The 144,179-nt window shown below is 34.0% G+C and overlaps 5 protein-coding genes across 5 annotated transcripts in view; all 5 read right to left on the bottom strand.

Annotated features, from left to right (window-relative positions):
- The window catches only part of LOC134684374 (uncharacterized), a 1,368-nt gene extending 4 nt beyond the window's left edge, over nucleotides 1–1,364 (bottom strand). Inside the window, exon 1 of the mRNA XM_063543660.1 lies at nucleotides 1–1,364. This exon is cut by the window's left edge and continues 4 nt beyond it. Coding sequence (XP_063399730.1) covers nucleotides 1–1,364 — 1,364 coding nt within the window.
- A 42,839-nt stretch (nucleotides 1,365–44,203) lies between these two features.
- LOC134684373 (probable RING finger protein 207 homolog) lies at nucleotides 44,204–45,484 on the bottom strand. The gene has a single exon (XM_063543659.1). It carries the CDS (start codon nucleotides 45,482–45,484, stop codon nucleotides 44,204–44,206), a length of 1,281 nt encoding a protein of 426 aa, XP_063399729.1.
- A 13,308-nt stretch (nucleotides 45,485–58,792) lies between these two features.
- LOC134684372 (uncharacterized) lies at nucleotides 58,793–60,196 on the bottom strand. Its single transcript, XM_063543658.1, has one exon. It carries the CDS (start codon nucleotides 60,194–60,196, stop codon nucleotides 58,793–58,795), a length of 1,404 nt encoding a protein of 467 aa, XP_063399728.1.
- Nucleotides 60,197–65,327: 5,131 nt separating this feature from the next.
- Nucleotides 65,328–67,063, bottom strand: LOC134685284 (cholecystokinin receptor type A-like). The gene has a single exon (XM_063544892.1). It carries the CDS (start codon nucleotides 66,847–66,849, stop codon nucleotides 65,653–65,655), a length of 1,197 nt encoding a protein of 398 aa, XP_063400962.1. The 5' UTR covers nucleotides 66,850–67,063; the 3' UTR covers nucleotides 65,328–65,652.
- A 3,968-nt stretch (nucleotides 67,064–71,031) lies between these two features.
- Nucleotides 71,032–124,502, bottom strand: LOC134685283 (ligand of Numb protein X 2-like). Its single transcript, XM_063544891.1, has 15 exons — nucleotides 124,126–124,502; nucleotides 120,279–120,650; nucleotides 97,966–98,058; nucleotides 85,540–85,655; nucleotides 83,424–83,524; nucleotides 82,308–82,391; nucleotides 79,859–79,988; nucleotides 78,642–78,708; nucleotides 78,233–78,263; nucleotides 77,616–77,732; nucleotides 76,899–77,072; nucleotides 76,419–76,541; nucleotides 75,521–75,708; nucleotides 74,804–74,971; nucleotides 71,032–74,262 (listed from the first exon to the last, which is right to left on the bottom strand). The coding sequence occupies exons 2-15, from the start codon at nucleotides 120,608–120,610 to the stop codon at nucleotides 74,127–74,129; spliced, it is 1,860 nt and encodes a 619-aa protein (XP_063400961.1). The 5' UTR covers nucleotides 120,611–120,650; nucleotides 124,126–124,502; the 3' UTR covers nucleotides 71,032–74,126.
- Between the last annotated feature and the right edge of the window lie 19,677 nt (nucleotides 124,503–144,179).

Raw genomic sequence — 144,179 nt, 5'->3', positions numbered from 1 at the left:
TTTATAACTTCAAAAACACAAATATGTGTTCTGCTTTGATTTCCAATTAATACACGATTGTTTCTTCTGTCGAAATGCATTCCATAAGGGTAATACAATCCATCTGCATTAGAAAGAAGTTGTCTGTTCTGTTGTCCATCATGGGATATTACCACTATACTGTGTAAAGTAAAACAAGCTACATACACGTTTCCGTAGTTATCTACCGCTATTCCACGTGGTAGTTTCAATATGTTCTCATCTTTAAATTTCCAGATTACCCTGCCGTTCATGTCACAACACATAACACTTTTAGTTTCATCGTAAGTACAGTAAATTTTGTTATCAAAAATTTCAATGTATGACCAAGAGGGTAGATCACACTCCAATATAGCTATACTACTACTGTCATCCGGGCTGAGTTTAAAAATACCCTTTTTGCCAGCACAAACAAATAATGACTCATTGTAATATTTTATTCCATAGCACGGATACGTTGTTGGAATATACTGTGTAATTTTTTCTGTATGAATGTCTATCAAATTGACTCCGTTACGAATTCCCATGTTTGACGTTGTCGCTACAGTTTTATTATCTATATACGTTACATCAAATGCACTGGCTGGTTTAACTGAGATTGTACTCAGTATTTTCCCATCGGTACTAAATACAAGTACATTGTAGTCACTATATTCAGTTAAGGCAATGTTTCCATTTGGAAGAACGACAATTCCTCCAATGTCTTTAAACTCTGGTTTTAAAGTTTTCATTAGACATGATTTAATATCAGCAATTGATTTAATCTTTGTCTCTACTAATTGTGCCTGTTTTGTTTTGTGTGTTACGAGAGACAGTTTACAATGAGTCTTATGTACCTCAAGTGAACCGAATGATTGAATACTTGAGGAAAGGTTGTCGATTGTGTCACCAATATTGAACAGCAAAGTAGGTTCATTAAATGCGTGGTCTCCAATGATCGACTTCAGGTACGAATCAGTAGTAGCTGCTTCTAATGAAATTTTCCGTAATCCAAAGTACGTTTGGAGTTCGGTCGCGTACCTGTCCATATCTTGTAACTGTTGGTCAGCTTTGTTTGTGATGTTAGTCTTCTTTTCTAGGATCTGTAGTTTATTGTTAATACTATCTTTCGATTCACTTGTTATCTCAACAATTTCTTGTTTTATCTTCTTTTCCAATTTATCAAAGTGGTCATCGATCTTCTTCCTTGTGTCAGTAACCTGAGACAATACTTTCTCTTCTCCCTGCTTTATTCTTCCCTGTTGTTCATGTAGTTCATTCTGTAGAGTTTTTATGTTCTGATTAATATCTTTCAAACTGAGTCGTGTTTCCTGGAAAAATGATGACTTTTTAACGTTTTCTATCATTTTACGGAGGGATACTACACCTTTGCATCCTTCGTGATTCTCAATACATGAAGGGCAAATAAGTTTATCGTGAGTTTGGCAAATCATTTGATATTGTTCAGTATGTTCTATGCATATGTTACTGGTTTGTGAAATAGATGAAGACATCGACAAGTAGTCATCAATCGATAGAGTCACGTGATTTTGGGACGACTTTGAAAAGCCATGGTAATCATTGCAATCTTCACAAAATGCTTGTTCGCATTCAGGACACCAAACAGTGGATGGTTTTGTAATATGTCGATGGTCACATATATCGCAATGTTGCTGAATTGACGCCATTTAATCTTTCCTGCAAAGAAAAGTATCCTCATATTGGTTTTGCACCAAGTAAAAGAACTGTAAGGATATAATCCAATAACTTGGTTTTGTGTAACACAAAATGTAAACAATTACTTATGTTGTCTGCATTCTATTGACCGAAACCTCACTGACTCATTTATTTACCCTATGTAACAAAAAGGTTAATATATAGATCGTTTTAACACAAGAATGGTGACTTAAATAAACGAAACATCTCTAATCTATGAGCGCAAGAACATTTTTATTTTAAATAATATGAAATAATAATTAATGAAACAGTAAAACGGATTAAGAAAGATTAACAACATTTACAAAAACAAAAATGTACCTGGAGTTCAAACAACATCAATCAGTACCATGTACTCCACCAGGAAGTTGAACAGGTAAACAGTTACGTGAATTTGATTAACTTGTTCAAGTTATAAACGCGCCAAATTTTTAAATGTCCTTAATTTGATAAAAAAAAAGTGTTGTTCTAGAAAACAAAGACACAAAGTATATATCTCATTGTTCATAACAGTCGTATTATCAATGATTCCTAAATAGTCTATGCCACAAATAGATATCACACGTATACATGGTATATAAGTATCAAAATATACCGAACGTAAAATTCAATTCACAAAGGTAAATAAATCAAAACTGACAAAACAATGGTCGTCAACCAAAGGACCAAGCGAAAAACTGTCACCTGAATAGCTTTGTTACAGAAAATTTCAAAATGAAATGGCTGGTAGTACCTTACTTAATATAATCCCCTTAAACATTTTTAAAACTAAGTTCATGACGTTAAATTAAAGTTTTGTCTGTATATAACGTTTTTCATTGTATTTAGAACAATATGTATAATTCTGCACCTTAAAATATAGTCAACTTCCTGGTCTATATATATTTCGTAGGTATGCTATTTTGTGCTTCTGTGTTACCTATTTGTTTGTTTTTTATGACGATTAAGATTATATAACAAAATGTTGACTGTTGTACTTCTACTTGTGACATTTTTACCTATTTTGTCTTGGTTTTTTTTTCTGGTTCACACATCGTTGTAAATTTAATGAAATTTTATGCGACTGTCATACAAGTGAGAGGTTAAGTTAGCTTTAAAAGCAGGTTTTATCCACCATTTTCAACATGAGAAAATATCTGTACCAAGTCAGAAATGTGACAGTTGTTATCGATTCGTTTGATGTGTTTGAGCTTAACATTTTGTCATTTTGTTAGGAACTTTTATTAATTTTTTTTCGAAGTTCAGTATTTTAGTGATTTTACTTTTAATGCGATATAATTTTGATATTTAAAAAGCATCCATCCAGTTTTCATAGAACTGTTATCATACTAGGTATACCAGATCACGATGTAGTATATCTGGAATCAATATAACACCAGCTAGACATCAGCTCACCAGACACCATTATATTGCAGAGCAAAATGGGATAGGTAAAAAATGACATCATAACCGTCAGTAAACCACTGCCAGTTATGCTAAGGCAGGGAAGTCAAGGAGAGAATATGTGGAATATATTTCAGAATAAAATAAAGGAAATTATCAAAAATAACATACCTCACAAAGCAGCAAGGAATAAAGATGAATGTCCATAGCTTCGCGTAAAACAGAAGGAAAACAATTCACAGAAAAACGATTGATGGTATAAACGATTTAAGAAATTGAAAACCATGTTGAATTGGAAAAATACAAAAAAACTAGAACAAGATGCACAACATGAAGTTTGATGCGCGCTTATTATAAAAAAAACATAGAGAGCATTGTTACACCATAAATATGATGACCACAGTGTCACTAGGAACTACATGAACTTAAGATAAACACAAAAAGGATGATGATAACAATATTTTTGCACTTTTAATTGGAATCAGTCATAAAAAAACATTGATAATAAGACAAACATTTTAACATTTTTCTAAGAGAAGATATATCAGAAAAGGCAAGGGTTCCAGCTGAATCCAAAATTTTTTCGCTATGTTAAAGACTCATTAGTGGCCATCGGCTGTTTTTCTGTCCTTTGCTCGCCCATGGCGATTGCTAAAAAAACGGATAGCCAGATGTACTTGAATATATAGATGGAGTTAAGATTAGCTAATCTTGAAATGAACGTTGAATATTAAACCACTGGGTCGATGCCATTGCTGGTTGATGTTTCGTAGGCGAGGGTATCAACAGTCCAGCAGTTAGCACATCGGTATTGACATAAATATCCATTATATGGTCATTTCATTTCGAAATACTATGAGGTTTCTTATCCAAAGCATAGATCACCCTCGCCTTGTTTGGCATAACTTTTTGGAATGTTGGGTCCTCAATGCTCTTCAACTTTAAAGATGAAGTTACACAAGAACTATTTACTTTTCTTCTGCCTGCTGTCGTTTTTTTGTTAAATTTACATGTTTTGAATAGGAATTTCGAATTTATAATTCGTATGTAAATACAATTTGGCCTCCATTTGCAATCATAATCAGATTACTTTGTATGTCAATGTGAATTGCACATGGACTTTGCAGTCCATCAGCCTGTGACATCAGTTGTCTGTTTTGTTGACCATCGTGAGATAACACCACAACTCGGTGTAACATTGAACAAGCTACATACACGTTTCCCCTCTTATCTACAGCGACGCCACGTGGAGTGTGTAAGATATTAATATCTTTAAATATCCATTTAGTGTCATCGTTAGTATAATAGAGTTTGTTATCCAAAATGTCAATATATGATCATGAATGTAAATTAGACTTGACAATAGCTGTACTTCTTCCCGTAATGGGGTCTATTTTAAAAATGCCTTCTCCAAACACACAACATAGAACCATCCATCGTAATGCTTAATCCGTAGCATTGATAGTTTGTTGGAATAAACTTTGCTGCTTTTTCATCTTTATCTATTACAAGGATGCCTTTATTTTCAATTAAAGGTGACGTTGTTGCTAAAAATCTATAGTCAATGGGACTTTCATGAGCTCCCCTCCCTTAATACTAAAGATAACTAATTTCCCAGAATCAGATCTTACATAGTTACTCATCGCAATGTTTCTGCTTGGAAGAGACACAATTCCTCTAATATTTGAAATACCTGTTTTAGTGGTTTCCACATGCCGTAATTTTATAGCAGTTAGAGATTGACAATTCGTTCCTACTAGCTGAGCTTGTTTATTTTTGTGCGTGATAAGGGAAATGTGAAAAGTATGTTTTTGTATCTTTATTGAACCAAACGTTCTAATATTCCTGTAAATGCTGTGTATTTTGTCATCAATGTTGAAGAGCAATGTGATTTTATCTACACTGTGATCTCCAATGATCGATTGTAGATACGAATAACTTCTAGCTGCTTCTGACGAGATCCTCCGCATTCCAAGGTACGTTTGAATGTCGGTACCGTACCTATCCATATTTTGTAAATATTGTTCAGCATTCTGTATATCGGTATTTCTGCTTTCTAGCATCTGTAGTTTTTGGTTCATATCATTGTTTATTTTTTCTGTAATCTCAGAGACTTTATTTCTGATTCTCTTTTCTAATTTATCTAAGTGGGCATTAACTTTGTTCCTTGTATCTATGATCTTGGCAAAAACTGTCTCTTCTTGCTGCTTTATATTCCCTTGCTGTTTTTTCAATTCACTAAGCATAGTTTTTATGTTTTGGTCAATATCTTTCAAGCTTTGTCTTGTTTCTTGGAAAAGTGACGACTTTTTAACGTGTTCTATAAACTTTTTAAGTGGAACTATCCCTTTGCAATCATCATGATTCACAATGAATGAAGGACATACAAGTTCATCATGAGCTTGGTTAATCATTTGGTATTTTTCATTATGTTCCATGCACATAGTACTGGTTTGTGAAATAGGTAAAGACATTGACAAATAGTAATGAATAGATACAGTAATGTGATATTGGGATAACCTTGACAATCCGTAATAATCATTGCAATCGTTACAAAATGCTTGTTCGCATTCGGGATTGCTGAGATGTCACCATTAAATGTATTCTGAAATATGTATATTCATAAATCAGAATGCTAGTAACAACATGGTTAGAAAAATTGTGGTTTTAAAAAAAGAACACCCCACTGTCGGTGTCAATTGCTTTCATTATAAGTATTCAGCTGTGAAGATTACTGTTACACAAGAAATATACACACGTAATTTGGTAAAGGGTATAAGTGAAAGATCGCTATAACAGCAGAAAATACAGATTTGTGTTATACTAGCCTTTTATACACTTAATTATATATCTTAATGCAGGTAAATAGTGATATAATCCCTTGTTAAAATCATCTCGTATAATCGCTGTTTTACTAAATTGTTCGTTGATTGATCTTACTGACTGATAATTTTAAAGCATCGCTAAAAACTAAGGGCACACGTGCCGTTGTCAGTGAAATTAGCAACATCAAGGTAAATAGCGATAAACAGATTTTTTTCTGTGATTTTTCTGGCTTGGTCCAATGACCAACGATTATCTATCAATATATGTGGTCATATATATTAACAATACGTTTAGTATTATATTCCTGGTACACATAACAAAGAAATAAATCAGAAAAATCAAACGATCGATTTTTGTTTTGGAATCATTCAGTAAAATATGTGTATTAAAACAATGACATGTACATGGCTTTCAATCACTTTTTTATAGGTGTCAAAATCCTTAATGATTTAAAAACAAACTTTATTTATTGAGGAATGACTAAATTAGTTATAGCATATCTGTGTAAATGATCGATGTCCATACTTAATTGTATTTTGACGGTTGAAAATGGTATAAGAACTTAAATACGCCTTCTTATGAATTGTAAAGTAAATAAACAGTTGCAAATTAGTCTGAAAATCGCTGCTATCATATAATAGTATTAACATTTTAAAGCTAATGTATGACCATCCTAATATATTGAACAGTCAATGTCGGGTACAAGTTTTAATTTGAAGTGTTTGAGTCTGCAACGACTACTAGTATTTAGTAAATAGAATAAGATAAATAAGTAAAAGGAAGACATTATCTTCTTCCAGAATATATTATCTTTCATATTCTAGACTAATTTAAACTATAGATGATTTCAAAAACCAAACTTTACGACAAAAGAGATAATTTCAGCTTTCCAATTATGAACTTTCCATTTCTAAGTAGCAACATTCCAGCAGCACGGGCATACGGTGTATATATCTCCAAATTGATACGATATTCCCGTGCTTGCATTTCATTTCATGATTTTCTTGATAGAGGGCTGCTGTTCAGAAGAAAGCTATTAAACCACTGAGATTTCCAAATGGTTAAGTTGAAACCATCACTTCGTAAATTTTACGAACGTCATCACGAGTTGGTTGACCGTTATGGAATAACCGTTTCACATATGATATCGGATATGTTCCTTACGTCGTAACTACAACCCCCTTCCCTTTCACGAATGTGACCTTCCAAATTGTACTATTCACCGGATTTGTAATCACATAAGCAACACGACGGGTGCCACATGTGGAGCAGGATCTGCTTACCCTTCCGAAGCACCTGAGATCACCCTAGTTTTTGGTGGGATACGTGTTGTTAATTGTTTATTTTTTCTATGTTGTGTCATGTGTACTATTGTTTGTCTGTTTGTCTTTTTCATTTTTAGCCATGGTGTTGTCAGTTTATTTTCGATTTATGAGTTTGATTGTCCCTCTGGTATCTTTCGTCCCTTTTCCATTTGATACCAACGTCTTTTATGATATGTTCATTCGGGAGTTTATTATAAGGGTTCCCGTGTTATAAAATGAAAAAAGAAAAAATCCGAGAATCTCACTTAAACGCAATTTTACAAAAATTGCACCGTGGGAAAACTCTACAACAGGGCTAAAATGAAAGGATACTGTTTACTCTATCTTTATGTGAATTTTCAGCCTTGAGGTATTTCGGTCCATTAAACTCTTTAAATAAGCGACTTTTCCCGATTTGTCACTCCACTAATATACAATATATACTAAACAAAGGCACAATCAATATCATAAAAGCATGCTACACTGTCATATTATATGTTAACTTTTGTAGATCAGATTTTTAAATGTCAGTTATTAATTTGGTATTCCAAAAGTATGTTTTTATCAATAAAACATGTATATAATGTCATAGAGCCTATATTCAATGAACATATGACAACTTCGTAGATAAGTCATAGAACGATCAGGACGTTCGTGCTCTCCTTTTATGCTGTTTCCTGATTAGTCATCGTGAAATTTTATTACTTGCAATATGGTATCGGGTTGGGTTCTGGTCATTCGGTCATTTGGATGTTTAATTTGCAATAGTACCACATATCTTTGTCTTCTTTCATTTGAAAATCTGCAAACGATGTAATATTACCAGTTGTATTACATGAACAGACCATTCTTGGCTCATATCAGTAAGCATGCAATGATTAAAGTAACTCTGCAGTTAATGGTACAAGCTAAGTCGACCTCCTTCTATAGAAAAACAACCACTAAATAAAGTGTATCTTCTAGTATATATAAATCTATAAATCCACATAAAATTGCAAGAAAAGATAAAGCATACGAGTAGATAGAGCAGGAAAATGAAATTGTGATCTAAATGTTATCGTTCTTAGATTAATATTCACATTTGATAAATGATATTCGGTATCAAAAATACAGCTTACATTTTAAAATACATGTCTAACATTATGAAGTTATGTTGTATTCACTTTACTGTGTAATCCTGTGTCTCTCATTAGAAGGACCCTAAAGAACCTCATATATTTTGGGTATAAAACATCTATTGCATTTTTTATATATGAAACTCTCCAATTACATTTCTCAGTGTATTCCAATAACCACATTTTTCATTGTGTTTTTATACAAATTTGGAAGCGGAGGAGACATACGCGTATTTTGTATTACTGGCTGCTTTTTTTTATACTACTCCATAATATAGAATTGAAAATAGCGATTGGCAATGTGTCATTGAGACAACAACCCGACCAAAGAACAGATAATAGCCACCAAGTTTTTTTCAAAACAGCGAGAATAACCGGTTACTGGAGGTGGACTTCAGCTGGCCGATCAAGGAAAATGTGTACTAGTTTAGTAAATATGATCGTCACACTAAACTCCAAATCTATGAAATAAACTGAAATTAAAGAAAAAACTAACAAAGACCAGAGGCTCGTAACTTGGGAGTCGCAAAAATGCGTCGGGGTTAAACATGGTTTTGGAGATCTCAACCCTCCATTATATCTCTTGCCAATATAGAATAAACAAACTTGCGATGATACGTAGATTACAAAAGCAATACTAGCATTAACTGAAATGCCAACTCCAGACCTCAATTAAATAAATTATGGTTTTATCATATGAAAATCATGATTTTCAGTGGTCGTTGTTTGTTGATATGGTTCGAAGGTATTTTCTCGTCTCTCGTTTTTTTATATAGATTAGATCGTTTGTTTTCCTGTTTGAATTGTTTTACACTAGTTATTTAGGGGCCCTTTATAGCTTGCTGATCGGTGTGAGCAAACGCTTCGTGTTGAAAACAGTACTTTTACCATATAATAGTTATTTTTATAAGTTGTTTCAACATTGCAACTGAATTGGGAGATAACTCTAATAATAATAAAATGTCAATGGAATTTTACTTGTAGCAAGTACACAAGTTCGATAACTACATTTTTATTTATTTTTTATTTTCTTAAAGCATACTATTAAATTCATCATATTTGATTTCAAATTTCTATGTCCTTATGTTTTGATGCTTTGATGCAGCAAAAAGTAGGTTATTTATCATTAATAATCTATGCAAAAAATGTGTAAAGAATAAGATAATTTCCTATCTGCGGAAATATGTACTAATGATACATTCTAATTATCAATATGTTATTTTTTTTATAATAGTCATTGTAATTATCATTTACAAATATCGTGCGTCTTAAAATTCATTCTGAATTATTCTTGTAAGGAACGATTATACATAAACGTGCGAATGTAAATGATAAATGAAATTTAGAATGTAATAAAAGGAGCTACACGACTAAAAGGGACAAACAAGTAACAACTTAATTCATTTTATTTGAGGGACTTGGAACATTAATTTTCTAATACATCAACAGGGAATACAAAATTCACAATTACGATATAGAAACATAATTGTAGGTATTTGTCCAGATTGTTCTAACGTATTCATCTCTATATAGATTTAACAAATTTGTTCTGTTTGTTCCGTCCTATACATTTTTACCTGTATTACTTCGTCTGTATCTCATGTGAACGGTTTTGTCCTGTTGTTCCGAAGTATTCATCTCTGTCTCATTTGAACAGTTTTGTACTTGATGTTCCGACGTATTCATGGTTATCTCACATGAACATTTTTTTCCTTGAGGTTCTAATCTATTCATCTCGATCTCATGTAAACGGGTTTCACCTTGATGTTCCAACGTATCGATCTCTTTCTCATGTGCATGGTTTTTTGTTGTTGTTCCGAATTATATATCACTATATCATGTCGACGGGTTTTATCTTCGTGTTCCGACATATTTATCTCTATGTCATGTGAACAGCTTTGACCTCGATGTTCCGACGTACCGATCTCTTTCTAATGCGCATGGTTTTGTTCCGAATTATTCATCACCATCTCATGTGTACGGATTTGATGTTGGTATTCCGACGTATGCATCTCTAGGTTATGTGAACGGCTTTGTCCTTGTTGTTCCGTCTTATTCATCTCTGTCTGGTATGTTGGCTGTGTTCTACCATGTGCAGTTTCCCTCATCTGGTGCATTTGATTCTGGTTTCTACAGCAATTAATCATTTTCTTGAGGAGCAAAACGATTTCATTCCTCATTTTTGTTGACATCAAAAGATAGATGATAAAATTGACATACACCCTATAATTGTGAAAAGTCGTATACCTTCCATTAGCCAAAAAGTGATAAAATATGTGTACTTTCCATAATCTGTAAAATAAGCAAAATACCAGGACATCGCATATTCATACCTTTGTATCAGATATAATGAATGTACAGTTGTGGTATCGTATGCTTCTTCAAACACAAAGTCACCGTTCATATAATTAAAACACCACCACAAGTACACACTTACTTTTGGAACTTCTGTAATAAATAACACAATAAGAACTACAATGACCAATGCAACTGATCTTCTTTGTTGTCTCCTTTGTTCTGTCATCCGACCCCTGAACTTGTTATTGATTAACTTGTAGACAATGAATATTGTAGATATCAGCACAACTAGACATCAGGTTGTCAAAAGAACTGTTTGCATCAGGACATATGTTACAGATGAGTATTCTAATATATTATCATCTTTGGAATGAACAAGACAAATATCTGTGAAATCACTAACATTGAATTTCTCGGACCAAATGCTTAGATGTCGTGGAATACCTAAAGCTACGGACAATAAGAAGCACATAACACAACAAATAACAGATTTTTGTTTGGTAAGCTCATTTTTAGTCCAAACTGGAAAAAGAATGGCTATGACTTTCTGTATCCGAGACATGTTGTGATCATTGTTGATACATTGTGGAATGTGAAGGATAAAATTGAGAGGTGAGGAGAAATAGAACAATACGGATATGGTAAATAACTCATGTAAAATTCAATGTCTTCTATTGAATATAAATAGCAAATGTATCGTGACTGAAATATTGGTTCAAGCCCATAGCCTGAAATTGCCGTTAATAAATCAGCTGTTGCTAAACCCTGCATAAGTGTTGTAGCAGGTGAACGCAAAGGTTTACAGAGAATAGCAAATATGACGATATTCATTAGCATTGATATATACGATATAACACAGCCGGCACGGTACATATCTAGTAAATACTTATTCGCGTCAACAATATCGTTTATATATGTATATTTTTTTTCATATTAAGTTCATATATTATTTCTCAATGATTTACATTTGTACAGAATTTTAACGCGAAACAAAACTGTTTCATTTGTACAGAATTAACGCAAAGCAAAACTGTCTCATTTGTACTGCTAACAATGAGGTTATCTACCTAAAACGTATGTGCTCTTAAAAGGAAAACTAGAAAGCAATTATACTAGTAATTGTATAATATAGATCTTATCAGCAAAATAAGAAGTTTACCAGTTGCACTTTTGTCCCGTTTTGATCACGAGAACAACCTTTAGTATTGTAAGCCAGATTTGTATGCAGGAACATGTATTAATGCCGTCAAATCATTTTACTTACTAATACGAACTTCCTTAGTTAAAAAATAACTCCTTGACAATATTAATCCCCTTTTATCATGATAAATTTGAATTTTTCTGTCTTCTCTCTTATCAAATTGTCACAGTACTTGCCATGACGTTGTGTTTTTTTCGACTTATGAATATTACTTTGATATCTCTCGCCTCTCTCTTTGACATATAAAAGAATGCAGATTATTTTGTAAGACTGCTATAGAAACACTATGTCCAACATATATATGAAAAAAATGTGCAAAGTTTATCTTCATTTTTAAAGAAAAAAATGCTTGCATTTCTTGAATAAACTTTATTTTGTACAGTTCCAAATTAAAAGTGGCACTTTAGTAACGATGTCACCTCAAGTTTAAAAAGCTCAAAGATATTGATCCTTTTCCTATTTATATATGAAAATTTACGGTCTTACATTCTGTAGATATTAATACTTTGGCAGTGACAAAGATCATGTTTTTCTCGAGTGCTTTTTTCCTCTTTAAATTTACAGTTACAGGAAATCCAAATTCCAATGAAATAAAGGACAATAAAATATCTAATATTCATCGGTATTCATTCCAGTAACTGTTAGTTGGAACTAGTTAAATCATCTGAAATATTTCCAAAGATCTGTGATCTGCAATATAGCTCATTTAAAAAGACATATGATATATATAAAAAAAGAAAAAGAATATAGGTATATGATTGCCAATGAAGAGACAATGAAACCTTACTGCTCCACTAGACAGGAATGACATGAAGAGGACAGGATGCAACGCTAATCAATTTGAATAAAAAAAATAGCCTAATTTATGAATTACGAAAAACAAGTATGTAAGACAACAACAAAAGACAACAACTGAACTACTCTCCTCTTTTTTGGAGCCGGTACATACAGAATATGTCGGAGTTTAACATTTTTGGATGCTCTAAAACTACTATAGCCTCGGTCGGTGGTGTACATCAGCACAACATTAGAACATAGCATATAAATATTTGATAAAATTAAACAAAAAGATGATACAAAGATCTGACGTGACAGATCTTGTAGATCTGACGTGACATATCTTGCAGTTATTGAAAGCTAGTTAAACACCAATTCAAACTACCAAATAAATCGAGTTTCTTATAATGAATAATACAGATTCGTTCGTATCAAATGAATTACCGCAGTAAATGTAAAGAGGAAAAAAGCACTATAGAAAAACATGAGCTTTGGCAATGCCAAAGTATTAATATCTACAGAATGTAGGACCGTAAATTGTCATATATAAATAGGAAAAGGAATATTTTTGTTTTTATTTATTGATAACAAACCTAATGTTAGTAGAGATATGGATAACAAAACATCCATAGACCGTGTTCCTGACTTACATTCAGCAGGGCTAAACATATTTATCAATAGTCTGTAGTCCCCATTCTGATAGATAAAATCCAGTGCAATAATATAGGCACAAAGAAAAACGAGCAAAAAAAATTAAGTAAATGCACTGAACACAATACACCATCGGCTTTACAATAGCACAGGAGTATGTAAATCATAAACACGACGGGTGCCACACGTGGACCAGGATTTGTTAACCCTTCGAAGCACATGAGATCACCCCAAGTTTTTGTCGGGGTTCGTGTTGATCAGTCTTTAGTTTTCTATGTTATGTGTTGTGTACTATTATTTGTCTGCTTGTCTTTTTATTTTTTAGCCATGGCGTTGGCATTTTTTTTTCTATCTATGAGTTGACTGTCCATCTGGTATATTATGCTTTTATATATGTACGCAGTTATAGTCTAAGTCATTCTGCTTTATAAAAATCATTTGCTTCCATTTTTTATCATTAAGAAATTATTCAACTTCACAGACAGAAAGAAAGGCTGACTTGATTTTATCAATTATGTGGTCATTTTTATAAACTTCCTGTTAACAAAACTTTAAATTTTTCGAAAAACTAAGGATTTTTTTTATCCAAGGCATTGATTACCTTAGCCGTATTTGGCACAACTTTTTGGAAATTTTATCCTCAATGCTCTTCAACTTTGTATTTGTTTGGTTTATAACTATTTTGATATGAGCGCCACTGATGAGTCTTATGTAGACGAAACGCGCATCTGGCGTACTAAATTATAATCCTGGTACCTTTGATAACAATTTACACCACTGGGTCGATGCCTCTGTCTGTGGACGTTTCGTCCACGAGGGTATCACCAGCCCAGTAGTCAGAACTTGGTGTTGACATGAATATCAATTATGTGTTCATTTTTATAAATTTCCTGTTAACAAAACTTTGAATTTTATGAAAAACTAAGGATTGTTTTTTTATCCAAGGCATAGATTACCTAAGCCGTATTTGGCACAACTTTTTGGAATTTTGGATCCTCAATGCTCTTCAACTTTGTATTTGTTTGGTTTATAACTTTTTTGATATGAGCGGACTATTATGCATAAATACCAACACTACCCTTTACTGCCTTTTCTAGTGTCATTGTGAGCAAATTACACCACTGATTTATACAGTAGGAAATCTTTTATAGGTATCATAAACCTTTAAAAACTATAGCTTGAAAAATATTTACCCAAGATTGTAACGTTCTCAATTGATTGAAATATCAAAATTATAGCTGAAGTAATATGTTTTCAGCCATTGGATTTAATATTCTATATCGGTTGAAAGTTATGTCAAGGTTCCCCATTGTAACATTATTAATCATATAATAATTAATACGAAAATGGACCGATATTTATCAATTGAGCATAAAGGATGGTCTATGCTAAAAAGCTCATTATGAATAATTTCTTCCCGAGTTTACAAAGGCACGTAATGATCAATATCCGACATTTGATCCACTCCCCTTTCATGAATATGACCTACCGAATTAGACTATTTACCGGATTTTTTATCACATAAACAACACGACGGGTGCCACATGTGGAGCAGGATCTACTGGCCATTCCGGAGCACCTGAGATCACCCCTAGTTTTTGTGTGGTTCGTGTTGTTTATTCCTTGGTTTTCTATGTTGTGTCATGTGTAATATTGTTTGTCTTTTTGTCTTTTTCATTTTAAGCCATGGCGTTGTCAGTTTGTTTTAGATTTATGAGTTTGACTGTCCCTTTAATATCTTTTGTTCAACTTTGTTGACGTTCAGTACACAAAGAAAAAATACCTTGTTTTCAATTAAAAACATGGAGCAAGGTGTTTCATTTTTTTATCTTTACTTCACATTAAATTACAATATATAAAACACACATTATTCTAATTATTTTAAATCTTCTTTTTATCGTGAAACGAATTACAACGATTTGCAAAGACAGTTCGAATGTATGATTTCATATGTAAAAACAGTTTGATGTTTGTTTGTAATCAACAGACAATTGCTTTTCCGATCGAAATGAATTGCATAAGGGTTTACCAATCCATCCTTCAGCGACAACAACTCTCTGCATTGTTGTCCGCCGGGAGATATAACCACAACGCGATGTGATGTTCCACAAGCAACATACACGTTTCCACTATTATCAACTGCTCTGCCACGTGGGGATGCTAATATGCTCTCATCTTTAAATATCCAGATATTCTTGCCCTGCATGCCATAACATGTAACAGAATTAGATTCATCACAGGTATAATAGATTTTTTTCTCAAATATTTCAATGTATGACTGTGAAGGTAACCCAGACTTGACGATATTGGTATTACTTCCTTCCTGAGGGTTTAGTTTGATAATACCAATGGTGGATGAACAAACATACAACGAACAATTGTGATGGAAGATTCCAAAGCAGCCAGAGTTTGTTGGTATATGCTTTGTTATCTTCTCTGTACTTATATCTATAATATTGATGCCCTCTTGTTTCAACCAGTTTGACGTTGTAGCTATTGTTTGATCATTTGTATACGTAACATCAAATGCATAAGCCGATTTTAATGAGATTTTTACTTAGTCTGTACCAGTCAGTACTGAAGACAACAATATAGTCATCGCTATAGTCACTCAATACAATGTTTCCGTTTGGTAAAACAACAATTCCTCTTATGTCTAAAATTCCTGTTTTTGTTGTTTTCGTAAGTTTTAATTTGATATCGGCAATTGGTCTTTTTATCTTTATCTCCACTAACTGTGCTTGTTTATTTTTATCTGTGACAAGAAAATTTGACAGGGAGTTCTTTGAACCATAACTGATCCAAATGTTTTGATGTCATTTGTAATGTTGCTTATATTCTCATCAACTTTGAGGAGCAAAGTAATTTTATCCAAGCTAAGGTCACCAACGATCGACTGTAGGTACGACTCAGTAGTTGCTGATTCCGACCAGAGTTTCCGTAATCCAAGATACGTTTGAATGTCAGTCGCGTATCTGTCCATGTTTTGTAACTGTTGAATTGAATTATTAGAATTAGTATTTCTGCTTTCTAGCAATTGGAGTGTGTGTTCAACACTATCATTTAATTTACTTGTTACCTCAAAGATTTCATTTCTGATCTTCTTTTCCAATTGATCGAGGTGGTCATTAATCTTGTTCCTTATATCGGTAATTTGTGACAATAAAGTCTCTTCTTGTTGTTTTATACTTCCTTGGTGTTTATCTAGTTCACTCTGTACAGTTTTAATGTTATAATTTATATTTTTCAAATTTTGTAATGTTTCTTGAAATACTGACGACTTTTTCACGTTTTCTATAACCTTATTTAGGGGTATTATGCCTTTACATCCATCGTGTGTTTCAATGCATTTAAGACAGACAAGTTCATCGTGAGTTTAGCAAAGCATTTGGTATTGTTCATTATGTTCCATGCACATATTACTGATTTGCGAAATAGATAAAGACATTGACAAGTGATCCAGCATCGATACAGTCACGTGATGTTTGGACAACTTTGAAAATTCGTTGTAAGCGTTACAATCGTCACAAAATGCTTGCTCACATTCGGGACACCAGAGAGTGGACGGTTTGGTAACATGTCGTTGGTCACAGATGTCACAGAGGTGATGGGTAGCTGCCATCTCATATATTCTACAAAAAATGAAGCAACTTATGTTTTGCAATATTTTAGAAATCTTCATGTCATTACAATAAGTACACTAAATGTTGGATGTGTACTGATCGATATTTAAGACTGCGACACCAAGTAAACATTCTGGGGACGCTCGACTTTCGTGACTCAGCCCGAGGTGTTTAGATATTTAAAGGTTGTTTTAGACTTTTTGTAAACAATAAACGCTAGCACATCATAGAAAAATAAGTGAGTAATATACGTTTTGAACTAAATAACAAATTTCTCTGTATTAAAGTCTGTGAAATTTTCTACAAATATTGCCACAAAGTCCCCTTTTTCTATTAAATTCAATGCAACTACGAATAATAATGCTTTTCACTAAGTTTCCTTTTAGTATATGTACAAATTGGTCCATCTCTATTATTTATTATTTTGACTGTTATGATACTATTTCAGTTTGAAAAACTCGTAATTCTCATGCCAAAGAAGGGGAAATCAACCTTAACCTTAACCTGATAAGTATGGTAGACTGTTAAATAAGTCTCAAATCTCATCGATATATAGCGAAGGTATACAGACAGGGGACACCATAGTCTAATAAGTATGCTATTGCCAAAAGTAGACTTTTCCGTTATCTATACAAAGATTTGTCGAAATACATCATTCATTTAGAAGGTAAAAACATTGGGCATGTAAAAAAAATCCGAGCAAAGCTAGTAAAGTCTTGCACGTTTATAATTAATCGAATAGAACAGATAAATTACCGAAGACATAACAAAATTCTTACCTCTAGTCTATAACAACGCCCAGGTATTTGACCAGGAAGTTAAAGACAGGTAAAAAATACAGAACGTTGAGTATTGTCAAGTATTTAAACGCGGAAGATTTTAAATTTCATTTCACTGAGTATAAATTGATGCTGCAATATAACAGAAAAAGGGACATACTTTGCAAACAAATTCCGTTTCCAATGTGCATTGTATTATGTCCTGCTATATCAGCAATGACTATTTTAAATGTCTTTAACACTAATCATAGCTATATCATTTAAATCACTTACTATGTACTAATATAAAACTTTATCTGTATTAAATTTGTTCCTACCAAATAATCATCGTTTTCTCTTTATTACATTGTAAATAAAATGTATATCTATATAGTTAACAAATAACTTGGTACAGGCCTTTTCGAAAGAAAATGGTGGTTCAAATCTGGTTTTCTGGCTAGCGTAAACTCCCACTTAAACGTCAGTTCTTTATAGTTCAGTTATATTAACAACATTGGGTGAGCTACCCAAACACAACTTATAGGCCATATATAATTTTACATTAATCGCAACCAAGCAGCCATCAACATTCTAACATAGTGCACAGACATACAACACAAATGACTAAAATATATTAACAAATATAAAAATAAATCTAACAAATGTGCCAACGAAAAAAGGTGAATACAGTAAATTTGACAATGACGTAAAAAACAACTTTATGTCGTTGATAGAACATACGGCCGTATATACTTTATTCTTTTTCGACAAGCTTAAGATTGAATAAATAAAACTACAATGGTAAACAGAATAGAAATAAAACGATAAAAAAAACTATTGTCTCCGAATCACACATCAACCTGTCCCACCTGCAGTAGGAACGCCCAAACTCAAAACTCCCGACGGCAGAATGCATAAATACCGAGTCACGTAACTTTAAGTCATACACAAATGAAACATTAAAGAACGAAGATAATTCACGAGAAAACTAAAAGTAATATAACAAAAATATACACACCTCCAACATATATAATCTATAACTCTTGAATCATGTGTTAAAAAAACAGTGTCCATGTATCTATAAGGTCTGTGTACTTTCCAAAAAGTAAAGAGTGAGTCGTTCTTTGACCAAACTTTGACTCCTTGAACTTTTGTACAGACTCATTTACAAAGCCTGAATAGCAGCTGAAAACTCTTAAATACCGTATGAGCTATAAGACATGTATGCTCAATATATGCATGAAGTTGGTATGTTGCTGCTATTGTAATGATAATACAAATTTTTAGAATAATGAAATGTCTCGTTTGTCAACTATCTGTTAGACAATTTTGTCGTTTGTAAAAAAAAAAAGGATTTGTAGAAGAATAGTATGCTTAAATTTTTTGATATGTATGTTTCTAAAGATGTTTAAATATGATTTTATAGAATAAACTATTTCATTTTTATGCATTGACCATTGTCTCTCCATTGTATTATTATGAATAATTCATTTTTTGTAGTGATGATAAAATAATCATTTCTGAAAGTATAATGTTACCAGTGATTTTACATAATCCCTAAAAATATCATGGATAATGCAGAATTCCTTATTAAACACATTTATTGTACCATATCTATCAAAGATGCAACACTCCATGATTCATCATAAGACAACAAGCTGTCAGCATAACACTATTGAAATATGATATACAACAATTGACAATGTGGTTTACTTGGAAAAAAATATAATTAGGTCATGGAAAGAAAGATATCAACTTTTTGTATCAGGCTTAGAAGCTTTGATAAGGCGAGGTTTGACACATTCTTCAACTGTTTCATGTCGAATATAAAAAAAATGATATTGGCCATTGATCTTATATTTTGTTTTAATATATTGCAGCTAAAATTGATACAATTATATATGTTATAGTTGTGAATATTTTGCTCAGTTTGTGCTATGACTGAAAGACATAAAATACAAAATTTTATTATAGCTGACTTTGCGATATGGGTTTTGTTAATTGTCGATGGCAATACTATGATCTGTTTATTTTCATGTCATTTGGTCTCCTGTAAAGTTTTGTCTTATTGGCAAGAATACCACTTCTTTTTGTTTTTATATCAATTTTTTTTGGAAATACTAAGGCTTTTCTACCTCAGGCATAGAGTTCCTTAGCTGTATATGGCAACACTTTTAGAAATTTTTGATCTCAATGCTCTTTAACTTTGTACTTTATTTGGCTGTTTACAACTTTTTTGGATTCGAGCGTCACTGATGAGTCTTGTGTAGAAGAAACGCGAGTCTGGCGTATATATAAAATTAGGTCCTGGTATCTATGATGAGTTTATTTATAACCTCTGGGTCGATGCCACTGCTGGTGGAGATTTATTTCCCCGAGGGTATCACAAGCCCAGTAGTCAGTACTTTTTGTGCTGACAGGAATAATCATTGATATTGTAATATTTATAAATCAGCTGTTTACCAAATTTGGAATGTTTTGAAATACTAAGGCTTTTCTACCTCAGGCATAGATTACCTTATCTGTATTTGACAACACTTTTAGAAATTTTGGATCTCAATGCTCTTCAACTTTGTACTTATTTGGCTTTTTTCAACTTTTTTGGATTCGAGCGTCACTAATGAATCTTTTGTAGACGAAACGCGTGTCTGGCGTATATATAAAATTTAGTCCTGGTATCTATGATCAGTTTAAAGGCACAAATAAAATGCATTTACCAGAGAGTATGCGTGTGATTAAGTAATGTGTATGATGTATACGAAAGATATATTAAACCCGATGTCATTCTGGCCAACAAAACACCTTATTTAAATATTAAACTGATAATTTCAAACGTATATAATGACATAAATCATATCATATCATGTGATGGTCAATGTATCACGTTGTAGATGTTCAAAACCGGTAAAAAATAGGGTGTTAATGCATTTTCAAAGAAGGAAGTAGGTGGGTTTGTGGCTCTGTTAAGAAAGAGTAAATTTATCTCTGCATAAGGGGTTATCCTGGATTTATAAAGATTCTAGCACTGCATCGAGTGTAATACGATATATATCCACTCGAGACAGTTAAATTTTCAAAACGCAAGGCTTGCTCGAGCGTTTTAAATATTTAAAATTTAACGTTCATATATGGATTTAACCAATGAAATACTGAGATCAAACGAACCACACGTTGATTAAATTGTTTTTATACAATAGGTGCAGAAAGGGATAAATTTACAAAGAATTAGATAAATGTATTCTATATAGTTCATTGATAAATTAGAAGCCGGAAAAGATAAGGATTTAAACAAAGGAGAAGGGACAATAAGGCCCTTTTTTAACCAATATATTACTGCAATTTTTTAAGTTATCATACGTATTCAAAAATTAGTTCAACTAAACTTAAGTAGAGGGTATTCAGGAAATAACATCAAGTGTCACATTGAACGAGTTACTATGGCAACAAACCATGACAAAATTTATATATTTTGTAAAATGTCTAGAAAACCTTGTTTTTATTAGATTTTAAGTAAATTTAAGATTGGAAAAGTATGTACGCACATAACAAAGCTTTTATTAAAATACTTTATTGTTTCGTGGCTGTGCACAATGTTTCCACAACGGAAATAACGACAGAAAACTGCATAAATCTGTATTTTTCATCGTTTTTTTGTGAAAGCGATACATATTATGACATAATTTGGGATCTTCAAATTAAATTCTTTATGGTTTTCATTTATATTTCTTGACCGTATGCATTTCGAAATGTGATAGTTTAAAAAAGTTATTAAACATTTTATTTTCTTGGGCCCAAACCTGGCCTAAATGCCCCATCTTCCTTAAAAAACATAACAACGATATGAAAGATTGTAAAATCTTCTACTTAGCAAAACCAACCTCGATATAAAAAGATCAATTGCAAACCAGCGATTTCCGATAAATTAAGAACTTACGAAAGCAAATGGCTTTGCAATTGAGGTAAACCTTATTCATTCTATTCTTCTTTTTTTTTAATGTTACAATTATATAATTTATTTTGGCAATTTCCTATAAAATATATATTTATACTTTGATACATATTGGAATGAATTTGTAGGACTCGGAACCGCGATGGTACTCTGAACCGCGATGGTTACGCTGAAGTGTGATGGTTTACGCTGAAGTCCGATGGTTAACACGCTGAAGTGCGGTGGTTAATTTACACGTTCAAGTGTGACGGTGGCATTGTGACGTTAACTTTGTTGATAGATACGCTAAAGTTCGATGGTGGTTACGCTGAATTCCGATGGCCTGCCTCCGACAATGAGTATAACAGCAAAACAGACATTAGCTGCTTAGGTAGCACTCCACAGTTAGGTGTGTAGTTTCGCATTTTGGCCCCTGTGGATTTTTCAAATATGAGAGCTACAAATGTAGTGTGCAATAAAATTAATTTTTGGATAGCTGAGTATTGAAATAGCCTTTGTATTGGGTTTATATAAATATCAAGGTTATGTTATGTATGTAATATAGGCTGTTTTCTGTATGATCGTCCGTATTTGCATGTCCCTAACATACATTGGTCCGGCAATTATTGTAATGTTTTTTACGGTAAGCGGAAGAAGGGATCCCGTAGACCGCCCTACGTCACGATTCATGAATTATGCATATTCTATTTATGGGCTATTTATAAACGATTCTGAAAATACTTATTCTAAAAATAGAATATTCTCAACATGTACAACTATTAAAAAAAACGACTCAAAATCATTAACTTTCATGTAACACGGTGAATTAGCTTTATTTATTTTTTATCACATGAAAAAAAGGAAAATGTACCGCATTACAGTAGCATATATCATTGTGAAAAAATATATATACAGATTCCTTTTTAAAATACATATGATACATTTGATATAGATATGATAAACAGTAGTACTTTAAAAGTGCCTTAATTATGTTGTAAAGGCCTGCAAATGTCACATGCACGTGGTCCCATAGCTTTGGATGTACTATGGAATTAATAATATTTGTATTATCCGTTTAAAAGAGTATTTTTATGTAGGCAAATTGAAAAAAAGATATAGCCTACACATGTTAAACATGTTAAACATGTTACACGTACTAAATTAAGGCTTTACAGGAGTGTGAGAGAGTGTTTAAACTGGTCTGCGTTTAAAGAAACGAATCTGTAATCTGACCCCCTGTTGTCTGACCATTCTACTATAGCGGGACGTTCTATAGGAACCATTGTTACTTGTATACAATAAAGCTATGTGAGGGCGTTCTACATGATCCCCTGTTGTATGAACCCTGTATATTTACTACAGAACGTTCTATAGGATTCCTTATATTGTTTGTTTATCATGTATACACTAAAGGACGTTCTACAGGATCCCCTGGACAGTCTACAGGATCCATTGTTGTCTGAATATTATATATATATATATCTAGTATAGTATAGAACGTTCTATAGGAACAAGTTTCTGGTCAGGATTCTTCTGAAAAAGCTCATACCAAATTTATGAAATACATTCTTGGTGTAAACAGAAAGTCAAGTAATATAACTGTAATGTCAGAGATTGGTAGATTTCCTTTGTATTTTACTATAATTTTATCAATGTAAAAATATTGTCATATATAAAATAAAAAAAAGAAGATGTGGTATAATTGCCAATGAGACAACTATCCACAGAGACCAAAATGAAACAAATATTAACAACTATAGGTCACCATACGGCCTTCAACAACGAGCAAAGCCCATACCGCATAGTCAGCTATAAAAGGGCCCGATAAGACAATGTAAAACAATTCAAACGAGAAAACTAACGGCCTTATTTATATAAAAAAAAATGAACGAAAAACAAATTTGTAGACTGGAACGTTGGAAAGAAAGATTATTATTTGATGCATTTATATGTTTTAAACATACAGTTACATAGTTCTAATGGTATTCTAGTATAGATTATATTCAGAGAGAGATTGAATTACCTTTTGACCAATCAATTGGTTCTTTATGTCAGTATGTTAAAAAAAAACTATGTAAAAGTTATTTCACATTTTGGAATAAACTGAAGTATCAAACAATTAACTCCGAAAAAGGGAAAAATTGTTTTAAAAAAGAAAAATATTTAGAATTACAGGACCTTAAAAAAAGACAGTCAATTTGTAAATTAAGAACAAGCGCTCACTCTTTAAAAATTTAGACAAACAGATATTAAAAAAAAAACATATAGAAAGATCTGAGCGTCTTTGTTCTAATTGCTCAATCAGTAAAGGTGAAGATGAGCTTCATTTTTTATTAGAATGCCCTCTTTATGATATTCAAAGGGACGATTTTTCCAAGACATTTCTAACAATTGTTATAATTTTATAAATTTAAAATCTTCTAAATTTTTATGGCTCTTGACCCAAAAAAATGTTACTCTTATGGAAAAACTGGGCTGTTCTATTGGTGACTGTTTTGAATTAAGGAGATCAAGTATGAACTCTGACACTAAGTCAAGTAAACAATTTGAGAATAAATACATATATAATGTAATTTTTTAGTTTTTGGCTTGATTCTGACCAATGCTCATTTTCCAAATATATATGTGTACGCCTCTATCATTGTTGTTGTTACCAATTATGTAAATCAATTGTATCTGATTTTATGCCCTTTATGGGCACTGTAATTTTGGAGAAAAATATATATATAGGATCTCATATTGTTTGTTTATCATGTATTATACTAAAGGGCGTGTTCTCCAGATCCCCTGTTGTCTGAATATTATTATATATTAACTATATAACGTTCTATAGGATACCCTATTGTTTGTTTTTGATGTATCTACGAGGCTAAGAGAACGTTCTAAAGAATCCCCTGTTGTTTATTTATTATGTTTATACTAGAGGACTCTCTACAGGATCCCTTGGTCGGTCTTTGGGATCCCCTGTTTTCTCAACATTATATATAAACTATAGAACGTTCTATAGGATACCCTATTGTTTGTTTCTAGTGTATCTACTAGGCTAAGAGAACGTTTTACAGGATCCCCTGTTGTGTGTTTTTCAAGTGTATACTATAGGGCGTTCTACAGGATCCCATAGGCGGTCTACAGGATCCCTTGTTCTCTCAACATTATATATATACTATAAGACGTATATGATCCCCTGTTGATTGTTTTTCAAGTATATACTATAGGGCGTTCTACAGAATACCTGAGCGATCTGCAGGATCCCCTGTTTTCTCAAAATTATTTATTTACTATAAGACGTCTACAGGTTCCCCTGTTGTTTGTTGTTCATCTTTATACAGTATCCCCTGGGCGGTCTGCAGGATCCCCTGTTTTCCTAACATTATTTATTTACTGTAAAACGATCTACAGGATTCCCTGTTGTTTTGTTTTTCAAGCGTATACTATAGGGCGTTCTACATCCCCTAGGCGGTCTGCAGGATCCCCTGTTTTCTCAACATTATATATCTACTATAGACGTTCTATGGGGTCCTCTGTTGTTTGTTGTTCATCTTTATACTACAGGGCGTTCTACAGTATCCCCCGGGCGGTCTACAGGATCCCCTGTTTTCTCAACATTAATTATCTACTATAAAACGTTCTATAGGATCCCCTTTTTTGTTAATCAAGTATATACTAAAGGGCGTTCTACAGGATCCCTTGGGCGGTCTGCAGGATCCCCTATTGCCTTAACATTATATATCTACTAAAGGACGTTCTATAAGACCCCCTGTTGTTTATTTTTGTTGTTCATGTTTATACTATAGGGCGTTCTACAGGATCCCCTAGGCGGTCTGCAGGATCCCTTGTTTTCTCAACATTAATTATCAACTATAAGACGTTCAATAGGATCCCCTTTTTTTGTTAATCAAGTATATACTAAAGGGCGTTCTACAGGATCCCTTGGGCGATCTGCAGGATCCCCTGTTGTTTATTGTTCGTGTTTATACTATAGGGCGTTCTACAGAATCCCCTGGGCGGTCTGCAGGATCCCCTGTTTTCTCAACATTATTTATTTACTGTAAGACGATCTACAGGATTCCCTGTTGTTTGTTTTTCAAACGTTTACTCTATGGCGTTCTACAGGATCCCCTAGGCGGTCTGCAGGATCCCCTGTTTTCTCAACATTATATATCTACTTTAGGACGTTCTATGGGTCCTCTGTTGTTTGTTGTTCATCTTTATACTACAGGGCGTTCTACAGTATCCCCCGGGCGGTCTGCAGGATCCCCTGTTTTCTCAACATTAATTATCAACTATAAGACGTTCTATAGGATCCCCTTTTTTTGTTAATCAAGTATATACTAAAGGGCGTTCTACAGGATCCTTTAGGCGGTCTGCAGGATCCCCTGTTGTTTATTGTTCGTGTTAAAACTATAGGGCGTTCTACAGTATCCCCTGGGTGTTCTGCAGGATCCCCTGTCTTCTTTACATTATTTATTTAATGTAAGACGATCTACAGGATTCTCTGTTGTTTGTTTTTCAATTGTATACTATGTATAGGGCGTTCTACAGGATCCCATAGGCGGTCTGCAGGATCCCCTGTTTTCTCAACATTATATATATATATCTACTATAGGACGTTCTATAGGGTCCTCTGTTGTTTGTTGTTCATCTTTATACTATATGGCGTTCTACAGTATCCCCCGGGCGGTCTGCAGGATCCCCTGTTTTCTCAACATTAATTATCTACTATAAGACGTTCTATAGAATCCCCTTTTTTATAATCAAGTATATACTAAAGGGCGTTCTACAGGATCCCTTGGGCGGTCTGCAGGATCCCTTGGGCGGTCTGCAGGATCCCTTGGGCGGTCTGCAGGATCCCCTGTTGTCTTAACATTATATATCTACTAAAGGACGTTCTATAAGACCCCCTGTTGTTTATTTTTGTTGTTCATGTTTATACTATAGGGCGTTCTACAGTTTCCCCTGGGCGGTCTACAGGATCCCCTGTTTTTTCAACATTAATTATCAACAATAAGACGTTCAATAGGATCCCCTTTTTTTGTTAATCAAATATATACTAAAGGGCGTTCTACAGGATCCCTTGGGCGATCTGCAGGATCCCCTGTTGTTTATTGTTCGTGTTTATACTATAGGGCGTTCTACAGTATCCCCTGGGCGGTCTGCAGGATCCCCTGTTTTCTCAACATTATTTATTTACTGTAAGACGATCTACAGGATTCCCTGTTGTTTGTTTTTCAAGCGTATACTATATGGCGTTCTACAGGATCCCCTAGGCGGTCTGCAGGATCCCCTGTTTTCTCAACATTATATATCTACTTTAGGACGTTCTATGGGGTCCTCTGTTGTTTGTTGTTCATCTTTATACTACAGGGCGTTCTACAGTATCCCCCGGGCGGTCTGCAGGATCCCCTGTTTTCTCAACATTAATTATCAACTATAAGACGTTCTATAGGATCCCCTTTTTTTGTTAATCAAGTATATACTAAAGGGCGTTCTACAGGATCCTTTGGACGGTCTGCAGGATCCCCTGTTGTTTATTGTTCGTGTTTATACTATATGGCGTTCTACAGTATCCCCTGGGTGTTCTGCAGGATCCCCTGTCTTCTTTACATTATTTATTTACTGTAAGACGATCTACAGGATTCCCTGTTGTTTGTTTTTCAAGTGTATACTATGTATAGGGCGTTCTACAGGATCCCATAGGCGGTCTGCAGGATCTCCTGTTTTCTCAACATTATATATATATATATATATATATCTACTATAGGACGTACTATAGGGTCCTCTGTTGTTTGTTGTTCATCTTTATACTATATGGCTTTCTACAGTATCCCCCGGGCGGTCTGCAGGATCCCCTGTTTTCTCAACATTAATTATCTACTATAAGACGTTCTATAGGATCCCCTTTTTTTTATAATCAAGTATATACTAAAGGGCGTTCTACAGGATCACTTGGGCGGTCTGCAGGAACCCCTGTTGTCTTAACATTATATATCTACTATAGGACCTTCTATAAGACCCCCTGTTGTTTATTTTTGTTGTTCATGTTTATACTATAGGGCGTTCTACAGTTTCCCCTGGGCGGTCTACAGGATCCCCTGTTTTCTCAACATTAGTTATGTACTATAAGACGTTCTTTAGAATCCCCTGTTGTTTATTTTCAAGTATATACTATAGGGCGTTCTACAGGATCCCCTGTTTTCTTAACATCATATATCTACTAAAGGACGTTCAGAAGACTGTTTTTCAAGGCTATACTATAGGGCGTTATACATGATTCCATTGCACGGTCTACAGGGTCCCCTGTTGTTTATGAAAATTATGCATTTAAGATAGGACATTCTAGAGGTTCCTCTGTTGTTTATTTATCATGTATATACTATAAGGCTTTCTACAGGACCACTTGGTTGTTCTGCAGGATCCCCTGTTTTCTCAACATTATATATGTACTATATGACGTTCTATGATCTCCCTGTTGTTTGTTGTTCGTGTTTATACTATAGGGCGTTCTACAGTATCCTCTGGGCGGTGTGCGGGATACCCTCTTTTCTCAGCATTATTTATCTACTATACGACGGTCTATAGGATCCCCTGTTGTTTGTTGTTCATTCACTTGGCGGTCTACACAATCCCCTGTTGTTTGAACATTATACATTTACTAAAGGACGTCATATAAGAGCCCCTATCGATTGTTTTTCGTGTTTATACTACAGGTCGTTCTACAGGATCCTCTTTTGTTTAAAATTATCCATCTGAGATAGGAAATTCTGTAGGTCCCTCTGTAGTTTGATTTTCATGTATATACTATAAGGCTTTTATGATCCCTTGAGCGGTCTGCAGGATCTCCTTTTTTCTCAACGTTAAATATCTAAAATAGGATCCCCTGCTGGTGTTGTTCGTGTTTATTTTATAGGGAGTTCTACAGTATCCTCTTTTGTCTGAACATTATATATCTACTATAAAACGTTTTATAGAATCCCATATATTATTTGTTTATTATGTATACATGTATATTAAAGGGCGTTCTACAGGATCCCCTGTTGTCTGAACATTATATATCTACTATAGAACGTTCTATATGATCCCCTATTGTTTATTTATCGTGTATATACTAAGGGGCGTTCTACAGGATCCCCTGGGCGGTCTACAGAATCCCCTGTTGTCTGAACATATATTTACTAAAGGACGCTATACAGGGTCCCCTCTTGTTTGAATATTATACATCTACTATGGGACGTTCTATATAGGTTAGACTGTTGTTTGTTTTTCATGTATATATTACGGGGAGTTCTACATGATCCCCTGAACATCCAAGGGTCGGTCTTCGGGATAGGTTAATAGTTGTGTATCTGCTATAGGGCGTTCCATGTAGAATCCCCGAAGGACATTCTTTGGGATAACCGGGTCGGTCTATAGGAGCCTTGTTGTTTGTGCACCATGTATCTATTAGAGGGCGTTCTATAAGATCCCTTGTGGGTTAATAATTATGTATCTGCTATAGGGCGTTCTATTGGATCCTTGGGGCGGTCTATAGGATCCCCTGTTGGTTGTTCATCATGTATCTATAACAGGTTATTCTATAGGATCTCCAGGTCGGTGAATATGATTCCTGTTGTTTGTTAAACATGTTTCTTCCAGAGGTTGTTTTAAAATGCTAGGGTCGGTCTATATAGGAGCCCTGTGGTTTATCTGTATATTGCGTTCTATAGGATCCCCGGGGCGGTCTATAGGATCCCATTGTTTGGTTATCATGTATTCACTAGATTTATCTACTGGAGAGCGTTTTAATTGATCCCCTGTTGTGTCTATAGGATAACCTGTTATGTTATAATCGTGTATCGGCTATATGATCCCCTGTTGTTTGTTCAACATGTTTCTTCTAGAGGGTGTTCCATAAACCTCAGGGTCGGTCTATAGGAGCCCTGTAGTTTTTTCATCATGTATCTATTAGAGGGCGTTATATATATGCTCCCATGGGCGGTCGATATGACCCCCTGTGGTTAAATAGTTGTATATATGTATTGGGCGTTCTATAGGATGCCCTGTTGGTTGTTAATCATGAATATATAACAGGTTGTTTTATAGGATCCCCTGGGCGGTCTATAGGACCCCGTATTGTTTAATAATCGCGCATCTGCTATAGGGAATTCTTTGGGATCCCCGGGTCGGTCCATAGGATCCTCTGTTGTTTGTTCAACATGTTTCTTCTAGAGGGTGTTCCATAAAATCCCAGGGTCTGTCTATAGGAGCCCTGTAGTTTTTTCATCATGGATCTATTAGAGGGCGTTATATATATGATCCCATAGGCGTTCCATAGGATCCATTTGTGGTTTAATAATTATGTATCTGCTATAGGGCGTTCTATTGGATCCCCGGGGCGGTCTATAGGATCCCCTGTTGGTTGTGCATCATGTATCTATAATAGGTTGTTGTATACGATCCCCTGGGCGGTCTATAGGATCCTGTTTTGTTTAATAATCGCGCATATTCTATAGTGCGTTCTATATGATCCCCGGGTCTGTCTATAGAATCCCCTATTGCATTGTTTAATTACCTTGCATCTGCTATAGAGCGTTCTATGGTATCCCTTTCAAAGGGCGAGGGTGCATATTGTTATTGGTTGTTTTTTTTCTGTTTTTTTTTCTTTTTCACCATAATTTTATTGTCCCGACAAGTTCTCGGAAAAGGATAGACACATTCATATTTATGGAATTATGGCATAATGTAAACCATTATATAAAGTTGTGCTTTTTAATAAGGGGATGGTCCAAGATGGTCTCGCTTACTATAAACACTGGTCAACAGGTTTTTTTTAATGTTTTTTGTATATAATTATAGTATTCCTGAGCATAGAACCATGATATTCAATATACAATAAAATCAACGGTACCAATTTTGTTGCACCAGATGCGCATTTCGACAATACATGTCTCTTCAGTGATGCTCGTGGCCAAAATATTTGAAATCCAAAGATTATATAAAAGATACAAAGTAGGTGTCAACAATTTGTATGATCCTCAGAACTACATGTACCTAGCAGTAGGTAGTTGTGTTTTTTTAGTATACATTTTATTTCAAAATTGCTGACGGTAACCTAGCAATGACAAGGTCACAGTGTGGGAACGGAACTGTACGGTTTTCTAATAAATTGGTCATTTGGGAAACTGTCAAGCGGGGCTCCGACATTTGCAAAATAACAAGTTTCTTGATGAAAACTTTGATGAACTCTTATGCAACTATAAAACGTTTCTGTTTCAAGTTTTGATATCTAAAACATTCTTTATGTAAATATGAACCAATAAAATGATAAGAAACATATATGCACCCAAACGTGTTCCTTAGAATGGTGGAGCTCCGTGTAAAACGATAAAAATTGTCACACAACAGCGATCAAAACTGTCAAATATACATAGACAAATCAATGTTTGCTACCTGCATTTTCACATGTACCTTTTCTGATTTATAGTCTTACCTGTCTGAAAGTTTCAAAGCCATTGTCCCAGTAGAAATCCAAATATATGCATTTTCTCAATGTCGGATATTTTTATTGACTGTACAATCGCTTGCACGTTTACTGTAATATCACTCGGAGCCTTCCTGTACAATCACTTTGAGCTTTCTTGTAGAATTGCTTGGCCAAATATATTATTGCATTGGTTGTTTCTTGCTGTCCTATTATAGTTATGCGTTTGCTTTTCTACATTGGCTGGAGGTATAGGGGAGGGTTGAGATATCATAAACATGTTTAACCCCGCCGCATTTTTGCGCATGTCTCAAGTTAGGAGCCTCTGGTCTTTGTTAGTCTTGTATTATTTTAATTTTAGTTTCTTGTGTACAATTTGGAAATTAGTATGGCGTTCATTATCACTGAACTAGTATATAATGTGTAGGGGCCAGCTGAAGGACGCCTCCGAGTTCGGGTATTTCTCGTTACATTGAAGACTTGTTGGTGACCTTCTGCTGTTGTTTTTTCTATAGTCGGGTTGTTGTCTTTTTGATACATTCCCCATTTCCATTCTCAATTTTATCTATGGTATTTGAAGTGAAAATAAGCACAAAACCAGTCATTTTGACAATTAAGATTCTATCAAGGAACCCTTTTAAGGTGACTATATCAGAGGCAAAAACAAAATGTGTACAATAGATATAAAAAAGGTGTTGTATGATTGCAGAGAGACAACTTTCCAAAAAAGTCCAAAAAGACACAGAAACTACCAACTATATGTCACCGTGCGGTCGTCAACAATGAACAAAGCCCATACCGCATAGTCAGCTATAAAATGCCCCGAAATAACAATGCAAATCGAGAAAACAAACGCCTTATTTATGTACAAAAAATGAACGAAAAACAAATACGTAACACCTAAGCAAACAACCACTGAATACGTATACAAGACAAAAGAAAAGGACAGTACAAAATATGTTAAGATTCTAATCTTAAATAAAAATGAAAATAATCCTCGTACAAAAATAAATATTTATATATACCGACAGGTGACTAGATTCTAAAAGAGTAATTAGCATATTTTGAATTTTAGTTAATATATTATTTACCAGCAATTTAAAAAAAGATAATAAATACATATTTGAACAATAAAACAAAGAATTTTTTATTAAAGGATCGGGATATTGTAACTTGATAAAGGAATTCGAATGTGAAATGGTGGTAGCTAACCACTGATCCAAGAAAAGACACGTATATGTAAATAAACATGATATTAAAATGAAAAGATGTGGTATAATTTCAAATGAGATGTCTGTTTATTACAAGCTATAGCTACTGGTAGAAAAAGCTCCACTAAATCAAATTTTATCTAGGATGGGAGAGGACTTGATATCTGAAAGACAGAGAAAACACAAAATCCTTCAACATGATTTTTTTTTATATCAATGTCATGATTCGGAAACCTTTCAATATTCTGCAACTATATATCATCCGACAAAGGAACGAAACAGTTTTTGTTTTTTAGTGAGAATAACATTTTATCAAACCTCATTTATATTTTCAATATAAAAATAAGGAGATGTGATATAATTGTCAAATTTCAAAAAAAATAATTAGATTTAAGCAGTTATAGTCGGCTATAAAAGGTCCCAACATGAAAAATAACAATCAATACCTTTCGAATTTAACTGACGGTCTAATTCATAATAAAACAATTTACGAGAAACATATATGACAGACATGAACCATGTAACGACAACCACTGAACTACGGGCTCTTGACTTGGAACAGGTACATAAAGAAATTGGCAGGACGTCCACAAAATAAAAAAAAAATCGAAAAAAATGGGGTTTCAACCACCGAAATTCCCTCTCCCCGCATACCGGATACCGTCTAATGCAGGCTGCATCCATTCAAATAAAAGCTTCAAACATCAGTAACACTTTTGAGTGTGTAATTTAGTTTTAACAAAAATGATTACAATTCCAAATAATTAACTGTAGTGTAAGTTATTAAATCGTATCAGAAAAAGGAGAGAAAAATCTTGTCCGACATAATAAAAATAACCAGGGATCCTATAGACCGCCCCGGGATCCTATATAACACCGTATAGCAGCTACACGATTATTAAACAAGAAGTGATCCTATAGACCCAACAGGGGATCATATAGAACGTTATCTAGTAGATACATGATTAACAAACAACGGGATCCTATAGACAGTCCCGGGGATTCTATAGAATGCCCTCTAATAGATACATGAAAAACAAAGAACAGGGGAACCTATATAATTTCATATCTTAGATGCATATTTTTTTTAACAAAAGGGGATTCTGCAGACCGCCCAGGGGATCCTGTAGAACGCCCGATAGTATAAACATAAAAACAATCAACAGGGCATCCTGTAGACTGCCCAGGGGATCCAATAGAACGCCTTTTAATATATAAATAATAAACAAACAATATAGGGGATCCTATAGAACGTCATATAGTAGATTTATAATGTAAAGACAACAGGGAATCCTGTAGATCGCCCAGGGGATCCTGAAGAACGCCCTATAGTATGAAAAACAATCAACAAGGAGTCTTATAGAACGTCCTTTAGTAGATATATAATGTTCAGACAACAAGGGATCCTGAAGACCACCTAGGGGATCCTGTATAACGCCCTTTAGTATATACTTGATTAACAAACAAAAGGGGATCCTATAGAACGTCTTATAGTAGATATATTATTTTGAGAAAACAAGGGATCATGTAGACCGCCCAGGGGATCCTGTAGATCGCCCTATAGTATATACTTGAAAAACAAACAACAGGGTGTCCTATAGAACGTCTTATAGTAGATATATTATGTTGAGCAAACAGGGGATCCTATAGACCGTCCAGGGGATCCTGTAGAACGCCCTTTAGTATATAAATGAAAAACAAACAACAGGGGATACTTTGGAACGTCTTATAGTAGATATATATATTTTTAAACAAACGGGAATCCTATAGACCGCCCACTGGATCCTGTAGAACGCCATTTAATATATACTTGATTAACAAAAAAATAGGGGATCCTTTAGAACATCTCATAGTAGATATATTATGTTCAGACAACAGGGGAATCTGTAGAATGCCCTATAGAATATACTTGAAAAACAAACAACAGGGGGCCTATAGAACGTCTTATAGTAGATCTATTATGATGAGAAAAGAGGGGATCCTGTAGACCGCCCAGGGGATCTTGTAGAACGCCCTATAGTATATACTTGAAAAACAAACATCAGGGGATCCTGTAGAATGTCTTGTAGTAGATACATAATGTTGAGAAAGCAAAGGATCATACAGACCGACCAAGGGATCCCGTAGAAAGTCCTCTAGTAGATACATCAAAAATAAACAATAGGGTATCCTATAGAACGTTCTATAGTTTATATATAATGTTCAAACAAAAGGGAATCATGTCGACTACCTAGGGGATCCTATTGAACGCCCTATAGAATATACATGATAAACAAACTACATGGGATCCTATAGAACGTCTTATAGTAGATAAATAATGATGAGAAAACAGGTGATTTTTAAGAACGCCCTATTGTATAAACATGAAAAACAATCAACAGGGGGTCTTATGAACGTCCTATAGTAGATATATAATGTAAAGATAACAGGGTGTCCTGTAGACCGCCCAAGGGATCCTGTTGATCGCCCTTTAGTATATACATGATTAACAAACAATAGGGGATTCTATAGAACGTCTTATAGTAGATATACCATGTTGAGCAAACAGGGGATCCTGTAGATAGTCCAGGGGATCATTTAGAACGCCCTTTAGTAGATATATATTTTTAAATAAACGGGGATCCTATAGACCGCCCAGGGGATCCTGTAGAACGCCCTATAGTATAAACATAAAAAACAATAAACAGGGCATCCTGTAGACCGCCCAGGGGATCCGATGGAACGCCCTTTAGTATATAAATAATAAACAAACAATATAGGGGATCCTATAGAACGTCCTACAGTAGATACATGTATATAATGTAAAGACAATAGGGGATCCTGTAGACTGCCCAGGGGATCATGTAGAACGCCTTATAGTATAAACATGAAAAACAATCAACAGGGGTCTTATAGAACGTCCTTCAGTAGATATATAATGTTCAGACAACAAGGGACCCTGAAGACCGCCCAGGGGATCCTGTAGAACGCCCTTTAGTATATACTTGATTAACAAAAAATAGGGGATTTTTTAGAACGTCTTATAGTAGATATATTATGTTGAACAAACAGGGGATCCTGTAGAACGTTCTATAGTTTTTATATAATGTTCAGACAAAAGGGGATCCTGTAGACTACCTAGGGGATCCCATCGAACACCCTCTAGAATATACATGATAAACGACAACAAGGGATCCTATAGAACGTCTTATAGTAGATAAATAATGATGAGAAAACAGGTGATCCTTTAGAACGCCCTATTGTATAAACATGAAAAACAAACAAAAGGGGATCCTATAGAACGTCTTATAGTAGATATATTATGTTGAGCAAACAGGGGATCCTATAGACCGTCCAGGGGATCCTGTAGAACGCCCTATAGTATATACCTGAAAAACAAACATCAGGGGATCCTGTAGAATGTCTTGTAGTAGATACATAATGTTGAGAAAGCAGAGGATCACACAGACCGACGATAAACGACAACAAGGGATCCTATAGAACGTCTTATAGTAAATAAATAATGATGAGAAAACAGGTGATCCTTTAGAACGCCCTATTGTATAACATGAAAAACAAACAACAAGAGGTCTTATGAACGTTCTATAGTAGATATATAATGTAAAGACAGCAGGGTATCCTGTAGACCGCCCAAGGGATCCTGTAGATCGCCCTTTAGTATTTACATGATTAACAAACAATAGGGGATTCTATAGAACGTCTTATAGTAGATATATCATGTTGATCAAACAGGGGATCCTGTAAACCGCCTAGGGGATCCTGTAGAACGCCCTATAGTATATACTTGAAAAACAAACATCAGGGGATCCTGTAGAATGTCTAGTAGTAGATACATAATGTTGAGAAAGCAGAGGATCACACAGACCGACCAAGAGATCCCGTAGAAAGTCGTCTAGTAGATACAACAAAATCAAACAATAGGGTATCCTATAGAACGTTCTATAGTTTATATATAATGTTCAAACAAAAGGGAATCCTGTCGACTACCTAGGGGATCCTATTGAACGCACTTTAGAATATACATGATAAACAAACTACATGTGATCCTATAGAACGTCTTATAGTAGATAAATAATGATGAGAAAACAGGTGATTCTTTAGAACGCCCTATTGTATAAACATGAAAAACAATCAACAGGGGGTCTTATGAACGTCCTATAGTAGATATATAATGTAAAGATAACAGGGTATCCTGTAGACCGCCCAAGGGATCCTGCAGATCGCCCTATAATATACGTGATTAACAAACAATAGGGGATTCTATAGAACATCTTATAGTAGATATATCATGTTGAGCAAACAGGGGATCCTGTAGACCGCCCAGGGGATACGATAGAACGCCCTTTAGTATATAAATAATAAACAAACAATATATGGGATCCTATAGAACGTCCTATAGTAGATATATAAAGTAAAGACAACAGGGGATCCTGTAGACCGCCCAGGGGATCCTGTAGAACGACCTATAGTATAAACATGAAAAACGGTCAATAGGGGGTCTCATAGAAAGTCCTTTAGTTGATATATAATGTTCAGACAACAAGGGATCACAAAGACCGCCCAGGGGATCCTGTAGAACGTCCTTTAGTATATACTTGATTAACAAAAAATAGGGTACCCTATAGAACGTCTTATAGTAGATATATTATGTTCGGACAACAGGGGAATCTGTAGACCGCCCAGGGAATCCTGTAAAACGCCCTATAGTATATACTTGAAAAACAAACAACAGGGGCCCTATAGAACGTCTCATAGTAAATATATTATGTTGAGAAAACAGGAGATCATGTAGACCGCCCAGGGGGTCCTGTAGAACGCCTTCCAGTACATACTTGAAAAACAAACAACAACGGGTCCTATAGAATGTCTTGTAGTAGATACATAATGTTGAGAAAGCAGAGGATCACACAGACCGACGATAAACGACAACAAGGGATCCTATAGAACGTCTTATAGTAGATAAATAATGATGAGAAAACAGGTGATCCTTTAGAACGCCCTATTGTATAACATGAAAAACAAACAACAAGGGGTCTTATGAACGTTCTATAGTAGATATATAATGAAAAGACAGCAGGGTATCCTGTAGACCGCCCAAGGGATCCTGTAGATCGCCCTTTAGTATTTACATGATTAACAAACAATAGGGGATTCTATAGAACGTCTTATAGTAGATAAATTATGATGAGAAAACAGGTGATTTTTAAGAACGCCCTATTGTATAAACATGAAAAACAATCAACAGGGGGTCTTATGAACGTCCTATAGTAGATATATAATGTAAAGATAACAGGGTATCCTGTAGACCGCCCAAGGGATCCTGCAGATCGCCCTTTAATATACGTGATTAACAAACAATAGGGGATTCTATAGAACGTCTTATAGTAGATATATCATGTTGAGCAAACAGGGGATCCTGTAGACCGCCCAGGGGATCCGATAGAACGCCCTTTAGTATATAAATAATAAACAAACAATATATGGGATCCTATAGAACGTCCTATAGTAGATATATAAAGTAAAGACAACAGGGGATCCTGTAGACCGCCCAGGGGATCCTGTAGAACGACCTATAGTATAAACATGAAAAACGGTCAATAGGGGGTCTCATAGAAAGTCCTTTAGTAGATATATAATGTTCAGACAACAAGGGATCACAAAGACCGCCCAGGGGATCCTGTAGAACGTCCTTTAGTATATACTTGATTAACAAAAAATAGGGTACCCTATAGAACGTCTTATAGTATATATATTATGTTCGGACAACAGGGGAATTTGTAGACCGCCCAGGGGAACCTGTAAAACGCCCTATAGTATATACTTGAAAAACAAACAACAGGGGCCCTATAGAACGTCTCATAGTAAATATATTATGTTGAGAAAACAGGGGATCATGTAGACCGCCCAGGGGGTCCTGTAGAACGCCTTCCAGTACATACTTGAAAAACAAACAACAAGGGGTCCTATAGAACGTCTTATAGTAGATATATTATGTTGAGAAAACAGTGGATCCCGTAGACCGACCAGGGGATCCTGTAGAACGCCCTATAGTATATACTTGAAAAACAAACAACAGGGGGCCCTTTGAACGTCTGATAGTAGATATATTATGTTTAGAAAACAGGGGATCCCGTAGACCGACCAGGGGATCCTGTAGAACGCCCTGTAGTATATACTTGAAAAACATACAAAAGGGGATCCTGTAGAACGTCTTGTAGTAGATACATAATGTTGGGAAAGCAGAGGATCACACAGACCGACCAAAGTATCCCGTAGAAAGTCATCAGTAGATACATCAAAAACAAACAAAAGGGTATCCTAAAGAACGTTCTATAGTTTTTATATAATGTTCAGACAACAGGGGATCCTGTAGAACGTCCTTAAGTATATACATGATAAACAAACAATATAGAAGATCCTATAGAACTTTCTATAGTAGAAATATAAGGTTCAGACAACAGGGGATCATGTAGAACGCCCAGAAGAGCATGTAGAAAGCCCTAATAGAACATGTAGCTTCATTATAAACAATTAACAGGGGAAACAAAGACCAGCACCCCAACCCCACCACTACCACCACCCCCTCACACCTCGTAAAAGAAATGTCTAAGAACGTGTAAGCTACATGGGTTTTTTTTTCAATTTGCCTACATCAAAGTTCTCTGTTAAGCGGATAATAACAATATTATTAACTCCCATTATATTCAAAGCCATGGGATCACGTGCATGGGACATTTGCAAGTCTTTACAACATAATTAAGGCACCACTACTGTGTGTCATATATATGTGAAATATCATATATATCTTAAAAAGGAATATGTATTTGCTTAATGAGGGCACAATGATATATGCTACTGTAATGCGGAACATTTTCCTATTTAAGACACCATTTCACGTTGAACGTAAAATAGTTTCTGACATGAACGTTGCACGAAAAATAAAGACTTTTTGCATGGTGAACCTTTTGTGATTGAGTCACTGTCCTCGTGTATATATGAACTTTTTATTTTACTTAATATTCCCTATTTAGTGTGTACACATTTATGATACAAATAATTTACAGCTTTTAAAAAAGTATATAAAGATATTCTGAATTTTTAAAATGCAAATAAAGGAACAACATCATTGGCCTTACCGCCTTATCATTTCTTATCACGGAAACAAAATTAAATCAATTTCGTTCTTGACCATGTTGACGATCCCTGTCTAGTGTTTGATTATTTTTTTTTTAAATACTGAGCACGCAAAATAAGCATTTGAATCACGAAGCACGTATACAAATTACATAAGCAGAACATGTTGAACACCTATAGCTGTTTTGCACGACTGAACGTGAAATAAAAAGGTAAAAACACGTTGAACGTGAAATAAAAAAAACGCGATCACGTTCCACGAAAATAACCCTCTACCACTCTCCATGAGAGTTAATGATTTTGCATTGTCTTTTTTAAGATAGTTTTATATATTAAGAAAATTCTATTTTTAGCATTAGTATTTTCCGAATCATTTAAAAATAGCCTATAAATAGAATATGCATAATTCAGGAATCGTGACGTAGGGCGGTCTACGGGATCCCTTCTTCCGCTTACCGTTTTTTACAACTTTTATCGCACGAACTTTGTGATTGGATTTGACGGGAAAATGAGGCGAAAGACACCCATTTTTTATTTGATCATTAGGAAGATTTATGACAAAAGTTTCTAAAAAGGTATCACTCAAAGACCTTGAAATTCTAGTATGATCCTAATTTGTGGGGGACATGTGACATGTTCACCCCCCCCCCCCCCACCCATTATTGCAATATTTTATGGTTATTAAATGCGGAATGTTGCCATGGATACACATTAAAGGAATTAATTTTCACCCTTTTAACTTTTGAAAATCAAATCTATGGAAGATACTAATTACATACATATGCACATGTACAACACAAACAGTTAGGGTAATCAAGGATTTGTATAGTTACAACTATACAAATCCTTGGGTTAATGTATTAGAAATCCTGGAAGAGGAGATGATAAAACATTCTGTGGCTCATTTTTAATTATATTTTCTAACTGTGGAGTGCTACCTTAAATAAAAAAAAATTGTATATGCATCATCATTCAGTATGCAACCAATTAATTTTAAAAAGGGTTGGTTGAGGTTTTTGTCTGAGTCAGAATATTCTTTTCACGCAAAGCGCTAACATTTGTTTTAATTTTCGAGACTTTCAATCAAAATAATTATATTAAAATTCAACACTATAAGGTATTTGGAAAAACTGGATTCAGAATATTTTCCATATTGTCAGTCGTTCCCTAAGATTTGACAACCATAATCTGTTTGTTTACATTTTTTATCATATTCACTCGAAAACAAATATCTTCTTGTCTCTAATTAGTGAGACCATTCATTACTTCGTTGTTGCCGTAACAAAAACAGTTGGATTTTCATTGTACATAATTGTACATAATGTACTAGTATTTCTAGTTCTCTCTTAATCTGTTTAAAACTAGTTTTTATATAGGACAACAATGAATGCATATTTGTGATGTATATGTTTTTTTTTATTCGGAAACATTATAGTTGTTGCATCCAGAAGTACAAACATGTACTTAAACATGTGCGCCAAAAGAAGGCTAATCGATTGAAGGGTTGAATTTTTAATCCATTTCATGGAGAAAATAGGCATAGATTGTCTATTATTCTTACCAGCACACTTGGTACAACCTTCGAAAATAGTTGAATTAATTACTTTTGGAGTGTCAAGAACTCGTTGGAAGTACTTGATAAATTGCATGCTAATATTAGTGATTTTGAATCTGTTTAATGTTTTGATTTTTCTACCCGGTACACCACATTGCCTCAAATTCTCATTAAGAAAAAATTCACACACCTAATTAAAGGGGCATTTAAAAAGTCACAGTGTGAATATATATGTTCAAACGTTTTTCGGTCATTTTTAATGCAATAAACAAAACAAAAATATATCAATTGGACATGCTTTGATACTATATCTGCCCTTGAATTTTTACTAGATAACATTTTTGTTCGCTTTTAAGATTCCGTATATCGTCAGGTTATCGGAATTCTAATGGGGACTAACTACGCACCACTAATTGCGGACTTATTTTTGTATTGCTATAAGTTACAATTTATGACAAAAATAAGCAAAGACTCATCGAATAAACAAATTTAATAATACTTTTGGATATTTGGAGGATATTTTGGCTCTCAATAATGACGACTACATTATGTATACTAAAGAAATGTATCCTGTTGAACTTACTTCCAATAAAGCTAATACTGACACTGACCACTGCCCTTTCCTCGATCTTGATATCTATATCACTAACGGAAAGCTTAATACTAAAATTTATGATAAAATATATGATTTTTCATTTCCTATCGTTTATTATCCATTCCCTTGTCACCATCTCACGCTGTTTATACATCTCAACTTGTACGATTTGCTCGTGTATGTAACAATGTTTAAGATTTTAACGAGAGAAATTTATGTATACTGAAAAATTATTACACCAGGGTTTTCGATATAACAAACTAGTCAAAACATTTACTTAAGGTCAAGGAACAGTAAATGGGCTATGTCACAGATATCAGTAAAATTTGGCATACAACTCCGGCTCGATGAACTTCAACTGAAAATCGAAAAATAATGCATATATCTCAATTATCATTTGAAATATTACTGATTGAATTCTTACAAAATGGATGAACATTTATATAGAAAACACATGAAATAAGCGAAAAACCTTCTTAAATTTGTCTTGAAATCGCCAAATCTCTAATTCTACTCCATAGATTTTTCTTAAAAAACTATATATTGTTGACACATAAATTTCTGTTTTAATGATATAAAATATTCATAGTGTCACCGACTTCGTTTTTTGTCTTATACTCAATTTGTAACCTTGTTTGTAGTGAAAAACGTCAAAAATCAACGTTTTTCGGCCGGCAACGCGATAACGTTACGACGTTTTGTTGTATTTTTCCACAAAGAACGCAACTTTGAATGATGTATACCGTAAAAACGAAGTCGGTGACCCTATCTTTATGTTGCATCATTATAACGGAAATTTATGTATCAACAACATATAGTTTTCTGTTGTTATTTATGTATTATTGTCATTTTGTATATTTTCTTTGGTTACATCTACTGACATCAGACTCGGACTTCTCTTGAACTGAATTTCAATGTGCGTATTGTTATGCGTTTACTTTTCCACATTGGCTAGAGGTAAAGGGATAGGGTTGACATCTCATAAAAATGTTTAACCCCGCCGAATTTTTGCGCCTGTTTCAAGTCAGGAGTCTCTGGCCTTCGTTAGTGTTGTGGCATTTTAATTTTAGTTTCTTATGTACAATTTGGAAATTAGTATGGCGTTCATTATCACTGAACTAGTATATAGATATAGGAAGATGTGGTGTGAGTGCCAATGAGACAACTCTCCATCCAAATAACAATTTAAAAAGTAAACCATTATAGGTTAAAGTACGGCCTTCAACACGGAGCCTTGGCTCACACCGAACAACAAGCTATAAAGGGCCCCAAAATTACTAGTGTAGTATATATTTGTTAAGGGGCTAGCTGAAGAACGCCTCAGGGTGCGGGAATTTCTCGCTACATTGAAGACCTGTTGGTGACTTTCTGCTGTTGTTTTTTCTATGGTCGGGTTGTTGTCTCGTTGACACACTCCCCATTTTCATTCTCAATTTTATAGATTAATTGCTGGATATTCATATAGTTTTGAGAGGTTTAATAATTAACATGGAGTTGAGGTCGTCAAGGCTTATCCGCCTTTTATGTTTAGATAAAAATGAAGAATGGAAATGAGGAATGTTTCATAACTACAACAGCTCGACCAAAGAGCAGAAAACAACACAGCGATCGAGAAAAATCACACATCCGGAGGCGGAACTTCAGCTGGCCCCTAAACAGGGGTACTAATTCAATTAAAATGAAAAAAAAAATACAAGACCCAAAAAGAACACATGCTCCTGACTTTGGCTAGGCGCAAAAAGAGACGACTTAAACGGTTCGTTTTTGTAAGATCTCAACCCTCCCTAAGATGAAAATCAAAATTTTGGGACCTATATATGTAGTTGTCGCTATCTCCTCATGTTGGTACGATAACATTTACCATAACTTTTTAATTCATCAAAAACTTTGTCTTGACTCCAAGAATTGTACAGTTTTGTATGTCCGCTTGTTTCTTTCAGACTGTGTTTTGAAATGCCTTTGTTTTAGTTGACTTGTGTTGTTAATTAAAGGAAACAGAGGTACATGTATAGAGAAATATGTTTGACGGACGTCTCTTACGTCGAATTGTAATCATTATGCAAAATATGTGTTACATTTCTTGCATACTGTTTTACTGAGAAACTAAGTAAAAACAAAAACCTGAGCCTTTTGCTTTAAGTGTTTTTAATCAAAATGGAAATACAAAACAGATGTAGCAAACTAAGATATAAATAACTTAATTTAACTATTTCGCATGTGCCTGAAATTGTTCGAACTTTCATGCTATGAATAAAATGTTCTAATTTAAAACTTCATAGACAAACACATTGTGGGTTTTATTTGCGATCATAAGCTGATTTCTTTTTCTGTTGAAATGTATCGCAATAGGACTGTTCAATCCGTCATCATGAGATAAAACTTGTCTGTTTTGTTCTGCATCACGAGACAATACTACTACTCGATGTAATTTTGAACAAGCTACATACACGTTTCCGCTGTTATCTACTGCTATACCACGAGGATATCTCAAAATATTCTCATCTTTGAATATCCAAACTGTCTTTCCGTCCATGTCACAACAGGTAACACTTTCAGTGCCATCGTTTGTAAAAAACATTTTGTTATCAAAAATATCAATATACGACCATGACGGTAAATCAGAAATGACGATAGCTGTACTACTTCCGTCCTTAGGGTTTATTTTTAAAATTCCCTAACTCATTGCACAAACGAACAATGACCCATCGTGGTGTTTTATTCCATAGCACTGATAGTTTGTTCGAATAAACTTCGATATTTTCTTTTCCTTAATATCGATAATACAGACGCCTTTGTGTGTTTGCAAAGGTGATGTTGCAGCTAACGTTCTGTCATCTATGTATGTTATATCAAATGATTTGGCATCTTCAACTATGACTTTACTAAGTTTAACGCCGTCAGAATCAAAGATCATTACTTCCCCGCGAGAGTTAGTATATTCACTCAAAGCGATGTTTCCGCTTGGTAGAGAAACTATTCCTTTCATTCTTGAAACTCCTGTTTTAATGGTTTTGGTTAGCTTTAATTTGATATCAGCAATTGATATTTTCATCTTTACCTCCACTATTTGAGCTTGTTTATTTTTATGCCTGACGAGAGAAATTTGACAAGGAGTTGTCTGTACCTGTACTGGTCCAAATGTTTTAATATTATTGATAATGTTGCTTATTTTGTCATCAATTTGCAGAAGCAAAGTATTTTTATCCAAGCTATGATCTCTAATGATCGACTGCAGGGACGACTCAGTAATTGTTGCTTCTGACGAGATCTTCCGCAATCCAAGATACGTTTGAACGTCGGTTGCATTCCTTTCCATATCTTTTAATGGTTGTTCAGCATCGTTTGTGTTAACATTTTTATTTTCTAGTATCTGTAGAGTTTGGTTCATATCATTATATAATTTTTCTGTAATGTCATAGACTTCATTTCTGATCTTCTCTTCCAATTTATGTAAGTGATCATTAATCTTGTTCCTTGTATCGCTGATCTGGGACAGTATTGTATCTTCTTGATGCTGAATACTTCCTTTTTGTTTCTTTAATTCTTTTTGTAGCATTTCTATGTTTCTATTAATACCGTTCAAACTTTGTTGTGTTTCTTGGAAAAGTGATGACTTTTTAACGTTTTCTATAACCTTACTAATTGTTATAATACCTTTGCATCCATCATGTTTCTCAATACATGTAAGACAGAGAAGTTCATCGTGAGCTTGGCAAACCAATTGGTATTGTTCATTGTGGTCCATGCACGTATTACTGATTTGTGAAATAGATGAAGACAGCGCCGAATGGTCCTGAATCGATACAGTCACGTGATGTTTAGACAACTTTAAAAATCCGTGGTAAGCGTTACAATCATTACAAAATGCTTGTTCACACTCGGGACACAAGAAAGAGGACGATTTGGTAACATGCCGTTGTTCACAGATGTCACAGAGCTCCTGGGTAGCTGCCATCTCATATATTCTACGAAAAAAAGGAACTTATTTTTTGCAGTACTAGATGTGAAAAATTTTCATGTTATTTCACTTAGTACATTATGTATTGGATGAATACTAATCCATATTTAAGACTTATAGATACATGATGATTTTACTATTCTGAATAATTATGGATACAGTTCATGATAAGACTAACCTGAGAAGTATTTCATGTTATCTATACCAAATATTAACGAAACACATAATGTAAATCATTCAATGAAAAGGTAAATACAGTGTGCCTGGTTTTGACCAAAATGTGGGAATCCGTGGTACCGTCTGAGAGCTATTGAATATTCTAATGCAATTTGTATGTTACATTCTTTTTCATTGGCTAAAAGTTGCCGTCAAATCCACCGTTGACCAGGCGTAACTAAGGAGGAACAACCATTTTGAAATGATCGAATCAGTACTTAGTTGAAGAGTTGCCACCGTCAATTTTGATTTGACGGTCGCAAATCTCCGTTTTACTGTCTCCGCTACGCGTCGCCAGTAAAACTGCATTTGCGACCGTCAAATCTACAATTGACGGTGGCAAGTCTTCAACTACAGTACTGTTATTCCTTAATTCGTGTTACAGACGATATTGGAAATATTCATTTTGTCGTAACTACTAACCCAATTCCCTTTCGCGAATGTGATCTACCAAATTTGACTATCTGCCGGGTTTTGTAATATCATGAACAACACAACGGGTAACACAGGTGGAGCAGAATTTGCTTACCCTTCTGGATCACCTGCGATCAACCCCAGTTTTTGATAGGGTTTGTAATTATAAGTCTTTAATTTCCTATGTTGTGTCTTGTGTACTATAATTTGTCTGTTTGTATTTTTCTATTTTTGACATGACATTGTCAGTTTGTTTTAGATATATGAGTTTGACTGTCCCCCTTGTATCTTTAGCCCCTCCTCCAGTGATGTATTAAACCATAATAATTGATGGAGTGTAACAGTTAAATATCCGACGACATATAATGTTTACTTATAGTCTACAACAACGGCCAGGTACTCGACCAGGAAGTAACGACAGGAAACGAGTTACATAACGTTGATAAATTTCAAGTATTTAAACGCGGGAGTTTTTAAATTTAATTACACTGATTATAAACTGATGCTGCACTTTTAAAGAAAGAAAGAAAAAGGGACATAGTTTGCAAACAACTTCCGTTTTCAATGTGCATTGTATTATGTTGACATGCTATACCAGCAATGACTGTTGTAATTTTCTTAAACAACATTAATAGCTCTATCATTTAAATCATTTACTATTTTGTAAAGTTGTATCTGTATTTAATTTACTCCTTAGAAATACTCATCGTTTTCTTTTCATTGCATTGCGAATAAAATATTTAATTTAATAGTAATAAAACGTGTAACAAAAACACAGAATTCCAAGGTAAATTCAAAACAGCGAAAGTCTATAAATACTGACGAAATCAAACACTGTCAATCAGCACGACAATTGACCTGGTACAGGGATTTTCCAACGAAAATGGTGGGTTAAATTTGAATATCTCGAAAGCTAAACATCCCACTTGCATGTCAGTTTTTTCAGCTCGGTTATATAGAAAGATTTTGGTGAGTAACCAAACCAGATATAATAGGGCAGTGTCATATTAATTGCAATTTAGCAGCAAAAACCCTACAATCAGACATACAACACAACTGATTAAAAATATAAACAAATATACAAATAAATAGGTGCTTATATGTTATATAAGTTATGTTTATACATAATTTGATTTTAATTACTCAGTAGTCATTATTTTAGGATTTTCCCAGGATGTGTATTTTCTTTGCTGTTGGGATGAAACAGATTTATTATCATATGTCAATCAGTTAGATGTGAAGTTTATCACATGTTCTTAGCAGGAGGTCTAATTTCATCAGTTCCAATACAAATATACATGTCTTGTTAATTAGTGACCACTTGTGGCATTTGGCTTCCTTTATCCTTTGTTTCTTGATACATTAATCTGGGTGCATTTTTAACTCCTCCCACTTAGGAGTATCCCATTAACAAGTTGTGTATTAAAAACCTGTGTATGCTGCCTCGAGTATTCATTTATCTAAATGCAGATTAAGCAGTTATAGAATAATCTTGGCTAATAGTGCTAATAGTGTTTAAGCTAAAAACTTGAACTTTCAGTGTTTGGATTACTTTACAAAAGCTATATTACAGTTTTTAAACAACTAAATATAATTCAAACTATATAACCTGAAAAAATAAACATTATTTTGGAATAACTGACAACAAAATGTCTGGCAGAGGAAAAGGTGTTCGAAGGAAAACTAGGAGTTCTCCGTATGAGACCCAATGGGATTCTAATAACCCTTCTAACTGGACAATAAACAAACTAAAAGAAGAACTTAACAAAAAGGGAATAAGAACACCTTCTGGTATGTCAAAACAAGTGTTAAAACAACATTATTTAGAGAATTGTTTTGATGGAGTAACATCTTTAGAGACACAACAGACAGACACCGTTAGTGATGAGATTAACGCAGATTCCTCACCAGAGAGCACTCTTTCAATTACCTTAGCAGAATCAGTGCCTCAACACAGAAGCAGTGTTTCAAATGGTGAAAATGAGAATGGTGGAACAGACAGGAACATAGCTCAGTGTTTTGAAGGACTTCAAGGGACCTTCAAACAGCTAATTTACAGAGACAATTGTACTCATGACACAGGTAGAGATCGTGAATTCAACCTTCAACAGTGGTACAACCATGCAGGGATTGGGAATAGGAGTGAAACGTCTAACAGAGGAAATAATACCGTTTTACATGGAAATACACAAGAGCATGCATCTTTCATCTCAGGACCACAAGTTCGAAATTTTTCATGTGGAGTGCGTTCGGATGAATATTCTAATGTGGACATTATATCTCCTTCTATTCAAAAGCAAATCATTGACGGTAAGGATGTTAATTTGGCATCTCTTCTTATCCCAAACTATGAAACTCCCCAAATTCACTCTGTTGCAGCTAATGGGTTAGAGTTAAATATTTCTGGGAAGCCAGATCCCCGTGTTAATAGAAAACTCACAATTCAAGAATTCATTAAGGCATTTGGCAAGTTTAAGAGGGTCATGTCATCAGTTTACCCTGACCGTAGAGCAGAGCTAGATGCTTATGAAGATGAGATTATAGATATTAGTAATTTTTATGGTGATAGATTTTATGATTACCATAAATTGTTTTCTGCAAAATCAGCAGCTCTTTTAAGGGAGAGAAGGATTAAGGTTGACTGGAGCAAAAGAGATAGGGATCTTCTTTCATTAATAGTTGCTGGTGGGAATGTAAATGTTTGCAAAATTTGTAATTTGGTTGATCACACTACTGCTTTTTGTCCTATGCAAACCTCCATGACATATCAAGACTACCCAGATAAAGAATCAAGGCAGGTAGACACTACTGATAAGTTAGGTAGAAAGAAAATTTATCATTCTGGGCGGGAGGTTTGCAATAATTTTAATACCAGTAGGGGTTGTACCAGGAGTTTTTGTCACTTTTCACATATCTGTAGCAGATGTAAAGTCGCTGGTCATACCCTATTATCTTGTCAAAAAGTTTTCCCCTCTCAAGGTAGGACTGAAGTACAATCTAAGCCACATACAGTAAACTCTTCACAAAAGTTTGAGAAAATAACAACAAATAAGCAAGGTCAATGACTACATGATTTCCCATATCTGGCTACTACTCCAATTAATGTTATTAAACTTGCAAAAGAATTAATTTCTCATCCTGACAAAAAAATTGTTAACTATTTATGCAATGGCTTAGAGAAAGGATTTGATACTATGGTATCTACAACAGATTTACCTACAAAAGAATGTAGGAATAGTTTATCTGTAGGACACAACCAGATGTGGTTTCTGATTTGATAGAGAAAGAAGTTTTTAAAGGTTTCTTGTATGGGCCTTTTAAGGATCCCCCTTTTCAAAAATATATGGTAAGCCCAATTGGTATTGCAGAAGGGAAATATTCTGCTCAAAAGCGTTTAATATTGGACTTATCTTCACCACATAATGATGATAAACATCTAAGTATTAATGATCTTATTGACAAACAGGATTGCATGCTCAATGTCTTATGTTAGAATAGATGACGCTATTGATGTTATTTTGAAATTTGGAAGAAATTCCTGGCTTTGCAAGTTCGACATATCCGACGCGTTCAAAAATTGTCCAATTGTACCAAGTCAGTGGCCTCTTTTCTGCATAAAATGGGAAAAAATGTATTATTTTTATGTCCGTTTAACTTTTGGATGTCGTTCAAGCCCCAAAATTGTTGACCATTTATCCCAAGCTTTGTGTCATATTGCAGAAAACAATTACAAAGTTAATAGCATTTTGCATTTATTGGATGATTTCCTAACCATAGATCCACCAGATGCTGATGGTGAGAGGACTATGGCTATAATGATGATGATTTTCAAAAAACTGAACATTCCTATAGCAAAACATAAGACAATAGGTCCTGTAAAATGTTTAGAATATTTGGGTATTATTCTAGATTCTGAAAAAATGGAAGCTCTACTACCTCTTAATAAAGTTGATCGCATTTGTGAATTCATCAAAAAATTATGCAGGAAAAAATCTTGTACAAAAAGGGATTGTTGCAGCTTTTGGGTCACTTAAACTTTGCTTCACGTGTCATTTTACCTGGTAGATCCTTTGTTTCATACCTCATAGGGCTGTCCACTACTGTCAATGATTTGCATCATTATGTTAAATTAGATAAGGAATGCCGTGTTGACCTAGAATTTTGGTTACTTTTTCTGAGCAGCTGGAATGGTGTGAAAATGTTTTACAGTAGACAATTTTACTCAAGTTATGATATGTAACTTTTTACTGATGCCTCATCAACAAAAGGATTTGGTGGATATTTCAAGGGAGAATGGTTTTATTCATCATGGCCATCAAACATTGCTTATCCTGACAAAACATTTTCAATGGCTTTTCTTGAATTATACCCCATTGTAGTATCCGCAATACTGTGGGGCTCACAGTGGACAACAAAACGCATTCTTTTCTGGTGTGACAATGAAGCTACAGTGGCTATAGTAAAAAAAGGCCGTTCAAAGTGTTTACAAATAATGAAATTAATGAGGAAACTTACATGGTGTGCTTGTAAATTCAACTTTCATTTTAGTGCCAAACATGTTCCAGGATATCAGAATGATATAAGTGATGCCCCATCTCGTTTACAGATAGATAGATTCCGCAAACTAGCTCCCAGTGCAGCACAACATCCAATGAAGTGCCCAAGCAGCTCAGATGTAATGTGGTCCTAAATCAAGCAGTGAATGAACTTTGGAACAGTGCTATTGCTAATACTACAAGAACTGTGTATGATACTGGGTTCAGAAAATTTGAGACTTTTATGTTATTGAATGGTTTTCAATTTTCTAATTTACCTCCTATTTCTGAGGATATTTTAATTTATTTCATAGCCCACTGCTTTAAAATTCTGAGTTTACAATACTCTACCATTAAACTATATTTATGTGGAATTAGGTATAAATATGTACAGGGTAATCAAAATGATCCCTTACAATCTACTCATAATACACCTTTAATCAGACTTGATTATGTTTTAAATTCTGTAAAAAGACTGCAAAAACCAAAAAATCACATAAGATTACCAATAACTTTCGAAATTTTGGAAAAAATTGTAAATTGTTTGAGAAAAGGTTTTTGTTCCAAGTTTACTGATTTAATGTTAAGAACTGCATGCATTGTCGCATTTTATGGGTTTTTGAGATGTGGCGAGTTTACAGTGTCAAAGGCCTCACAGTTTGATCCACATATTAATTTATGAATTGAAGATGTTGTATTTCACTCAGACTTAGTAGTTTTGAAATTAAAACAATCAAAAACAGATCCTTTTAGAAAAGGCATAAATATACAGCTACATAAATTAGGTCAGCTTATTTGCCCTTACACAATTTTGTTAGAATATATACAAATAAGGAAAGAATTTTCTCCTACTAATCAAACTGATCCACTTTTCATAACCATTGATAAGAAACCTCTGGAGAGACAATATTTCATCACTTGTATTAAAAAAGTACTGGATATATGTGGTTTCAACTCAAGTCATTATAATGGTCATAGTTTTAGAATTGGGGCAGCTACAAGTGCTGGTAAGGCAAAAATAGAAGATCACTTGATAAAAACATTAGGGCGCTGGACTTCAGATAGTAACATCAGATACATTAGGGTAACGCCAGCATCTATTAAAACAGCTCAAAGTAGGTTAGGTAGATTTTAAGGGCATGCTCATTTTCAAATATTCCATACACATGTTTTTTACAGAGATTCTGGATGATATTTTTTTTGGTTGACAATTGATTTTGATATTGTGTATTATTATGTGAAAACATTTATTATTTTTATTTTTTTTATTTTATTTTTTTTATTTCATGGCTTTATTGAAGGTACCCCCTCCCTAACCTCACAAATCCTTGGGGACACTCAGCTGTTACCATCTGTGTTATGGCCATTTATGAAATTTTATCACTGGTTGTTTCAAACATTTCACTCATCCCCAAGAATTTCTGGGGATAAACTGTCAAATTTCATACAAATTCATTCCAACACCAATTCAACATCAACACTACTAGGCTTCCTCATAGCCTCCTTATAGGCTTCCTCATTGTCTCATTATAGGCTTCCTCATAGCCTCATAGGCATGATAGCCTCTAGGAATGATAGCCTCATAGGCTTCCTGATAGCCTCATGCATTTATTTTGAACTATCGTTCCAATTGGGTTGGTGTGATGTCAAGCCAGGGGTCTATACTTTGCTAAAAATTAAATTTCTTAGCTGAGTAGTTTCCCCAAGGGCCAAATTATAATTGTGATGTATATATATAAAATAAAAGTTGTAATTAAATTATGATTTATGTTTAATTCAAACATGGATACCAATGGCATTGCTACACAGTATTTCCCAGGAGTTTATTTACAAGATAGGTGATAGCAGGAAAAATTAGGTTGATAATAATGTGAGCACTAAATCCTTAATTTTACATATCATGAGTTCAAACGGTGTGTTCTGAAAGAAATCAGGGGTAATTAAATTATTTAAATTACTATGAAATTAATATGAACTCATTATGTGTGACTTTGAGGATTTTTTATTGACACATTTATTAGCAAAATTAAAATATAGGGCCGAAAGTTAGATCAGGATGGTTTAATTGTCAGGTCAAAGAATTTGTAAGTAGATATGAGGTTGGATGTTTGCTCAGGTGTTAACACACATTTCCCTATTACATAACAGATTACCACAGAAAAGATACAGTATAAACAAAAGACAATTAAAATAAGATTAGAACAACATCACATCAAACAGAAATAAATTTACCCTAAAAAATATTTACAAAGAATCAGAACACAATGCAAACATGGAACAAATGACAATTAAACATATTCAGGATCATTTCTGAGAATTTTGTATAAATCGAACAAATATGCCAACAAAAAGGTGAAAACAGTTAATTTGAATTTAACGTAAAAAAAAACATCAATATGTCGTTGATATAACATACGGCCGTATGTAGTTTATTCTTTTTCGACAAGCTTTAAGTTGAATAAATAAAAATACAATGGTAAACAAAATAGAAACAACACTGTAAAAAGCTATTGTGTCCAAATCACACACCGACCTGACCAACCTGCATTAGGAACGCCCAAACTCAAAACTTCCGATGACAGAACGCATAAATACCGATTCACGTAAATTTAGGTCATTCATAAAAGAAACATTAAAGAACGAAGACAATGCACGAGAAAACTTAAAGTAATATAAAAAGTACACACCTCCAACATATATAATCTATAACTCTTGAATCATGTGTAAAGAAGACAGTGTCCATGTATCTGTTAGGTCTTGGTGCTTTCCAATGAGTGAAGAATGAGTCATTCTTTGACGAGACCCTGGCTTCTTAATTTTTAGCTCAGACTCCTGTGACGTTTTACAATGCCTGAATAGCAGCTGAACACTCTTGAATACCGTATGTGCTATCAGACATGTATACCCAATATATGCATGAAGTTGGTATGTTGCTGCTAAGGTAAAGATAATTCAAATTTTCAAAATAATGAAATGTCTCGTTTGTTTATAATCCAGGTACTTTTGTATGCACATTGAACGACAAATTTATGTGACGTATATAATTTTTCTGACGTCAGACACTCAAATCAATCCATGTGTTCGTAGATAGTAGATGTTGTTGTGTCCTGTTAAATTGTTATACGATGATGACTGATGTTCCCATATTTTGACTATTTTATTGATTGTGACTGTTTATTTAACGCATCATGTAAATGTAACGGAATTTGATGAGACTGTTATTAAAGTGAGAGGGTTAGCGCTATAGAACCAGGTTTAATCCACCATTTTCTACATTTGAAAATGCCTGTACCAAGTCAGGAATATGACAGTTCTTGTCCATTCGTTTTTGATGCGTTTTGTTTTTTGATTTTGCCATGTGATTATGGACTTTCCAAATTGATTTTCCTCTGAGTTCAGTATTTTTGTGATTTTACTTTTTTTTTGTCAACTATCTGCAACTTTGTCGCTTGTAAAAATGAAAGAGTTGTAGAAGAATAGTATGCTTAAAATTTATGTTTCTAACGATGTTTAAATATGATTTTATAGAATAAACTATTTCATTTTTATGCATTGACAATTGTCTCTCCATTGTAAATATTATGAATAATTTCTTTTTTTGTAGTGATGATTAAACAAATAATTTCTGAAAGTATTATGATGCCAGTGATTCTGCATTATCCATGAAAATTCCATGGATAATGCAGAATCCCTAATTATACGCATTTACTGTACCATATATATTAAGGATGCAACACACCGCGACTCGTCATAAGACACTAAGCTGTACACATATTACTATTGAAATATGACATACAACAATTGACAATTTGTTTTACTTGGTAAAGAAATACAATTAGGCCATTGTCAGAAAGATATCAACTTTTTATATGAGGCTAAGAAACTTGGAGAGGGCGAGGTTTGACAAACTCTACAACTGTTATCGTCGAATACAAAAAAAAAAGATATTACATAACTGATCGGGCGGAACTTGCGTTTTAATTTTCATAAGGACAGTCTATTTGAAGATGTGTGTGATAAGGATGATTGCCGTTATACTTATTACTGATTTCTAAATCACCTTTCAGTGTCATCAAAGGAATTTACAAAACAATGACTGGACACTTGATTGATGAGTTTATCCTAAAACACATATCTATAGATGGACTGGTTTAATGTGAGCGAATCAGTTAAACTCCGCCAAGTCAAGTGAAATAAATCGAGTAATACCAGGCTTTTAATTCAATAATTCAGACGCGTGTTAGGTTTACATAATACTCATAAGTGACGCTCATATCAATTTAGTTATAAAGCCAAGCAAGTACACAGTTAAAGACAATTGAGGCCCAACGATTCTAAAAAATATTGTGCCAAATACGGTTAAGATAATCTATACCTGGGATACAAAAAATCCTAAGTATTTCTAAAAATTCATATTTTTTTAAACAGGAAATTTATAAAAATGGCCATTTATTATTGATATTCATGTCAGCAAGAAAGTGTTGGCTACAGGGCTGGTGAAAGCTTCGGGGACGAAACGTACATCAGCAGTGGCATCGACCCATATTAAGTGACATTGACCTAATAATGTTTTTATAAGTTGCAGCTAAAAATTATACAATTATACTTGTTATAGTTGTGAGTTTGTTTATTGTTTTCTAGTTTGTACCTTGAATGCAAGACATGATTTAAAAAAAACTGTTATAGCTGACAATGCGAAATTGGATTTGTTGATTGTAGAAGGCCTTACGGATACCTAAAGTTGTTAATTTCTATGTGATTTTGTCTCTTGTAAAGCATTGTTTGATTGGCAAGCATACCACATTTTCTTTATTTTCATCTTGGCACAAATAAAATGCATTTTAATTTCCAGAAAGTAGTGGTGTGATTTAGTAAATGTAAGATTGGAAAAGTATGAACGCACCCAAGAAACAACTTTATATTTCGTGAGATTATGTCAATAGTTATAACAAAGCTTTGATATCAAAATATTTTGTTGTTTCTGGGTTGTGCACAATGTTTCCACAATGCAAATAACGACAGAAAACTGCATAAATTCTGTATTTTTCATCGTTTTTGTGAAAACAATACATGTTTTGACATAATTTGGAGGTCATCAGATTAAATTCTTTATGTTTTTCATTTATATTTCTTGACCGTATGCATTTCCAAACATTATGTGCCAGTTTTAAAAAGTTATCAAACATTTTAAAACTGTTAAGATAAGATGTTTGTTCACTTTGTCTCATACTCCTTTGAACACATATGAAAAGCTGTAAAACTTTCTACGAAGCAAAACCAACCTCGATATATTAAGACCAAATGCAAACCAGCGATTGCCGCTAAATTAAAAACTTACGAAAGAATATGACTGCAATTGAGGTAAACCTTGCTCATTCTACCCCCCCCCCCCAAAAGAGGATAGAAGACAATACTCAATACATGCTGATTGTTTTAGATAAGATTTTGTTCACTTCGTCTCATAATTGCATATTTGAATAAATCTTTGTTAAGAACATCTAAGTTTGGAATAAAAAATAAACTGTACATATAGCTCCCTAATTTTGCTCTCTGTTATGAAAAAAAATCAACACTTAAAAAAAAAAAAATTTAAATTGTGACAATTATAAAAACTCATATATATAAAAATGATTTTGGCAACTCCCTATAAAAAATATATTTCATATTTTGATATATATATATTGGAATGAATTTACAATATTTCGTTAAAGTCAAAAAAAAAAAATTCGGAAATGTCATCTTTAAAAAATTACAGATCTAAAAAATTACGTTTATCGTAATAAATTCATGTATCATGGAAGTTTTGGACATACATTGTATAACCACATCAATAATTGTAGATATTAAAGTTCCAAGGAAAAACATCCAGAATAGAATACAGTCTACAACTTGTGCAACGCTCCTAAGGTGGTATGGGAGTCTAAAATTAAAATGATAGAGTTTGTTCATACTTTGCCAAAACGGAGTACCTATTGATATATTTTAAAAAATATAATAAAAATGTTTGTCACCGCGCATTTTCTCAAGCTACAGGACGTGACAAAATGGCACATTTTGTATGGATTATACAGGAAAAAACACCAGTTTGTGATTATAAACTAAACAAAATGAAAGAATTGTTAAATACTTAACGAAAAGATAGCTTTCAGACAATGCTTTGAGAATATAAAAAAAGAAGATAGGGACACCGTACGTTTTCTCCGGCAAATGTACATAATAGGAAAATTCCATGTATAATCCTTCAGAAAATGCACCGTTTTAGAGTTACCTCCCCTTAAAATGTCAATTAAAAAAAAATACCAACAACCAAAATTAATCAACAATTGCAAAAATATTAATATTTATAAGTTATATTCTTATAAATTAGTTCTTTTAAATGAAAATTCACATAAAATATCATCTTTCCTGTTTCAAATTTTGCTAACTTGATAGAAAATCTGGACCTTTGGTTCTCTGTTTTTTACAATCCAAGATGGAGGAAGACACCCATACCACCTTAAGTCTTATATGGTTTCATAGTTATGGTCAATTTGTGTCAATATGTGTGTGTACATGTACATGTTTTATAGATACAGAAGGCACTAACAGTGCAGGATGTAGTAGGTACAGTGTTGAATTTGGCAGGGTTCTGATACTGTAGGTTACGTCAATTTTGTATAAAAAGAGACAGGAGATTTTAACAATTCCTGAGCCTGATTATGGTCGGTGAACATGCCATGTACAAGGGAGAGGGGTATCTAAAGCCATGCCGCAAACAATGCTCTGTTTCTGATATCAATAAAAACAAAATGATTCATTAAATGTTCATTAGATATACTAAGTACAATGAACTATGTTATATAACCTTAATAAAATGGTATTAGACAAAAGAAGTTATGCATTAGACCGCTTGTATCAGGTTTGATTACGATGCCTACGTGATTTTTCAACAATTTGTCTCCTACCATCACAGAGAAAGTAAAACAATGATGTCGTCGACATATGGTAGCTGATATACAAACACACGCATATACTTCTAAATGATTTAACTTATTAAATAAAAAAAATAAAAAAATGTCTTTAACGTTATATATATATATATATCACAGTAGCATGGGTTCGAATCCCGGCGAGGGAAGAACCAAAAATTTGCGAAAGCAAATTTACAGATCTAACATTGTTGGGTTGATGTTTAGACGAGTTGTATATACATTATGTACACAGCCATGTATCACCATCATTGATGGCGATCCGATGGATACATCTGTTGTAGGGTTGTCACTGACTCAGACGTACTTATGTATATATATATATATATATGCTTCTGCTGTTGTCTGTTCTACGGTCGGGTTGTTGTCTCTTTGATACATTCCCCATTTCCATTTTCAATTTTATTACTAGTGCCTGAAAATGATAAGTACGAATATGAAACTTTTGTCAATTCGGTGCCTTTAATAACTGACTATACAGTATGGGCTTTGCTCATTGTTGAAGGCCTAATTGTGACCTAAATTTGTAATTTTTTGTGTCATTTGTTCTCTTGTGGAGAGTTCTCTCCTTTGACTATCATACCACATCTTCTTTTTTATATGACAACTATTTGATAGCAATACTAAAAAAAGTGAGCAGAAGAGGGTAACAGATAGTCTCCGTGTAAAGGCGCACTACTTGTCGTTTTTTTTTTGGTCATTATTGACTATATTTACACACAAATACATGGAGGAATGTAGGTTTTTTTGTGTGCTATTAGCAGACACGAATGCTTAATTTGGAAACAAACATTGAGAAAGAAGTTCTATTATTCGTCTCTAAATACAACAAAAGGGCATAACAGATATGGTAAATTAAAAACAAAACGTTATAAAATTTTAATCATTTTAATTGATGATTTCGTATGTAAAAACAGTTTGCTTTTCATTTGCAATCAACAGACAATGGCTATTTCGGTCAAAATGTATCGCATATGGACTTTCCAATCCATTGTCACTAGACAAAAGTTGTCTGTGTTGTTGTCCATCAGGAGATACCACTACAATTCGATGTAGCGTTGAACACGCAATGTACACGTATCCGCTGTTATCTACTGCTATACCATGTGGATTTCTCAATATATTTTGGTCTTTAAATGTCCATATTGCCTTACCGTTCTGGTCACAACAATTCACGGATTCAGTTTGTTGGTTTGTATAATAGATTTTATTATCAAACATTTCAATATATGACCATGAAGGTAATTCAGACGTAACAATCGCAAAACTTGTTCCGTCCTGAGGTTTAATTTTGAATATACCCATGGCAGATGCACAAAGACCAATGACCCATCATTGTGGTGTGTTATTCCATGGCACAGAGGGTTTGTTGGAATGAACTTTATTACTTCCTCTGAATCAATATATATGATATTTACACCTTTGCTTGTTTTTGTACTTGACGTTGCAACTACAGTTTTATGATCAATATATGTAACATCTACTGGAAAAGCCGATTTGAAAGAGCCTGTACTAAGTCTTTTCCAATCGATACTGAATACGACTATATTTCCGCTACTGTAATCAGTTAAGGCAATGTTTCCGCTTGGAAGAACAACGATGCCTTTAATGTCGAAAAGTTCTGTTTCAATAGTTTTCACAAGCCTTAGTTTGATGTCAGCGATAGATTTTAGTCTAGTTCCTACTAGTTGAGCTTGCTTGTTTTTGTATGTGACGAAGGGAAATTGAAATGGCGACTTCTGTGCCTTTATCGACCCAAATACGGGGACATCATCGATTATATTGTCCATTTTGATATCGATTTTGAACAGTAAAGTTATTTCATCGATGCTATTATCTCCAACAATCGACTTCAAGTACGACTCGGTAGCAGCAGCTTCTGCCGAGATATGCCGAAATCCTAAGTACGTTTGAATGTCGGTCGCGTACATTTCAAGATCCTTTATTTGTTGTTCAGCATTTGTAGTGTTACCATTCTTGCTTTCTAGGATCTGAAGTGTTTGGTTCTTATCATAATTCAATTTTGCTGTTACATCAGCAACTTCATTTCTGATCTTCTTTTCCAACTTATCTAAGTGGGCATTTATCTTGTTCCTGGTGTCGCTGATCTGGGCAATTATTGTCTCTTCTTGCTGATTGATACTTCTTTGTTGTTTATTAAGTTCACTCCGCAGAGCTTTTATATTACCATTTATATCTTTCAAACTGTGTTGTGTTTCCTGGAAAAGTGACGACTTTTTCACGTCTTCTATAACCTTATTTAGGGGTATTATACCTTTGCATCCATCATGTTTCTCAATACATTTAAGACAGAGAAGTTCATCTTGAGATTGGCAAACCATTTGGTATTGTTCATTATGGTCCATGCACGTATTACTGGTTTGTGAAATAGACGAAGTCAGCACCAAATGGTCCTGAATCGATACAGTCACGTGATGTTTAGACAATTTTGAAAATCCGTGGTAAGCGTTACAATCGTCACAAAATGCTTGTTCACACTCAGGACACCAGAATGTGGACGATTTGGTAACATGTCGTTGGTCACAGATGTCACAGAGGTGCTGGGTAGCTGCCATTTCATATATTCTACAAAAAAATAAGACAACTTATGTTGTTTAAGAATCATTCGTGCTATTACACTAAATACATTGAATGTTGGATATGTACTGGTAGGATATTTAAGACTTGGTATTTATATTTGTAATGGCAGATTTTTTGCTGATAAATATATTGGTTGTAGAACTTGTAAAGATGCAAGTTTAGTAGATTATTTAATTATGTTTAGAACATACTCACCCCTTCTCGTCCAAAGAAAAGTCAGTTTTTCGCCCTCTAATTTTCATAGTACATGATTTTCCTTGCACTATGAAATTATATACAATAAAATCTTGGGAAAATGTAAAGTCATATCGGAAATAGAAGAATATGTATGCAAAAACAAGTTATAAGCAATAATTGTATTTTAATTACAATTTATTGGAGAGTTACACATACAAACTTTTACAATACTCGAATTAATAGTAATCTACACTGTGTCTAAACCACACCGGCAAAATTTGTTCGGCCTCGATGGTAAATAACATCCGGCACAATGACATTAAAAGACAGAAGAAAGCTAAGTTTCTCCTTATTTTCTTATTTTTTCTAATGATATCGAAGAATATATATACATATACAACTTTTTTCTATTGTGATATGAAATATTTTCTACAACCGTTCTATATTAACGGAGAAATAAGTTAAAAAAATGCACGTCAAAATGATGAATTGAGTGAACCTTGCCTCGATTTTTTTTAATTTCTCGTTAATTTGTTCATATTGTACGGAAAGAAAGGTACGGGAAGATAGATACTGACACGGAGATTGCAAAACTTGTTTTTATGAACATCTCAATACTTGTATTTCTGAGTATGGAACGAAAGAAATGGGTCATGTCAAAATGGAACTGGACGGTTTCGTCAATGTTTATCACCCGGTTCGGTCATAGATTTCACAATGCATAACCCGGTTTGGTAAAAAAAAAATCATAATCGCATTGAATTATAATTGATAATTTAACTTCAGTGTTAAAAAGGAGTTTTGTGACCGGGTCGTTGGAAAACAAGTTCTTTCGCAGGACAACGGCTTAATATTTATATGATAAGTCTCAGATTCAAATAAATAATAAGCAAACACTATAATTCCTATTCTTAAAGAACACAAATGATTTTAATTTTAATTTGCATTCAAAAACATTTAACAGCAGAATAGATAGAAATGAAGGTTGTAACGCAAATTGAGGTTAAAGCTCTCAAATATGCGTTTTCTATATGAATTATGGAAAATATGTTAAGAATTGAAATTAGAGTTAAACTTTACGGTCTTAAAAAATCGAAACACACAATTGATATGAGATTTTCTCGTACAATAGGATGGACACTTGCATAAGTAATCTAATCATTCTATGTATGTAATCTTTTCTATGATCGTTAAAAATAAATCTTCTTTTAAAAGGATAAACGTTGATGATAAGACAAATGTATATATGCATGCATAATCGACATGGATAATGAATGTTTATATAGGAAGAAAAGGATTACAACTACCATGCATCAAAGGTGGGGTCGAGGAGGGGTGCACTCTATATGTCTTCTCGATTCGCCACTTATCTTATAAAGTGTATATCGAACTAAATTGTGTAAGAAATAAGAAAACAGGGACACCCGCGAAATCGGATCATGTGAGTTTGATTATGTTTATTATAAACATTCTCATTGATATTTTTAAACAAGCGACGACACTAAGTGATTCGAATTCATATAGCGTTTTGAACTATTTGTATAAAGCTGCATATATCAAAAGTTTGAAGGTTTGACTGTAACATATACAAGTTTGGAACACAGATTTAACGATTTTTCCCCTATTTGCCATATGTCCATTGACCTAGCCCTTGACCTCATTTCTATATTATGTTTCCTTCGGCCACAGGCCTTCAAAATAAATTGAATTGCGACCATTTAAGCATTTGTGACTGACATGTCAGCGCGAACATGTAAATATAAATAATATCTCTTTTTTTTTTTTTTGAAAAAAAAGCCAGTGAAGTTGTTTACTATGTCCGATCCGATTCGTGAAATTTGAAATTTTCAGTTGTTGTACATTTTTTTTTTAAATTCAAGAACGGTGTAATTTTGTTTGGAATTCTTGATTGTTTTTGGCTCACTTGACCCAACAGATATTTTTTTTCCATCACTTTGCACCGGTCGACCGTCGTTCCTTTTCTTTTAATACATTTTTTTAAAATACATGTTCACATTTAAAATTACTAGGCTGCATTTAGAAAACCTTATTTAAAATCATATGTATTTTTTAATTATAATTAGGGTATCTAGGTTTTTTAAAGTTTACTGTGACCCCGCTTGTCATCCAAGATGGCCTTCATGGCTAAGAAATAAACAAAGGAGGGCATGCAAGTGCATGATGTCAATTATTTAAATACAGCCGAAGACATAGACAATTCGAAAGGGTCAGATAATTATCTTCAGAATGTTGAGCTCTACCATTTGTCCATTTACTATAAAATTCTCACATTAGTTCTTCACGGAGTTATTGCATTGACCTTAAATGACGAATTTGAAGTTATTTTTATCAATTTCTATCTATTATTTTCAAACATATACATAAAAGTTATACAGCAAAAATTACTTAGGAAGTCAAGAAGATGTACAAATAAATCGACTTGGCCGATATCCTAATAAAACTTATTGACCTTTAGTTAAGAGGGTTTTTTTTCATTTCATTTTTTCGTTTTTACACGCCCGTCACAATTTTGACGCCTGACGTATTATTGTATACATTCGTCTGTCCGTCCGTTCCTCCAGTCATTCTGTCCGTCGTACCGTCTATCCTTCTGTCCAGCGTAACTGTAAATATATTCTTCGATATCATTAAAAAAATAAGAAAATAAGGAGAAACCTATCTTTCTTCTGTCTATTGATGTTCTGTCATTGTGCCGGATGGTATAAAATTATAATCCTGGTACTTTTGATAACTAATTAGATACCATCGAGTTCGATTAAATTTTGGCGGTGTTGTTTAGACACAGTGATCTAATGTTCATTAAAAAATAAGATAAACGGCTTGAAGAGTCATTCACTTGAAGTTGAACTATAATTTGACTACAAGTGTTTAATCGGTGTGACACTCGGAAAACACTTGAAATATGACGGAAATGGATAATTACATATAGGACATCACTTTAAAATTCGTCACAGATTATAACTATGACCCTTTTTAAAACAAATCGTTTTCTGGCTAAAGATAAATCTATAGCCATCCCTAAATCTTCTGTCAATAAATGCATATATGATAGGGTTGACTACATTGTTTATGGCAAATGACCTGGATTCTATTGGCAACACAGCGGACACAAAAGGACAATAACGATATTGTTAAATGCGGAAGGTAGCTCAATACTGAAGGCGAGACTGACGGCAAACGCAATTTAAGGTTCTTCGATGCCATGTCTTCTTTTGTTGATTTTTTTCTATCTTTGATGGTTGACTTTTTCTTGCTCAATAGTTTCTTTTTACTGTGTCCTCGAAAACCTCATTTTTGTATTACTGAGAAGTATTTGAATGGTGTTGCTCATTGGAATGTGTTGTATCAGACTTTGACTTAGACGATGACACATTAAAAAATTTCCGCCGAAACTGGATGTGTACATTTTTTGTAATGATTATGTATATTTTCTATGTCATAAATAATAATAATGTCATTGTCAGAAAAATATCAACAGATTGAAAGAGGATTTAATTTAGAAAATTAGAGAATGCATGGTCAAGCGAGCAATTCAACTATTTTGTGCCGAATACGAGAAAGAAATATATATTATCTGACACTGACCTTATACTGTTCTTATAAGTTGTAGTTAACAGTTAAGATAAATACAAGTATACATGTTATGGTTGTGAATATGTTTATGGTTTCCGAGTTTGTACTGTAGGACATAATATACAAAATAGTGCTATAGCCGACTATGCGGTTTGGGCTTTGTTCATCGTACGGTGACATATAATTGTAATTTCTCTGTCATTTTGTCTCTTGTTGAGAGTTCAACTTGTCAGAAAATAGGTGTTATTTCGTTTCGAATTTAATCATGTTTAATGTATATTAAAGCTGTTTTAAACCCAAGATTATTCTTATCAACAGAAACTTATTCAAATTATTCCTCTGCTACTTTCAAGCTAATGTTATAACTTAAACATATCATATTATGTGACGTTTTATGTATCACTTTGTTAAAGCTATATATGGAAATATAGGGTGTTTCTAAATACATTTTTCTAGGGAGGAAGTAGGTGGGTTTGTGGTTTGCTATGTAAAGATATCTATGCATAATGAATTTATCTATTATAGTTAATTGATAAATTATAGTGTTAATAAGTATCAGCAAATGAAATACATAATTTCTTTAAAAACATCAACAACAATATGAAAACAAGCATGTAAAATCTGGTACGAAGCAAAACTAACTTCCATATAAAAAGGAAAATTACAAAAATACTGAACTAGATTTTGCAGGTTTCTTGTAGCATATACTAGTATTCAGTTTGTATTTTTAGAGACATGATGTCCTTGCAATTCTCGCGCTTGGGTTCAATTATGAATGGTGATATCTGTTGGTCAGGCCACGAATAATGATCTGTGTCTTACATTGGCGACCTATGTAGGAATTACCAGGCATGATTACATTCACTGTCTCATTGGACTGACAAATATTAACACTAACATTCTGTCTATATGCATATACCTCCAACATGTACTTTTCATATAAATTTTAAATCATTAAAAATGCAAAATTTAGTTATATGTTTAGCTTGCTATTTAAAATTAAGTTTAATCTTATATATGACTAGCAAAAAATGTGGCCCAATGTTAGAACATTTGATAAAAATGGTGCTCACACGACTGGTTGAATGATTATGAGATGTATCTGATATAAATAGAGTACCTGTGAGTAAAGAAAATATCTATCTGAAAGTTATTGGCTTTTCGTACAATAAGCGCAATATCTCTACTCAATAAAGTTGACAATGATATAACTGGAATCGTTGCGCTTTTCATTTTAGAAAAAGACTTAAAAATGAAGAATACTTTTATTATTTATATCAATATTATAAAATGTATGACATGTAAGTTCGTTTTGACGGAAAGAAAAAAGAAAAGTCTTGATATGGTCGTAGTTTATTATATACAATGAAATCTGGGGAAAATGTAAAGTCATATCGGAAATTGAAAATATGTATGCAAAAACAAGTTATAAGCAATACTTGTATTTTAGTTACAATTTATTGGAGAGTTACACATACAAACTTTTACAATACTCGAAGTAATAGAAGTCTTAATTAACACAATTAGAGATAAACGGCTTAAAGAGTCATTCACTGGAAGTTGAACTGTAATTTGACAACAAGTTTCTTAGTCGGTGTGACACTCGTAAGACACTTAAAATATGACGGAAAGGGATAATTACATATCACTTTAAAATTCGTCACAGATTATAACTATGACTCTTTTTAAAACAAATCATTTTCTTGAAGATAAATCTATATCCATCCCTAAATCTTCTGTCAATAAATGCATATATGATAGGATTCACTACATTGTTTATGGCGAATGACCTAGATACTATTGGCAACACAGCGGACACAATTGGACCTGGCGCAAACAGGAATTTACCTTTCAATGCCGTCAATAAAGATATCGTCAAATGCGGCAGGTAGCTCAAAATGAAGGCGAGACTGACGGCAAACGCAATTTTAGTTAGTTTCTTCGATGCCATGTCTTCTTTTGTAGATTTTTTTCTATCTTTGATGGTTGGCTTTTTCTTGCTCAATAGTTTCTTTTCACTGTGTTCCTTTTTGTTCTTTTTGTTGTCGAAAACCTCTTTTTCGTATTGCTGAGAAGTATTTGAATGGTGTTGCTCATTGGAAAGTGTTGTATCAGACGTCGACTTAGACGATGATACATTGGAGAATTTCCGCCTAAACTGAATGTGTGTGCAAAGTTTTCGTCCAATTAACGAGTATATTACTATCAACGATACCATACAAATAATGAAAATTAGAAACAATGTTCCGCCGTATACAGTTGGGTATATTGTTTTTGCAAATTGATCCGAAAGAGAGCAATCAAATCCTGTGATATTAAATTCTCCGAGTTTTACATGTCTTATTCCACTGATAAAGAAGTTCGGCCACGAGAACATGAATGACAAACAGACACTAAAAAAGATGATTATCGTAGCATGGTGAGAAGTCATTTGAAGTTTTAATGGCGTAAACACACGTCGATATCGGTCGCCTGATAGTCCCATCAAAATGAAGATCGAAGACAGTGCAAAAAGGTTGTTACAGGCGCGAAAAAATTTACATGCCCACATGTTGTAAAACGTATATTGAAATCGCATCTCCGTTATCTCAAAAGGCAGAGTTACAGCACAGACAAATAAATCTGAAAGTGCCAAACCAATGATAAATGTACGGTGAGTACTCTTCTGAAATCTGATTGGATAAACAATCAGAACCAACACATTGCCTGGTATTCCAATTAACATTAGAAGTACAAGATAGATCATTGGTGCCAGTCGTCGTAAAGCTTCTTCATCATTGTAATCCTGTAGAGTTTTGTTAAAGTCGAGATCTATGTTGGTTAAATTATAATGTGAGGCGATTGTTGAATTATCCATGATTTGTGAATATAACGGTACTTCATAGACACATAGATAAAATGTCCAAACTGTCACTTAGAATTTTTCTTTTTTTCTAGAATATTTCGGTCTTTTAATACTACGTCTTAATGTCAATCAATTTAAACATCTATGAATGAACACACATGACTAAGTTAGTATTATCAATTTATGGCGCATTGTCAAACGTATAAGATGATGACAACAATTTAAACAATCCCAAGTGGAAGGATGATAGTTAGAATTAGTAAATTTTCTGATGAGGAAGTCACTGGTTATATGTACGCAATTGACCAAGTATGATTATATAATAAAGGAATTTAGTTAAACTTGAATTATCTAGTGTAGTTACTGTAGCAAATAACAGTTGAAGGATAAAGGCATTCCAAAAACATATATAGAGGAATGGGGCAAATAATACAAAAAGTTCTTATAGAAATATAATAAAAATCGTCGTTAAACGTATCATATGAAGAACACAAAATAAAAACTATGACACTGTCTGTGTGGAGACAGTAAGATTGCCTTTTGCTGTAGCTTGATCATTGGCATACACACTTTTTTTTACACCAACACTGATATTTGGTCAACAATACATGAAAATTGGGTCAAGTTGAGGTGCGTATTAAGTATTTAGACCAGAAAGTGTATTTTTCTATGAGTTATACGAACACAGTTATCCATCAACGATAGTAACTTTCACCTTGATCACTTATCAATCCTTTTACTTCACACTTTTGAACTTTTCCTTTTATAACAGCAACAATTCAGCAGCTACTACTGCATGTGCCATGTGGAGAACAGGTTATTCCCGAACAAATGATTCTCATGATAATTTTCTTGATTGAGGGTTACTACTTTCAAGAGAGCTCTTCAAGTTCAATTGTAATATTCTTTTGAAAATTTACATCACCAAGATTTTGGTGGCTATTTCCAAACATGTAGGTCACAGATGGCTATATACCTTTCATTTTGATGCCACCTGCCTGTTTTTCTATTACAGAATTAGATGTATAACCAGATAAGAAAATACAATTTCACTATCATTCCAGTATAAAACTTTTACTTTAAGAGCTATCTCCCCTTTAATGGTCAAGTTGAAAAAATCATTCTAAAAACCAAAACATTTTGTATTGGTTTAAACATTATGGTGTATGGAAGAAATCGTTTATTTGTTGTGTACAAATCAATAGTTTTACACATAAATTGCAAATCTGTCTCAAATATGCAGATTAAGGCACAAATTAAAACCGATTATGTACTGTTATTGTACAATCCAAGATGGTGGTATACAGTGAATCTACCTTAAGGAAGCTGGAAAGAAACACAACTTCTGACAGAAGTACTTCTAATCCTAGTCAATTAAGATTGGGATCAAGCACAACTACTACAAACAGGGTTTGAACTCACATTTCAGTTTGACAGACAACTGACACCGAAAATGAACTACTATGACCTCTCAGCCTCTAAGGTCTTAATTTGTCTTTGAAAAACCTCTAAGGTCTCATTTCTTTTGTCAATTGACAACAGTCAATATAACTATAAATAAAACTATGAATAAAATAAACAAATAAAAAACAATAATTCAATTCTTTACTGTGATGAAAATGCATACATAGCATGTTTGTAATTTCTAAATGAGATCAATATCTTGTACTTAATATTATTGTGATAGCACACATTTCTTATTGTGTTCAAAATCATATTATGCAGTAAAATGACTTCTAATAAATAACAACTCATTTATAATGCTTATATGGATAAATTAATATTGCTGTATACACAAAGGAACATATACTGTTCACAGATACCCATGAGAATGTCAACCCTGGAAACAGGAATAGAAAAAGAAATAGAAAATATAGGACAAAACTATAAATGTTTTAAAATTGATCATTAACACATACAATTTTATATATAGAACCTTTGATAATGTTGACCCTTTCATGAATGAAAATTATGGAGATATCATAAACATGAAATACATTGAACTATATGCAGATTTTCCTGAAAGACAGAAAAAGTTTTAAAAAAGCATGTCTTAGGTAAAAAGCATGAACTAAAATTTATACCAGAAAATGATGACATTTTACAATAAATCTGTATATCGTTTTGTTTATATTTTAATTATAACTAAATTTTCTCACACTTACTCATATCTCCATATAAATATTGTAATTTTTTTGGATTATTTCTTGTTCTTAATAATTTGGAGTACATTTTTTACAGTATAAATAGTATATATTATCTCAAATACTGAATACACTTAACATCATCTTTCTTGTAAGTGCTTTGTAAATTCAGTAAAAACATGACCTTTAATGTGATGGGAACTATGAGAAAGCCTCCCAGAATGAGGCTCTAATTAGGAAGACATTTATGTAGAAGATAATGTTTATAAATTGCATTTCTGGTGTACAATAAAACATAAGTTGTCTCATACTTACATGATATACATGTAAATATATAAATTCATGAACAGTATAGAATGGAGCAATGTAAATAATAGCTAATCCTATTCAGGGCTGGTGAAACAGACAAACTGTTAAAACTTCTCTCAATCTGATTATGTGACTGGATAAAATCACTACCAGTATCTGCATTGTAAAAACAAATTATCATTTTGTTTTTGTGTTGTGTTTTTGAGTACAAGAAAAGAAAAACTTTTGATGCTCATTTTCTTTTCTTGATAATTGTTACTGTATAACAGCGTAAATTTCTTTAAAAAAATTACAGGGAACTTTTCAAAAATAATGCTCTGTGTAAGTAATCACATTAACTTGATATGAATTAGTTTATTTCAAAATTCTACTAAATAATATAACAGATCTATGTGCAAAATATTTACAATTCCAATTTGGAATAGTGAGTATTCTTATCAATCATTTAACATAACATAAGAATGAAACATTTACAATGTAAAGTGTAATAACTTATAAACAAATGCTATATGGTTTCACTTATATTCTGGTTTGCTTTTATTTTGAAATGTATGTAAAAAAAAAATCTAAAATATGTTTTTATGAAAATCACATCATTAGAAGCTAAAATCATCTAGAGGCTCTCAAGAGCCTGTTTCGCTCACCTGACTCTATTTGGTTGTTTGCAATCATATAAAAAAAGATCAAATTTGGCTACAAAGTAACAACACATGGCCAGCACCTCATAAAGGAAAGGAACATTCATGCTATGTTTGGTTTCATTCAATTCAGTGGTTCTCTTGAAGAAGACTTTTGTATGCATTACCCATAGGGTCCTATGTTAACCTAAGTCCCCCGCTGGTGGCCATCTTGGATGATGAATCGGCTACAAAGTAACAACACTTGGTCAGCACCTCATAAAGGAACATTCATGCTATGTTTGATTTCATTCAATTCAGTGGTTCTCTAAAAGAAGTCATTTGTATGCATTTCAGGTAGGGTCCTATGTTAAACTAAGTACCCCACTAGCAGCCATCTTGGATGATGGATCAACTACAAAGTAACAACACTTGGTCAGCACCTCATAAGGAACATTCATGCTATGTTTGGTTTCATTCCATTTAGTGGTTCTCTAAAAGAAGTCATTTGTATGCATTTCCCATAAGGGTCCTATGTTAAACTAAGTCCCCCGCTGGCGGCCAACTTGGATCATGGATCGGCTACAAAGTGACATTACTTGGTCAGCACCTCATAAGGAACATTCATGTCATGTTTGGTTTCTTTCCATTCAGTGGTTCTCTTAAAGAAGTCATTTGTATGCATTTCCCATAAGGGTCCTATGTTAAACTAAGTCCCCAGCTGGTGGCCATCTTGGATGATGGATCAGCTACAAAGTAACAACACTTAGTCAGCACCTCATAAGGAACATTCATGTCATGTTTGGTTTCATTCCATTCAGTGGTTCTCTAGAAGAAGTTCAAAATGTGAAATGTTAACGACGACTATGACAGACAATGACGACAGACGCACGTCAAGTGATGAGAAAAGCTCACTTGGCCCTTCGAACTTTAAAGTCATAATATTACTTTTGAATATTAAAATGTTCTGAAAATTTCACTCTTACTTTCATCTACAAAAAATCTTAAATTTTGAAATATAGATTTAGAATGTTCTATCCTAGGCTGGTAAAATTTATGAATAAGATGAAAGATGTAGCACATGTACATATAATAAACAACATTTTGGCAAATATATATATATATATATATATATATTTTAAATCAAGTTCACTAAATTTTAGATATATCTCATTAAGGAAACATTAGACTTCATGGTAGAGAGGGGACAGACAAAGAAAATACTGACTGGTCTAAATGAACCAATCAAATTGTTGATTTGTGTTCTGAATGACTACTTAAATGATTGACTCAATTTCTTTGTAGAAACCTTGAAATTGCTTCCTTCTTTAAAGAATCACTTAACAAAAAGCACCAAAATAAAATACAATAAATAGTTGAGATCACAGATTTAGTACCCTTTAAAACAATGAAATAAAATGCTTAACATATTTGTGTAGTATTCTATTTAAAACTATAATCTCTTTGAGGATTAAAAATATATCATTTGTAAAATTGGAATGAATGCTAAAAATTAACATTGTATTTGGAATGTAATTAACTGTTCTACAAACAACACAATAACACACATGACCCATACATCCAATCAAAAGAAAACAAACACACTGTGGAATACTGATATCTCAAGGAAAATGCTGAGTGAAATCTAACTAATTTGAATTTGAAAAAAATATCTTTCATTTTAGACACAAACTTAATTTCATTTGCACCCAAATAAAATCTTTTTAAAGCCTCAATATTAATTGCAATAGGTCTGTATTATTTTATTGATCTTTGCAATCATGATCTTTGCATTTACATTAAAAATTCCTTTATTTTTAGGCACAAACTATATTTCATTTGCCGGAAAATAAAATTTTGCAGTTGTGTCAATAACTATTGAATGTCTTTCTGCATTCTTCCTAAATTTAGCAAGATGTAAATTAATTAAAATATTTAATGAAAAGATATTTAAAAGTCAATAGTAGCATTTTTCTGATGCAAATAAGTTAAAATGTTCAAACAGTACAGTTTCCTTGTTAATAAGTTTTCCACAGTGAAAAAATATACAATTGGCAAACTGGGATTTTGCATTGATTTCCGCTATGGGAATATCACTTTATATACAGACTATCATACTGCATCCTATTTTTAAATTGCTTAAGAGAAAAACAGAAATAGTAAAAAGGTGCTAATCATTAGTTATCTTCATCAAATGCAAAATGACTTCATATTTTTTTGCTCTTCCCTTATCGAAATTTTAAAAATTAAAGATGCATCCTCTTCCCCATTTTTGTTTCAGTTTTCTCTTTTAGTAAGATGCAGATCTAGAATGTGAAAAACAACCATAGTGACAAATGTATACAGTTTTACCTTTTTAGGTCAGAGTTATGGCACTTTGTCTGATTGCATGTTCACACATTGTGGTCAATATAATGGAATTTTATGTGACTTTTATACAAGAGAGATCGAGGTTTAACTAACTATCAAACTAGGTGTACGCTATCATTTTCTACACAAGGAAATGCTTGTACAAATTCCTTACAGTTGTTTTCCATTTTTTAATGTATTTGTACCTTTAATTTGCTATTTATTTAGGGAAGGCAATTAAAAATTGGTGTATCCATCATAAGAAGCAATTTATTTTCAATGTACAAAATAGTGTTTGACACCCGCCTATAAAAGTGATTTGAAATAACATCCCTTGGTCCTATGTACCTTTTAATGAAACAGCCTGCACAGTGTTTACGCATTCAAATTACCGATTAAGCCAAATATTGAAGTTTACGAAACAAAAAATTTACCCACATAAAAATTTATCTTACTTTTTAAGATACATGATTTACACAACCATTTCATTTTATTTTGAACATTTGGTTTATATTCTTTACAGCCTTAAGTAAAAACTTGTGGTTGTGTTTCTCGATATAAAATGTTACAATATAATATCTATCTATGTGAAAGTCTTGTTATATGTATGTTAAAATAATGCCAAATATGAGTTCAAAATAAATAAATAATAAATGCCACATCTTTATGAAAGACTAGCTTATATTGTGTATGTGTAAGTTATACATGTATGTGACTAATTGTAAAGTACCAACTGTATAATCTTAAACAAACATTTTTTTCTACAACCAGACAATAGGTAATTACAGTATTGAATATATAGTTTCATAATAAGCAGAAATTTGTTTAAGATTAAAAGTAATTATATGAACACTAAAAATTTTTTTATAGGAAAACAATATTAATCATCTATTGGCTTCTTGCTTGAACAATTCAAAAAGTTTAAATCAAAAGTGGTACCAAACACCTTCACTCAAATTCATTTGACTCCAAGTTATTTCATCATTGAGAAGCTTCAATTAAAATGATTAGCTGATATTTACAGAGTTATCTCCCTGTAGTGGTATGTAAAAAAAATGCCACAAATCTTCAACCACAATGTAAAGAAACTTTCTAAGTAAATAAAATATATTTGTCTGGAATAAGTAATTCAGAATTTCATTACTTCTTATCGAAATAAAAGGTAATAACAAGAAATGATTATTATTGATATTACTAACAGACAAAATGGCACATGATCAAATATTCTTTCAATTCTTCACTTTTAACATTTTTAATGAATAGAGATCTATGAAAGTAAATTATTTTGCATAATAATTTCTCTCAAACGAACACAATTGAGTATAACAACAATGTCAATTTGGGAAATGTGGTTGCATGTCAAAAACATACTGTGTTCATATAATTACTTTTCATCTATTTAAATAATCATTTTATATATTTGGTACTGGCATGCATGATAAACATAGAAGTTCGCAATAAATTGCACCTATGAGTGAGAGCACAACCTGATAAGTGAGATGACTTAAAATATAATGCAACAATCTATGACTTGAAATGGGGGTCTCCCCCATAAATCACAAAAAACATAGCTTCTCATGCATGCATCATTATTTACATATCTCTGGTTATATCACAATTTTACATATTTCAATGCTTTTCTATGTGAAGGAAAGATGCATGTTACTACAGCACATTTAAAGAATTTCTTGTGGCACCTAATAAATAATATAAAGTTGATGATTTCTCAGTATGACCTTTTTTGAGCTCCATAATGCATTTGAGCATGAATTAGGTCACTGTAGCATAGATTAACGCTTCCAGTTCGAACTAAATGCTTCAGTTAAGTCAATGATCACATGATTGTCAACAGTATCAATAACAATGACCTTCATACAATTGTCCCCGGCCATGAAACAACTGTCAAGGTCACAGCACCATCAGCCATCTTGAGTAGTTCTACAGCTTTTGAATGTGTAACATTATGTAAACTATGTTCATTAACACTAAGCAAAATATCACCACATCTGAAAAATATAAAAAAAAGTTTTTATAATTATATAAAGAGTCAAGGTGTTAATAGTTATTTTAACAAGAATGCACAAAATTTCTTGCTAGACAAATCCCAATTTGTAATTCAAAGTACCGGTATCTAGAATAAGTGTCTGGTAAACACCAAAAGTGCACACACATAACAACTTATCACTTTCAAGTTGTTGACCAAATGTGAAGTGATTCTGTTCAGCATTAAAACAAAATTAAAGTGAGAAAAATATGAACAGAACTATGAGTCATGTGACCTGCTTATGACATATGACTGGACTTTGAAAGATGCTTTAGCACAGCAATCATACAGTTCTGAGTACTGGCTTTCGATGCCAGGAATAATCCGATAAGACCACCAACTTCTTTCAAAATTGTCCTTTATATTTTGCATTAAAATTTTCATCTAGTATTCTTACACTGACAAACCATAGTTTAGTTCAAAAGTATAATTTTATTTGGTAATTTTGTTCTTATTTTTGCATTGTTTTCTATTTCTTTGACAGTTTTTCTTATATAACTTACTTCAAACGCCCATCTTTATAAGCGGGTGTATCTAATACCACTGACTTAACGTAAACAGGAAGTGTATACGAAGTAACGATTTCACTATCACATCCTCCAACTACTGAAAATCCTAGACTTCCACTCGGACTACGTAACAATGTTACCGTCTTGATGTTCTGACAGTTTCTAAAATAAAATATAAAATGAAAATATCAGATATCCTTTTTAATAATACATGTATAAACTAATAGCTGCAATGCTATCAATTTGTTGTAGATTAAGTAAGACTATGAAGTCAATTAGAAACCAGCACGCTCCATATTATAGTTATATCTTTTTTTTAATTGTAACTTGTTCAAGCTTTATGTATGAAAATTAACATACATGTAGTTTACAAAAAAAAAAACTGAAATAGTATTGAATGTCAAGTGGTAATGTTACATGCACACCAGGGAGTGATCATGGTATCTTTCAATAAGTAAACTACTTAAAAATTTATTATTCAGATTCTTAGCTCTCTTCTCTTCCTCCTAAACTACATGGGTTTTAGCAAAGAAGCATCAAATAAAAACTTTCAAATCTTAGATTGACTGACAAAGGATCTAACCCAAAATCTACCTCTCACAAGGCAAGCCCACTACTGAGATCAACTAGAGGATTATAATTAAGGAAATATGATAAATAATTGTACCAGTCTCAATATCACTCTCCTATCAACTCAAAACACGATCTTACCTTGGCATTTGCTGCCAGAATAACCATGTTGGTGTGAAGTTTCCAGGGCCATTTGATGTCTCTGGACCTTCAATTATTTTAATACAAACTACTTTAGACTCTGCATTGGCCTTGACCTGGGTCACAGCCTCATTGTGAGTCAAAGCTAATAAACTAACTCCATTTATAGACAGAAGTATGTCTCCTTTCTGAAAATACAGAAAATTCATAAAATAAATTTACCTAATTATAGGTTACTGTCAATTATATCCAATATCTGTTCACCTGGGTTTTGACTGTTTTTGAGGTCCCTTATGGTTTTAAACCTCTCTGCTGCAGATTCTATTAAATCCCTTTTAACATGTTGGACTAGAATTGTATTCCTTGAACAACACTTTGAGGAAATGATCATCTAAAAATGTTAGGTTGCATCAACCTAGCTGTTTACAAGAGTATATTACCACTTATTGTGATATTGAAGTTGGTAGATTTATTATCTCCTTTTCAGATGCAAGGATAGATGTGCATATTCTAATGTAGTGTTTAACAACTGTATAATTTCATTGTTTTCCATCTAGATGTTTAAGTAGGAGACAAAGTACATTAAAGATTCTTTTACCATAATTTGAAGAATTGAAGTAAGAAATTTCAATTATCTCCCCTTAAATATGTTAGACTGTAATTATATTCCAATATGCACATCCTCAGTTGGTATTCCGTGTCATCAATATTTTTCTAGCCATTCAGGAGTTGGATTTGGAAAATAAACATACAGATAGACATTGATAGAGCAATTCCTACTCCAAATTTTATTAGCATGTGTAAAAAGGCTTCGTATTTGTAAGGTATACTTTGTCATTGAGAAATATCATGTGATGGACTGGTTAATCCTCAAATTTCAGTTATAAGTGTGACCTACCTTGACCTGTTTAGATCTGCCCATACAACCATTTGGATTTATATTTGTTACATATATAGGTGTATCACCTCTAGGACTACTTAACCCTCCCGCTACACTTATACCTAGAGTTTCTGTTGGATCCTGCAAAACAAATACAATGGTTATCTTTAATTTTTTTTATGTATATAACGTTTTAACTTGTTAAGTATTAAGTATTTAAGACAGATATCTTAAATAATTTAATACTTTTTTTCTACTAGTCTACTGTTCATGGTTACATGTCTAAAGAAATTTATCTCCATCTCCATATATACTATTTGAACTTCTTTTTAATTCTAGCATTATTTCATAACTTGTGTGTCACATTCTGTGAATAAAATGAGTAAATAAAATAATTAACAATAAATATTGCCAATAGAAAACTGGCCTATTTTTCACACAATAAAACCATCGCAATAATTTGCAAAATTAGAACAATGTCAAACTACTGGTACTGACCTTTGTGACAGTAACTAGTTTTTCTCTACACATATGGCACTGTAAGAACTTTTCAGGTCTAAATTCAGAATTAGCCGTACTGGCAGAACTTTCACATGAGGTAGAACGTATCAGATCGGGCGTCTGTGGACGACTCCGTCTTGATATCACAAATTGCACTTTATCTTCACATATCTACAATATATAAATACATTGATTACAATATAATACTGTGATTTTCTAGTCAAATAAAAAGCTATTCTATCAAAATATTCATTAAAGAGCTAGTCAAAGACCTTGCTAATATAAACCTATGATAGTATTTTCTTAAAAAATATTGCAAGGACTGTACATATGAGAGGGTCAAAAATAAATTTCCCTTATAACTAATGTTTCCAAGGGGCAAAATGATTTTATAAATAAATGATCAACATTGCTAATATAAAGCTATGAGTTTCATAAAAAAACTGGCAAGACTTGTACAGGTGATAGCTCGAATAATGCAATTTTTCATATAATTGATGTTTTCAAGGGGCACAACTCTTTCAAAAATAATTGATTGGCACTGATTTTCAAACTCTGTCAAGACATTGCTTATATAAACCTTTCAGATAAGTTATACTAAAATAGAGAAAAATTGCATATGTGATAGCCTTAACAAGACTAGACAGACTGACAGATGGACAGACCAACGTCTGCTTTTTCTATGTCCCCCTGGTTTGCAGGGATAAAACTAACCTGTATGACTTGAGCAGCTTCTTCCTGAGAACCATACGACACATCTTTACCATTAATCTCTAACACTCTATCGTCTGGTGTTAACCGACCATCTTGTGCTGCTAAACTATCTGGGACCTAGAAATATATCAGTTTATCTTATTAAAATAAAGTAAGAAGATATCAAGGTTCAGTTTATCACAAATCAAATAGAAATGTCTGAAAATCTTAAATGATCATTTATATTAACCAAATATCTTTATTCTATTGAATGAATATTTTCTTTAAATGCTTGTCATATAAAAGATATCATAGTTGTTTTGACTTCACAGCAACATATATACCTCATCTATATAATCTAGGTTATTCTAAATGTTTTATTGTCTACTTTTTAACTATCTGTATTTTATATATTTAGGAGTTTAGTATGAAGTCCATTATCACTGAACTAGTAAACAGTTTTTTTAAGTGGCCAGCTGAATAACGCCTCCAGCTGCAAGATTCTCTTGCTGTATTGAAGATGCATTAGTGGTCTTTGGCTGTTTTCGGCTCTTTGGTCAGGTTGGTGTCTCTTTGACACATTTCCCATTTCCATTAACAACTTTACTTATACAAAAACTTAGTTAACCATTACTTACTAGATTAAGAATATAAACTCCTGTACCATTCCTACAAAGTAAAAAACGTACTGTATTTTTTCATAATTTGGTAGATTTGTATTTTTTTTTATAATTTCTTTGTATTCATTCAGGCTTATTTAGTCACATGATAACCCATATCCTGTTGATGTTGGTCATATGAATATATAGTGGTATGTTTTTCATGTCGTAAAACAAATGCATGAGATCTAAAAATTGTTGAACTAACTGTACTATGTTGTGTAAACTCTTAAAAGTAAATGATAAGGCCTGGTAGATATAGCTAAAAAGCCAAATATAGAAGTTTTAAATGCCTTTCATTCAATCTTCACCCCCAAATTTGTATAAAAATTATCCATTATCACTGTTCAGTTTCTACATTTGATCTTTTTTATACTTTATAGCTCACCTCTTTCCAACTAGCTTAATACCAAGCTGTTTTCCTTTCTCTTTGGTAAGAGTTATCTTTAATATTTCTGGAGAAAAACAATAAAATAGATTTCAATATTTTGCTATCTATATATGTAGGACTCAGAGGTGCGATGGGGACGTCGCTGAAGTGCGATGGACATGCTAAAGTGCCATGGTCTTCGCCAAAGTACAATGGTCCTTTTGCTGAAGTGTGATGGTTTGACATGACGTTTGAATATTGTGACGTTTTTATATGCTTTTTATATATCACAATATCAGAAACAAACATATTCACAAATAAAAATTTTGAATTGTCTTCCCATTGTTCCAAAACAAAAATATTCATATACAATGGTATATCTATTGTTGAAGGTGTACTATGGCCTATAATTGCTTAGTATAACATCATTTTAGCTTTGGTGGATAGTCTCATTGGCAATCATACCACATCTCCTCAGTTTCATACTATAGGAAATCATATTGCTGCAAATTTGCCAAAGTTCAAAAATAAACATACAAATGTAAATTAGAAATATATCAATCTCTATTTGCCCATATAAGAAATGTTCCTAATGAATGAACTTCCAAAAATCTATGAACTGCTACAAGATGTAAAATAATGTTTCATCTGAAATTACCAATGCAAACTGCGTTTAAGAAGCAGCCAGACATCTTTAAACCTAAATTTTAACACACACAAATTAAAGCTTCACATGCATAGAGATTTGAGAAGGCAAACTTATGTAAGAGACATAACTCTGCAAAATCTCTGGTAGATTTTGTAAACCATTTTCATACAGATTTAAGTGATTTGGTGTTATATGATTGATGGAATCAACTACTACAAAAGAATAATCTCCCATAATTCATAGATGATAATGAGCCTGAAATAGATTTTTATTTGCTTATACTAAAGTTATTGTGGGAAAACCAATAAAAATGCTTATTTGGCCCTTTTTTAGACCCTAATTCCTAAACAGTTGGGACCCAAACTCCCAAAAACAACCCCAACCTTCCTTTTATGCTCATAAACCTTGTGTTCAAATTTCATAGATTTCTATTTACTTATACTAAAGTTATTGTGCGAAAACCAAATGTCTTTAGACAACGAAGAGATACAAATATGTGATTGCAAAAAAAAAATATTTGCGGTTGTATAAAAACCAATCATTTATTGATTAATTTAACTGTACAAAAAAACTAAACTCTGGGTACCTTCTTTTTCTATCGGTCTGTTTTCCTCTGCCTTCTCTCTATAAACAGTCACCCTACAGACAGGATAATATTGTGATAACGCTTGCTGGGCATGGTAGTGTGTAGATTGAGTCAGATCTTCACCATTCACCTACAAAATAGGGTTATAATATGAAATGATAGTTTGACCTCAAATTAGGAAGCATGGATCAATCTTTCACCATTCACCTATAAAAATATTATAATGTGTTAAGATTGCAAAGCCATGTTTTCTCGTTTGAATTGTTTTACATTGTCTTATCGGGGCCTTTTATAGCTGACTATGCGTTATGGGCTTTGCTCATTGTTGAAGGCCGTACAGTGACCTATAGTTGTAAATGTCTGTGTCATTTTGGTCTTTTGTGGATAGTTGTCTCATTAGCAATCATACCACATCTTCTTTTTTATATGGTAGTGTGTATCCTGGGTTAGAAATTCACAATTCACCTACAAAATAAGGTTCTAATAAGACATGATTGCTGGTCATTGTAGTGTAGAGCCTTGGACACATCCTACTAATCAAAAACAAAGAGGTTAATTAAAAATTTAATGCTTATATTTGCATTTTATTGAGGTGCAAAAAGTAAACTAGGAACATATTGCATGGAGCCAGTAATTATGTTATTTTAGTAGGATGCTATTTGTAAAACGTATTATTTGTTATAAATTTTGCTATTGGTTTTCATCAATTGAATTCTTTCACATTTGGTCAAGTCCAGGCCTTTTTCAGTTGACAATACAATGTGAGGTTTGCTGATTGTTGAAGGTGGTAAAGTAACCTTTAGATGTTTACAAAAGTAACTAGGAAGAGATTGGTGACAAAATCAAGGTTAAGAATTACAGATAAAATAGGAAAAAGTGAATGAAAAAAAATCTTTTCTGAAATACAGAATTCTATAAAACATTTCAATGCCCTAAAAAGAATTCACACGTCAGAATAATCAATATTTTTTAAGATTGAATTAGACAGATCAATAATTAGACTAGTTAGCCTTTTATGTTACAGACTAATATTTTCCGCTTTGTAGATTTCAGCGTAAACATCACAGACAGTGTCAATATTTATATGACACTAAAACTCAGACATCAGATTTTATAGTAATTTGAATAAAATCTTAGCAGTAAAACATTTGATATGTTCTGTCTCCACTATATAATATTATATATCTAGGAAAGACGACAAGGTTTGTCATTGCTGCAAGGTTTTCCTGTATTCATTTCTATGTGTTTTACCACTTGAATCGTGTCTTCAAAACTAATATGGAGTTGTTTATAAGTATTAAATTGTGGTTGAACATCTTACTTGATGTTATTGCCTTAGAAATGTTAATATCACAAAAATGTAACAAAACATTAAACTGGAGTTATTCTTAGTACTACAAAGCAAGGCAAGCTCCTACAAAAAGGTGGTTCACACAAGGTTCTCTAACTACCTCCGACAACAAAACTGGTCACTGTGCCTTTGAAAAGTGTGCTGAAAGTGGCACCAACCACAAACAATCAATCAACGAACAAGGAACACAGACTAGTACATTAATTATTTTTTCTTCACTCCATCATTCTAAAATTGCAGTCTTAAGTAGACGTGGAGATGAATCATTTAAGTCGGAATATCATGTTCCAGAGAAATAAACTAAAAAAAGAATTCCCTTTAGATTTGCATGCAACAAATACATTATTTCCCTATAAATTTGCGTGAAACAACATATCAATAAAGCCATGCACCTTTAGCCATTCTGAAACAAGTTAAAAACTTCTTAATTGTCATCAGAAGCCATCCTGACTATATCATTGACAAACCCATTATTTATAATTAAACAAATTATGCGTTTCTCAACTGACAATAATTTAAAGTGTCATTCTATGAGAGATGTGATAATAAGAGATATCAAATGGACAGTTAATAATCAAAGATGTCAAATTCATAGAAAAGCTGTTATTACTTAATCATACCTTAGCATGTACATTGATAAAAATTAATTTGTTCAAGCTTGAAAACTACCAAACATGTTTATAAGAAAAAGACAAAAGTCTACAAAATCAGCTTTATAACACTAGCCTTTTAGAAAAACGGTCTCATTTTCCAATGTTTTCTAATCATACTCAATTACAGAACCACTATAAATAACACCATAATTCCTTCCCATAATGAATTCTAACAGGAAAAGTTAATTGTATTCACACAGTCTTGTATGGTTTTCATTTAAAAGACAATAAAAAACACCTCATGTATGTAACAACATTAGTAGTAAACTGAAAATGCTTGTTTCAGAAAAAAAATATCTTGGAAATCGTATTGTAATGCAGCTTTTTCTCAATGTTTAAGATGATACAAAATGTGTTATTGACAACTGAAATAGCTGTTTTCATCACTATATTTATCATTTAGAAAACTCTAACAGTAAATGTTATCTCATGACATAATATTAACCTCTAATATTTGGTCTCCTGGTTTCAACCGGCCATCTTTTGCTACCACACCTTCTGGAAAGACTTCTTGTATAACAATACATACCTACAAAATAATAATTTATAAGAACAAGAATGTGTCCAAAGTACAGGGATGCCCCACTCGCATTATCATTTTCCATGTTCAATGGACCGAGAAATTGGGTAAAAAATATAATTTGGCCTTAAAAGTAAAGATCAAGCCTTAAAAGTAAAAAGATCAAGCCTTAAAAGTAAAAAGATCAACCAACATGTGTACTAAGATTCAAAAACTTTAACCTGAAACTCACACTTTTAATTTCTATGTTCAGTGGACCATGAAAATGGGGTCAAAAGTCTAATTTGGTTTTGAAATAAGAAAGATCATATCATAAGGAACATGTGTACTAAGTTTCAAGTTGATTTGACTTCAGCTTCATCAAAAACTATCTTGACCAAAAACCTTAACCTGAAGTGGGACGAACAAACAAACAAACAAACGAACAAAGGGACGGACGAACAGACAGACGGAAGGATGCGCAGACCAGAAAACATAATGCCCCTCTTGTATCGTAGGTGGGGCATGAAAATTGTTTCAACAAAGCACGTTATATCTAAAGATTTGAATGGAAAAATGTAACTAAATTTCAAATCTTTAAACTTCTTCATCAATACTCTAATCGACTTGTTCAAGCTACACATCTCTTTATTTTTATAGTAGTTTGATAGAAATTTAAAAAATGGTGTTTTTATTATAGGACACTTATATCAGGATTTTGTGCATTTTGTCTTAATGTAAGTTGTTGTTTGTGATTTGGTTAAAGTTGATGTGTCAAGCCATTTGAAACTCAGTTTTCATTTTGTTTTTATATTTCGCTATTGCACAATTGTCTGAGGTTGTGAAGTTTGGGCACTCAGAAACATGTTTAAACCCACCACATTCTTAATGTGTCTGTCCAATGTCCGGAGCCCTTATGGCAATAGATGTTTTTGTTAGTTGCTGTTTGTTTAATTTGTTTTAGGTTTATTGAGATTGTTTGGCGATGTTTAGATATCAGCGGGTACTCATTTTATAATATAACAGACTTCCCCTACTTGTACATTAGTCTGAAGTACTTACTAATGGAGTATCACAACCTCCTACTATACTGATGCCTAGATCAGCTTGAGATCTTTGGATTTCTATTGTCGACACCTCACCCTCTAGAACAGGATTTTTACCTGAAAAATAATTACCGGTAAGAGATTTTACTATTATGATCAAGAGACTCGGAAAATGCTCCAATATATCACTTGCTCTCCATGTTTTCTTCAAATCAAATAAGTCATGCAGCTCACCTTAAATCTGAACAAGGGCAATATACTCCAAAACAAAATTTGATTGGTTCTTTTAAAGTTTATCATATATTTTCTTCAAGAATATTGAGAACAATGTGATTTTGAACATGTTGAATATAATTTCTATTTCCAAGGTCTTTAATTGCTTTAAAAAGTTGATTACACTGCAATGTTCAATAAAATTGACATTGAAAAGGGACATAATTCATATAAAAAGTTCAAAACCTCCCTGACTTTCTAACTTGTTCAAGACATTCATGACATAGATGATATAAACCCTTGAAATTAACTTCATAGCAATACTAAAAGAAATGTAGGCTTGAGAGCACTTAATTACAATGCAATTCATTTTTCCAAGGCTAAGGGGCACTACTCCTAGTCCTATAGAAATGGCTAATCAGCTCTGACTTTTTAAATCTTTCCAGATATTTCTAAAACATTTGACAAATTTTGGATATAAATATCTCAAGATAGGATGGACAGAAGGAAGCTAGAGTAAAAAAACATCCTATATTTTTTATGTTAACAACACCACATTGCGTGGGAGACAATAAAATCATGGTACTGTTCTTGTGGCTTGTGGTTTTAAAATCAATGTAAGTATTCATTGTATAAATATAATCAAGTGTCTGTTTCTGGTTGACCTTTTATGATAGGAATTGTTTAATAACTTCTTTATTGTTTGATAGCAGATCAAATTTCTAAATTTAGTTTTGAAGGTTTGCTGCCAATTCCAAATCACAAACATTTGTAGAAATAAAAAATCTAACTGGCGTAAATTTACATTTACAAAATATCAGAAGTTATGTTATGTATCTGTTTTGTAGTAAAAAGTTTACTATATATCTTAACAAACATATTAAATTTTTGCATGTCAATTATAGTGAATGTTTTCAAAATGTAATTTCAATGTCATAGGTTTTATGAAAAAAAATTAAATCACTCAATGTCATTTTATTGGATAATAACTTGCTAATCCATCAACATTAGGCATTCAATCATCTTTCTTAGAAGTTGTAAACAATATTTTTATACTATTGTTAAAGAAATTCATTCAACAACATGTTGTTAGCTAAAAATTTATCACTGTGAAAATAGTATATAAAAATTCTCCCAATTTTTAATACTTTGGTTATATTTATGCATTCCAAAGTTGATGTGTATAAAATAAATGTTTTAAAACTTAAAAACTTTTAAGGTGATGAATTTAAACACAAAAAGCATGTGATTTTAACTTTAATCGCAATTTTTGACTCACTGAAAAAAAACCAATTAAGTCTAAGATATGAAACTTATGTTAAATTCTATCGTATATCATTAAAAAAAAACATTTATGGCACACAAACCACAATAAACAGTATTTCCAGGCTTTGTGACTTAAAGTTATGGTAATATGTAAAAACAGTTGAGCATCATTAACAAAGTTGTGTGTTTTTTTTTCAGATTCAACTTTTGTTTATGAGGAAACTAAAATAAATATAGCATGTGACTTAATTAAGCCATGTGATTTTTATTTCAGTAAAAAGTGCATACTCAATTAGTTCTATGATATATCATTTGTTTGTAAAAACAGCTTTTTTTAGAATTTAGGTTTTTATTTATGATGATCACGAAACCACAAAATTAAAGCATGTGACTTTTTTTGGCATGTCATTTTTTAACCGTGTAAATATAAAAATATGGTATTCCAAGGATAGCTCGTGTCACAATAATACCATTTTGGAAAACTATTTTACAATTAAATTCATGAAATTCACCGTTTGCTTTAGCCTGACTGACTTATATTTTTGTTGTGAGGAATATAATTACTTTAATTAACCCACTCAAGAGTTTACCATAAATCAACCTAAAAGTTAGTTATAAAGGGTTGTCTCCAATTTAAAAATCTCTTGACTCACCCCCATCCTGATCCCTAAACTGACATTCCCACAGATGGCTCTGTAGGGCACTCCTGGGTCCTTGAAATGTACAACCTAAACTGGACTTAATGCACCTTGTAACAGCACCACGACATCTGGAAATATAGAAAAAAAGTACACATTACTGATACATTCTTTTCAACAATTATTCATCCATATATTGCAAGTGCAGCTGTGACTTGTCTTTAAATTGTACAAGCGTAGCAATTGTTTTCAAATTGTGCAAGTGTAGCACTTGTCTTCAAACTGTGCAAGTGTAGCATTTGTCATCAAAATGATGCAAGCGCAGTTCATGTCTTCAAAATAAGCAAGGACATACAGTACTTGTCTTCAATTAGTGCAGTTGCAGCACTGTCTTCAAATTGTACAAAAGCATTAGTTTTTAAAGGTCCCATGGGGTTAACACTTCAAAAAAAGAGTTTAAGATATCATAAAGACAAGTTTTGGTAAACACCATGACAGTTTACATCTCAAACAATAGAAATTTGAAATTGTAATTTCAGTTCTGTCAAGTTATAAGTATAGCATCTTCATACTTTGAGTTATTGCCCTCATGAGGATTCTTGTTTTCAAAATTCCAATAGGGAACATACTTTATATAATTGTTTAAATAAACCAATTTTTCAAGACGTTTCGGCCAATGGCCTTCTTCAGTTCTTTATTTTTCCTCTCAACTACATGGCTGACATTACATTCAATCATTGATAAGATGTTATGAGGATTATCATATCAAATTAACATGCGAGACTCATGGTTTCAATAGTTGTAAAAAAACTTTCAAAATTTCATTATGTATTTTGAATGACATATTACAAACATTTACCATCCTAATGAAAGACATTTAACATATCAAGAGAGATGTTACATACTTCCAACCTATTCCTTCTGGAGACCATCTTACAAAACAATGTCAAAATATCAAAGATTCAATAAATTATAATCAGTTCTCACAGCTTTAAGAATTCATGTTATGTAATAGTGAAAAACGTTATTACAAACACAAGACTTGAAATATGTCAATCACAAGTTTTCAACAAATTTGTTTCATGGATTCTTTCCAACATACTTCATAGAGAATGTAATTTGAAGTTAGCATGCGCTAATATATCATATTGCATGCACTAGTGCATATAAACCCTAAATTTCAAGAAGGTTATAATATATCTTTTAAACAGTTCTTCCAACTTTGTACATGCAATATTCATAAATAATGTCCCTCATAGAAAATATATTGCACTCACAAGATCATGCAATTTAAAAATCTACTTGGAACAATATTAATCTAAGAACGCTTTTTTGCTACCAAAAATTACAGAATAATGCTTGAATTTATACCCTATGAGCTCTTTATCTCAGCGCTTTGCATTTGGGCGGATTTTTTTTTTCATTTGCGCCAATTTTTTTACAGGTAAATTACAGGTAAATACAGGTGAATAGATATAAGAGGGTGTGGTATGAGTGCCAATGAGACAACTCTTCATCCCAGTCTTTGAAGGCCTACTAGATACATCTCCAGACTTTTTCCTTAACCGTACCAGTAGTTCTTCAGCTTCTGTCTTTCAGTCAACTGCAACATGGTTATATTCTTTCTGTGTTTTGACAATAACCTTCCCATCAGAATCCGTTGTGATTCTTGCTTTACACGATTAAATGGTACATCTTTCTTGTAAACATAAGTAAAAACGTTTATAACCATATTTACCAATATTCCTTCAAGGAGTACATGTAAAAGTATTAACTTATTTCTACCTGTAAATCCAATTAGGAGAAATAAAAAAATCGGCGCAAATGAAAGAATGAACATTTTCAAAATCTGCGCAAATGTCATACACCCCTTTATCTTCCACTCTACAATCTGTTGGAGACTTGGAGTTAAATATTCAGAAATATCTATTGACATTTGGATTTTGTGCTGTAATGTTTTTAAAATAAAAATAAGCTTGATTATTACAGGGCACTCTCAATGTCCTTCCTGCTCTTAAAAAAAAAAGTTTTGTGAAGATTTGTCACTGATTAAAAGTGAAAATTGACTAAATCAACAATATAGAAATAAAGAAGATGTGGTATGATTGCCAATAAGACTCTCCACCAGAGACCAAGTGACATAGAATTTAACAACTATAGGTCACTGTATGCATGCATGCCCTTTAATATTGAGCAAAATCCATACTTTTTCACAGCATTTAAAATTTTAAATTCAAAAAGGATTAACTGACATTGCAAAATGTTACCAGCAAAACAAGTAAGTGCTATCAATACCTTGAAACAAAATAACAAAATAAAAAAATGGCATGAGTAAATCAGCTCTGACAAGGAGTGCTAGTTGTAAATAATAAAAACCTCTTAAAAGAACCAGATAAAACTGTTTAAACTAATATAGTGTAATTGGATCATTGGCCTTGTTACAAAAGAGATGATTCCATGGTTTTATATGGTACCATATTCCCATGACAACAATTATCTATTGAAGGCCACCTAACCAGAATTGGCTGTATTTTCATGGAAGTTGATGAAACATTAAAATTAGAGCTTCTTAAAATACCAGTCAAAACTTAAATAGTATTATTAGATCAGTGCTCTTGTTACTACAGAAATAATGCCAGGATATTTATATGGTACTACATGTATATTACCATGCCATCAATAATGTATTCAATTCATGTAATATTGAAACTTCTGTAAGTACCAAGGAAAACTAATACAGTCAGTATAATTAGATCATTGTCCTTGTTTAAAAGAATTGATTCCATAGTTAAGTATATGGTACCACATTTCATGACATCAATTATCTATTGTATTCATGTGAAAATTTGAAGGTCACCTTAACAAAATTGGTTCTATTTTCGTGTATGTTTAAGAAGCATTTAAAATTGGATTTCCCCCTTAAGACAGGATGTATAACAAATACTATTACGAAGTCCCTCACTTTGAAAATCTAATAGCCTAACAGAATAGTGGTTTAAAATTAAGACTCCTTCTGAGCTTATCATCAATGTCTCAGCATGGGCTTGATAATTACGGAGCTAAATCATTTCTGTATAATATTTCATCAAGTTAAAAAAAACAACAAGAGAGTGATATTTCTAGGAGTATGATGTCTTGACTTTCCAGAACACTGGTAATCAAAGCTGAAAATAATCAACGAAAATTAAACATTTTTTCCAATCACTTTTAAATCAGATTTCTTACGCATAGGAAATTTTTTGCTACTTATAAGGTAAAATTATACAGAATTTCAATCAAATTTCATGGATTTCAATAGTTGATGTTTTAAAATATGTTAGATTAGTGGTATTAAATCAAATCATAAGTATGGGGACTGAGATCCATTATCTTAAATTAGAAATGAAACTTCTATATGTGAATAATACATTCGTATTGTTTTTGTAGTCATTTGCAGTAATGACTCAGACAGTTCTGTTTGGCATTTTGTGGACTATTGTTTGTCCTTTAGGTATCTTTTTTTTTGGACATAGTTTTTTTTTTCTCCAGATTGTTGACTTGTTGTTTGTGGATTGCTGTCTTTAAAATCTTAATTCTACCCCTTTTTTAAGAAGTAAAGAAAATGACAAATTTTCAAGGTATTTTTTCCAAATTGTGTGGCATTTGGCTCTTTCAGTATTTCTTAACTTCTTGAATTATAAGACATTACCGTTAAAACATTTGTTATTCAGCTTCTCAGAAAAAAATATATTAATTGACAACCCATTCCAAGGCACTTAGTAGACTGTGACTAATAGACATTTAGCTGGACACAATATCTGTAAATGGTCAATCAGCTGGTTAATGTTTTATGGTATCAATTATTATATTCAACATTGTCACAGAAATCTACCATAATCCTCACAATATAACTTGGCAATGTCAATTAACTATATAATGCTAAGTACCATTGACTCAATAGTTTAGGACATCTCATTCAGTTTCCATTAACAAGTCACAGCTAGTCCTGGCCTAGTCAAAGATCAATCATATCTTAACCTTATTATTCCCTCATATTCTCATTTAGATTTTATACAGGCATTTACAAAATTGTGAGTCATTGTATTTGAAGAAGACAGTTTGTTTTAGGCCCCTTGAATTCTAAAATTTTTCAAATGATAATTCTATTGAATAAATATATGAGTAAGCTGAGAACTGACGAATCACTAAGTCAAAAATCAAATCATGCAGTTAATGCCATCTGATAGATTAGAAATGCACCAAGAAATACCATTTACTACCTCCCCAAGAAGTCCAATTAGGACATAACTTTTCAGATATCAGTAAAAAGTTCAAATTTTGCCCTAATAACTTGTAAAGCATTATGCATTGCAAAATTCAGACAGCTAGTCTGCTTGCATTTATTAAAAACCTCAAATTTTACAAAAACAGCCTTCAATTCTTAATTCTGTCTCAAAAAAGATACTTTTTTAACATGACGTTTTTTTACAACGAATCAAATGTTGACAAAAAACTTTTTATTATAGGGCTTGAATTGGCTTTTAATTATTATAATTTTACAAAAAAAACTACCTTCAAAAGAGTCATGTATGACGTCAATCTCAACATGTTAAAGATTATATCAGACATTTTTGATTTTTTAACAAACCAACAGACAATACATTAACTTTTTTTGCAATTCCAAGGCAAAAAATCAGCAGTTATCATCCTTATTATTTAGCTCATACAGCTTCTTCTATGTAAGTGGTGATCTGTCTAGGATCTAATATTGCAGTTTTCTTGGCACATCAGCTATTTTAGAGAATGTAACTATGTTTGTGCCAACTTATACAAAATAAAAATAAAGAAATATGGAAACTATCCACCAAAGACTAAAGGATATATCTTGGTTTATAGTTCTATGACTGAGAAATGGGCCTAAATAATATGAACATTATAATGATTGAACTTAACTTTCACTACAGTTTGGATATCTCTTTGGAATGATAAAAATTTTCAAGTAATTGTAGACTTATAACTATAAATTTCAAATACCATTTCATCTTGCATCAATATGTATACTGTGGATTCATTTATTTTCGTGGGTATCAATTTTCGTGGATTGATAAAAACTTACATATTTGTGGATATTTGAATTCATGGTTTCTGTGTTCAAAGCCTATAGCAAATTTTTAATTCATTGAACACCTGAATTCGTGGTTCACCTGTACCCACGAAAACCATGAAAATTGGTATCCAACGAATAATAATAAATCCACAGTATAACAGCAATTAATTTTTTTTCAGTTTCAAAAAACCTCCCTGATTATATATGTTAACTAATGAATTTGCAATCAGATTGATTTCTTCTGCAGAAATAGACTACTGGGCTTTCAGAGAGCTTAGATGTGAGTTATTATGTAATTCAGTACTGTTAGAAACCACAACTTGGCTTTCAAGGAACAAAATTAACAATTTATAAATACCTCATACATGGTATGAACATAGGAGCCAATATCCACAGTTTAAACAAGCTAAGAATTGTCTAATAACATGATAAGCTTTTAAGTTACATTCATGTAAAGTACGTCATTGCCTTCGTAAAGTACAAGAAATATATATTGAATGTACATAAGACGGAGAAAATTAATTAAATTTCCAACGTCAGGCAAACAAAAATATCTTGACTTCTTATTTGAAGAATCGTGAAATACAAGTAGCTCAGGTGAGAATTAAATTGACTATTGATTGTTGTTTAATGCCACTTAAATTCAGCACTCAGGGAAAAAACTTAAAAGGAGCCCAGTCGCCCATGGCTCCTAGATTTTGAGCTGGGCCCCTAAACTTTCAGATAAAGTTAAGTTGAAAATATAGAAAATAATTATGAAATATCTGGTCTGGGCTCCCAGTTTGAAATTCCCAAGTTTAGTCCCTGGCACTATTGGTCATAATGCGTTGTGATCAGTTTTTATTGGTGCCCAAGAGAACTGCGTCCTTCAGCAGAAAAACTGACAACTGCTATAGGTAAAAGTTATTTTTAAGGATGCCATATTAAGTTTGCTGACTGTTGTGATTGATTGATTTTTTATTGCTGAACTCTGCCCTGACTGTTTTTCAGATTCTGAGTCTTATATCGGTGTCACAGATGCTCATCAGACATGTTACAATAGTTGTAAGTACAGTCAGATATTAGGTTGTTTTAAAAGTTGTTCACTTTTATAAAGTGTTTTCAGACACATATTAGAAACTACTATCCTGTTCTCTTGTCCTGAATGTGACCTACTCCGAATTAGACTGTTTACCTGGTGTGTAATCACATGAGCAGCACTACAGGTGCCAAAAGTGGAGCAGGATCTGATAACCCTTCCAGAGCACATGAATCAATAACCAGTTTTTGTACGGGTTGATCTTTTGCTTTTAGTATTTAGTTTTCTATGTTGTGTCTTGTGTACTACTGTAAATTCAAAAAGTGACTGCGAGGTTTTTATTATTGCGGTTTATAAATGCGACTAGATGGGTATCAAAATAACAAGAACTCACATTCTGATAACTGAAACATAGATTTGAACGCAGTTTTTTTTCGAAATCGTAATAATTAAACTTGCATTTTTGTCAATCCTTCAAAAATCGCAATAACAAATGCACACAATAATTTCTGAATTTACAGTGTTGAATAAAATTGAGAATGGAAATGGGGAATGTGTCAAAGAGACAACAACCCGACCAAAATAAAAAACAACAGCAGAAGGTCACCAACAGGTCTTCAATGTAGCGAGAAATTCCCGCACCCGGAGGCGTCCTTCAGCTGGCCCCTAAACAAATATATACTAGTTCAGTGATAATGAACGCCATACTAATTTCCAAATTGTACACAAGAAACTAATATAAAAATAATACAAGACTAACAAAGGCCAGAGGCTCCTGACTTGGGACAGGCGCAAAAATGTGGCGGGGTTAAACATGTTTGTGAGATCTCAACCCTCCCCCTATACCTCTAACCAATGTAGAAAAATAAACGCATAACAATACGCATTAAAATTCAGTTCAAGAGAAGTCCGAGTCTGATGTCAGAAGATCTAACCAAAGAAAATAAACAAAATGACAATAATACATAAATAACAACAGACTACTTGCAGTTAATGTCTGTTTGTCTCTCTTTTTTTTTTAGCTATGGCATTGTCACTTGATTTACGATCTATGAGTTTGACTGTCCCTCTGGTATATAATTTTGTCCCTCTTTTTAACATATTCAACATTTGCTGTATATGATTTTCAAAAAGTATATCTGTGAAAGATAAGTGTATAAAACCTTAGAAATGGAGTATAAGTAAATTAAGCAGACACCCCAAAACACAATGAGAAAGACATCTAGAGGTTAAATTACAATTATCAATAGTAGACAGGGGTTTGCAAGCAATGAAAGTCTCAAAAGTTTGAAAACACCAAGAGATCAGAAAATTTGTAATCAGAAGAGCCTCTCAAACAAAATGATCTTACAGCATACAGATTTCAGGCCATATAATATAAAAGTAAAAGTGTTTGTCTCAGAGTACATGAGAACAGAAGTCAATTGATAATTCTAGATATTCATACAGTATAACAGAACTTTCTGTACTCTGTATAAATGTTTTGAGTTGCTGCCATTAAATCATCACACCATATGAACTTCCATGGCGCCTCTGTGTAATAATCAACACATCAAAATGCTGATTTATATTGAATTCTTACCACTTTTTCCACCTATTTGAATTGATGAAGTCTAATTTTCTTCATTCTGAATCACATTTTCTACCTATCTGAATTCATTAACTCCAATCTAAAGCACAAATTTATAGTTCCAATTATTACATGCAACTTCCATTATTCATGTGAAAATCCAACATTTTGTCCATCAGAACTAACATGACTTATACATCATGACATTTATGTTCTTATTTAAATTTCAAATTGGCTTTATTGTCTGGGCATTATAATACACCATGGACTTATTCTTTAAGAAACACTGGGAACAGCCTGTGAAAATGATATACAGGAGAGCTTAAAACAATTGATGTTTATAATAAAAGAACTAAAGGCTACAAGCTTCAGGAACCCAAAACAGCTCAACTAGTATACGCCCATATATTGTAAGATTTTATTAAGACCGTTATGCTCAGTAATAATAGCTTCTAAAGATAAAGGAAATCATGCTTTTTGAAACATTCCATAAAATCAGAAAGGTTTTTAATTTTGCACAAATCCAGGTTTCAACCTACATGTATGAAAAAGAACTTTTGCTTATTACTTTTTCATATATACTGGTAGCTAAGATAATGAAATCTGTATCCTTGAGGGACATGAGTTTACTGTGAAGAAACTTCAGAAAAAAGCACAATAATTTGCTCCACAAATATTTTCTGGAAAACAGATTATATGGTCATTTTGGTCTCATGTGGACAGTTGTCTCATTGGCAATCATACCACATCTTCTTTTTTAAATTTATGAGTCATATGTTTCCTTATTTTTTCTTGCTTATTTGAAATTCAGTTCAAACCCATTTAAAGACTGCTTCAAAATGCATTTAATGTTTTTTTATTTTCAAATAATTCATGGCTTTTACATCATACAAAATCATTTAAATTTCTGATAATAATACTTAATAGCATTTCAATTGGCATGCATAAATGATTTTCCATCTCAGATATAATGCTTTAATACTGTAATTTTAATCCATCTAATGCTATTTATGCTATTTGAATTACAAAAAGCAATGCAACTAATTCATTTGATTGTAATTCTAGCCTTTTAAGAATCATTTCAAAAGTTTTTTTCAACTTCAGGATTTCTGGTTGCATAATTTTTAGACTCATCTTTTTTGTTCATCTAAATGTAACCTGTAAATATGTGTTTTTTCTGTGTCTTCAAATAGTTTAAAGTCAATTAGGGTTTGAGTAGAAAAAACAGAAAATTACATCTAAATAGAATAAACAAGATCGTTTTACCAACATTTTAGTGAAATGATCAACTAAAAGAAAACTCAATTTTTTTCAAGAGATTATTTTCCACAGTATCCCATGTTGGATCTTTAAAAGTAAGGACTTCATTTGTAAAGTTGGTAAAGTTTTTAGAACTTCCAAGATGCAAAATGTTTTTGTATTATCTATTTATATTGTGAAATTATAATTCTTCATAATTGTGAAACATTATGAGAGAAATAATAAAAGCTTTAGCAAAACCTAAGCAAATTACAAAATTTTCAAAATCATAAGTGACAGGCATTTTTCATTTTTAATACTTAGCAATGAATATTCAATTTCTAACATTTAATTGAGAAAACAGTTTATACATGTCATATGCTGTCATTTTAACAAAATATGGTATTGATTACAGAACAGATTTCATTTGAAGATTTTATTGATAAACAATAAAATCTTTCACAAAGCTTTTCATAAAACACCATAAATTGCGGTTTTAATGTCCTGCCTTTATGTCTTAATGCATGAGCTTTGTACAGTTATGAGAAAGCTGACAGAACTTTTGAGTTGAGAGTTTTATACCACAAGCTTTTTACTACTCTAATGGAACAAAGTTTTCGATGTGAACCCATCACAAGTACAATACTAACATTTCTCCAAGGAGTGTTCAACTTGTTTTAGTAGGTAGGGGATGATACAAAAATGACATTATGACTGAAATTGGATACAGCAAATTGTTTTCACTTAAAGCAGTTAAATGACTTTTTTCAAGAAATTTCTTTCTACTTAACTTTTATCTATTTCTTTAAATGGATAGGTTTGATGTTTTGGAGATCATTTCTCATATATGAAAATGCTATGATCATTTCAACAAGACATTATTGGGAATAAATGGGATCGACCTACGACCTATTAAACCACGCATTTAATTCCTATCAGTATACTCTAATTTCATTATTATTCGTTGGATATCAATTTTCGCAGATTTCGTCGGTACATGGAAACCACGAATTTAAATGATCAACGAATTGCAATTGTGTTGTATGATTTAATGCAGACTTTTGAAAAACCACAAAATCAAATATCCACGTTTTCCTCAACCCACGAAAATTGGTACCCAGGAAAAATAAATGAATCCTCAGTGGTATCTTTTTCTGAAAACTCAGCCTAATTTATTTTCATTTATGCATTTTTTAACCCTTTAAGTAAACTCAGCTCAATTTGTGGTGGGGTTCATAATGCACTGATATAATGAAGATAAATAACAATTTCAAATATATCCGCTAATAATTGAATTGTCTGTCTAAAAGAAACTTATTTCAAATTTCCGACCGTTCAGGACATGACAGATACACATCAATGTCTACTGCTAATCAAATTCTGTATTATATTTTCACTCTGTCTACTTTTCTTACATGCTTTTAACTAAAGCAAAGGAACCTGTACTTTTATTACTAACATTTAATGACTTCTTAACTCTAAATTATTCCAAGCAACTGTGAAATTGACAGGTTTTAAATAAATCGGAAATATTTCCATATTTACTGTGGCTTCATCTCTTAGATACATTAAACAATTGACATTTATAAGAGGTAGCACTCGGCTGTCTGTTAAATGATTCCATTTTATCAAGTATAAAATTGTATGGATAGTTTTTCAGACACCATGCTAAATATAGTGGTTCTGTAAAATGTTTATCAAATTAGCCAGAATCTGACATAGCATAGCTAAGGTTGTCTTTAACTTTAATATGGAAATCCTCAATATAATGCATGTAAATTGTTGTCTGTGTAAAGACATAAGGACTTACAGGTTACTTAACATAATTCTATATTTTTTCCACTTCAAAAGAAGGGTATTACAATATTTTTTTCTCAGAATGTTTCTTATTTTACAAAGATTAACTATTTATGAGGGATAACATGACTACAAAGTTTTAAATTTCAGTAAAATCTATCCTACAATCAGGCACTGACAGACACTACTATGAAACCAATAACTGATTGATTTCAAAGCTGGTATTGAAAATATGGCTATTTTTCATTAACATAATTAGTCCTCTAGATTTCACCAATATAATGCAATGGTTTGCTTAATTTACTAATTGATTCAATTAAAATATAGTGTTTTAACTTTACCCTATCTATGAAAGTATAAAGAATCACAATTTTAACTTAAGTCTTAATTATCTATGACAGTGGATCATGTTTCTAATCTATCTTAACTTATCTATGTCAGTGAATCACAATTGTAACAGAAGCCTTAACTTATCTTTGACAGTGAATCACAATTGTAATTGAAGTCTTAACTTATCTATATCAGTGAATCACAATTGTAACTGAAATTTAAACTTATCTGTCCAGTGAATCACAATTGTAACAGAAGTCTTAACTTATCTATGTCAGTGCATAACAATTGTAACTGAAGTCTTAATTTATATATGACAGTGAATTATACAATTGTAGCTTAAGTCTTAACTTATCTTTGACAGTGAATCACAATTGTAACTAAGGACTTAACTTATATATGTCAGTGAATCACAATTGTAACAGAAGCCTTAACTTATCTATGTCAGTGAATCACAATTGTAACAGAAGCCTTAACTTATCTATGTCAGTGAATCACAATTGTAACAGAAGCCTTAACTTATCTAATCACAATAGTAACAGAAGCCTTAACTTATCTATGTCAGTGAATCACAATTGTAACTGAAGTCTTAACTTATCTATGACAGTGAATCACAATTGTAACTGAAGTCTTAACTTATCTATGACAGTGAATCACAATTGTAACTGAAGTTTTAACTTATCTATGACAGTGAATCACAATTGTAACTGAAGTCTTAACTTGTATATGACAGTGAATCACAATTGTAACTGAAGTCTTAACTTATCTATGTCAGTGAATCACAATTGTAACTGAAGTCTTAACTTATCTATGACAGTGAATCACAATTGTAACTGAAGTTTGAAGTTTTAACTTATCTATGACAGTGAATCACAATTGTAACTGAAGTTTGAAGTTTTAACTTATCTATGACAGTGAATCACAATTGTAACTGAAGTTTTAACTTATCTATGTCAGTGAATCACAATTGTAACTGAAGTCTTAACTTATCTATGACAGTGAATCACAATTGTAACTGAAGTTTTAACTGATCTATGACAGTGAATCACAATTGTAACTGAAGTCTTAACTTGTATATGACAGTGAATCACTATTCTACATTTTTGTAACTAAAGTCTTTGCTTATCTATGACAGTGGATCACAATTTATGATTCACCCGAGTCTCAACTTATCTATAACAGTGAATCATAATTCTAAACTAAGTCTAAGCTTATCTATGGCAGTAAATCACATTTTGACTAAAAATAACAGGTCTAAGTATATTTTAAGGCAGAAAAAACATCACTGTTTTAAAACCTAGTTTTAAAGTACCATTAAAGGAAATAGAAATAAAATCTTTACTGTAAGTTTCAACATATCTATTGAAATGTATCGTAATTCTTACTTAAGTTTTAACATACCTATGCAGTAAATGAGCTTCTAAATCAGATCTGGGTAAAACCTCTTCACAGTAATCTACATTAGGACACACTACTAATAACTTATCTAATAATCTGAAAATAGAAACATCAAAAGTAGGTCACAGTTGTCTAATTTATTTGAAACAAATATTGAATTAAAAGAAAGAGCACTATGAATACAGAGAATTATGTTTTATATTTTTTGTTAAGTTTTTGTATCTTTGACACATTCTCTATTTCTAGTCTATGTTTTAATACAATAGATCTCAGCCGGTTTGTTACATAAAAAATATCTAAAAATAAATATAATCTAGAAAAGGATAATAAAACAAAATTACAGTAATTCCTGAACTTGAGTTCAATTTCACCACTGAGACTAATATGTAGCTAGAATAAAATTTTATATGTCACTAGGAAAATTGGACATATGCTAACTACTGACTTTGTCAAGAGATCTAAATTATGTGGATTACATATTGCTAACTACTGACTTGGACAAAAAAGACATACAAACTTCCCATATCTGATGTACAAAACAAGGAGAATTGCTGTGACTGCCATTAGGATAACAATCAACCAGAGACCAAAGGATGAAGGATGAACACAACTATAGAACACTCCATGGCCTTCAACAATGAGCAAAACCCACACTGTACAGCAAACTATAAATAAAACATACATTGAAACAAAAATTTCAAACAAGAAAACATTTATGAGTCAGCAACAACTGGGCAGCAATGAATAACTGGCTTCTGACTGTGTGAACAGTAACAACATATTCAAGTCCTATAGAACCCCAGTCCTAAATGAAGTCTAGAGCAAGCTGTGCATGTGCCAAACTGTTATAGGATTTGTCTGACTGAAATGGAAATTGAATGTTTTCTTTTATATTTTCAACAAAAAAATCTAAATATTTCTGTCTGACCTAATGATTCTTTGTCTGACATTTTGTCAGTCAGACAGAGTTTGGGATACACTGTTAATGTTTCATGAAGTTTGTGTTAACTGAAGTTAATTATATTTTGTCATAAAGTCATAAAATCAGTTCATATATACAAGGAAAGCTATTCTAAGTTAAGTAATAGTCTAGTATTTACTGTAGTAGAAAATTTATGTAAACAAGTTCACTTAGAAGACAAAAACATTGATATTAATCTCCAACAGTCAATTAAACTCTAGAGTCCAATTTCTGGATTTTATCACTTCCTTTAAACCATCAATAGAACCTTTATTCCAGCCGATTACAGACCAATATACAATATTAGGATTTCCATTTATAAGACGACTGAATCACCCTTATAATTCTGCATGGACAAATAACTTGATTCAATACTTGTTTATTTCATGTTATGGAATGGGTGTTATTTTCTGCTTGAGATCATATAGACTTCACATGACGCCTTCTTGGACATTTTGTTTTCTAATGTCTATACAGAAGGGACTTAAAAGATATGCATATTCTTCAGAACAAATGGCTGCTTAGGACTTAATCATCATTTGGTATATGTAATCATCCTGAATAGGTTCCAACATTAAAAGATTTTATGGGAATCACATGATCAGTCTAATGAACTTTGATATGAATTTCTGTCATTGTCAGCATGATCAAAACAGTTCAGATGTCAAGGGGACAATCAAAAGATGAAGTAAAACAAACAATACATTGGTGTAAAAGAAAACAACATAAACTCACAAACAAAAAATTCTACAAATAATCAACTCATCTACTAAAAAAAACAGAAGACTCAAAGTAACAGAGAAACTGCAAAATTTGGTGATCTCAGTTAAGATGATTGTGCTCGGACCCTTAAGTTAGCAAACATGGTCATAGTTGTTCATGGCAAGTCACTTGCATTCAGTGATGTCATAACCAAAATAACGAGGATGACATTGTGGTCATCACAGTGCCAGCTGAATTGATTTATCCAGTGCTGTTTTTTAATTCATATTTTTTTTGCTACATTGCTGCTTAGCTGACTAAGGAAGCAATTTGAACAATAAAATCCAAGAACTCTCTTTTTACTAAAACCATCAAGATTTGGGTGACCATTGTGGAATATCTTTGTCTCAGAATACTTTGCATATTGTTCCAATAGTTTTACCCACTTTTCCTTTCTCTCTATCTCACTTAACAAAATCACAAGTCACAACTTGACATTTTTAATTTGAAATCAACAAACATTCAGCATCATGAAGGATGGGTATAACCAAACACATTCTTTGTTTACTTTTGAGCCAACAGTATTGGGATTACCAGTAAAACAGGAAGAAAAACAATGATAAACTGAATAAATATTATAGTGTTGCCAAAAAAGATTTCAGTGTATCTTAAAATAACCGAAAACAAATTTCCTCTAATAAGCAATGACAGTCTAATTGAGATAAAAATAAGTTGATAATTGTCAATATCAGAAATGTGTTTTGATAAACCAAGATCTTACATGACGATATTAGCTGGTTTATTTTCGTAACAGATCCAAACTTCTTTCCATCAAAATAACAATTTGTATCAAGATTAAATTTGTAGTGGTTTATTTTTGTGGACATCTTAGTAGTAAAGACTTAATCAGTCCAACTTAATCAAACATAAACGATGCAATGTTTACATGAAACTGATTGGTAATTTGTACACCTTGTGGCTATTGCACTTGACATTAAGGATTCCACTGTTAATTGGTAGCAAATACACATTGACAGTGATGAAATAATTCTTTATCTGATGCGTAATAGCCTGTAGAAACACAAGCTGTACAAATATGGACATTTGTCACTGAATTTCTTCTTTCTTTTTCTACAGACACACACACACAGAATGAATGACTTTTGTTTTAATTCTTTCTTGTAAAGAATAAGTAGTTTAATGGTTTATATTATAATTTATATTTCCAAGGGGCATAACTGGATAAAAATATCAAATCAGAACTTATTTTCAAAAATGTCAAACACATAAATCGCGGTAGCTGATATTAAACCTATGATATATAAGTTTCATAAAATTATGGCAAGAATTGTACGTATGAGAGCACTTAAACAATGTACTGTAATTCTCCACATAATTCATTTTTCCAAGGGGCATAACTCTTTTAAAATACATGAAAGCATTAATTTTTAAATTTTTCAGACATTGTTAATATAAACCTAAGAAATAAGTTTTATAAAATTCAAAAACTGTACTTAAAATAAAAGTATTAAAAAAACAAGCTTTTCTTAATCAAAACATGGGTTGTTGTCTTGTTAGTCACATTGATTCCCTGTTTCCATGCTGCATTCTATTGTTTAATAAACTATTGGTCACTGCTGCGACTAATTTAATATGTAATTGGAATTTTTACCCCATGACCGTCCATATCTGATTTTAGTATCATCCTTATACAGATGTTTCATTTCTGACTTTCCCTGCTGGGACTAATAAAGTTAATTTATACACATCATCTTCCAAACAATTCCAGTTTTATACTTGATGAACTGTACAGTGTGACTATGTAAGGAATATTACCTTACTTTTACAAATAATATGTCATAAATGTATTAGTTATCATTAAATGACAACAAAATATAAAATATCTTGCAACAGATGGTCTGATGATAAATTTTGTACCAGCATGGAGATATCATGAGTTTAAATATAAATTTAACAATTTTCAAATGAAATTTTCACAACAGCTAAAAACAAGAATGGTCCATATATAGTACGTTAATTCTCACACACACAATCATTTTCTAATTACAGTGGATCCTGAAATTGGGGTCAAAACTCGATCTAATTTGGAATAAAAATTAGAAAGTTCAGATCAAAGGGAACAAGTTTTCTAAGTTTTAAGTTGATTTGTCTTACTTCAACTTCTCCTAAAACTATACCTTGACCGAAAACTTTAACCTGAAGCTGAGGCGGATGAACAAACAAACAAACGAATGAACCCACCGACAGGAAAACATAATGCCCCTTGGTGGAGCATAAATTTTTTTGGCAGATTCAGGGGGGGTGGTGTTCTGGGGGCTGGAACCCCCATTTTTGTTTGGCAGATCAATGCATTTGAATGGGGACATATAGTTGGACCCCCTTCCCCCCCTTTTTATCCTTGGTTGGGTTTACCCCCCTTTTTAAGCTTCTGAAATGCTCATATACCAAAAACATTAAATATATGTACTACCTACAGGCCTAGGGATGGTGTAATCATAATCTGTAATCATAATCAGTTTAAATTGATTACATTTTTCAAGTAATCGACAGTTACTTCATCTACCTTAACACATAGAAGTTCTAAATGATCACAATTAGGTGCCTAAAAGAATAACTAATCCATCAAAGTCAACTTAGCCTAGGAACTATAGTTATTTCATTCTGTTAAATATTTTCTTAAAAGCTAATGTCAATCAAAAAATAATGAGGATCACGATGTTTCGTTGGATACCAATTTTATTGGATTTCATGGATACAGGTGAACCACAAATTCAAATGTTCAACAAATTACATATTTTCCATAGGCATATGTGCTGTCTTTTGCTAAACCCTGAAATCAAATACCCATAAAAGTAAAAGTTTTCTGCAATACACAAAAATTGGCACCCACGAAAATAAATAAATCCAAAGTACATGAATTCCGATGTGTTTGTAGGTGGTACATGTATTTAAGTGAAATAATTAACCAGGAAGCTTATAAATTCCTGGTCAGTCAGTTATTCTTGCCACTAGATCAATTTTTAAGACAGGTAATTTGACATTAATTTACCATGATTTCTAAATATACTTCAAAAAACTCTTTGTAATAATTAGATAATATTCCCCCAGAATAATAATTTACAAGTTAAACAGTGTTGAATATGTAAAAGTTAACAATATTTACCTGTAAGGTGAAAGTACCAAGCTATGGTCTATAGAAGTCCGACATTCCATGTCAAATAGCATTTTTATATGTCACAAACTTGGGCACACAAAAAAATCCCTATTTCCTGTAATGTTTGTCCATTTTTTTCAAATCCATAGTAAAAAAAATTTCAATAATCTATTCAGTTATTGCGCATTAAAATGTAAAACAAGCAACGTGTAAAATATGATTACAATATGTTGATATTTTTTTTTATCACTGGAAAATAATCAGTTGATACTGCTATTATTTTTCCATCCTGAAATATTGTACTGCAACATCACAGCAACTATTAAATAATTGTTCTCCAGTTGCTTTAACGTCTTATAAATATAGCTCTTCAACATATTCTGATGAGAATCTCACTCTGGTGAAGTTCGGCTGCTCTTCAAAATAAGTGATATTCACTAATTAAGAAACGATGCAAAAAATATCCATAATTTGGGAACTAATAGTATAATTTTGCATTGATTTATTAATATTTCAAGGCAATATTAAAACTGACAGAATTTAGATCGTATTTCCATACTGTGATGTCCATTTCTGTAATTTGACACGTATCACCTCCGGGCGTTATCAGGTATTGAAACAAAATGTTCTGAACTTTGTTATTTTGTATTTAACTCCATCAAGCAAAAAATTCAACACCAAAGGTGATAAACAAATTCTATTTTTTCACCTTATGCATCAAAAATATTCCCTGACATATGAAGATAAATTTAATTTCTTAGTTTTACTAGTGAACCTGTCACATCTAAAGACAGAACTGACAAATTAACACTAGTTTTAATACCATATTTACATGCTTATACGGTTTTCATGAGAGCTATTCCAGGTTGTATGAATGAATACATTCTTTTATTTTATAATTATCGTATTGACTTACAATTCATGAAGTCTTACAAATTATTTTTTTTCTTCTCTTCACAAATTTTTAATTAAACACACTCTTCTGAATTTATTTTATTTTAATTTTTTTTTTTTGCAAATACTTTTTTCTGATGATGAACCTCAGTAGTATTTCTCAGTTCTGCAGTATAAATAAATTCAGAATCTGGATTTTTTTTCTTCTGCAAGATTCACCAGAAAGATGATATTAATTGTGACAAGACTTCAGAACTTTGAACATCTTCTTATTGTCTTTACTGTAAATAAGTAAGCAGCATGCAAGAAATCGGAGAAACTGTAATGAAAGTCTGTTGCACAAAAAGCAACTACCCATATTCCAGAATAATTGTTAATTTCCCAGATAATTTCCAGCTGAAATTTCCTACAGATTATCTAATTATCGTGGCTTTTAAACTTAAAATTCCAATAGTGTACAAAACTCATTAATAGCTAGAGTTAATCAAACCAATTAACTTTGAAATCCTGAAATTCTGAGCGTCTATCATTTTACTTTGATCATAATGACGATTCCTGGATATTTCCTGCTTAAGTCCACTAAAACATCTGCCTGTGGTTCTATGTCCATCTCGTATTAAGGCTACAATTATTCATATACAGTAGTTCTCCAACCTCCTGCTATCTATAATGATTAAGGCAATTTCCCAATTTGATTTGGTTAAAGGTGGCGTTGTCACAAAACACTAAATGTCCAATCTCTGGAATTCTGACATGATAAAAGGGAAATCTTGTCCATCAATAAATCCAATCTTCAACTGGTCAAGGTTAAAAATAATGAAATACATGAAAAAATAAGCAGCTCCACTAAAGCTGACTAATATTGAATTCTATCAGCTTGTCAGTATTAACTAATAATATACTCAGCACCCAAAGATTTTGATTGAGATTTATTGTGAAGTTTTACATAGAAAATATCAACTCAACTTTGGTTGTGCAATTAACGCATTAGAAGTAAGCGTTTAAGAGCATCATATAAGAATTTATAGTATTAACATATACTTCTAACTTCCTTAACTTATTTAGCATTAATGTGAGAAATGGATAACACAAACATGTTTTGTCAGTCCCTTTTTAGATGCCTGTAAAATTGATAATGTTTTTATGCTTTCTGAGTAATCAGTGGCGGATCCAGGGGGAGGGTTCGGGGGTTGTAATCCCCCCTTTTTTTTGACGATCAATGCAATTGAATGGGGACATATAGGTGGAACACCCCCACCCCCCCCCCCCCCCTTTGGGTTGGGAACCCCCCCTTTTTCAAATGGCTGGGTCCGCCACTGGTAATGCTTAAATGACCTTGCAGTTCATAAAGAAATCTTTTAAGCCTTATATTCTAATGATAACAACAACTTGTTTTGACACTGGTAATGTTTTCATGGAATTTGACATTTTAACATGTTTAACATGACCATGACATTATCTGTCATTTACTGTGTTTGTTAATTTAAATTTTGCCTGGAGCATATTAAAAGCATATATATCTCATAAATTTACATCAAATTCCTTTCAAAGTATTGTGACCTGAACTTTTAGAATCCTAAAATGATCACTGAATTCTGAAGCCATAAAAGAAAAGCCTCAAACACCAAATTCTAAAGCCAAATGAAAAGCCTCAGACACTGTAAAATCGTAGTAACGAACCGTCTTCTCATCAACATGTCTTAAAGTCTGTTAGATTGCTCAGACATCTGAAGCCTTTGTAATGAGCTGCTTAATGGCCGTGGGACAGTTTCTACAAGAATTTAAAAGGGACGCCTGGGAAGTCAGAACAATCTTGAACTACTGAGACAGGTCTGTGGATCTTCAACATTAATTAAAATTAAAATCTGTCCTTTTTAACATCAAATGCTCGGAACCACAGATAAAAATCAATGTCACTAGATACTGCACAGACATCCCAGTTGTATATTTTACTCATTATTCCTTTACAAAGACTTTTTTAATGAAATTGAACTGAACTGAAATAGAATTAGATAGCTCCAGGAATTGTACATCTTTATTTCCAGAGTTAATAACCAGTCTTGTTTCTCAATGTCAAACCGAAAAAACTTAATTATCTTAAATTCAAACGAATTAAAAGAAATTAAATGAATTACAATACCTAGAGATATTCAATCAAGATGTCATTGTTCTATTTTTAACATGCTAACATTGTTTTAAAAGGAACTGAACAAGTTTAAACTGCAAAGTTGAAATAATGCAAAAAGTTTGCAAAATTTGCTTCAAGTTAATCAAATAAATATGAATTAATTAAATTAGAAATGAGCTGTTTAAGTGACAGCAAAGCAGGTTTTGAAGGTTACAAACTATTGTTGAATCTAAGAGGGATGCTAGTACAAATAAAATAGATTTATGGTGCTTTAGGCTTGTTTGACTTGCCAGTGTTCTGTGCCTATCTTACAATCTATTAAGGATCACAATTGTCCTGATCAAACTGTAAAAGTGAAATAGTCAAATTATTAAACTTGATCTCCATTTTGTCATCTGTTATTATAAGTAACTTGGAGCATGATAAAAATTGAAAAGCATGAGCTGAACAGTTCATAAGTCAATTTGCAAGATGGCAACACAAAGTGCCATTTTCCAATCTATCAAGGAACATATTACCCCTGAGCAGAAGAATCGAGAAGTGTTATTGTCAAACTAGTTACCTCCTTTTTCAATTTGTCATTGAATATATTAAACTTAAAAAGGAAATGAAGTACAGTTCCCGAGTTATTGCACTAAACATAAAATGCCATTTTCAAATCTATCAAGAACTTATAATAACTCCTCAACAGTAAAAGTGAAAATCTTGATATACCAATTTTGAACTTCTTTTTAGCAATAACATGAAAAATTTGAAAAGTATTGGTTGAACACAGGTCATATATTATTGCACAAAAACTGTTGCCAACTGACTTCCAAATCATTTTAAAAACCAGTTTTCTTTTCTTCTGAAAAGCTTGGTGACTCCAATTGAACTATCTAAATCATATAAAGCATTACCAAGTTTCATAAAAAAAGCTGTCTATAATGTCTCTTTTGGACATGTTCATCATTTATACTATAAAGGGAATATGACAGTATCATTCAAAATAAAGCTACCGCCCACAACTGGACGGAATAGACTGATTACCAGGTATTATAGAAACCAATAAAGGCCAAAATACAACTATTTGAAACCAATATATAAGGCCAAAATACAAATATTCTTAGATTATCTAATGTCACTTGCAAACTAGATATGCATAATGAACATAGTAACTCTCACGGTTCAGCTTGTGAGTGGAAGGTCTAAAGGACACACCCGCCAAAATAAATTCAATTCAATCAAAATTGATAAAAAAATCTGATAAAATGTACTAAAGTAAATGTCCAGGTAAAAGAAATCATCAATGCTTAAAAAATTATTTCCTATATGAAGGAATTAATATTTGTAAATGATTTTTTTCTTCATATTATGTAAAACTAGATCAATTAGTCCAACGTCACCAATTTTACTGATTTCTGATAGTTCTGTCTTTGAAATTTAATCCCACGATCCCATCAAACGCTGATGAAAACAAGAGTAAAAACATGATTCTTACATTTACATCAATACTCCTACATTAAATCAAAACTTTGCTGATGAGCCATTTTCTCTTTGAATTTTAAATTGATCATTTTAAAATCATTACAATATTTTACCTGGGTATTATGTTGGTCTGCTGGGACTGTTTAGTAAGCTAATTAAGTAGAAAATTTAATGTTCATATTTTAGCTTACAGGAAATTAACATCATTAATATAGAAATTTCTGGGAAATGGGATTTATAATATGAATAAGCCTAATAATCAATTTTTTTTTCAGGAATGGTTGGTTATTAAAAATGGTTCTACAATGTTTGATTTAAAATATATAGTCTGCTTTAAAGAATAAAACCAACAAGAATACGGTTAAGTATTAGAACTATTTGCTTATATTTTTATGACATTATGCAAGCACAATTATAATAGGTCAGATTTACATTCACAGGGATTGGTTTAAGGGACCTTTTTTGCTGTTGAGTTGATGAGCTTATGCAAACCCCTCTCCTAAGAAATCTACACCCCTTAGAGAAACTCTTACAAAGGGCCTGTTATGTATATTGCTTTCAGTGGCAAATTAATTGCTGAACCTGACATCATAATTAGGTAAAGTCCCTTGTTCTATATAGGAATTGCATCAAATAGAGCATTGAATGACCTCTGACATGTACTTGACAAAAACGCTTTTCTTAGAGGTATTTTATATAAAAATCAGAATTTTTATGTTGTTTTGAAATGGTGAATAAATATTTTTCTGAGGACAAGAATTCCTACCCTCAAGCTTTGCTATTTTCAAGGTAAAAAGTGGCATAATAAAATTGAGAATGGAAATGGGGAATGTGTCAAAGAGACAACAATCTCTAGAACTGTAAATAACTCACTTCCCACTCAATTCTTACTATGTCTGTGTTTTATAGTTATCAGCATTAGGTATGAGTTTCAAAAAAATTTTATGAGACAAACTCAAGTAGGAATGTGGAACCTGAAAAATTTCCAATTTTCCAAAGACTACAAGTATATTAACTCTAGAATGATACATGTAAGTGACTACTTGCCCATATTTTAACTCTTTCTACCATTTTTGAATGTTAGCATTTTGTATGTTTCATAACATTTGGTTGAGGAGAACTTAAAGTATTAGGGTGCAGAATTGAAAATAGTAACAAAAGCAGAAAGATGGTCAAGGGTTACACTTAATGCTCTAATGTTGTCCATGGTGAGGGCATAAACAAATTAAAGTTATTATAAATTCAAGATTCAAGATTCTTTATTTCTTATAAAACCAAGTAAATGGTACAAAGAAAGATATTTTTACATACAATAACATACAGATTTTGCGCATGACAAGTTTGCACAAAAACGAGCAACAAGAATGAGAGATTGTTGATCAACCTGGAGAACATACTTCTATATTGATAATTCTAATTAATTTACACAAATTTTTCAATACACGAATATTTTTTGAAATAAATAAACTGCCGAATTTCAAAACATTTACTCAGCTTATATAGTAAGGTTTAAGAAAAGCTCTTCTACTTTCTGTTAGAGCTATACAGTTTAAAATATAGTGAAATTCATCACCTATCTCATGAAAATTACAAAGTACACAGTACCTTTCATGTCTAATAATTTTACGCCATCTACCGGTTTCTATAGGTAACCGGTGATTTCCAGTTCTAAACCTACATAGCGTTATTTTATCTTTATAAGGTAATAAATCTAAATATTCTTCAAATTCAAAGTTTTCTTTAAATAATTTGTAACATAATGCTTTTGATGAATTCTCCATTTCTGATTTCCAAGTCTGCTGAAATTGGTCAAAAATTCTTTGTTTAATGCTTAACTTTAACCATTTTGGATTAAAACTATAGTTACCCTGATTTAACCAAATATTTGAAAATCTATGTTTATTTAAGATATTTTTTATACAAATCAACCATTCGAAAGTAAATCCACCATCTACGGTAAGTTTATAAATATATCTATATAGAATATTTGTCATTTTACTATCAGAACTGTTTACAATATTAGACCAAAAAGATACCATACGGTGTTCCACATATACTGACATAGGATAAGCACCTAGCTCTCCATATACCATAAAGCTTGGGGTTGATTTTTTCAAGTTTAACAAAAGTTTACAAAATAGAACAATTCTGAATTGTTATTGTCAATTAACTATTAGGCCACACCAATTTAATTTCTTGTTCTACGGATTTTTGAACTCCAAAAATTGGGGCGAGCGAGCGATTTGAAAATTTTAATAAAAAAATATTTAATTTGCAAATTTTTGAGGCGAAGCTTAAAAAGTAAAGGCGAGCGATTATAATTTTTTTTTGTAAACATAAAGTAGTAGGTTTTGACTATATTAAAACTGGATTTATCACTTGTACCTTGACATCTCTTTAATTTTTGAAGTATTTTTTCCCTGTTCAACAAGAAATAATTGAATAATTAAATCTGGTCTATGTATGTGTGACTGACAATGAGACAATTCTCCATCCAAGTCATAATCAGGTTCAGAACAACCCCTTAATGTTATGAATATCCCTTTTATGAGGGATCAAAATAAGTTATAATATATATTTTTTGTAAAAACACTTTAAGTACAAAAGGGCTTATATTTTCCCAAAGAACTATAATATTTGGTATTAAATGGTCAAAACATGTCCAAGAATTTTGTAATATTCCTGGACTTTAACCATGTTAACACATTTACTTTTATAACAGTTTAATATTATTCAAAATAAGTGGACCCATCCCTCTTTTAGAAAAGTTGTTTAAAATATAATGCATTTCTCCTCTTTTTGAGTAAAAATTCTAAGTTGTCAACGGTTTTGTATAGTAGCACTGTACAAATCCTTAGTATTTCGATTTTCTATTCTACAGTAAATATGGTAAAATGACCCCTTCAAGGCCCTTGTCTGAGGGAGGGTTGGTCCCAACCTGATAATAACAAACATAGGTCAAAGTACGGCCTTTTACACAGAGATTTGATCAAGCCCAACCAGCAAGCTATAAGGGACCACAACTTAGTATTGTACACAATTCGAAAAAGGAAAACCAACGATCTGAATTATATTTCCAATCGGGGAAATACCAATGAACCACATCAACAAACTATAACTGCTGAACGACAGGTCCCTGAATCAACCAGGACAGGTGCACAAACCTGCAGCGGGTATGACCGTCACCATACATTATAATTGCTGTTGAAGGCAAATCCTTCAGAAGTTCTTTGTACTTTATTTTTACAACGAACATTTTCTTATAGGGAATATAAGTTAGGGGGAAAGAAACCAACGTTTTGTTCTGTACTGGTATTTCTATTTATATCGGAGCACTCCCGCTTGGAATACATTGGTTTAATGCTGAAACAAATATTCTTGCAGATATTTACAGTGTTGTGGGGTGCTGATAAGGTTTAAATCGTTATATAAAGGCTAGACTGTGATTTTAAAAAACAAATGTTGAGATCTTTATATAATATTTACAAAAAAAACGGTGCGGGAAATGGACATGATTTCATTTCCGGATGCGGGAAGCGGGAATATAATAAAAATAAAAAAAATCTGTTTTGAAAAAAATAGGTGCGGGCGGGTCCGTCGAACAAGGAATCAAATTGGTGTGGCCTTATGGATACTTTTAAACCTTGGCATGTTTATTTTAAAACAATGATTAATTAAATATTTATTAAATTGCCTTTAGCATACACTAATCTATAATAATGTACAATATTTAGTATGCAACGTTACTATTGTCTAAAAAAACTGTTCATTGATTTGAATATATCTTTATGCTACGATACAATTACAATTTTCATTCAAGATAGATTATTGCTATAATAATGTTATCAAAATGGTATTTTACTGCATATATGTTTTTTATTTAAAATTTTCATTTAAGATTGCTATAGAATATTGCTATGCACCTATTAAAGTTATCAAAATGGTATTTTACTGCATATGTCTTTGATACGTTTACAATTTACCATTAAAGATAGCTCCAGAATACTGCTATACAGCTATAAAAGTTATTAAAGTGGTATTTTACTGCATTTATGTCTTTGATAAAACATACTTGTATGAATTGACATGGAAAATCTATTTCACTGTTTTTAGTTTTATTGAATTTACGAAATAATGGCAGTTATCGCTTGGCTTTTTAAAAGGACTTATTTATTTTCCCACTTTTAGAATGGTTAATTGTTCAATATCATTGAGATGAGAAATGCAAAGGTTGGCAGCAATCTGCAGTTTATGCCAGAACTTATTTAGATGTAAAAGGATTGTAAAATATGTAATAGATTAAGTTCCTTACAAAGTTCATAAGATCAAAGAAAAATTCTTGACCTCAAAACAGTTACAATTAAAATGGAAATATTTTATTAGATAAAAAGCAAGGGAAGAATTTCTTTTTTTGTTGTATCTGAAACAAAGTAAATACGCAGTTAATGAAGTAAGGTTTTAATAATAAGGAAATGTACAACTTATTTAACACTATTTATGTTAGGTCTTATTCTTACCTTACATAATGGCTTAATAATTATTCAACTTCATTTATTATCTAGTCAAATTTTAACTGTTTCTACCAACCAGTTTAAAACCAACTAAAAGTAAAAAATATGGCTAAAAAAAATTCCAACTGACTTCTAGTGGTTTACTGTACATTGTTTCAAAATCAAGAGAATCATAATCAAAGAAAGGATACAGTCATGTTAATCAGAAAATCTTCCCGTGACATCAGCTAGAAAATATAGATCATAACACAATAACACCAATCTCACAAATCCAATCAAAAAATAGTCAATATCATATCATTGTCATATCATCCCATAGATATATCTGCATTGAAATTTATGTCCAGTCACCATACAGTCATTCAATGTCATATACAAGTATTTTTTACACATATTAATTCAAAAACTTCCTTTTTTGTAACTTAAACAAGTAGTTCTTTCATTTTCTATTTCGAGCTCATAGTTTAATCTTATTATCCATAAAACAGTCAACAAAATTTTTAATTGTGATCGAAGATTGAACCAGAACAAAAAATCACTATTTGGAGTACTACAAGGTATATTTTCAGTAGGAAAAGTCAATCAATTATGTTGTAGAAGTTTACAATCAATCTTTGTATTGATCTTAGATTAATCAACACAAGGTGTATCAGTTACAGATGTCCATTACCTATAAAAACCAAATTAGGCAAAGTCTTGAAGGATACTAACATTTGAGGAACCTATAATTAATCTTACTGACCACCATTGATCTTGACCTGACCATCACATTAATTTAGTTTGACAGAAGGGAAAATAGCCTACTTAAGCATTTATCTGAATAATAAAAGGCTCTGTTTTTGCAAAGAACATTTAATTACATTGGAATGGATTGGCATAGTGTGGTAAACATCAGAAAGATTTAAGTTTATTCAAATGGTTTTCTTAGATCATTTCTTTTCTTTTTTAAAGACAATATTACATCAGTTTTACTACTCAATGCTTACTTTTCTACAGCCATTGTCGTAAACATGTAAAAATTCATTGTCACATTACAATAGACAGAGACAGAATATTCAGAAGACAAATTCATTTGCATGCAAAGCATGCAGAATCAGGTGGCCAAAGTTCTGTAGAGTTTTACATATAAATATTCATAGTCCCCAATAAAAGCACAGGTGTATAAGGCAAGCTGTGGTGATTGGCATTGATTTATTAGTGTCTTTAGTTAATCTGTATAGTTTTATTGTTTATAATTGTCTGAGTAGGGGGATATTGGTGTAACCATCAAACTTTATTAGACTCCTTTGAGATTGTTTTTATTGTTGCTTTCCCAGAGATTATAAGATCTGTTCTATTGCTTGTGGAATAATAATTATTTACCTTATCTGTATTACAAATCCATATATAAGCCATTGGGAGTAAAATAATTTGTACAACTTGATGGTCTTTAACCATATGTGCTTCCTGTTCAGAAAAAATTAAATGCTACTAGAAACCTTTATCTACAGAGTTCTGTGTTACTTGTTTTGTAGAATGTTATTTGTTCCTTTGTCATTTTCCTTGTTGTTGTCTGTTTTAATTAGAGTAATGGTTTTTGAATTCACAAATATAGGCAGATCCAGGAGGCCTGAGGAGAGAGAACAGCCCCCCTTTTCGTGTTGATGTTGATTATATAGGGAATCACAGAATCATGACTATAGCAGGGCCCCAATTATAGCAGTCAGTAGGCCCCCTTATAAAAAGTTCTGGATCTGCCATTGACAAATGTAAGTGTTTTTACTAAAAACAAATCTTAAAATTAATACAGATAAAAAATCAAGAATTAATTTAACAAAACTGATTTTATTCTCTTTTTTCTTTTTAAGATTTAAAGCTAATCACACAAAAAAACTGTTGAAATACATGGTGCAGTGTATGACCAATGATCACCAAAAGTAAGTAGGGCTTATATAAATATTTGATCTTGGTCACAAATGGCAAGTTAAGTATTCCACTTTTTGACTTCTGATTTTACTTTGAAGTCTGTTCATTTTTACACATCATTATTAACTTGTCTCTAATGAAAATGAAGCCATTACAGAACAATTACCTGCACTAGGCATGGAGTATTTATACAAACTAAGATAGTCTTACTGTAAATGACACTCTGACCTGATCAGCAAGAGTTTCAAAGAAAAATATTACTTAACATTTCAAAAATTTAACAGATATAAAACTCTTCAAATTTGCTGAACAAACTATTTTACAAATGAAATGCAACTCTAAATAGAATCAATTTTCTTCATCTATTTACATGTAGATCAAAGGATCAGGTTAATCAATTACCAGAATAGGAGAGAAATGAATCCAATTTCAACTTTCATATTTATCAAGTAATATGAATACAGATAAAAAATCAAGAATTAATTTAACAAAACTGATTTTATTCTCTTTTTTCTTTGAATGTCATAAAACGTTATGACAGCTCTTCAATAGGTATAGTGCTTGGGAAATAGCATTTCTTTCATTTTGCCATCAATCATAAAATTTCTGTGGTATCAATAAAAACTCTGCAATAGTTTATAGTCTCAGATCAAATTATTTTGAAAATAATTTCAATTGTAGATGGAAAAACATCAATAACTTTTTACACACAAGAATGCACACCCTGAAATGTCTAACCTACTTTACTGACCATTGATTTGATGTTGAGTGTCCTCAATAAAATCTTTACTAAAACTGTAATATAAACTTAACATATCCAAATAAGGTCAAGGTCAGATAAACCAAACTGGAAATGCATGTACACCTTACAATTATTCCATACACCAAATATGCCCTAAGTATAGTTGACCAGAGTATTACACATTTGAAAAACAAACTTAACCATGAAAACTTAACATTGATCAATGAACCATCAGAAAATAAGGTCAAGGTCATATGAACCCTGCCAGACAGACATGCACATATTACAATCATTAAATGCATTAAATATAGCTGACCTCTTGAATACACTGAGTATCTAAGTAACAAACTTGACCAGAAAAACTAAAGATGACCAATGAACCATAAAATTGAGGTCATGGTCAGATGATTATTGCCAGACAAACATATTGCTATTGGGCAATGCTATGTATATGAAGATTTCTTGCTTTTGCCAAATACTATGCAGTGGATATTTCTTGTTATTTAGTTGGTGAATATTTCCAACATTTGTTAGTTCATTTTAAAGAAGGCAAATATTTAAAATAATTAGTAGTGACTGTAAATCTTAACCATTTTTTTTTTATAGATGTGGTCATGTTGGGTTAACTCCCTTCCCATAACATTGGGTCTGTTACAACTAATACTGTGGATTCATTATAATATATTGGTTGGATACCAATTTTGTTTGATTTCATGGGTACAGGTGAACCACATAATTAAATAAATGTTCAATAAATTACAATTTTTTTATAGACTTGTATGCAGAATTCAGCAAATCCACAAAATTAAATTTCAACAAACATACAAGTCCACAAAAATTGGTACCCATGAAAATAAATGAATCCACAGTTGTACTGTGGACATGTCTTGTTTGAAAAAACAACAGAATAAACGGCTGACTCTAGAATCGAGAATGGAAACAAGAAATGTATCAAAGAGACACCAAAGAGCAGAAAACAGCAAAAGGCTCACGAGAAAGCAGAGAGACAATCACACAAATGGAGATTGGCTTCAGCTGCAGTAGGTTTAAAATATTGTTTACTAGTTCTGTACCAATAATATGCAATTTATGTACCAATTTATTTCGCAAACTTGCTTTAACTTTCAAACTTTTTCATTCAATTACAAAACTCACGTACATGATGATTCGATTAAAAATCAGTCCTGGCAATGACTTTCAAACTGAATGATAGTGATTCGAATCATTATGAAATAGATCAATATTTTTATGCCCCACCTACGATAGTAGAGAGGCATTATGTTTTCTGGTCTGTAAATCTGTCCGTCCGTTCGTCCGTTTGTCCCGCTTCAGGTTAAAGTTTTTGGTCAAGGTAGTTTTTGATGAAGTTGAAGTCCAATCGACTTCAAACTTGGTACACATGTTCCCTATGATATGATCTTTCTAATTTTAATGCAAAATTAGAGATTTTACCCCAATTTCACGGTCCCTTGAAAATAGAAAATGATAGTGCGAGTGGGGCATTCATGTACTGAGGACACATTCTTGTTTATTATTTTGTTAAAAAAAAAAGGAAATATCAATTTTTATAGCAACAAAAGAACTGATTGTGCTTTATGCTACCTTATTTAACACCATAGATCGCACAGCCTTCAGTTTGACAGCTATGAGTTCAATACACCAGCTTAATGAGGTTAGCTGGACAATCAGAAGACTTACAATAAATGAAGTCAAAAGTCCAATTCATTAAGTGACATTTGTAATTGCAATGTTTATATCCCAAAGGACTGTCTCAAAGTTGATTTGTACCAGCGTAAATCTATTAGATTGCTACACTTTATGTTTTCTATGACAAGTGTACATTATCTGACTGTTCTTGGGGTTCTAAACATCCAAATGACTTTGCCTGCTGACATTTTAGAATATATATATTTTTTATATTAGGAGAAGAATTAAATGTGCACATTTTCATTAAATATTGATATCTATCATATTTTCAACTAATCCCTATTTGACTTTGTGTTTAAATAATCAACTAAACTACTAAAGACGGAAAATTTTCAGAATAATTATAAGATACAATATGTATTTAATGTATATTTATTGTTAATTAGCTGAATTTTAAACACCATAAACTGTTGCTTCACCAATTTTATTCTACAGTTCAAAAGAAATAAATGTACCGCTGATTTTTAATGTTGTTTTTCTCGTAAGATTAGCTATCTGAATTTGTTTTATACATGTTTTTGAGTTAAATTGAGCAGTATGATAATGTTGATGAAGACATACACATTTATAAGAAAGGACTTTTAAGGTTAACATATTAAATTAGTTATTCCCGTTGCAATGTAACTGAATTTATCATGATGCTAGGTTTAGAACAAAATTGTAAGATTGATAATTTATTGTCAAGCCAAGATGCCTGTAATAGCAGAAACAATCTTGATGAATTAGAATTATGAAACCTATCAAAGCCGCACATTTTATCTTGCATTACATGCATGACATGAACATGGTCTGTTATTAATGCAGTTATTGGCTGCATGCATGTATTGCACTGAAATTTCTGCAATTATAATGCAATTACTGATTAACAATTTTCTGCTAAGTTGATCTTCAAAACCTCATCATCATTACGTTGAATTTTATTTTTTTAACTAACAATATTAGTGATATATTGATACCATCTATATGAGACACATATTTTTTATGTAAATATCATATCCTGTTTTAGGACATTATATCAGACAAGAAAACTTGTTACATGCAACTGAAATAAAAACATTGCTTTAAGGTGCAATATACACGAAAATCCTTTTAATTCCGTCTTTCAAAGACAGTTTTTTTTGTTATCATGCAGCAGTTTTATTTTATTTAAATTCTATTTTTAGCATGTCATGAAACAATCACATCCATCAACTGCTTATCAATGAGCATGTGTCTTAAATTTGTGATATGTTTCATTCTAAATATAAATTTGGAAGGCTAAGTTCTGCTAATGATAAGTTTCTCTATTCTATTCTATATTTCTATGTTGTGATGTTATGCTATTGTTTCAGAAAAAGGGAGAAGGTTTGGATCCATTAAAACGTTTAATCCCGCTGCAAATATTTGCACCTGTCCTATGTCAGGAATCTGATGTACAGTAGTTGTCATTTGTTTATGTAACTTATATTGTTTCTCGTTTCTCATTTTTTTATATAGATTAGACCGTTGGTTTTCCCGTTTGAATGGTTTTACACTAGTAATTTTGGGGGCCCTCTATAGCTTGTTTTGTGTGAGCCGAGGCTCAGTGTTGAAGGCCGTACTTTGACCTATAATGGTTTACTTTTATAAAATTGTTATTTGGATGGAGAGTTGTCTGACATTGGCTCTCACACTCAATCTTCCTATATCTATCAGCTTTTTTTATTTTTAACTTTTACCTTTTTTGTTGTTAACATGTTGACAACTTTGAATGAATGACAAAATTGCACATCTAATTCAAGAAGGCATTTAAATGTATTATTTTATCATCTTTAACTAATCAAATATATTTACACAAAATTTCTTGTATGCTACATGTGTGTATGATATTGATTGGTAGACTGCATGGTCACTAAATGTTCACTGGCAAATATTAGATAAATATAAGCATTATGTATCTGCAGTAAGGGACATAACTCTTGGTAACTAGTCAACACAAATTTTTTTTCCAGTGAGTTATAGGATATAAAGTACTAAATGGGGGCCCCATTGCTATTTTTAGCAATTATCTCCTTAAAAGAACTTTTAATAAACTAATTATGAAAAACTGCTGTTGTATAATTGAAGCTCGATATCTTTTTGAATTTTTACCGCACTCAAATATATATGGTCCCATGGCTTTTCTTGGTGAATTTTGGGGTTTTTCACGATACCTAACAATTTTGCAAAAAAAATTCCATAATTTTGAGCAACATAAAAAAAATATTTCCGGTCCTTCATACTGTACATTTAAGAATTAATTTGTGCTTGCATGAAACTTCATTCATAATGCTTTCCAGGAGAAAAATATATAAAAAGATATAACAACCAATCACAGAGAGCCATCTATTTTTACCTCTATGTTATGTTCCTTTCATAAAATGGCTGCGCCCATGTAATTTTGAACCCAAATCCACTAGTTTTTATTTATATATATTTTAATTATTTACAATTACTGTAGATTATTTATTTTCTTGGGTATCAATTATCGTGGATTGCTTAAAACTAGCATTTTCGTGGATATTTGGTTGTATGTTTTTGCCAATCTCTGTATACACGTACATGTATACAGCCTATTGAAAATATGTTATTCCTTGAACATTTAATTTTGTGGTTCACCTGAGTTTACCCAGGAAACACATGAAATTTGGTATCCAACAAATAATAATGAATTCACAGTATAGAATAACTTATTTAATCAAAGAATTGAAAAAGAGAAAAATTTTCAACCAGTTACTGAACAACACATTAATTCATTAATGTGTATTCAGGGGATATACGGGAGCTACATATATAACCATGTTTATTTCACTTGTAAAAACATTGGTTTTTATTTGACTGGGAAATCTTAGTAATTCATTGCAACCAATGTAACAATATATATTATTAATAGTCACTGTATGTTTCGGTTTTCACCAGGGTATACAATGTAGAGACCTTAAAAAAAGAGATTTAAAATTTTGTTTTGTCTTTAATTATTTCAATTTGCTATTATGTTCAAAAATAATTTAGCAGATGCATAGAAGACTGTCACGTTGTACTGTTTCAACCTCCACATTAAAACTAAAACAATTCATGAACTCTAGTTTGTATTCAATTATCATAAAGTGATGCACTAAGTTATATCAGCTACTTGTTAGCACATAAGTAGTCCAAATAGACGTCTTAAAAGGCTATTTTAATATTTAAAATAAAAATTGTGACGCCATAGGAAGGTGTTACAGAAGAATTTTAAATAGCCTTTCAAGAGGTCAAATCATTTGGACTAGCACATAAGCATTAATCAAGTGTTTAAAAAAAACAAGAAAGGGTCAATTTCACCTATTTCAGAAAAAATTGGGTCAGCTTGATCCATTAACTAATAAATAGAACCATTTATATGGAAAGTACAAAAGTACAAAAGTAGTCATATCAAGATTTTTAAGAAACATATTAGGGTCTTTGATATATGAAAACATAAAACAATCATTTAGTGAAACCCCACTAAAGTGTATCTTATTACGCAATACATTGTAGATTGAATGTCAGAAACTAATGAAATTTTATAACGTGATCCAATTTTGATAATTGATTCTTAATTGGAAATGTGCATCTGCAAGACTCTTATTTACTTTAGAGAACCTCTGATGTTTTTTGTTTTCTAATCTAATTTCTGTTCCTTAACATGATTAGGTGTTTCCTTATAATCATACAATGTACATGAAGTGCATTTCCTCAAGTCTTCCAATTCTTAAGATATAAATTCCAATGAATGATAAAGACTACATTTTAGATGGCCTTCAAATATCAGTAAAATTTTTCAAAAGAACAATTATTGATAGTTTTACATTCATTATTTTTTTATAAGTCCTATCTACACATAGCTCCTCTTTCAACCATCCTATGACCTGAAACCGAAAAAAAAATGTTTCGCCTCCCTCTGCTTTGCTATAGCTGCTTGCACATCATTTCATTCTAGCTACAACCCTGTAATTGGCCAGCTCTACAAGGACACTACATTTGTACCTTATGTTTAAATGCCCGTATATCTTAACACACTGTACTTTTATTACAGTTACTGTATAACAGGAATCAAACATTTCAAAACAGGTTACTACATGTAGTAGTTGACAAATGAATTAACCTACCTTCTGACTAGTACACTCGACTGCTGATAATCATTTCTGGTCAATAGCTGTCTGTCTACTGGACACTGGTTCTGTATACACAAGTAATTCTCTAGGCATCGTGTGCAAAATGTATGACTACATTTGGTGTCCACTGGATTAACAAGAGGTTGAAGACAGATGTGACACATCAAGTCTTCATCCACAGCTTGGTAGTAGTCATACAAATGGTTACCATCCCCTTCATGGAACTGCCCACAGTTTGGACACACAGTTTGTCCTTGATTTCTGAATTGGCTGACTGTCATGGTCAAAGCAGAATCATTTTCGTAGTCATGATATGATAGGGCCATGCTACTTCACTCCTCTCAGTTGGTCAGCTCATTTTTCCTTCTAAAAAATTATAGGACATGCTTTATTTAAAAGAATTTTTAAACTGACACTTCTTCATCTAACCTACAAATTTTCCTATCTATCTAAATACATCCATAACTTGATAAATATTCATTTACTGTATGACAAAAAATAAATGAGAATAAAAGTTTTCTTACAAACAAGAGTTTGTGTGCTGAACATGATCTCAAAAAGTTTTAATTTTAAAATGAAATGTTGTTAAAGTCATTAATCAGCAATGGTAATTAAACTGCATCACAGAAAATGACCTTCACAAATCAATAATTTCACAATTTTCTATTCTGTTAAAAAACTGAATATTTTCAGGAATGAGGTTGCCCATACATTCAGAATGTTGACAACAACTTCCAAGGACCTAACTCATTGTTCACATTATTATCATAGTTAACTTTATAATAACATTAATGGCCTAAGGGAAGTAACTTGTGTCCATATTTTCATTCATCAGCAAAATTCTGTGTTGATCCATGCAATTGGCACAGTAAAATGGTATGGTTGTACACAAATTTGTTAAATATACAGCTGCCCTTTATTGACAGCAGTGTCCTGAAGTTGCATGCAATAATTGCCACTATACGCTTAGCAAGCAACAATCATTCAATCATTAATGGTATAAAGCCTTAAAGACATAAACACATGTTCCCATAGAATCGATTTATGCTTTATATATCCAGCTAACATGTTTAACCATGCCACATTTTATACGTATATGTCTGTCCCAAGTCAGGAGCCTGTAATTCAGTGGTTGTATTTTGTTGCTGTGTTACATATTGTTTTTTGTTCATTTTTTTGGAACATTTAATAGGGCTTTAGTTTTCTTGTTTGAATTGTTTTACATTTGTGATTTCAGGGTCTTTTATAGCCGACTATGCTGTATAGGCTTTGCTCATTGTTGGAGTCTGTACAATGACCTATATGTGTTTAAAATTTTAATGTCATTTGGTCTCTTGCAACATGCTTGTGGAGCGTTGTCTCATTAGCAATCATAACACATCTTCTTTTCTATTTCATACATTTTAAATATTTTCTTTAGTGAAATTCATCAACACACATTTAATGAGAACATGTCTTACACAGTTAAATGTACAATGTAATACATATATATATATACAAACAAAAAGAAGTTTATAATTTTAATTCTATATTAGTAATAATCATAAATTGAAGGCATTTGTTATCATTGTAAAAAAATGATGATGAATAATAGATGACTGCAAACCAAAAAATTATTTTCTTCAGAAGGATAATGATCATGTCATGAGGATGTGAAATAAAACAGATGCAGGGGTCAAAATTTAGTCCTGGTCCAGTGGTCCAAGACCAGTAGAATTTGCATCGGACAAGTAGAATTTTGTCGATTTAATCACTGATTTGCTACAGCAATCTAGGTTTGTTTGAGATTATTAAAGCTATTATCTAAATCAGTATTTGAAGACTCTTACTTTTCTTGTCTAACATATTTGAAAGAAAGGATAAAGATAAAAGTTAACATCTATTATTTCTATTAGTGTTGGTCAAATGAATGTCATTTTTGCACCTGGGACAAGTAGATTTTTCAGTCCATTGGTCCAGCTCGCTAGTAGACAAAATGGCTTAAATTCTACTCCTGTAGATGGGGTTATCCTTATCAGTTATTGTAATAAGCTGTTAGAGTAATGGATCTCATCTTGCAGTGTAAAATATAATCAGTGAAACCAATTTGAACCATCATAACATTGACCATCCTACATTTTGACAATGAGCAAAACTTATACAGACTAGCAAGCAAGCTATAAAAAGTAAAATCACAAAAAAACTGAACTTAGAGGAAAATCAATTTGGAAAGTCCATAGTCACACGGCAAAATCAAATAACAAAACACATCAAAAACGAATGCACAAGAACTGTCATATTCCTGACTTAGTACAGGCATTTTCAAATGTAGAAAATGGTGGATTAAACCTGGTTCTATAGCGCTAACCCTCTCATTTCAAAAAGAAACATGAGAAACAAACCATATCTCATATTGGTCTGCCATTACGTCATTATGTCATATATATAAGAGACTAGACAAAGTGCACTCCAAACTGAAGTAGCTGTATTATAACAAAGTCAATGTGAGATTTTCTTGGAGATATTATTGTCTGGGAGACACAAACGATGTCCCCACAGATCCAAAGTTTATTTTTAAAATACACAAAGTTGAGCACAGGTTCCTGTTTAACTGAAGAAGGGCCTCTTATTGAAGTAAATAATACTCCAAAAATGACAAAGTTCAACTACATTTTATCTCCAAATTTTCCAAAAGATCAAAAATAATTAAAATAAAAACCATGACCACATGCACACCTTCAAAATATGTACAAACAGCCAGCAAAGTGAAAACTATATACCTATTACAGTAACTTATAATTGGACAGATAGATGGATGAAATGACAAACAAACAGACAGGGGTGAAATAATATGCCCCATACTTTTTGGTGTGGTGGCCTAAAAATTAATAAAGAGTCTATTAAGACTGTAGTTAAAGTGTTACAAATTCTTATTTCTCAGATTCCTTTTATAGAGATAGTTCTTTTTGGAGCAATCATACCATATGGCAAACTATAGAAAGGCCTCCCAATGGAAAAATGTGAACAAACCAAAAGAGAAACGCAACATCCATTAATCTACAAATAACTCAAATGAGTAATAGAAAAGAACAATTACCAGCAATTGGCAACAAATGACAACCACTAGATCACAAACTCCTGGATGCACACAGGCACATTAAAAGCATGTTTTGGTAAAACATGTATGTGAGTGCTAAACCATTCTCACAACATGGGACATTCCATGGTTCAATGGTACTTTGATAGTTTCAAGGACTAGCAAATTAATTTGGAGTTGTGTATCAGGTCCTGATAAAATCTTGGAAGCATTGTTTGATTTGAGGTGTCATTTGTTACTGGATGTTAAACAAGCAAGAATTAATCATAAAAATGTACTAGTCCAAATAATTATGACGTCTTGAACATGTTAAAAGGCTATTATTTTTTTTTCTTTGATGCGTTACATCGACAGCATCAAAGTAAAAAAATATAATAGCCTTGCAAGTGGGTCTCATTGGGGTTGAAGCGAAACGCAGGTTTGCCGATTTATTGTAAGTGTGACACGCGAAAGTCAAAGTATTGTGGCGTGAAAACAGGAAATGAGGTCTTGGGGGACCCAGAAAATGACCAAAAAAATGAGAATTGTTTACGTACATAGTGTAAGCAGGATACGGGAATCTGACAAAACAGTAAGCGGGATCCGGGATCGGAACCACCCAATGAGACCAAGAGTAATAATTATTTGGACTAAAACATGTACCAATTGGAATAAATTTCTTTTGAGACCAGTTTGTATTTTATAATTGGAAAATAAAATATCTTATCTTATCTTATATATATATAATCATAGCAACTTTTAACAATAAGCAGACATAACATATACCTGAATAAAAATAATACATCTTCTCCATTAGATATGAAAATTAGGCGTGGCTTTTGTGTGTATATTATTGTTGTCTTTTGATGTGAAATCTATTTTTGGTGATTCATGCAATATGCTTCCAGAATAAACAAACTTCCGAAGGTTTTCACTCTATGTACTGAGAAGATCTAGAGAGAGCCGAGCTTGGTTTTTTTTTCTCAACAAAACTGTTCTATTTGTTAAAACTGGAGGGTGAAAAAAAAGCATTAATCACTGTTTGAAGCGGTAATATAAAGTAATTTCAACTGTACGACTTCAAGCTTTGTATTCAGCACAAATTAATAATAAACAAAAATATGATTTTTCGGTGCCTGGTTTTTACTCTGCGATAAAAATGCAATTTGTGACAGGGAACCAGTTGTTGGTGTTACTAAGTTTAGAGTCAATTAATGAAAACACGTATTAATCCGGAAAAGATGAATACGAAATAAATGAAATAAAATAATTTAACTTACAGTTAAATATAGATACACAATGAAATATATAGTATGATAGACAGTTGATTGAATGAACGCCGTGTGTCTGACCCACAGAGTGACCAATCATGCACTTAATCAACCAATCAATCAATCAATCAATCAATCACATTAATCAAAGAATCAATTTACCAATGATCACCAATTGAATAAAAAGTAAACTTCCAAATGTAAATTATTAAAGCTAACACTGACGTTCAAGAACAAAATAAAAAATGCAGACTCAGATCAAGCAATCAATCAATAAGCAAATTAATCAATCAACTAACCAATTAAAGAAATAGCAAACTTCCATTTGTAAATATTTAATGCTAAAACTGACGTTCAAGAACAAAATAAAAATGCAGAAATCAATCAATCAAACAATCAATCAATCAATCAATCTATCAATCGGTCAATCATTCAATCAATTCATATGACTGAATGAATGGAGAAAAAATGCCGGATCGAACAAACGAACGAACGAACGAACTGACGAACGAATGTTAGAATGAATGAATGAATGCATGCATGCATGCATGAATGAATGAATGCATGAATGAATGAATGCATGGATGGATGGATGGATGGATGGATGGATGGATGGATGGATGGATGGATGGATGGATGGATGGATGGATGGATGGATGGATGGATGGATGGATGGATGGATGGATGGATGGATGGATGGATGGATGGATGGATGGATGGATGGATGGATGGATGGATGGATGGATGGATGGATGGATGGATGGATGGATGGATGGATGGATGGATGGATGGATGGATGGATGGATGGATGGATGGATGGATGGATGGATGGATGGATGGATGGATGGATGGATGGATGGATGGATGGATGGATGGATGGATGGATGGATGGATGGATGGATGGATGGATGGATGGATGGATGGATGGATGGATGGATGGATGGATGGATGGATGGATGGATGGATGGATGGATGGATGGATGGATGGATGGATGGATGGATGGATGGATGGATGGATGGATGGATGGATGGATGGATGGATGGATGGATGGATGGATGGATGGATGGATGGATGGATGGATGGATGGATGGATGGATGGATGGATGGATGGATGGATGGATGGATGGATGGATGGATGGATGGATGGATGGATGGATGGATGGATGGATGGATGGATGGATGGATGGATGGATGGATGGATGGATGGATGGATGGATGGATGGATGGATGGATGGATGGATGGATGGATGGATGGATGGATGGATGGATGGATGGATGGATGGATGGATGGATGGATGGATGGATGGATGGATGGATGGATGGATGGATGGATGGATGGATGGATGGATGGATGGATGGATGGATGGATGGATGGATGGATGGATGGATGGATGGATGGATGGATGGATGGATGGATGGATGGATGGATGGATGGATGGATGGATGGATGGATGGATGGATGGATGGACGGACGGACGGAACGAACGAACGAACGAACGAACGAACGAACGAACGAACGAACGACGACGACCGACCGACCGACCGACCGATCGACCGATCGACCGAACGAACGAACGAACGAACGATCGAACGAACGAACGAACGAACGAACGAACGAACGAACGAATGAATGAATGAATGAGTGTGAATGTGAATGTGAATGAATGAATGAAGGAAGGAAGGAAGGAACGAACGAACGAATGAACGAAAGAACGAATCAATCAATCAATCAACAAATGAATGAACGAACGAATGGAATGACTTTTTCTTTTCAAACGGTATAGATATAGGTTAAAGAGAAACTCTTTACCAGAAAAACTTTCCGAAATCTTGTAGCTTGATGATCATTATGGATCAACATCATAACGTATTGAAAAAGGTCAGTTATACAAAATATATATATTTAAGGCGAACATATGTACTCTCACCACTAAATACATTCATATAATGTTAAATTAATATCGACAAATATGCTTAAAAATGCTATAGAAATATTTTCAAACTTTATTGGTTTACGAGTTTTATCATTGCTGAAGGCCAAATTAAGGTTGCTTATATTTGCTTACACCCACTTCATTTGAATTTTGGTGGATATCTGTCCTTTTGGCAATTATACCACATATCCAAGGATACTAAGTTTAATATATTGATCATAGAATAAGGGCTGACTAATTGATACAATTAAATTCCAATCTCACCTTTGAACGAAAATTTAGAATGGTCATTAATTGTTTTCAATTGGCACATATTTCAATGACATTCATAACGAGAATAAAAAAAAATAGATTTTTAAGAATATGCGGTATATGAGTGCCAATGAGACACCTATCTCGTCCAAGTCACAATTTATATAATGTAAACTATTATAGGTCAAAGTACCGGATTTTCAACACGGAGTCTTCATAGAAATAAATGAATAAAATTTATAGGTAGAAATTGTGTATTGAAATGTATCATCTAAAGAGATTTTAAAGTATACCCACCGTGATTTCTTCGTTTTATATATATTTCTATGATAACAAATTGTTCTTTGGTGTATGAAGGATGACGTTTTTATGAAATGAAATGCAAGACATACGAAACGCGCATCTGGCGTAAATACCAAATTTCAATCCTGGTATCTATGATGAGTTCATTCACAACCACTCGGTCGATGCCACTGCTGGTGGTTGAGATTTATTTCCCAAGGATATCACCAGCCCTGTAGTCAAATCAATACTATTTTTACAATTAAGGTGAACAACAGAAACAAATACATATATTCAATAATAAAACCGACAAAAAGCATCATGTCAACCTTCACGATAACCCGTCCAGATGGTTTAAAAGGAACAACTCCGTAAAAGCAATATAAAAAAGAAGATGTGGTATGATTGCCAATGAGACAACTATCCACAAAAAACAAAAATGACACAAACATTAACAATCATAGGTCATCGTACGGCCTTCAACAATGCCGGAGCAAAGCCCATACCGCATATAGTCAGCTATAAAAGGCCCCGATAAGACAATGTAAAACAATTTAAACGAGAAAACTAACGGCCTTATTTATATAACAAAAATTAACGAAAAAAAAAATATGTAACACATAAACAAACGACAACCACTGAATTACAGGCTCCTGAAATAAGTATTTTTCCCATTTCTGTACAGTCTTTCGATTGAAAAAAGAGACTGTATATGGAATTGCAAGTTATTCAATATACCTGCTGATTTATTCATTCGTATACATATACGTGCTCATTTATAATATCAATTTACAGTTTACTTATTGCTACATTTTTTGTATTTGTATTTTAGTTCTATATATATAGTTCCGTTAAGTGGCTCGCAAAATTTTGATTTCTTCCCCGGTTTATTACTATACTGAGTGCCAATGAAAACGCAACACTTTTGTTTTTCCAAAAAATCTTATAATTTTTATTTTATTTATATTAGAACTTTGTATAGTTGGTTTAAAATGACTTTTTAGACAATTGACGACAGCTTTACGGTTGAATGATTTTTGGAACAAATGCGAAGTAAGGGTTATTTTGAACGGACATAAACCAAGTTCACCGCTTTTCAACAAACGCACCATTTTCACGATTTTGTCATTTAAAGCTTGGCTAATGCCATGAATTTTCCCGCCCTTATTGTAAGGAAACTGCAATAAACATCTGAGTAAATGTCAGGACTTTCTGACAACCACCGACATGCAGTTTTGGGCATGATCCAATAATGCGTTTCATTGCATACAATTACGAGAAGACTGAAGATCACTGAAGTTGTAGCCTCTACAATAACCCAAATCATCCACAAATTCAACCAAAATGGATCATTTAATGATAACCGACATCCCGGGGTACAAAAAGCAAGAAACGCTCAGCCAGACCGATACATTTGGTCTTAAACATATTCGATATTGACTCTCATGTGCGTACAAAGGTCACGAGAGGTCAATGGTGGTCACGGTAGATCCTTTGGAGCAATTTCAGTAAAGCACAATTTGCCCAGAAATTGTTAAAGAGCACCAAAGTCTTTCCTTAGTGAGATCTAAACGGCCGTTAAGCCGTAAATATCGAATTCTGTAGACCAAAAATCATTCATTGTGTACCAAAAACCGTCAGTGGTGGTTACATAGACATTTGGCACCCATCTTGGGCAAAAGTCATGTGTTTCGCCCGATTTTGGTCCGATCGAGCAAATTTTGCATAAGATTGGACATGGTTTAGACGATGCCGAAAAACACCACGAATATCATAAAGTCAGCTTGAGTTTGATATGCGGGACAAGTGGAACAACATTCCTCGAGATCACATTAAACGTCCGGGGTGATTAATTCCACGGCGCTGTCGAGATTGCGCTGCACAACGGGGTTGTACCATGTTTTGTTAGGACTGTGAGTTGATGATTCGACATTGGATGTTTCGTTTACCTATAGCGTCTGAAAGATGACAATGAAACATTTTTGTTTGATATCGATCTATTGTTAGAATTGTTAATTTTCAAGAACAATTTATTTTGAAAGATTATCATTTCTAATATAAATTTTATTTTTGAAAAACCAAGTGTTGCGTTTTCATTGGCACTCAGTATATATTTGATATAAACAATGTTAAAGTAATAACACATAGCAGTGAAGTGACCATTTTTGGGAAAATACCCTGGCAATATTAATTTCATGCAATTTATTGGTGTGTTATACTCAGATATAAAAGTTAACGAAATGGTGTGTATTTGAACATCCAGTAAAGTAAACGGTTTGATAAAAAAAAGTTGTGAAAGGTTCATAGGTTTAACTGCAATGATACAATTATGATCAAAGGAAGGTAACTATACATGCAAGTTGATTTCAAGTTCGATGAAAACAAAAGAAATCTATAAACCTTTTAGGCAGTGCTCATAAGCACTTTGAATTTGTATAGGCCTACTGAAATGAAGGGAAATCATGATAATTATTATAAGAAACAAATGAAGGAAAACATTTTTTTACATAAAAAGGCCGTTAGTTTTCTCGTTTGAATTGTTTTACATTGTCTTATCGGGGCCTTTTATAGCTGACTATGCGGTATGGGCTTTGCTCATTGTTGTAGGCCGTACGGTGACCTATAGTTGTTAATATTTGTGTCATTCTGGTCATTTGTGGATAGTTGTCTCATTGGCAATCATACCACATCTTCTTTTTTATATAGTCATGTAGAGTCGTTGATAAGAATTTGTATTAATGTATGTGTTAAAAGAATATTTTTTAAAGGGTGAGTTTCAACAACAACATTATCAAGTGTCAGATTACACGAAAAAATAAGTTAAACATATGCATGTATCTTGTAAACTTGCGCGACCAGCAACTTCGTAAGTTCTATACGTCCGACACGCTTTTCAGAATTATCGTCTATAGGAAAAGAAATTGCCGAAATTTTAAAACCAATAATGTATATGTATATATTATATGTGAGGAGTTGAATCTATTCAAATATTTTTTTGACAAGAGTAGCTTATTCAATCTAACGCTAACTTACCGGGACAATCAGTCTACAACCAGCTATAGGGTATAGACCCAGTATACTACAAAGTGAAAAATAACTAATTATGAATTTGGTGCGTGCGAAAGGCTTTACATTTTGGAATTTATCACCACCTGGTTACTCAAACCCAACACTTTACAGTCAGTGATGTACTAAGGTCGTGTTGAGTAAATCAATGTGTTGGTACTGATATGAACTATAACACACATTTATTAAAACTTTAAGTATTTCTTATTCATCTTTGCACATATTTTGTTTGGAAGTTATGGCAGGTGAATTCTTTTTAAAAACGGGATAATTACATCCTGATATTACGGTAATCTTTTTGAGAAGTCTGTAAATTTGTATACAATACATGTACATTCAGTGATCGTTTGAATACAATCCTTCCTGAAGGCTGGTGTGGTTCGTGTTGCTCAGTCTACCTTTAGTACAATCATTCCTGAAGGCTGGTGTGGTTCGTGTTGCTCAGTCTACCTTTAGTACAATCCTTCCTGAAGGCTGGTGTGGTCCGTGCTGCCAAAAGTACCTTTATTACAATCATTCCTGAAGGCTGGTGTGGTTCGTGTTGCTCAGTCTACCTTTAGTACAATCATTCCTGAAGGCTGGTGTGGTTCGTGCTGCAAAAAGTACCTTTATTACAATCATTCCTGAAGGCTGGTGTGGTTCGTGTTACTCAGTCTACCTTTAGTACAATCCTTCCTGAAGGCTGGTGTGGTTCGTGTTGCTCAGTCTACCTTTAGTACAATCATTCCTGAAGGCTGGTGTGGTTCGTGTTGCTCAGTCTACCTTTAGTACAATCATTCCTGAAGGCTGGTGTGGTTCGTGCTGCCAAGTGTACCTTTAGTACAATCATTCCTGAAGGCTGGTGTGGTTCGTGTTGCTCAGTCTACCTTTAGTACAATCCTTCCTGAAGGCTGGTGTGGTTCGTGTTGCTTAGTCTACCTTTATTACAATCATTCCTGAAGGCTGGTGTGGTTCGTGTTGCTCAGTCTACCTTTAGTACAATCCTTCCTGAAGGCTGATGAGGTTCGTGTCGCTCAGTCTACCTTTAGTACAATCATTCCTGAAGGCTGGTGTGGTTCGTGTTGCTCAGTCTACCTTTAGTACAATCATTCCTGAAGGCTGGTGTGGTTCGTGTTGCTCAGTCTACCTTTAGTACAATCCTTCCTGAAGGCTGTTGTGGTTCGTGTTGCTCAGTCTACCTTTAGTACAATCATTCCTGAAGGCTGGTGTGGTTCGTGTTGCTCAGTCTACCTTTATTACAATCCTTCCTGAAGGCTGGTGTGATTCGTGTTACTCAGTCTACCTTTAGTACAATCATTCCTGAAGGCTGGTGTGGTTCGTGTTGCTCAGTCTACCTTTAGTACGATGCTTCCTGAAGGCTGGTGTGATTCGTGTTGCTCAGTCTACCTTTAATACAATCCTTCCTGAAGGCTGGTGTGGTTCGTGTTGCTCAGTCTACCTTTAGTACGATCCTTCCTGAAGGCTGGTGTGATTCGTGTTGCTCAGTCTACCTTTAATACAATCCTTCCTGAAGGCTGGTGTGGTTCGTGTTGCTCAGTCTACCTTTAGTACAATCCTTCCTGAAGGCTGGTGTGGTTCGTGCTGCCAAAAGTACCTTTATTACAATCATTCCTGAAGGCTGGTGTGGTTCGTGTTGCTCAGTCTACCTTTAGTACAATCATTCCTGAAGGCTGGTGTGGTTCGTGTTGCTCAGTCTACCTTTAGTACAATCATTCCTGAAGGCTGGTGTGGTTCGTGTTGCTCAGTCTACCTTTAGTACAATCCTTCCTGAAGGCTGGTGTGGTTCGTGCTGCCAAAAGTACCTTTATTACAATCATTCCTGAAGGCCGGTGTGGTTCGTGTCATCAGTCTACCTTTATTACAATCCTTCCTGAAGGTTGGTGTGGTTCGTGTTGCTCAGTCTACCTTTAGTACAATCATTCCTGAAGGCTGGTGTGGTTCGTGTTGCTCAGTCTACCTTTCGTACAATCCTTCCTGAAGGCTGGTGTGGTTCGTGTTGCTCAGTCTACCTTTAGTGCAATCATTCCTGAAGTCTGGTGTGGTTCGTGTTGCTCAGTCTACCTTTAGTACAATCATTCCTGAAGGCTGGTGTGATTCGTGTTGCTCAGTCTACCTTTAGTACAATCCTTCCTGAAGGCTGGTGTGGTTCGTGCTGCCAAAAGTACCTTAAGTACAATCATTCCTGAAGGCCGGTGTGGTTCGTGTCATCAGTCTACCTTTATTACAATCCTTCCTGAAGGCTGGTGTGGTTCGTGTTGCTCAGTCTACCTTTAGTACAATCATTCCTGAAGGGTGGTGTGGTTCGTGTTGCTCAGTCTACCTTTCGTACAATCCTTCCTGAAGGCTGGTGTGGTTCGTGTTGCTCAGTCTACCTTTAGTACAATCCTTCCTGAAGGCTGGTGTGGTTCGTGTTACTCAGTCTACCTTTAGTACAATCCTTCCTGAAGGCTGGTGTGGTTCGTGTTGCTCAGTCTACCTTTAGTACAATCCTTCCTGAAGGCTGGTGTGGTTCGTGCTGCCAAAAGTACCTTTATTACAATCATTCCTGAAGGCTGGTGTGGTTCGTGTTGCTCAGTCTACCTTTAGTACAATCATTCCTGAAGGCTGGTGTGGTTCGTGCTGCCAAGTGTACCTTTAGTACAATCCTTCCTGAAGGCTGGTGTGGTTCGTGTTGCTCAGTCTACCTTTAGTACAATCATTCCTGAAGGCTGGTGTGGTTCGTGTTGCTCAGTCTACCTTTAGTACAATCCTTCCTGAAGACTGGTGTGGTTCGTGTTGCTCAGTCTACCTTTAGTACGATCCTTCCTGAAGGCTGGTGTGGTTCGTGTTGCTCAGTCTACCTTTAGTACAATCATTCCTGAAGTCTGGTGTGGTTCGTGTTGCTCAGTCTAGCTTTAGTACAATCCTTCCTGAAGGCTGGTGTGGTTCGTGTTACTCAGTCTACCTTTATTACAATCCTTCCTGAAGGCTGGTGTGGTTCGTGCTGCCAATAGTACCTTTATTAAAATCATTCCTGAAGGCTGGTGTGGTTCGTGTTGCTCAGTCTACCTTTAGTACAATCCTTCCTGAAGGCTGATGAGGTTCGTGTCGCTCAGTCTACCTTTAGTACAATCATTCCTGAAGGCTGGTGTGGTTCGTGTTGCTCAGTCTACCTTTAGTACAATCATTCCTGAAGGCTGGTGTGGTTCGTGTTGCTCAGTCTACCTTTAGTACAATCCTTCCTGAAGGCTGTTGTGGTTCGTGTTGCTCAGTCTACCTTTAGTACAATCATTCCTGAAGGCTGGTGTGGTTCGTGTTGCTCAGTCTACCTTTATTACAATCCTTCCTGAAGGCTGGTGTGATTCGTGTTACTCAGTCTACCTTTAGTACAATCATTCCTGAAGGCTGGTGTGGTTCGTGTTGCTCAGTCTACCTTTAGTACGATGCTTCCTGAAGGCTGGTGTGATTCGTGTTGCTCAGTCTACCTTTAATACAATCCTTCCTGAAGGCTGGTGTGGTTCGTGTTGCTCAGTCTACCTTTAGTACGATCCTTCCTGAAGGCTGGTGTGATTCGTGTTGCTCAGTCTACCTTTAATACAATCCTTCCTGAAGGCTGGTGTGGTTCGTGTTGCTCAGTCTACCTTTAGTACAATCCTTCCTGAAGGCTGGTGTGGTTCGTGCTGCCAAAAGTACCTTTATTACAATCATTCCTGAAGGCTGGTGTGGTTCGTGTTGCTCAGTCTACCTTTAGTACAATCATTCCTGAAGGCTGGTGTGGTTCGTGTTGCTCAGTCTACCTTTAGTACAATCATTCCTGAAGGCTGGTGTGGTTCGTGTTGCTCAGTCTACCTTGAGTACAATCCTTCCTGAAGGCTGGTGTGGTTCGTGCTGCCAAAAGTACCTTTATTACAATCATTCCTGAAGGCCGGTGTGGTTCGTGTCATCAGTCTACCTTTATTACAATCCTTCCTGAAGGTTGGTGTGGTTCGTGTTGCTCAGTCTACCTTTAGTACAATCATTCCTGAAGGCTGGTGTGGTTCGTGTTGCTCAGTCTACCTTTCGTACAATCCTTCCTGAAGGCTGGTGTGGTTCGTGTTGCTCAGTCTACCTTTAGTGCAATCATTCCTGAAGTCTGGTGTGGTTCGTGTTGCTCAGTCTACCTTTAGTACAATCATTCCTGAAGGCTGGTGTGATTCGTGTTGCTCAGTCTACCTTTAGTACAATCCTTCCTGAAGGCTGGTGTGGTTCGTGCTGCCAAAAGTACCCTAAGTACAATCATTCCTGAAGGCCGGTGTGGTTCGTGTCATCAGTCTACCTTTATTACAATCCTTCCTGAAGGCTGGTGTGGTTCGTGTTGCTCAGTCTACCTTTAGTACAATCATTCCTGAAGGGTGGTGTGGTTCGTGTTGCTCAGTCTACCTTTCGTACAATCCTTCCTGAAGGCTGGTGTGGTTCGTGTTGCTCAGTCTACCTTTAGTACAATCCTTCCTGAAGGCTGGTGTGGTTCGTGTTACTCAGTCTACCTTTAGTACAATCCTTCCTGAAGGCTGGTGTGGTTCGTGTTGCTCAGTCTACCTTTAGTACAATCCTTCCTGAAGGCTGGTGTGGTTCGTGCTGCCAAAAGTACCTTTATTACAATCATTCCTGAAGGCTGGTGTGGTTCGTGTTGCTCAGTCTACCTTTAGTACAATCATTCCTGAAGGCTGGTGTGGTTCGTGCTGCCAAGTGTACCTTTAGTACAATCCTTCCTGAAGGCTGGTGTGGTTCGTGTTGCTCAGTCTACCTTTAGTACAATCATTCCTGAAGGCTGGTGTGGTTCGTGTTGCTCAGTCTACCTTTAGTACAATCCTTCCTGAAGACTGGTGTGGTTCGTGTTGCTCAGTCTACCTTTAGTACGATCCTTCCTGAAGGCTGGTGTGGTTCGTGTTGCTCAGTCTACCTTTAGTACAATCATTCCTGAAGGCTGGTGTGGTTCGTGTTGCTCAGTCTCCCTTTAGTACAATCATTCCTGAAGGCTGGTGTGGTTCGTGCTGCCAAGTGTACCTTTAGTACAATCATTCCTGAATGCTGGTGTGGTTCGTGCTGCCAAGTCTACCTTTAGTACAATCATTCCTGAAGGCTGGTGTGGTTCGTGTTGCTCAGTCTACCTTTAGTACAATCATTCCTGAAGTCTGGTGTGGTTCGTGTTGCTCAGTCTACCTTTAGTACAATCCTTCCTGAAGGCTGGTGTGGTTCGTGTTACTCAGTCTACCTTTAGTACAATCCTTCCTGAAGGCTGGTGTGGTTCGTGTTGCTCAGTCTACCTTTAGTACAATCCTTCCTGAAGGCTGGTGTGGTTCGTGCTGCCAAAAGTACCTTTATTACAATCATTCCTGAATGCTGGTGTGGTTCGTGTTGCTCAGTCTACCTTTAGTACAATCATTCCTGAAGGCTGGTGTGGTTCGTGCTGCCAAGTGTACCTTTAGTACAATCATTCCTGAATGCTGGTGTGGTTCGTGCTGCCAAGTGTACCTTTAGTACAATCATTCCTGAAGGCTGGTGTGGTTCGTGTTGCTCAGTCTACCTTTAGTACAATCATTCCTGAAGTCTGGTGTGGTTCGTGTTGCTCAGTCTAGCTTTAGTACAATCCTTCCTGAAGGCTGGTGTCGGGTTCGTGTTACTCAGTCTACCTTTATTACAATCCTTCCTGAAGGCTGGTGTGGTTCGTGCTGCCAATAGTACCTTTATTAAAATCATTCCTGAAGGCTGGTGTGGTTCGTGTTGCTCAGTCTACCTTTAGTACAATCCTTCCTGAAGGCTGATGAGGTTCGTGTCGCTCAGTCTACCTTTAGTACAATCATTCCTGAAGGCTGGTGTGGTTCGTGTTGCTCAGTCTACCTTTAGTACAATCATTCCTGAAGGCTGGTGTGGTTCGTGTTGCTCAGTCTACCTTTAGTACAATCCTTCCTGAAGGCTGTTGTGGTTCGTGTTGCTCAGTCTACCTTTAGTACAATCATTCCTGAAGGCTGGTGTGGTTCGTGTTGCTCAGTCTACCTTTATTACAATCCTTCCTGAAGGCTGGTGTGATTCGTGTTACTCAGTCTACCTTTAGTACAATCATTCCTGAAGGCTGGTGTGGTTCGTGTTGCTCAGTCTACCTTTAGTACAATCCTTCCTGAAGGCTGGTGTGGTTCGTGTTGCTCAGTCTATCTTTAGTACAATCCTTCCTGAAGGCTTGTGTGGTTCGTGCTGCCAAAAGTACCTTTATTACAATCATTCCTGAAGGCCGGTGTGGTTCGTGTCATCAGTCTACCTTTATTACAATCCTTCCTGAAGGCTGGTGTGGTTCGTGTTGCTCAGTCTACCTTTAGTACAATCATTCCTGAAGGCTGGTGTGGTTCGTGTTGCTCAGTCTACCTTTAGTACAATCCTTCCTGAAGGCTGGTGAGGTTCGTGCTGCCAAAAGTATCTTTATTACAATCATTCCTGAAGTCTGGTGTGGTTCGTGTTGCTCAGTCTACCTTTAGTACAATCATTCCTGAAGGCTGGTGTGGTTCGTGCTGCTCAGTCTACCTTTAGTACAATCCTTCCTAAAGGCTGGTGGGGTTCGTGCTGCTCAGTCTACCTTTAGTACACCCATTCCTGAAAGCTGGTGTGGTTCGTGCTGCTCAGTCTACCTTTAGTACAATCATTCATGAAGTCTGGTGTGGTTCGTGCTGCTCAGTCGACCTTTAGTACAATCCTTCCTGTAGGCTGGTGTGGTTCGTGTTGCTCAGTCTACCTTTAGTACAATCCTTCCTGAAGGCTGGTGTGGTTCGTGTTACTCAGTCTACCTTTAGTACACCCATTCCTGAAAGCTGGTGTGGTTCGTGCCGCTCAGTCTACCTTTAGTACAATCCTTCCTAAAGGCTGGTGTGGTTCGTGCTGCTCAGTCTACCTTTAGTACACCCATTCCTGAATGCTGGTGTGGTTCGTGCTGCTCAGTCTACCTTTAGTTCACCCATTCCTGAAAGCTGGTGTGGTTCGTGCTTCTCAGTCTACCTTTAGTACACCCATTCCTGAAGGCTGGTGTGATTCGTGCTGCCAAGTGTACCTTTAGTACAATCATTCCTGAAGGCTGGTGTGGTTCGTGTTGCTCAGTCTACCTTTAGTACAATCCTTCCTGAAGACTGGTGTGGTTCGTGTTGCTCAGTCTACCTTTAGTACGATCCTTCCTGAAGGCTGGTGTGGTTCGTGTTGCTCAGTCTACCTTTAGTACAATCATTCCTGAAGGCTGGTGTGGTTCGTGTTGCTCAGTCTCCCTTTAGTACAATCATTCCTGAAGGCTGGTGTGGTTCGTGCTGCCAAGTGTACCTTTAGTACAATCATTCCTGAAGGCTGGTGTGGTTCGTGTTGCTCAGTCTACCTTTAGTACAATCATTCCTGAAGTCTGGTGTGGTTCGTGTTGCTCAGTCTAGCTTTAGTACAATCCTTCCTGAAGGCTGGTGTCGGGTTCGTGTTACTCAGTCTACCTTTATTACAATCCTTCCTGAAGGCTGGTGTGGTTCGTGCTGCCAATAGTACCTTTATTAAAATCATTCCTGAAGGCTGGTGTGGTTCGTGTTGCTCAGTCTACCTTTATTACAATCCTTCCTGAAGGCTGGTGTGGTTCGTGCTGCCAATAGTACCTTTATTAAAATCATTCCTGAAGGCTGGTGTGGTTCGTGTTGCTCAGTCTACCTTTAGTACAATCCTTCCTGAAGGCTGATGAGGTTCGTGTTGCTCAGTCTACCTTTAGTACAATCCTTCCTGAAGACTGGTGTGGTTCGTGTTGCTCAGTCTACCTTTAGTACAATCATTCCTGAAGGCTGGTGTGGTTCGTGTTGCTCAGTCTACCTTTAGTACAATCCTTCCTGAAGACTGGTGTGGTTCGTGTTGCTCAGTCTACCTTTAGTACAATCATTCCTGAAGTCTGGTGTGGTTCGTGTTGCTCAGTCTAGCTTTAGTACAATCCTTCCTGAAGGCTGGTGTCGGGTTCGTGTTACTCAGTCTACCTTTATTACAATCCTTCCTGAAGGCTGGTGTGGTTCGTGCTGCCAATAGTACCTTTATTAAAATCATTCCTGAAGGCTGGTGTGGTTCGTGTTGCTCAGTCTACCTTTAGTACAATCCTTCCTGAAGGCTGATGAGGTTCGTGTCGCTCAGTCTACCTTTAGTACAATCATTCCTGAAGGCTGGTGTGGTTCGTGTTGCTCAGTCTACCTTTAGTACAATCCTTCCTGAAGGCTGGTGTGGTTCGTGCTGCCAAAAGTACCTTTATTACAATCATTCCTGAATGCTGGTGTGGTTCGTGTTGCTCAGTCTACCTTTAGTACAATCATTCCTGAAGGCTGGTGTGGTTCGTGCTGCCAAGTGTACCTTTAGTACAATCATTCCTGAATGCTGGTGTGGTTCGTGCTGCCAAGTGTACCTTTAGTACAATCATTCCTGAAGGCTGGTGTGGTTCGTTTTGCTCAGTCTACCTTTAGTACAATCATTCCTGAAGTCTGGTGTGGTTCGTGTTGCTCAGTCTAGCTTTAGTACAATCCTTCCTGAAGGCTGGTGTCGGGTTCGTGTTACTCAGTCTACCTTTATTACAATCCTTCCTGAAGGCTGGTGTGGTTCGTGCTGCCAATAGTACCTTTATTAAAATCATTCCTGAAGGCTGGTGTGGTTCGTGTTGCTCAGTCTACCTTTAGTACAATCCTTCCTGAAGGCTGATGAGGTTCGTGTCGCTCAGTCTACCTTTAGTACAATCATTCCTGAAGGCTGGTGTGGTTCGTGTTGCTCAGTCTACCTTTAGTACAATCATTCCTGAAGGCTGGTGTGGTTCGTGTTGCTCAGTCTACCTTTAGTACAATCCTTCCTGAAGGCTGTTGTGGTTCGTGTTGCTCAGTCTACCTTTAGTACAATCATTCCTGAAGGCTGGTGTGGTTCGTGTTGCTCAGTCTACCTTTATTACAATCCTTCCTGAAGGCTGGTGTGATTCGTGTTACTCAGTCTACCTTTAGTACAATCATTCCTGAAGGCTGGTGTGGTTCGTGTTGCTCAGTCTACCTTTAGTACAATCCTTCCTGAAGGCTGGTGTGGTTCGTGTTGCTCAGTCTATCTTTAGTACAATCCTTCCTGAAGGCTTGTGTGGTTCGTGCTGCCAAAAGTACCTTTATTACAATCATTCCTGAAGGCCGGTGTGGTTCGTGTCATCAGTCTACCTTTATTACAATCCTTCCTGAAGGCTGGTGTGGTTCGTGTTGCTCAGTCTACCTTTAGTACAATCATTCCTGAAGGCTGGTGTGGTTCGTGTTGCTCAGTCTTCCTTTAGTACAATCCTTCCTGAAGGCTGGTGAGGTTCGTGCTGCCAAAAGTATCTTTATTACAATCATTCCTGAAGTCTGGTGTGGTTCGTGTTGCTCAGTCTACCTTTAGTACAATCATTCCTGAAGGCTGGTGTGGTTCGTGCTGCTCAGTCTACCTTTAGTACAATCCTTCCTAAAGGCTGGTGGGGTTCGTGCTGCTCAGTCTACCTTTAGTACACCCATTCCTGAAAGCTGGTGTGGTTCGTGCTGCTCAGTCTACCTTTAGTACAATCATTCATGAAGTCTGATGTGGTTCGTGCTGCTCAGTCGACCTTTAGTACAATCCTTCCTGTAGGCTGGTGTGGTTCGTGTTGCTCAGTCTACCTTTAGTACAATCCTTCCTGAAGGCTGGTGTGGTTCGTGTTACTCAGTCTACCTTTAGTACACCCATTCCTGAAAGCTGGTGTGGTTCGTGCCGCTCGGTTTACCTTTAGTACAATCCTTCCTAAAGGCTGGTGTGGTTCGTGCTGCTCAGTCTACCTTTAGTACACCCATTCCTGAATGCTGGTGTGGTTCGTGCTGCTCAGTCTACCTTTAGTTCACCCATTCCTGAAAGCTGGTGTGGTTCGTGCTTCTCAGTCTACCTTTAGTACACCCATTCCTGAAGGCTGGTGTGATTCGTGCTGCCAAGTGTACCTTTAGTACAATCATTCCTGAAGGCTGGTGTGGTTCGTGTTGCTCAGTCTACCTTTAGTACAATCCTTCCTGAAGACTGGTGTGGTTCGTGTTGCTCAGTCTACCTTTAGTACGATCCTTCCTGAAGGCTGGTGTGGTTCGTGTTGCTCAGTCTACCTTTAGTACAATCATTCCTGAAGGCTGGTGTGGTTCGTGTTGCTCAGTCTCCCTTTAGTACAATCATTCCTGAAGGCTGGTGTGGTTCGTGCTGCCAAGTGTACCTTTAGTACAATCATTCCTGAAGGCTGGTGTGGTTCGTGTTGCTCAGTCTACCTTTAGTACAATCATTCCTGAAGTCTGGTGTGGTTCGTGTTGCTCAGTCTACCTTTAGTACAATCCTTCCTGAAGGCTGGTGTCGGGTTCGTGTTACTCAGTCTACCTTTATTACAATCCTTCCTGAAGGCTGGTGTGGTTCGTGCTGCCAATAGTACCTTTATTAAAATCATTCCTGAAGGCTGGTGTGGTTCGTGTTGCTCAGTCTACCTTTAGTACAATCCTTCCTGAAGGCTGATGAGGTTCGTGTCGCTCAGTCTACCTTTAGTACAATCATTCCTGAAGGCTGGTGTGGTTCGTGTTGCTCAGTCTACCTTTAGTACAATCATTCCTGAAGGCTGGTGTGGTTCGTGTTGCTCAGTCTACCTTTAGTACAATCCTTCCTGAAGGCTGTTGTGGTTCGTGTTGCTCAGTCTACCTTTAGTACAATCATTCCTGAAGGCTGGTGTGGTTCGTGTTGCTCAGTCTACCTTTATTACAATCCTTCCTGAAGGCTGGTGTGATTCGTGTTACTCAGTCTACCTTTAGTACAATCATTCCTGAAGGCTGGTGTGGTTCGTGCTGCCAAGTGTACCTTTAGTACAATCCTTCCTGAAGGCTGGTGTGGTTCGTGTTGCTCAGTCTACCTTTAGTACAATCATTCCTGAAGGCTGGTGTGGTTCGTGTTGCTCAGTCTACCTTTAGTACAATCCTTCCTGAAGACTGGTGTGGTTCGTGTTGCTCAGTCTACCTTTAGTACGATCCTTCCTGAAGGCTGGTGTGGTTCGTGTTGCTCAGTCTACCTTTAGTACAATCATTCCTGAAGGCTGGTGTGGTTCGTGTTGCTCAGTCTCCCTTTAGTACAATCATTCCTGAAGGCTGGTGTGGTTCGTGCTGCCAAGTGTACCTTTAGTACAATCATTCCTGAATGCTGGTGTGGTTCGTGCTGCCAAGTCTACCTTTAGTACAATCATTCCTGAAGGCTGGTGTGGTTCGTGTTGCTCAGTCTACCTTTAGTACAATCATTCCTGAAGTCTGGTGTGGTTCGTGTTGCTCAGTCTACCTTTAGTACAATCCTTCCTGAAGGCTGGTGTGGTTCGTGTTACTCAGTCTACCTTTAGTACAATCCTTCCTGAAGGCTGGTGTGGTTCGTGTTGCTCAGTCTACCTTTAGTACAATCCTTCCTGAAGGCTGGTGTGGTTCGTGCTGCCAAAAGTACCTTTATTACAATCATTCCTGAATGCTGGTGTGGTTCGTGTTGCTCAGTCTACCTTTAGTACAATCATTCCTGAAGGCTGGTGTGGTTCGTGCTGCCAAGTGTACCTTTAGTACAATCATTCCTGAATGCTGGTGTGGTTCGTGCTGCCAAGTGTACCTTTAGTACAATCATTCCTGAAGGCTGGTGTGGTTCGTGTTGCTCAGTCTACCTTTAGTACAATCATTCCTGAAGTCTGGTGTGGTTCGTGTTGCTCAGTCTAGCTTTAGTACAATCCTTCCTGAAGGCTGGTGTCGGGTTCGTGTTACTCAGTCTACCTTTATTACAATCCTTCCTGAAGGCTGGTGTGGTTCGTGCTGCCAATAGTACCTTTATTAAAATCATTCCTGAAGGCTGGTGTGGTTCGTGTTGCTCAGTCTACCTTTAGTACAATCCTTCCTGAAGGCTGATGAGGTTCGTGTCGCTCAGTCTACCTTTAGTACAATCATTCCTGAAGGCTGGTGTGGTTCGTGTTGCTCAGTCTACCTTTAGTACAATCATTCCTGAAGGCTGGTGTGGTTCGTGTTGCTCAGTCTACCTTTAGTACAATCCTTCCTGAAGGCTGTTGTGGTTCGTGTTGCTCAGTCTACCTTTAGTACAATCATTCCTGAAGGCTGGTGTGGTTCGTGTTGCTCAGTCTACCTTTATTACAATCCTTCCTGAAGGCTGGTGTGATTCGTGTTACTCAGTCTACCTTTAGTACAATCATTCCTGAAGGCTGGTGTGGTTCGTGTTGCTCAGTCTACCTTTAGTACAATCCTTCCTGAAGGCTGGTGTGGTTCGTGTTGCTCAGTCTATCTTTAGTACAATCCTTCCTGAAGGCTTGTGTGGTTCGTGCTGCCAAAAGTACCTTTATTACAATCATTCCTGAAGGCCGGTGTGGTTCGTGTCATCAGTCTACCTTTATTACAATCCTTCCTGAAGGCTGGTGTGGTTCGTGTTGCTCAGTCTACCTTTAGTACAATCATTCCTGAAGGCTGGTGTGGTTCGTGTTGCTCAGTCTACCTTTAGTACAATCCTTCCTGAAGGCTGGTGAGGTTCGTGCTGCCAAAAGTATCTTTATTACAATCATTCCTGAAGTCTGGTGTGGTTCGTGTTGCTCAGTCTACCTTTAGTACAATCATTCCTGAAGGCTGGTGTGGTTCGTGCTGCTCAGTCTACCTTTAGTACAATCCTTCCTAAAGGCTGGTGGGGTTCGTGCTGCTCAGTCTACCTTTAGTACACCCATTCCTGAAAGCTGGTGTGGTTCGTGCTGCTCAGTCTACCTTTAGTACAATCATTCATGAAGTCTGGTGTGGTTCGTGCTGCTCAGTCGACCTTTAGTACAATCCTTCCTGTAGGCTGGTGTGGTTCGTGTTGCTCAGTCTACCTTTAGTACAATCCTTCCTGAAGGCTGGTGTGGTTCGTGTTACTCAGTCTACCTTTAGTACACCCATTCCTGAAAGCTGGTGTGGTTCGTGCTGCTCAGTCTACCTTTAGTACAATCCTTCCTAAAGGCTGGTGTGGTTCGTGCTGCTCAGTCTACCTTTAGTACACCCATTCCTGAATGCTGGTGTGGTTCGTGCTGCTCAGTCTACCTTTAGTTCACCCATTCCTGAAAGCTGGTGTGGTTCGTGCTTCTCAGTCTACCTTTAGTACACCCATTCCTGAAGGCTGGTGTGATTCGTGCTGCCAAGTGTACCTTTAGTACAATCATTCCTGAAGGCTGGTGTGGTTCGTGTTGCTCAGTCTACCTTTAGTACAATCCTTCCTGAAGACTGGTGTGGTTCGTGTTGCTCAGTCTACCTTTAGTACGATCCTTCCTGAAGGCTGGTGTGGTTCGTGTTGCTCAGTCTACCTTTAGTACACTCATTCCTGAAGGCTGGTGTGGTTCGTGTTGCTCAGTCTCCCTTTAGTACAATCATTCCTGAAGGCTGGTGTGGTTCGTGCTGCCAAGTGTACCTTTAGTACAATCATTCCTGAATGCTGGTGTGGTTCGTGCTGCCAAGTCTACCTTTAGTACAATCATTCCTGAAGGCTGGTGTGGTTCGTGTTGCTCAGTCTACCTTTAGTACAATCATTCCTGAAGTCTGGTGTGGTTCGTGTTGCTCAGTCTACCTTTAGTACAATCCTTCCTGAAGGCTGGTGTGGTTCGTGTTACTCAGTCTACCTTTAGTACAATCCTTCCTGAATGCTGGTGTGGTTCGTGTTGCTCAGTCTACCTTTAGTACAATCCTTCCTGAAGGCTGGTGTGGTTCGTGCTGCCAAAAGTACCTTTATTACAATCATTCCTGAAGGCTGGTGTGGTTCGTGTTGCTCAGTCTACCTTTAGTACAATCATTCCTGAAGGCTGGTGTGGTTCGTGCTGCCAAGTGTACCTTTAGTACAATCATTCCTGAATGCTGGTGTGGTTCGTGCTGCCAAGTGTACCTTTAGTACAATCATTCCTGAAGGCTGGTGTGGTTCGTGTTGCTCAGTCTACCTTTAGTACAATCATTCCTGAAGTCTGGTGTGGTTCGTGTTGCTCAGTCTAGCTTTAGT

Source organism: Mytilus trossulus, chromosome 9 (assembly GCF_036588685.1).
Source record: "Mytilus trossulus isolate FHL-02 chromosome 9, PNRI_Mtr1.1.1.hap1, whole genome shotgun sequence".
NCBI classification, from domain to species: Eukaryota; Metazoa; Mollusca; class Bivalvia; order Mytilida; family Mytilidae; genus Mytilus; species Mytilus trossulus.
Note: the sequence above shows the minus strand (reverse complement) of the source record. Positions and strands in the feature narration are given on the sequence as shown.

Coding starts and splice junctions, on each gene's coding strand:
- LOC134684372 (XM_063543658.1), bottom strand. CDS start 60,196: ATGGCAGCTACCCAGCACCTCTGTGACATCTGTGACCAACGACATGTT.
- LOC134684373 (XM_063543659.1), bottom strand. CDS start 45,484: ATGGCAGCTACCCAGGAGCTCTGTGACATCTGTGAACAACGGCATGTT.
- LOC134685284 (XM_063544892.1), bottom strand. CDS start 66,849: ATGGATAATTCAACAATCGCCTCACATTATAATTTAACCAACATAGAT.
- LOC134685283 (XM_063544891.1), bottom strand. CDS start 120,610: ATGGCCCTATCATATCATGACTACGAAAATGATTCTGCTTTGACCATG. Junction 83,525..85,539: donor GTTTAGGGATCAGGATGGGG/GTGAGTCAAGAG, acceptor ATTATTTTTCAG/GTAAAAATCCTGTTCTAGAG. Junction 78,264..78,641: donor ATTAAGCTAGTTGGAAAGAG/GTGAGCTATAAA, acceptor TTTACTTTGTAG/GAATGGTACAGGAGTTTATA.